This window comes from Macaca nemestrina, chromosome 7 (assembly GCF_043159975.1).
Source record: "Macaca nemestrina isolate mMacNem1 chromosome 7, mMacNem.hap1, whole genome shotgun sequence".
Taxonomy (NCBI): domain Eukaryota; kingdom Metazoa; phylum Chordata; class Mammalia; order Primates; family Cercopithecidae; genus Macaca; species Macaca nemestrina.
Genome location: NC_092131.1, coordinates 89443622 through 89550593, shown reverse-complemented (window position 1 = coordinate 89550593; position 106972 = coordinate 89443622). Strand labels below are relative to the sequence as shown.

The following is a 106972-nucleotide window of genomic DNA, read 5'->3' as shown; positions in this document are numbered from 1 at the left end:
AGACATAGATAGATTACAAAAGTAAAAGAATGGAAAAAGATATATCAAGCAAAAACTAATAAAAGAAAAGTGCAAGTGGTTATGCTAATATCAGAAAAAAATAGATTTCAAAACATAGAATAATAGTAGGGATAAAGTGGGACATTACCTGATAATAAAGGGATAAATTAATCAAGAAGACATCACAGGTTCTTCAAAAAATTAAACATAATTACCATATAAGCCAGCAATTCTACTTCTGGGTATATTCCCAAAATAATCGAAAACTTGAAAGCAGGGACTCAAGCAGATATTTGTATATCAGCATTCATAGGAACATTATTCACAATAGTCAAAAAGTAGAAGCAACTCAAGTATCCATCAATAGATGAAGAGAAAAGCAAAATGTGGTATATATGTACAAAAGAATATTATTCAGCCTTAAAAAGGAGTGAAATTCTGACATATGCTACAATGTAGATGAACCTTGAAGACATTATGCTAAGTGACACAAAAGGACAAATATTGTATGATTCCACTTATATGAGGTACCTAGAGGAGTCGCATTCATAGAGAAAGAAAATAGGACATCGGTTGCTAAGGGTAGGAGGTGAGTATTGGGAGTTATTATTTAATGGGGACAGAGTTTCATGCTGGGAAAATGAAAAAGTTCCGGAGATGAATTATGGTGAGAGTTGAACAATAACGCAAATGTGCTTACTGCCACTGAAATGTATACCAAAAAAATGGCTAAAACAGTACACTTTATGTTATGTAAATTTTGTCACAATTAAAAAGAAAGACATCACAATCCTAATTGTGTATGTCTAAAATAGTTTCAAAATACATAAGCAAAAATTAATAGAACTGAAAAGAGAGGTCAGGCACAGTGGCTCATACCTGTAATCCCAGCACTTTGGGAGGCTGAAGTAGGTGGATTACTTGAGGCCAGGAGTTCAAGACCAGTCTGGCTAACATGGCACAATCCTGTTTCTATTAAAAATACAAAAATTAGCCAGGTGTGGTGGTGCATGCCTGTAATCCCAGCAACTTGGAAGGCTGAGGCAGGAGAATTGCTTAAGCCTGGGAGGTAGAGGTTGCAGTGAGCTGGGATCGCAGCACTGCACTCCAGCCTGGGCGACAGAGCAAGACTCCATCTCAAACAAACAACAAACAAACAAACAAACAACTGAAAAGAGAAATACAGAAAGCCACCATTAGAGTTGGAGACCGCAACATTTCTGTGTCAGTAATTGACAGAATAAGAACACAGAATATTGGCAAGGATGTAGAAATCCTGAAAAATACTATCAAGCAAATTGATCTAATAGTCACTCATAAAACACATGACCTGGACGAGTAGAATACACATTATTTTGAAGCACACATGTAACATTCAAGATGATAGACCGTATCTGAGGCATAAAGCAAATCAACAAATTCAAAATAACTAAAATAATACAAATTTTATTCTCTTACACAGTGAAAACCAACTACAAACTAAGTACAAAAATATATATTGAAAATGTATTTGAGGACATTTTAAAAACAAATAACTCATTTAAACAATTATCTTTAAATGATTTATTTAAAAATTATCTTTTGGGCCAGGTGCAGTGGCTCATGCCTGTAATCCCAGCACTTTGGGAGGCCAGGGCAGGAGGATCAGTTGAGCCCAAGAGTTCAAGACCAGCCTGGGCAACATTGTGGGACCCTACCTCTACAAAAAAATGTAAAAATTAGCCCACCATTGTGGTGCACACCTGTGGTCCCAGCTACTCGGGAGGCTGAGGTGGGAGAATCTCTTGAGCCTGGGAGGTGGAGATTGTAGTGAACTGAGATCGTGCCACTGCACTCCAGCCTGGGGAACAGACCAAGACCCTGTCTCAGTAATAATAATAATAGTAATAATAATAATATAAATCTTTTGACTAAAAGGAACTCAAAAGTGAAATTATAAAATACTCTAAATTGTACACAATAGAATTTGTGAAATGTACATCAAAGTTCAGAGGGAAATTTACAGCATTACTTACAATACTTATATTAGAAAGGGAGAAATGTCTCAAATTAATGACCCAGGCATCTACCTTAAGAAACTAGTGGGAAAAAAGGAATACTGTTTGCAATCTGTGAGCATTTTTTATATTTAATGATTAAAATCACAGCCTGGCTACTATCAGGGCCATTTTCCACTTTCTCAGCATGAACTCACTCTCTCACATTTCTTTTGCTGTGAAGTAAATTCTTTGATCAGAAGCAATCTTGTGTGAAACAATGAATAAAGCTAGAGAAGACAAATCCATGTTCAAAGTAAGTGTCTGTTCCAGTGTGGACAAATCAACGTTCTCTGCTTGATGGGAAGGATTCAGTGGAATCATGTCTTTGTGCTTATATTTTTGTGCACAAGAATATGACATGCTTCATGAAAGGAAGAACTCACTTAGTGCTCAATCCCCAGGGCTTAGGAGGGTGCATGCCATATAGGGGCTCAGTACTTTTGCTGAATAAAGAATACACTTAAGTGTTCTACAGCACAAAGGTTTTGCAGGGGCTTTTCTTCTGTTTCTTGGATTACATTTTCCTCAAAATGAACTCTTCATCTTTCTTTTGCAGACTATTTCTTCCTGCCTTTCCAGTTGCCTGGGTTTTTCTCTCATTCCCCTTCTATCATATGTATGTGCGGTTGCTGAGCCATTTCTTTTTTTAAAGACCACTTTATTGAGAAGTAATTTATATGCTGTAAAGGTTATCAGCTTGAAGTATAACTGGCTTTCTTCCCTTAGCACCATGTTTTTGAGGTTTATTCATGTTATGGTGTGTATCAGTTCTTCATTCCTTTACATGATGAAATAGTATTCCATTATATGAATGGACTACATTTTGTTTATGCATTATTCATCAGTGGGACATTTGCGTTGTTTCCGCTTTTTTACTATGAATAATGGTGCTGTAAACAAGTTTTTTAGTGTATGTTCTAAAACCTAAAATCACAATAGACAGGCTCTCCAAAGAAGGAGTTTATCCGGGATTAGTAGGGGATTGTAATCCAAGATACCCAGGCCACAATGAACCAAGAAACACCTGAAGACCCTGGGGTCAAGGCAAACTTTTCCAAAGACAAAAAGGAGAAAGTCACGTAAGCTGCTTTGAAACAACAAGTATTGACTGTTGAAGCTCCTAGCTCCTCATTGGCCACACTGGCTGTTGCTGGGGAGATGTCTTCTCAGAAGCAGCTTAACATGGAATTTTTATGGTTTCCAGAGAGTCCTTGTAATAGTTCTTATCATAGGCACATGTGTATGAGTACCCCTCCTTCAGGGCCTCCTGGATCCATTTTGCTAGGGTTTGACCTAAGTGACCCCACTTTGGTGCTGACAACTTTCACAACATATCTCCACTTCTCTTGGGTGTATACCTAGAAGTTTTGCCAAGTCACATGGTAACTCTATGTTTAACACTTTTACGAACTGCCAGACTGTTTTCCTGGGCGGCTGCATCACTTTACATCCCCACCAGCAACATGTGAAGGTTCCAGTTTCTCCACATTCTCATCAATACTTGTTACTGTGTTTTTTCTTTTCTTTTTTAGAGACAGCGTCTTGCTCTGTGGCTCAGGCTGGAGTGCAGTGGCGCGGTCACAGTGTCGATGAAGAGTCCAACTCTAAAATATTTGAAGAGATTTATTCCGAACCAAATATGAGTGAGGCACAGTATCAAGAGGTCCCAAGAACATGTGCCCACGGTGGTCCGGCTACAGCTTGAATTTATACATTTTAGGGAGACATAAGACACAAATCAATACATGTAGGATGTAGACTGGTTCCATCTGGAAAGGCAGGACAGCTCGAAGCAGGGGCTTCCAGATCATAGGTAACTTCAAGGATTTTCTAACTGGCAATTGGTTGAAAGCATTATTGTCTATAAAGACCTCTAATCAACAGAAGGGTGTGTCTGGGTTATGCTAAGGGTTTGTGGAGACCAAGGTTCTTATCATGCAGATGAAGCCTCCAGGTTGTGAGCTTCAGAGAGAGTAGATTGGAAATGTTTCTTAGACTGAAAAAGGTGCCAGATTTGTGACTGATTCTCTGCTGTGTCAGGGAAAAGACCTGGAAAGGGAAGGGGACTCTTTGCAGAACGTAGATTTTCCCAAGAGACAGCTATGCAGGGCCATTTCAAGATATGGCAAAGAAACATATTTGGGGTTAAAATATTTTGATTTCTTTATCTGTCATGTGACGTTATGCCAGAGTCAGGGTGGAAAGTAAGCCACATCATATAGGGTTAAATAAATTTGCGTTGAGATTTTATGATTTATAGGGTGCAACTCCCCAGTCCCTTAGATAGGAATTTGGGCAAGAGGGAAAAGGTCAGAGTTTAGTCCTCAGTAGCTAACTGGAACTCCACCTCCTGGGCTCAAAGATCACTCCCACCTCAGCCTCCCAAGCAGCTGGGACTACAGGCACACACCTGGAATTTTTTTTTTTTTTTTTTAAGAGACAGGTCTCACTATGTTGCGCAGGCTGGCAGGCTGATTAAGAATTCCTTTTATTATAGTCATTCTAGTGGGTAGTGAGTCATTTCATTTTGTTCTTGTGTAAAAGGACAACTTCACAATATGTGAACAAATTCCCTTGGTTTTCTCTTCGAGCATTTTGCAAGTTGTATTTTGTGTTCTATTCTACATTCTGTGACCTGATAGCTAGGGGTGAGGCAGGGAAAAGCTCAGCTGAGACTGTATCTTTGCTAGAATATCTGGTCTCTGGTTTCTTGACTAGGATTTTCTAAATGTCCTGAATGAAAGTTTCCTTCCCAGGGAGTGATGCAGTGACCCGTGGGGGTCACCCTAGGCTTTAGATCCTTTGTCTGGTTCAGCAGGGAACCCGTGAACCCATCAGAGTCCCTCCTGTTTGTTCACGAGCCGTCTCTCACTGGTCTCTTTCCAGCAGCCCTTTTCACTTTTCACTTCCCCCAGCAGTAACAGGAGAAAGATATAGATACCTCTCTTCTCCCAATTAACCTATTTTTCTCACCAGTGAGACCTTTTTTTTTTTTTTTTTGGAGACAGAGTTTCACTCTTGTTGCCCAGGCTGGAGTGCAATGGTATGATCTCGGCTCACAGCAGCCTCTGCCTCCCAGGTTCAAGCAATTCTCCTGCCTCAGCCTCCAGAGTAGCTGGGATTACAGGCACCTGCCACCATGCCTGGCTAATTTTTTTTGTATTTTTAGTAAGGATGGGGTTTTGTCATGTTGGCCAGGCTGGTCTCGAACTCCTGGCCTCAGGTGATCTGCCTGCCTCAGACACTCAAAGTGCTGGGACTGCAGACATGAGCCACCGCGCCTGGCCACCAGTGAGACTTTCTGAGTTTTCCTCCGCCACCAGGACCATTTGCAGGAGTAATCTTACACACCTGGGCAATAATTTTTTCCCCCGTATCACCATTTTTTTGTGTGTGACATTTTTGGCATTTGGCTGTATCCTTTTGCTTGTTTGCTGTGGAGTTTCCTTTGTTTGCTGGTTTTGGGCAGGAAGGAGGTGCTGGCTTTTACTGTAGTGTGTTCATCATCTAAGTATTTGAGAAGGGAGATGCTGTAATCCAGCTGCACTCTACTGCTTTAAAAATTCTCAGCAATACTTTTAGGTGTTTAGTTTACTCCCAGCAATTCCTCCTTACTCATTCATCAAACTCCTACTCACTGTGCACCTGCTGTTTGGCAGGCAGGGCTCTCTAAGCTGAGCTACAGCAGAGAACCACAGCCCCGCCTTCATGGAGCCTTAGTAAATTATGTCCACATGTCTCCATCAAAGCTTATTTTGCATAAAAATGACGTTGTGTTTATGGAAGATAATTTCAATACTTTACATTTAAGAATTTAGATCAAACTTGCCTAGGTTACAAAATTAACCAGTAGGTCTAATGTATAGCATGAGGACCATAGTTACTGCATTATAAATTTGCTGAGTAGATTTTAAGTGCTCTTACCATGAAAAAAAACTTATACGATGTCTATACAAGAAAAGTTAAAAAAATGTATATACCCTCTAACATTCATGTGACACTTCATACTCTACCAAAAGTGCAGAATAGAGGGGAGGCTTTAGAGCAGGAGTGGAGGAATCTGCCTTCATTTTTCCTGGGTGTTTTTTTTTTTTTTTTTCCTTTTAATGCATATTCTGCTTATGTAGTGCCTTCATTTTTAGGCTTTTTCAATGTTGTATTTGAGAAGCTGCATCAGGTACAGCTCATTTTCCACTCATTGCTTACAGGATGAATTAAAATTATTTGCATATTCCTTAGCTGATGATATGCCCCAAATAAATGCAAGTCTGGCATAAGGTATTAAAAAAAAAAAAAAAAGTAGAGAGAAATGAAGTTGTGTGGCATAGAGAAGATATTTTTACATTTTAAAATCTTGAAGCATAAGATCTTTGAAAAAATCTTTTTATAAGCACTATAAACCAGAGTTGTTCCTCAGCAATTTGCAGAAATCAGATCAACATGGTGTTACAGACAAATATTTACTTGAAGCCAATTTCTGTATATTATCTCCCTGCAGGCACCTCAACTGCCAATTCCTGGAATTGTACACAGTCCCTTCCAAACCTTCAAGACACCCGTGGCATGAACTCAGCAAATAAATGAGAGCCTCTGTGTGCAAGGCATTGTTCTAGGGACAATGGAGGTGATAGAAACAAATAACCCAGCACCTTCCCATGAGGCATTACTGGGGTAAATGAAAGAGTGTTGACAGAGCAAGGTAGAGATTCTTAAGGGGAAATCAGGACAGATGGCAGGCTGTAGTGATAAATTCTGAATATCTAGAGAACCATCAATAGAGGATGGTTGACTGATACGGTTCCCAACCTGTGTGAACAGGATGGCTATCTAATCATATCCCTTGGTCAGAGCCCATAGCTCACACAGGATGGACTGAGTATTTGTGTCCTTTCTACCCCAGATTCACATGCGGAAATCCTCACCACCATGATGATGGTATCAGGAGGTGGGACCTTTGGGAGGTGATTAGGTCATGAGGGTGAGCTCTCAGGATTGGGATTAGTGCCCTTATAGAAGAGGCCCCAGAGAGATCTTCCCTGCCTCCACCACGTGAAGATGTGAGATGTTATGAGGAAGAAGGCCCTCACCAGATACCAAATTTACCAGCACCTTCATCTTGGACTTTCTAGCCTCCAGAACTCTAAGAAATAAGTTTCTGTTGTTAGGCCACCCCGTTTATGGTATTGTTATAGCAGTCCCGAAAATCTAAGACAACAGAGGAATAGAATCTGAAGCACAGACTTCAACAAAGGCCCATGGGATTTGCTACAAGCGATTGTACCCACATTCCCTGGTGCCCTCTGAAAGTATAGTTTTATTTTGCAGTTTCTTTTTGGGGCTGTGTAGGAGTTCATCGTTCATAAATTTGTTTGTACTGTATTTGAAAATCTCTTCATATTTCCTGCTAGTTCTGTCTCAGGCCATCCGCTCTATCAAGTCCTTGATCAGAAGCATTCCTGAGTGGCTTACATCCTTTAGGTTCCGAAGGCTATGCCCTTGTGCAAACTTTTTAGGATTTGGGAACAAGTTCATTCATGTCTCCTTTCATGGATTCTGAATCTTTGAGCTTTCCCCTCTCAAACACTGCAGTTTCATTATCTAACTCAGGCCCCAGAGCCACAAAAACGGTTAATCAAGGTGTTACCTATTTCCACCAATGGCAATGCATACTTCCTACTAACTTCCCACTGACTCCCTGGCTCCACCTTGCATGGTTGCTCAACAGGGAAGTATTAGATTCTCTTCTACACAGAGCTATGTAAGGAGACTCAGGGGACATTTTTATTACAGTTAGGAAAGGGGCTGCTTCTTGAAGAAGAGACCCTCATCTAAAGAAACACCTGCTCAATCAACAGTTTCACGGATACAAAAAGTGTATTTGCTCTCAGAAAGAAAGGTCTACATAAACCAGCTTACTTCCATCCTGAAGCACTGCTCATGCTCTGTGACAAGTTTCTCATAAAACAAAAAAAAAACCAAACAAACAAACAAAAAAACAATTTAAGAGTGGCCGTTTCTGGAAATAGAGTTCGGGAAGCAAATGTAATGGGGATGCGCCACCTAGTGATCAGAGATGGAACTGTCACTCAACTAAGCAAAGGGCTGTGCTTCATAAGAACAGCAAGTGATCACTCAAGTGATTTAATTCACCTTTCAGGTAAACTGAAATCAAAAAATCATCTGGTGAATGAAATATGCAGATATTTTATAGCTTCTAGATATGATATGTGGTTAACAGTCTTCTGGCTAATACATACAAGTGTTTAAAAAGCAGTAACTCAGATATCCATATTTGAAAGAAAAAATGCTAAAAGTTTTTAAATGTTTCAAAAGCAAACTTGAATAAAAATCTTTTTGAATAACTGGGTTTTTCCCCCAATAAAGGGTGTATAACAGATCTATACTCAAAAACATTTACATATTTCCACTGTGTCAATAAACCAGCCAACTATGACTCTGTTAGAATGGAGTAATGCCCTGAAAAATAAAAATGTTATTCTTAACAATAAAAGTAAGTTGTAATGATTATTCCAGATTATACTTAATATAGAAAATCAGGCCCACAATATTTCTTAACTTGCAATTTTATTAATTTTTCAGTACTCTTACCTTTTACATACTACTAAGAAAATTTAAACCATAACTAAACATTCTGCAGTTTAATTCAAATTTTCATATATACAGACCAGACTGCATACTTACACTGCAAATCTTACACAAGACTGAAGTTGAGCCAAACAACTTCAATTAGCTAACAATAAAAACACTTTCCACTTCCTGCAATCATAGCTTAAAGGCTTTGCAAGGCAGATTACATTTGAGCTGGAGATACAAGTGATGTAGTTTGACTTGAGCAATACAAAACAAAAGTCATAGGAATTAAATGGATTTTCAATCACTGTAGAAGTCATTCTCTTGGCTTAAGTACGTTTTAATTTTTTCACAGAAAAAAATATATTTCAGGCAAATAAAAACAAATTCCAGATTAGCACAGTTCAGTGTTTCACTTCTTTATTTTACCTTTATGAAGGCAAACAAAGTACAGATGCTGTACATTAAAAACATAGAATATCACTCACACCACATCAATTCCTATGGACAAAAGGGCTTTTTCTAAGCACTGCTCCTTTCTGAAGCACATACCACAACTAAATGTACAAAGAGCCATCTGCTGGTCCAACGTAGCCAACTCCAATTAGCAGGACGTCTATCAGCGTCCATATTCCCAGACCACCGAAGCTGAAGAGCTTGCCGAGGCCTTCTCGCCACTGGCCCAGGTAGAAACGGTCTGCTCCAAACCCACCGAGGGTGATGCTGCGATGGCAAACAGACAGGATTCCATGAGACCCGTCCACCCCAACTGCGGCCAGTTATGGTTTAATCGCTGCGTTACGTCAGATTTGAGAAAGGACTTCCAATGATCACAGCCCTTAATTGGAACACAAGTGACTATTTCACAAATTGACACCACCAAACAATTACGGGCAGGAAGACTGTTTAAATGTCAAAAGTAAACATATAATTTTTAGATGTACTAAAAAACTAATGTTTTCTCTCTCTCTAAGTGATCAATCTCATTGCTTTTTAGTCAAAACAAAGCAAAGACCCAGTCTAATACAAAGTGCACCAACATGGGGTCAGGGCTGGAGTCGGGAGGAGCCCACCACCACCTGGATGACCTGGATCAAGTTGTCCATGTTTTCAGTCTATTTTTTCATTCATCTCTAAAATCTTAACGTTAGGAAGAGGTGACTTCTAAGGATCTTTTAAATTCTAAAATCTAATAATACTGAAACAATATTTATTATGGAAAATTTCTAAACATATATAACAATAAAAAGTAAAGAGAACAGTACTCATGACTCAGCTCCAATAATCAACACTTGGCCAGCCGTGTTTCATCAAAACTCTCCCCTTTCGCCTCCAGAGTACCCTGAAGCAAACCTTGGGCATCATCTCATTACAGTGAAGATTTTAAAAGAAACCATGTTGAGTGCTGAGAAGTTTTAATTGTTGAAAATTTGTTATAATATAGTACTGTAAGAGGTTAACAATGTAGGGAAACCAGATTAGGGATATATAAGAACTCTACTATCTTTGCAACTTTCCTGTAAATTAAAATTATTCCAAGTTTCAAACATTTATTTATTTTTTAAAAAGCCAGTTGTTAATTTGAACCATTGTCAGCAATGGTTACTAATCTTTTTTTTTGAGACAGAATCTCGCTCTGAGGTTGGAGTGCAGTGGTGCAATGCCAGCTCACTGTAGCCTCCCTGCTCAAGTGATCTTCCCATTTCAGCCTACCACGCGGCTGGAACCACAGACATGCACCACGATGGCGGCTTTTGTATTTTTGGTAGAGACGGGCTTTTGCCACGTTGGCCAGGCTGGTCTCGAACTCCTGACCTCAAGCAATCTGCCCGCCTCGGCCTCCCAAAGTGCTGGGATTACAGGTGTGAGTCATTGCACCCGGCCTATCTTATTTTTGTGAATCTCATTTTCTACCCTGGTGTCCTCTTTTACTTTTCAGTTATGCGTTTCCTGCCAGGCAAGATTCTTCTTTCCTCAGCCCAAATTCTAATGCAGTGGTTCTCAGCAAGGGGCAATTTTGTCCCCTAGGGGACACATGGCAACATCTGGAGACACACTGTCACAACTGCAGGGGATGGGGGGTTTGCTACTGACAAGTAGTAGGTAGAGGCCAGTGATGCTGCTAAACATCCTACTATGCACAGGACAGCCCCAAGTCAAAAAATCATTCAGCCCAAAATGTCAGCAGTGATGAGGCTGAGAAATCCTGCTCTATGGCTGTGATGCTGCAGGCCTCAGGGTCTCAGGCACGAACTCAAAACTTCAACTGTAGGCAGCATAACCTTTTCACTAATCAGTTAACCAGGGTCTCACCTGCTCTTCCCTTTGGTGGGAAGAACTGCTACAATTTCTTAAAGTACTGTTAAGAAGTTTAACAAACAACACATTTCTTTGTAAGCAATATAAGCCTATAATTATCTCAGATGGTGGTAATTTTTAATGTTTTTGTCATTTTCATTTTTCCAGTTTTCAGTGTTCAGCATGTATTACTTTCTATAATAAGTTATTTGAAATTAAAGATACACATCATAAAACTGCCTATTTTAGATAGTCCCCAGCATTTTACTGATTCATGGTACATTAAGAACGGGAAACTCAATGTGCAGGTACCTTGGGAGAAAAGCTAACATGCCTGCCAGTCAGCTCCACGGGGCTACTGGTCTGATCACCTAAACTCTTCCAGCAGTTTCCTAGAATCCAACACATGTGGTAGGATCTGAGAGAAGAATTAAGTGGACTGAGCTCAATGTCTGGAAGATTCCACCAAACCCAAAGAAATCTAAATGGCCTTTTAAACTTACTAGTAACAAAGCTTACCTTAGAGCCAGAGCAGTAGACCACTTATAGCCTCCAGTCCAATTGCAATATAGCATTTTGGGAAAAGTACGGTTACCTTAAAAAAAAAAAAAAAAAAGAAAGAAAGAAAGAAAGAAAGAAAAATACAGGGTATAAAAATACTCTCAGAAAGACTTAATTATAACAAATGGCCTCAAAATTTAAAATGTGAAAAGTCAACTCTCTTTACAGTAATACATGTTGAAGTGAAGAGTACAAAGCCCTTACCATCTATCTGTACATATGTAATATTTAAATTAGCTAAGTTAGGATTACAACGTGAAGAACATGAAATGCTCAACCACATATCAAGACTTACGGGGAAGTTACGAGGATATAAGACAGTGTGGTCCTGAGGCATAAAAATCACCCAATAAGAAAAGAAGAGAAAGTCTAGAACCAGAAACATACAGACACTTCATGTATGACAGAGGTAACACAGGGATCAACAGGGAAGAGTTGAGACAAGTGGCCATCCATGTGGGGGGACAATTAAAGTTGAATCTACCTCACATCATCTACCAGGACCAATTCCAGGGGCACTCTAAACCTAAATGTGAAATGTTAAACTTATAACTTTCAAAAGAAAATGTAGCAAATTGTCTTTATAAACCTGGGGTAGAAGAAGATTTCTTAAAACCACAACAAAAAAAGACTAACTCTAATAACTTAAAGTAATTATATTTTTAAAGTTTTGTTTATGAAAATATACAATAATGTAAAAAAAAAAATCAAAATCTGGGAGAGGGTTTCAGGGACAGCACAGGTAATATCCAAAATATAAAAGAAGTCTAGACAACTTTAAGACCAAATTTAATAACAATTCTTGGAGAGAATAGGGATCATTAGGAATAGTTACATAGCACGGGTGGGAATGTAAGTTAATACAGCCATTTAAAGAGTAACGCACACTGGAAAGTACATGCTAAAGAAGCTCTTGCACATGTGCCATCAGGAGACAGGCAAAGAAATTTTAAGAGTCACAACAGCAAAAAACAGCACATAACCAAATATATTGGAGAATAAACTGTGATACAATCTTAAAATAGATTATTACACAGACGTAAAATAAAGAAAGAAGTCATATGGATGAATCATAGAGCCATAATGTTGACAGGAAATAATCAAGTCCCAGAACGGCACAGAGCCTGAAATCATTTTATACAGTTCTAAAACATGCATTATTGAACATTATATGGTACTATTATTTTATTACATATATACAATAAAACTATAGAAAAAATTTAAAAGGAAGTGAAATAAGAAAAAATTCAAAAGGATGGTTACTTTGGAAGAAGCAGTAGAGCAACCAGGTGAAGGCAAGCACTCAGGTAGCTGCGATGGTATTGGTGCCATTTTCACTGTTATTTTGGGTAAAAGTCAATTATTGTGTATTATGCTTTATACTTCACATATTTTTCTTATTTTATCAAATATTACATTTAAAAAGAGAACTGCAGTTTTCTGGATGCTTTACTTTAGTATGTTGAGTTTATTGATGATGCTTGGCACATCTAAAAAGCTGCGGATAAATGTTTCTAATTAAGTAATTTAACTCTCAAATTTCTGGTTAAAGTCCCTTCAATCAACTTCGAGAAAAATACTTTGTTGACAAATGCCCTTGAACTCTGACTTACCCAAGCAGTGGACATGGTCCCGCACCGTGCAGTTGGCAGGGTAGCGCTGCCGAGGACAGGACACCGTCATGCAGCTGGTGGAATTGGTACACTCGTAATCTGTTTCAGGAAGCTGCCAGCAAAATCTGCAAGTCATGTTAATGATGAAGTTCTTTTGGGATTTGAAGTCTTGATCCTATGTAGCAAATGACACAAAACTCATCAATCACAATGGTGTAGTCTGTTAAGATGTCAGTAAGACTACAGTCACATGGCACAAAATTCCTAAAACGCCTGCATTTAGGACCTAAAGTACCAGAAAAAGTTACCAAAACAATATGTATGCAAAACAAATGTATATGATGTGACCCCATAATCATAAAAATACACACCCAAATATATGTACCTAAGGGGAAAAAAACTAGATAAATTCACATCAAAATAGCAAAGGTTATTTCAGGGTGATAAATTTCGTAACTTTTGCTTAGCTAAATTTTTCACAGTAAACATGTGTACTTTTATAATGCAGACAAAGGGAAAATTTATTTTAGAAAGTTGCAATCATGGATGGCTGGAAGGAACTGATGAATGCATTTGTTGAAGGTCACTGAGCTTCCAAGTGAGGAGTGGAATCCAGGTTCCTCAACTCCAGCCTGATGCTTCTGTAATGGTTAACACACCACCTTGCTTCCGAGTTGCCAACCTTCCCTAACATCTCCTACTTTGCACAGCCTGGCAACTCAGGGTTATTACAGCTGCTCGTACCACCAGGGCATGTGGCATGTTTAATCCAGAGGCAGCCCAACTCAGAAGCACCACATGATGTGTGAAGGGTGAGTGAGTGTTCACTGGTGGCCAGAGATTTTTTTCATTCCAATTTCAAAAGCCATTATTTTGTATTCTGCTTATAAAAGTACCATGTTCTTTGTATGTTACATATTTGAAGATTATAGACAAAAACCTATAGGTGTTCAGAGCTAACCACTTTTACTCTTCTTTACGTTTCTTCTATGTGTATATTTATAAATTTACTAAAATGGAATTATACTGAAAGCACTTTGTAGTCTTTTTACTCTACCTGACAGTACATTGCAATGCATATTTTTCAAAATCATTTTTATGTGGTCAATCATCTCTGGAAGCATCATATATATATATGTATGCATATATATACACATACACACACATATTATTATTTTTTCTTTTTTTGAGATGGAGTCTCGCTCTGTTGCCCAGGCTGGAGTGCAGTGGTGCAATCCCAGCTCACTGCAACCTCCGCCTCCCAGGTTCAAGTGAGTCTCCTGCCTCAGCCTCCTGAGTAGCTGGGATTAGAGACGCACATCACCACGCCCAGCTAATTTTTGTATTTTTAGTAGAGATGGGGTTTCACCATGTTGGCCAGGCTGGTCTCAACCTCCTGACCTCAGGTGATTCACCTGCCTCGGACTGCCAAAGTGCTGGGATTATAGGCGTTAGCCACCATGCCCGGCCCATATTTGTTATTTTTTTAACATTTCACAAATTTGCATGTCGTTTTTGCACAAGAGCCATCCTAATTTTATCTGTATGGTTCCAACTTTGGCATATGCACTGATGAAGCAAGTACTATTAATTTTCTTATCAATTCAAAAACCACTTTTTATGGAAAACATTCAAATATGGGTAAGGCATCACTTGATTTAGGCAAACAGTTGGATCTGTAAAAATATGTTTACATCTGCCTATTTTCAGTGATGTGCTTAAAACACGTTTTTTAAAATGGTTTTTAAAAAAGTAGGTGACACATGTACATGGTACACATTTCAAGACACAACAGGACAGTGAGAAGTGAGCCGGCCTTGTGTGGCCTGGCCTCTGGGAGCCACTGCCCTCCCCAGGCCAAGTGCCCTCTGTACTTCCAGAGAGAGCTTATTCTACACACAGACACATTCATGTCATCAACATTTAACGTTCCCCAATACTTTCACTTGATTTTGTATGTAAATCAGTACATTATCTCTAGAGCTGTCTAGTTCTTTTTAATGGCTACAATGTGTTTTATTCTATTGCATGTGTACCATAAATTAAGCAGTTCTTAGACATTTCACTTCTTTTGAATCTTTTGCTTTAATGAGCAATACAGCTAAAAAATAAGCATACTTATTTGCATCCATATATAATATCTATAACATAAATTCCTAGATGTAGAACTGCGAGGTCAATGATTATGTGTGTGTATAAGTTTAACAGATACAGCAAATCACCTGCAAGAGGCTGATCAATTTGATTACCTATTAATAAGATATGAGTATCTGACCCTTATACTCTCATAAACTCAGAGTTAATCAAATTAAAAAGAAATTGCCAATCTGAGGGTTAAAAATGTATTATTTGTATTTAATTATAAGAAAACTTACACGTTTTTCATGTTATAAATCTATTTGTATTTTCTTTCCTATGAACCATCGGCTCATGTCCTAACACTGTTTTTCTACAAGACTGTCATCTTTTCCATGTGGGTTTTTAGGAAGTGTTTATATATTACTGATATTAGTGTATTATTTGTCACATATGCTACAAACACTTTTTCCTAGTTTGCCACGTCTTTTGCCTTCATGCTTTTTTCTTTAGGTCATGCAGAAATCTCCAATTTTTAGTAGTCAAATGTATCAATTCTTTCTTTTATGGCTTCTAAACTTTATTTCATACTTAGAAAAATATTCTCCATTTGGGGATTATAACAACAACTATCTTGTGTTTTCTGTGGTACTTCAGGGTTTCATTTTTCACATTACATCTTTGGACTATCTGGAATTTATTCTGGATAAGACAGGTGTTCCACTTAATTTTGTTCAAGAGAGCTACCAGGCATTCTGGCATTTACTGAATCCATCTTCTCACCACAGACGAACAGTGGCCCTTCAAAAGCTCATCTATGGCAGAAAGACATTGCCACCTCCTCTGTACACTAGCTGTCACTACTGAGAACACAGAATCCATCGGAACGAATTAGACTTGCTTCAGATATGCTAGTAGACTGAGATCTTCTCCAGTCCTACAAAGCAACATTTCTGTCAAGCGCATTTCCAGCAGACATCAACTGGCTTGACAGTTATCATTATAACTACAACAGTAGTGAGCTGATATGGAAGGGTCTATTGGGTTTTTAAATTTATTTCTACTTACATACTCAACAGGGCAATCATAAAAGAATGTAACAATTATTCAGAATTTCTTCCCAATGGTCAAGTCTGAGTTGTTCTTCTAACTTGAAGTTTACAGTGATTTTATTTAGAATAAGTAAGCTGCAGTACTTACAACACAGGTAACAGATGGTTTCACTGCACAGTCAAAAGTGACAGGCTTCCCATAGATACAGGAGAAATTTGTTGTGCAGTCTATACAGTCTGCAGGAAGTCTGCTACACAAACCATTGCTTGGACACTTCATCACATAAGGTGGGATTTCAGTACTTTCTGTGAGAGGCAAGAGAGAAGCTTATTCTTCTAGAACACTGATTCGAATAACAGAGAACCATCTTCTAAGGTTAAGAGACAAGATCATTAGCAAGTAGACACTGCGCTGGAATGAGAGAAGCATGGCACTGGAGTCACAGACACCTGCAATTAAAGCAGAATTCTGCCAACAGACAGCTGTGTGACCTGGTGAGCACCACACTTGCAAAACATCATTCCTGCCTCTCAAGTGGCCGTGAAAACTAAAGGTGCTCATATACAAATAATGCATAGAAAATTCTGGGTATACATTAAGGACTTAAAAAAAGACTATCATTTTGTAAGTTGAAAAACTAAAACAGTAGGGTTTGTGCAAAATCTTAGAGGAAGTCTGTGGCAAAACTGGAACTAGAACCCAAATCTCTTCATTTCCAATCCAATGTTCTTTTCATCTGAATTCACTAATTTAGAAATGAAGCCACTGACATCCTCAGGGCATCAACTTGAAAATGTCATTATTTCACAAGGGTACTTCGATAAGCCACATTTGCTAATATAATATTTACAGTTTTATGCTACCAAAGTTCAAAATAGTTCTCTATTTTAATGACATCTTCAGTGAGCTGCAACTTATTTCCAACCAACCTCATCAGTGTGCAATATATTTTTACCAACTGAGAGGATCAAAATTTCAAGTATTCCTGAAAAGAAGGGCTTTCAAAAGCCTGCAAGAGTTAAGAACTCTTGTGCTTTCTCTAAAAAGTAATTTGAGTTTAAAATTTAAGTGCACTGTTTTTTACACCCAAATAAGAATCCGTAAAATACCTCTGCCAGTTTCAATTCACTGAAGTAATGTGACTCTAAAGTGATGAAATTAGACTCAAAGCCTCCACCTAGCAAAACAACTAATGCTTGTTTAAAACTGGTCCTACTTTACTCACTGTATTAAGTGAACAATTCTACAAAATACTTTTTTCTTTGATCCCATGACTATGTGGCTGGAAGGTGGACACTTAGAATCACAAAGCAGAAATGACTTTAGGCCGTTAGACCAACCCCATCGCTTTAACGGTGAGGACCAAGGTCCAAAGGGGATAAATAATTTGTTCAAGATCCCAGTAGCAAAACCAGATCTAGATTTCAAGACTCCATCAGTCCCTCTGTAATCCTTCCATTTCACACAGTCCTGGGGGAGCCTTTAATATCCAACATCAGGAACAGGGTTCTAGAAGTAGAGGAAACCTGCTGAAGGGAAAGAAGCACTGACTGAAGGTTATTTTGATGGATGAAGTGGAAAAATAACAGAAATAAGGAAACAAATGAGCGCGGGATTGGAAAAAGAGATGAGGCAGAAACGTCAAAAGGTATCCAAATACCAAGACTATCCACTGAAAATGGCTGTGTATCTGCCCTTAATTCACACCATCTAAAATACAATAAAATATTCAAAAATGGAAAGTGACCTCGTATACTAAAGTAAATTTTTATCAAAAACAAAGAGAAACTACTAGATATAAATACACATATTTACCAGAATAGAAAATGTCTAGTACCTGCTGCCCTGGGAACTACTGTGAATGTGCGTGTTGGGCCCGGATCCTTTATTGACTGAGCCAGCGCCTGCGATTGCTCTAAATTTAAGGATCGTACAATTAGAGAAACATGTTATCCCGGGACAAGAAAACCTTGTTTTGTGTGGTTAACACGGCGGGTCTACACCAGGTCAATAAGCTGCTCATGAAAACCTCACGGCTTGGCAGCCAGAAAACACAAAGCTCAGGGACGAAACGTCAACGGGGTAGACACCAGAGACCGAAGGATGGCATCGCGCTCCAGTTCCACCTTCCCGGCCGAGCCCCCAAGCGCTCCATCTCCGTTCCAGGGCCCCCGCAGCCGCGATGGGCGGCTCGGTGTCGCCGGAGCGGAGGGACGGCCTCGGGCCGAGCGGCCAGGGCGCCGGAGTCCAGATGCAGCGACATGCCGCCCGGAGCCCGGCACTCGGCCTCCTCCCCGCGTCAGCCTCTGCCCTTGGGTCCGGCCTCCTCGCAGCTCCCAGGGCCCTGCTGCCACTCAGCCCCACCGGCGCTGAACCCAGCTTTTGACTCACCACCGCCCGATAGAATGCAGAACTGCGAGAGGAAGAGCAGCACGCGACACAGGGCGCGGAGGCCCCGCAGCGGGCGCACCCCACCGGCCATCTTGCCAGCGCGTGCGCACTTCCGGGCCTGGGGGCGGGCCCTGCGAGGCTGCGCGCGGGCTGATGTGTGGAAGCAGGCGGGCGGGGCGGGGCGGGGCGGGGCGGGGCGGGCGCCCCTGGGAGCTGGAGCGTGAACTGGACGCAGGCGCGATGCAGCTCCGTACGGCTGGCGTCTGCGCTTTTGCTGATCCCGCGCTGATCGCGGGTTTTCTTCGGGTTGCGCCCTCCGGGAGGTCCCCGAGGAGTATGGGAGCCTGGGAGGTTGCTCCGTTTCCACGCGCCCCTCACGCCCTTGGAAGAGGCCTTCACCCCTCCTTCCACTGCAGGAGACCGGTTAAAGGTCATCCGTGGACCGAAATGCACAGCTAAAGCAACCAAGTGCAGAGGCGGGCAAATGTGGGAGGCAGGCCACTCCAGCGTATGGTCGGATGTCGAGTGCTGGATCTTGTGCGAAGGTTCTGAAGACAGTATCGCTTGGCGTTTCATTCTAAAGACTTATTTACAGTCGGGGAAGCGGCCCCGGGACGACGGGGGCCTGAGGGACCCCTCCCTTGGGGCCAGCGCTCAGGCCTGCCGCGGCTTTCACTTGTGGCCGGCCCTTTGAAGATACGCAGCACTTCCAGAAAGTTCATCTCAGACCTGGAGAAGCAGGATGGCCCGAGGCGCTGGGAATTGAGGGGAGGGTCCAGAGCACAGCCCTGCCTGGGGAAGGTTGGCCGTCTGGGTAGCCGCACTCAGGCCCCAGCTCATGGAGACCCTTGCCAGTTTCTATCACAGCACACCTGGAAGGAACGTGCTGGTGACATGTGCTCTCCTCCCACCCACGTGCTGCAGGATCATTTATTCCGGGGTCTTCTGACTACCACCCCCTCACGTGCATGTTTGCTGAATGATTTTTAAAAAAATACATGGAAAAGTGCCTGCACATAAGCCCTGAATGTTAGTTTTAAAAATCGTATCACGGCTGGGCGCGGCGGCTCACGCCTGTAATCCCAGCACTTTGGAAGGCCCAGGCAGGCGGATCACGAGGTCAGGAGATCAAAACCATCCTGGTTAACAGGGTGAAAGCCTGGTGGCACGTGCCTGTGGTCCCAGCTGTTTGGGAGACTGAGGCAGGAGAATCGCCTGAACCCGGGAGGCTGAGATTGCGCCACTGCACTCAAGCTGGGCGACAGAGTGAGACCTCGTCTCAAAAAAAAAGAAAAAAAAATTGTAAAAAAACCATTTATCACACAATCTGCACCTAAAACAATCGTATCACAATCTGCACGTTATACTACACAAGTCTGATATATATTGTTTTGTTTGCCAACTGTTTCACTGTTCACATCCCTCAGGAAGTTAACTAGATGATCAGTATATTGAAAAGAGATAATTTCTTACATTTCTTTTGAATTTCACAGCATATTGCAAACTAAACAATACTTCTTGTTTGGTAGCTGAATTCTCTGTTGACATAATGCCATTTTAATTCAGTTCTGAGCAAGTAAAGCATACCTCTGTAAAATCTGAAATCCATTTCAGTATATAAATCCATGGAATGTCATCCCATCAAAAGTAATTTAACTCTAGGTGAGCAGCTTAATTGTAGTAGAAGCCCACAGCTGAAATACTGGAAACACTGATGCAATTCATTCGGGAATTTATTTTTTTCTAAAGCTGAACAAAACCTAATTATGAATTAGAAACATTTAAATGGCAACTCTTAACCTATAGTGCAAACACCAGATTCCACAAAACTGAATTCCTTTGTCAGTAATCCAATATTTAGTAGTAGCTGCTGCTTTTGTGGTTGTTGGTTAGTTAAAATTAAGTAATGATTCCAATTTGAAGATAAAGTTTCAGTGTGAATTTTAGTAAAACAGTCATAAAAATACCTTAGACATACTAGAAAATAAGACTTTCCCTCATGTTAAAAAAAAAAACAACTCTGCAGACTTTTATTTGAAGCCCACCTTTTGAAAATCACAAATCTTAGCCCTAACATTTCATAATCATTTCCTAGTGTTTTGTTTCACTTTTTCAATGAATAATATTTCCCCATTTAAATTTCTCAAGGCATTGATTGCTGGAAAATTTCCCACACGTGCCCTCTGATTGTCCCTTATGGACATCAGTGAATTAAACTTGGTACATGTCAGCTACACATTCATTGTCTCCTTTCTCAGCTGAGCTTGTGAATGAACCCCCATCAAAGGCTCCAAAGTCTTAGAAGTACTAATATGTTAAGAAAAATACATTTTTAAGGGTCAAAACAAAGTTACACAGAAGCAAATATCAGGGAAGGACTTCAAAAGTCCTCCTCAGCAATGAGTGTCCGTGACTTCTTGAGATTCTTCAGTTTAACAATGGCAGAAGTTACTAAAATCTCTCCATGAATTTTGTTGTCTCTTGTTCGCACGTTTACAGCATTATTTATCTTTTCCTTTTCTCCAACCACTGTAGAAAAGAAAGGTAAAGAAATGTATTTTAAATCAGCAATTTGCCAAACATTAAGTCAGCAGTCCCATGACAAGTTTTTATCAAGTTTTTATTCGTTATTAATAAATATCATCTAATGAGCATTAGGTTCATCCTCTGATAGTTAAGTTTCTTGAGGGAAGGAATGACTTCTGATCCCATCTCTCTATTGTCCACTTGAGAGAACAGCTATTGTGGTCCTAGGGTGCAAATGAGAGCAGGGAGCTCTTACAGAGTCACTGACTCCACCTGGCATACCTGATGAGCCAAGAGGTGGACACCAGACCCATGCGAGTCAGCCAGAATTTTCTGGAATGTGGGTAAAAAGTTTGTTCTCTCTAGTGACCCATATTGTGAGATGAAGCAGGAATCTACAGCCATGCTTCTTGCCATACAGAAGGAGGAAACCGGTCTGCAGATAAGCAGAACAAAGTAGATATTCAAGAGAAGCATAAAGAACCAGAGCGAGACAGGAACCAGAAATGGGAAGAAATAGTCCTGGTGAGGGTTGGGCTCCTGATTGCTCTTCTAGTGGTTTGGCTATTTAATTCTACCTTTCATGTCATGGGATACTCCAAGACCCTTCCAATAAATGCTGTCTTTGTCTAAACCAACTTGAGATTTCTGCCACCATAAGAAGCCTGATTTAAACACCACAATACCTACTATGATGTCAAACATTATCAATGAAACGCTGTCAATAGAACAACACTATGCATATTTATTTTGCCTTCTACAGACTCTCAACTTACAGGAAATAGCAATACTATGCCTGCAGTTATATCAGTGTTAGTTTCTCTTAATTTTGGAATCATTTTTAAAGCCTAAATTTTAGATTCTGCATCGAATTAGTCATGTGCTAAAAGGACATTTTACTTTTCATCTAAATATTTTCCTTTGGATCATTTTAAATTTGGGATCTTTTCTTTCCATTAGTTTAAACTTTCCTAATAAGCCAGAAAAGTGAGGGAAAATATTACAGGCCTGTGAGGCTGAAATATAAAGTATATAATTCTACTGATGGGATCATTTTCACAGTTGTTTTCATTGTTGGCTTGCAATACTAACTATTGCTAGTAAAACTATCCCAGAGGATTCAGGTGAAACTTTATAACTCTTCTTCCAGCAAACAATAAAGAATACCTAGGAACAGCTAAGCCAGGAACACTATGGACTCTTCTTTTTGTATAAGTATTAAGTAGTTGAACCATATTTATTTGGTCTTTTGGAATTGAAGTGAAAAAAAAAAGCATTTGGAAAAATATATACAAACTTAAATTACCCAAAATAAAATTATACTGAGCCAGCTGTGCATTTCGTATTTTCTTATTTAGTGTACAATTATGATCTAAGTCAACGTCAGCCATAAATCCTTCTTCAAAAAATTCACTGGATACCTAGAAGAAAATGAAACACCTTTATTGTTACATTATGGTCCCTAGCCTCCAAAAAGACCCCTGTTGTTCCCCACTCTTGGTATTCACACCCTTCTATAGTTCCCTGCTCACTATACCAGAGAGGGTCTCTGTGACCATAAATAAGTGCGGAAGTGTTGGCACATCATTTCTGAGACTAGTTTATAAAAACCTGCAGCTCCCATCTCTCTCAGATCACTCGCTCTGGGGGAAACCAGCCACCATGCTGTGAGGACATTCAGGCCACTTGTGAAGAAGCCCCGCTGGTGAGGAGCTGTATCCACCAACTGTGAGTGAGCTCTGAGGCCTGCAGCCCTGGCCAACAGCCTGACTGCAGCCACAGGAGATGCTCTGTGCCAGAATCCACCAGCTGAGCTGTTCCCAGACCCTGACTCATAGGAACTGTGAGATAATAAATGTTTATTGTTTAAAGCTGCTAAGTTTTGGGGTCACTTGTGATACAGCAACAGATAACATTCTTCCCTAATAGAGCCATGTAGACATGAATACATATGTTTTAAAATACTAATTTCTCAAAAACATTAAGAAATGAAATAGTTCTGATACAGCTGCAGAGACATGATTCATGTGTTACCACCAACTGCTGAAAACATGGTTTAAGTTAATGTGTCAGTTCTGCAATATTTTAAAGCATGAAGGACATTCCAAATTGATGACCTACACAGAATACATGCAAGATTATTATGTACTTTAAACATCTCTGATTTTACCTGAAGTGCATATTTTTCACAAGTTGGCCCCACAGGGATGACCATTACCTGACGAGGAGATAGCCAGAAAGGCCTGAAAAATACATAACATATGTATTTTCAAAGTATAATAATGGTTACTTATTACATGATTTTCAAATAACCAAAGATTCTTTTAAAGACTTCACAAGAGGGCAGTTTCAGTAGAGCAGCATGGAAGAAAACCAAATTATATTAAAGTTTGAAGGCAGCAAAGTAAACAGAAGGATAATTTTGGAATTTTGATAGCACAAGTGTAGGTAGAATGAGCTGGCAGACAGCCCAAAGGGCTGATCATGCACTTACTGTATGCCCCAGCAACTGCACTCCTGGGCGCTTGTCCCAGAGAAATGAAAGCATATGTTCACACACGATACTGCACACTAATGTCCACAGCAGCTTTAATCAGCAAAAAAAAAAAAAAAAAAAAAAAAAGGAACCAACTAATTTATCTCAAAACAACATGGATTGCTTTCAAGGGAATTCCACTGAGTGAAAAGAAGCCTACTTCAAAAGTTTGTGTACTGTATAAATTCATTTATGTAATATTCTTTATATGACAAAATGATGGAGCTAGAGAACACGTTCATGTGTTGTCAGATAAGAGGACAGGGGTGGGATGGTTTGAGTGTGGGGAAAAAAGGGGAGCAGGAGGGACCCTTACAAGTGATGGAACTGTCCTGTGCCTTGACTGGTGGTATTACACCATCTGTCCATGTGACACAGCTAAATACACATTCACACAAATGAGTGCATGTGAGGCTGGTGAAATCTGAACAAGGTTGGTGGATAGTCTCAATGTCTACTTCTTGGTTGTGATACTGTATCTAGTTTTGCAAGATGTTACCATTGGGGAAAACTGGGTAAAGAGTGTGCTGAACCTCTCTGTATAACTTTTTTTTTTTTTTTGAGATGGAGTCTTGCTCACCCAGGCTAGAGTGCAGTGGCGCGATCTCGGCTCACTGCAACCTTCGCCTCCTGAGTTCAAGTGATTCTCCTGGCTTAGCCTCCTAAGTAAATGGGATTACAGCCATTGCCACCACACCCAGCTAATTTTTGTATTTTCAGTAGAGATGGGGTTTCACCATGTTGGCCAGGCTTGTCTCGAACTCCTAACCTCAGGTGATCCACCCACCTCAGCCTCCCAAAGTGTTGGGATTACAGGTGTGAGCCACCACGTCCGGCCTCTGTATAACTTCTTACAATGATGTGTGAACCCACGATTATTTTTTCTAAAAAAAAAGATGGCAGGGTAGGTATAAGCAATGTCTGCTGTGGGGCATGTTTGCCTTTTCCCTGTCATAGTGAGTATTTAGTCTGAAGGTGAAAGGATATGCAAAGAGGACTATTTCAGATAGCACTTTATGAATGTGCATATTTATATATTTATTCTCAAATTATAAACACAAAATAATACATGATAAATGGCAAAACACAGAAATACAGGTTATATAATAGAAAGTACATGTTTTCTTTTGAGCTCTGTCCTTACCCCATCCTCAGCCCTACTTCCCTAAAGGACCCACATTTTAGCCATCTTTACTTTTGGCTCCTGGAGAGATTTCCCCACAAGCCTGACTGCTGTCTGAAGTCTGGATGTATGAAGTGCAGGGATTATACCTCAGTCTCTGCGACAAAGGAAGGCATGCTCAGTGCACTGGCCCCAACCACCTCCTGTCTCCCTCTCCATCTCCTATTTCACTAGTTCTCTCTTTTTTTTTTTTAAACCACTTTCACTGCACCATTCTAATGCAAGACACCATCATCTCTCACCTATGGTAAACTGTTTAAAACCAACTGGAAAGAAATATAAACATGTTAACTCATACTCAGGTGGCACACAGATTCATGTCCATACTTTTGGGTTAACTGTAACTTCAATAGCTTAGAAACTCCATGATACCTAAGTGTATTTCTCTTTGATCACAAAATATCAGGAATATACACAGACTCTCCAGCTACCCAGGACTTTTGGAAGACACTTTGTTTGGGACACTTCCCACCTTATGTTTCCTGCTCAAAAATTTGCTTCCCCAGCCTCGCTGGGCATGAATGCTAGTATGCATGGGTGTGATCTAGGTTCTGCTAATGTATAAACATGGCACTCTGACTTAAGACAGAGTGGAGAAGGAGGCACCACATGGAATCCATTCTGGCAAGGAAGGGTGATGCAGAGACATGGAGCTTTTGGAGGAACTGGTTGCAGTGACCCTAGCAGTATCATCCAGTGCCCAGTGTCCACAATGGGAGCTGCAGGGACTGAGCCCAGCAATAGTAGCAGTGGGGGCAGTAGTTTCTGAAAAGAGAACTAAATTGCATGAGCAGATGCTCAGCCAATTTCTAAAAATGGAATGGGAGGTAGAAATTTCACAGGTGGTTACCGGTTTGCAGCATTTCCACATACTAGGATGCATCATCACAAGATGTTGTCTGCCAGCTGGTGCCATAACTGCTAGTAAAGCTACTTGCTTCTGAGTGCATGGTGACAGTAGTGAATCCCATAATGTCAGTGCAATGCTTTACTTATTTGCTATAAAATCTCTTTCATAGTCAGAAGCACTGTTGTGTTGCTGGCAGCACATAAGTACATATTTGGTGCCACTGGCAGAAGCATGGCAGCAAAGAAGAGCAAAGCAAAATCCACAGAGGGTCTCTCTTCAGTGAGAACGAGGCATTGGTCCTTACATGACGAAAGGGATTCAATGTAATCAACCTGCTACAAGACCACTGGCTGTTCCCCCAGGTTATGGTATCATCCTGGGGGATCACAACTGTGATCACTACTGATGGCAACCAGAATCCTCAGAAGAGATGTAGCCAGATGGAACTTAGTGAGGCAAAGTCCATATTGTTGAGCCCTTGCATATCCACCAGTGGCCACTTTGCCCAAGAGCCACTAAGCAACAACTAGGGAAAAAAAATAAGCTGATTTTAACCGAATGGGTCCTCTTGTATTAGAATATTGAAAAATTCCTCAACAGTGGGGGCCTTTTGATGGCAATACCACCTCTGTTGGCCCATTCTGAGTGATCATCCACATTTCTGCTTCCCAAATCTATGTAATTTATTTTTCAGTCTAATTACTTCTAGATCTTTGACCTTGTGGCCAAAGCAGTAACTAAAGCCCATGCATCCATGTAGCTCCATACCTCCGGCCATTCTTCCTTCCAGGCAAAAAGGACAACAAGATGCACTACTCAAAATTTTGCACTTTAGGACACTTCCTTTCCCCACTGTCATCTTAATTGGGCTGTGCTGCTAAGTCATCCTCTTTGAGTTTGTGCCATTTATGAATCAGGTTTACATGTTTTTCTTCTCAGTGGCTGTAGGGAACCCCAAAGGCAAACAATATGGGTTGAAGGAAGGATGGCTGGAGGGCAAGAGGTGGTACCTAGGAGTGTGGGTCACATGTTTTCAAGACAGCAACTAGATCTCTGAAGGGCTTGAAATAGGTAAAAAGATAACTTTAATTCTACCGAGTCCCGCAAAAGGTAAATGGTACATTTTTATGCCACTCTCCCTTAGTTTTTGTTTTCTGATCTGGCAAATGGAATAAGAATTCTTTATTTGCTGTTTGGATACTTGCTAATTGTAAGGAAGGAAATGCCCTTTCTTTTGTTACTACTTTTATCTTTTACACATGATGTTTTAAGAATAGAAATATTTTTAAAAAGGAAAAATAAGTAAATTAATAAAAATTAAAAAGAATAATAGACATATAGCTTTTTTTTTCCATATCACTTACCATTTTCCCCCATAGTTTTCTGAAAGAATGGCTATCATTCTTTCCACTGATCCCAAAATGGCTCGATGAATGATCACAGGTCTCTTCTTATCATCCCCATCCTTACTAAAAAATGAAAATTATACATTTAAGTCTTTTCCTAAGAGTCAATAACTATCTTCTAGCCTTATATTTTGAGAATAGATTTAGATTAGTGATATCAGTTATCTCTCCATTAACCTTATTTGTTCTGTGACTGTCTTGTTTTCTCATTGCTTTGTTTCCTAATCTTTTTTCTTTTATTTTAAAAACTTTAATTAGAGAACACTGAAACATATACAAAAGTAGAGAGAACAGTATAATGAACTTCCACATACCCTCTCTCAGCTTCACAAAATGTCAACTCCCAGTCAATCTCATCTGATCTAAATGCAACCCCATTCTTGCCACTATCTCCCACATTATAATCTTCATTTTTAAAATGTTCCTGATATGTGTTCTTGAAGTCCACTGGTCAAATTCCCTGAAACCCTCGTGAGGTATACCTTACATTTAATTATTCCCTCTCCCCCTTAGGAAAAAAAAAATGAAAAAAGCAAATGATGACTTAGTTGTAATGAAGTTAGCCACTTCAAGATTTCTGCACAAGTTTCTCAGAAAGATAAATTTCACATTATTGCAACAAATGTAACATGTGACACTTACAAAGTTCTTGTGACAAATTTTTATCTAAAACTTATACCAGATAGCTACTACTAAAATAAATAAAACAAATTTAACAAATAAATAATAAAGTAAAACAAACAAATAAAAACAGAGAAACCCATTCATTAAACCTACTTCAAATGAGTTATAACTGGATATCATCACTGCCAGCCATTTCTGCTAAGAGCCACTGTAAAATAACTGCAGGCAAAACCCTGTCTAGACCCTACAGGAAGCTTTGGGGTAGGGGTGGGCGGCTTGAGTCCATTTCTATGCAGGTATATGAAGAAATTAATCCCACAAATTGAAACCAGTATGAAATATTCCTGAATATTACATCATGTTGATTTTGTGTGGGGAAGAAAGAGAAGCAAGCTGATCCTTTCACAGAGCCTGGGTATCCAAAATTTCTGTCCCATCATCTCTTTTAATCATGTCTAGACTTAAGAAGAGCAAATAGTGACATAAACTACGATTACACATCTATGCTATCAGATAAACGTTGCAATGAATGCCAAATTCCCCCAAAATAACCCCAGTGGATTTGCTTACAATTATATTAGATTAATAGATAAATTTGAAGAGAATAACTTCGCAAATGTTGATTCTTCTCATTCCAAAGTGTGGTATGAATCTTCATTTAAATAACTTTTTTATGGTATTTGAGAAAATTTTATAGTGTATGCTTATAAATAACATCTATAGTCATGTGTTGCCTAATGACATTTTGGTCAACAATGGACTGCATATATGATGGTGGTCCTATGAGATCACAAAGAAGCTGAAAAATTCTTATCATCTAGTGATTTGTGTTACAAGCACCTACAGCATTCAGTACAGTAACATTCTGTAAAGGTTTGTAGCTAGGAGCAATAGGCTATCCCATATAGCTTAAGTGTGTAGTGCCCTATTATCATCTACGTTTGTGTAAGTACACTCTGTGATGTTCACACAACGACACATTTCTCAAAACATATCCCTGTCATGACTATATTTATGGGGATGCATGACTATATTTATATTTATTGTTAAGTTTATTCATATTTTCTATTTTGTTGTTGCTGTTGCTTCTGAAATGTTTTTTTCCATTGCATTTCCTAGCAGATTATTGCTAATATTATAAAGCCAAATTGATTTTTGCATTTCTACCTTCCTTTATTATTAGTCCCCATTTTCTCCATTTGATTCTGTTGGATTTCTCTATATTTTAACATCTACAAATAATTTTATCTCTTTTTTATCTCTTTTTATCTCTTTCATGTATTTGTAATCCCAGAATAATTTTGAGTAACAATACAAATAGTAGTCATATTCATCTTCTTCCCAACTGTGCTGAGATGTTATTGCTGTTTTCTGATAAAGGCTCTTTATCATGATAAGGAAATTTTTGTTCATTTCACAGGAATGAATGTTAACTTTTATCTGACGCCTTTCTGCATGCTGAATGTAATGAATGACAACAGCACACTCTCATCCATCCCTGCTTTTTCAGGGAAAAACCCTTACTCAATTATGGTGATGACCTTGATGCTTCTCTCTCCTCTTATACATAAGCCTGAGCAAATCACATCAGTTCTTCCTCCAAAATACACTCCCAGTACCCCTACTTTGTTCATCTCTATGCCACCTGGCTCCAACTGTCATCGTTTCTTACCTGATCTGCAATCCACTGCTTTCACTTTTGCTTGCCTACTCACCATTTGCCACACAACACCTATGATGGCTGGCTGGACTGATTTGTTTCTCCTCCACATCCTCCTTAAATGAGGAGTTTCACTTGCATTCTGATGGCCCTAAAGAATTTTGTTGTAGGACTGATCCTGAAGGTTTGACTTCTTACTAATAGTTGTGACCCTTGTTCCTCCAAAAGGGAGAGATTAGACTTTTCAGAGTCCTACTAACTCCACTGTACCAATCAGCAGAAAGTTAGGGGTCAAATCCCAGAAGCTTTTCCATTTTGGCACATGGTGTGACCTATGGGACTTGGCCACTGGGTGGCGAACACATGGAACAGATCTGAATATCACTATAAAGGCTTCGATAACTGAACTGACACCGAACCACAGCCCACAAAAGTGGGTTGGAAATTTCCACCTGAACCTAACCAGGCAGATTCACTACCAAAACAAGACAACCTCCTTAGGATTTAAAGAAGACACAGCATCTCATAATATTCAAAATGTTCAGGATATAATCCTAAATTACTTAGCATATGAATCATTGGAAAATTCTCAATTTGTGAGAAGAAAAGACAAACAACAGTCCAGCACAAGAAAACACAAATGATGGAATTACCAAAGGCTAGAAACGGCCATTATAACTGTACAACCTAAACACACCTGGAGTGACTGAAAAGACTTAAAGTCTCAGCAAGAAATATAAAATATGAGCAACAGACATTGTAGAATTGAAAACTACAATGACAGAAAGTTTTAAAGAGTCATTAGATGGATTCAGTAGCAACAGAGATGATAAAGAGTTGGTGAATTTGAAGATAAGTAAATAGAACGTATCCAATCTGAAAGATATACAATGGAAGACCGAAGGAAGCATAAACAGCCTCAGAAAACTGGAAAAATACCAAAAGGTCTAATATTCAGGTCACCTGAGTCCCAGAAGAAGAGACATAGCAGAAAAGAAATATGGAAAAACAATGGCTGAAAACTATCCAACTTTCACAAACCAATAACTTACAGATCCAAGAAGTTCAAACCTCCACAACATAAACTTGAGTAAGTCCACAGTCAGACACATCACAATCATGTGACACATAAAGGAAAAGTGACTCAAATTACTGCATATTTCTCATCAGAAACCATAAAAGCCAGAAGGATGTGTAACAATATTTTTTGTGTTTTTACTTTGCAAGAAAATATACAACTTAAAAAATAAAATCTCCAAACTAAGCAGTTCATCAAAAATATTTCGGCCTACAGCCTACAGAAACTGCTACCATTTAGAACTGTACAGCATTATCATTTCAGTGTGTAGTGGCACACATGTAAATAGAATAGACCATACGAGGACACATTACAACTTAGGAACTCACATTTGTTCAACACTGTAAACAACATATAGTGTAGATGACAGGAAAGCTCTCATGTAATGTTTATTTCACAAACATGACCTTGGAAGAATAAGATAGCATCTCAGTTATTTACATAAAAATAGAAAAATCAGCTTGAGTTTAAGGTGGCAAATCTTTCTGTAAAACTAGCCAATCTTTCACCCAGATTGAAGTTTTAAAATTTGCTCTTTGAACAGGGATAATGACATCTTACTGCAAATAATGTAAAATATTTTTTAACTACTCCAGTCATATTTTGTATTAAATTTAATAAAAAGTAAAAAGTAAGAAAGCTAAGTTTTTACTTTGGGAAATGTTAACATTTATGCACAAGATGAGAACAAGACTTAAAAAAACAACTTGATAGAACTCAGGAACCCCTCCAATAAATGTAAACATTGGAAGACTTCAGAATTTATTTCAAGATCCTCACTAAATCATTGGAGCAGTAATGTTCTAATACTTGTCTCATTGTAAGCATCAAAATTGTTCTATATTTTCACTACATAAATTTTATTTCATGTCTACTCTGGAAATGAGATGCAACAAAGGTTAACACAAAAATGGATGTCTCTGTTTTTAAATTAGAAGATGAGTGTTCTGGGCCAGGAGCAGTGGCTCACGCCTGTAATCCCAGCACTTTGGGAGGCTGAGGTGGGTGGAGTTAAGGAGTTCGAGACCAGCCTAGCCAACATGGTGAAACCCTGACTCCACTAAAAATACAAAGTTTAGCCAGGCATGGTGGTGCATGCTTGAAGTCCCAGTTACTCAGGAGGGTGAGGCAGAAGAATTGCTTGAACCCAGGAGTCGGAGGTTCCAGTGAGCCAAGATTGTGCCACTGCACTCCAGCCTGGGCAATAGAGCAAGACTCCATCTCAAAAAAAAAAAGAACATGAGTGTTCAAAGTTTGCATTAACCTCAGAAGTGTCCTCTTGCCATACTACTAATTTAATATATATATTTAAACAATATTTTTAAAATATTAAAAGTAAGTAACTATCAACCCAGAATTGTACAATCAAAGAAGAAGGTTATTTTCTTTGAAAGTACAACAAAATAAAGACATTCTCACATGAAATAAAATAAGGCAATTCATCTCCAACTGATCTGCTTTAAATAAACTTTTTTTTCTGTTATATCTTCAGATATATGAGAAATGATACTAGAGGGAACCCTGGAACATCAGGAATGAAACAAGATCAACAGATATGGTAAATATTTGATAACTATAATGTTCTCCTAAGCTCTTTAAAACGTACTATGATTGAAAACAAAAATTATAATATTGCTTATGAGGTTGTTAATGTGTATGACATGTAGTATGTAGTATGCCTTCCAAAATTAATTTTTTTAAATAACAAGACTTGAAAGTCAAAATTGTGCGTTGATCCGTGGGCTGCAGAATGAATGCTGTGTTAGCAGGCATGAAAAAACATTAATCTCCTTGTACATCTCCATCAGAGCTCTTGGATGACCAGGTGCATTGTCAATGAACAGTAATCTTTTGAAATAAATCTTTTTTTTTTTTTTTTTCCTGAGCAGTAGGTCTCAACAGTGGGTTTAAAACATTCAGTAAACCATGCTGTAAACAGATGTGCTGCCATCTAGGTTTTGTTGTTCCATTTCTAGAACACAGGCAGAGTAGATTTAGCATCATTTGTTAAGGGTTCTAAAATTTTCTGAATGGTAAATGAGCATTGGCTTCAATTAAAGTCATGAGCTGCATTAGCTCCTAATAAGAGGGTGAGCCTATCCTTTGAAGTTTTGAAGACAGTCATTGACTTTTCCTCTTTAGCTATGAAAGTCCTAGAGGGTATCTTCTAATAGAAGGCTGTTTCATATATATTGAAAATCTGTTGTTTAGTGTTGTCATCTTCATCACTGGTCTTAGCTAGATCTTCTGGATAACTTGCTGCAGTGTGTACATCAGCACTTGTTGCTTCACTTTGCACTTGTATATTATGGAGATGGATTTTTTTTTTTTTTTTTTTTTTTGAGATGGGAGTTTCACTCTTGTTGCCCAGGCTGGAGGGCAATGGCATGATCTTGGCTCACTGTAACTTCTGCCTCCTGGATTCACGTGATTCCCCTGCCTCAGCCTCCCAAGTAGTTGGGATTATAGGCACCCACCACCACACCCAGTTTTTTTTTTTTTTTTTTTTTTTTTGTATTTTTGTATTTTTAGTAGAGATTGGGTTTCACCAACCATATGGGGTTGGCCAGGCTGGTCTCGATCTCCTGACTTCAGGTGATCCACCTGCCTTGGCCTCCCGAAGTGCTGAGATTACAGGCATGAGCCAGTGCACCTGACCCTGGAGATGGCTCTTTTAATTTCATGAACCAACCTCTGCTAGTTTCAAACTCTGCTTCTGCAGCTTCTTCACCTCTCTGTCTTCACAGAATTGAAAAATTAGGGCTTTGCTCTGGTTTAGTCTTTGGCTTCAGGGAAACTTACTCCACATCAGCAAGAAGGCTGTTTCACTTCCTTATCATTTGTGTTCACTGGAGTAGCACCTTTAATGTCCTTCAAGAGCTTTTCCTTTGCATTCACAACTTGGGTAACTGGTGCAAGATACCGAGCTTTTGGCCTGTCTGGGCTTTCAACAGTCCTTCCTCACTAAGCTTAATCATTTCTAGCTTTTGATTTAAGGTGAGAGGCTTATGACTCTTCTTTACACCTGAATATTTACGGGCTGTTGTAGGTTATTAATTAGCCTAATTTCAATATTACTGTGCCTCAGGGAATAGGGAAGGCTGAGGAGAGGGAGAGAGATTAGGGAGTGGCCAGTGGAGCAGTCAGAACAGACAATATTTATTGATAAAGTTCACCATTTTAAATTGGCATAGTTCATGGTGCCCCCCCATTACAATAGTAATATCAAATATCACTAATCACCATAACAGACACAATAATAATGAAAAAGTTGAAACACTGCAAGGATTACCTAAATGTGACACAAAGACATGAACAGTAAGCCCATGCTGTTGGAAAAATGGCACTGATAGACTTGCTCGACACAGGGTTGCCACAAACCTTCAGTTTATAAAAAATGCAACATCTGTGAAGTGCTATACAGTGAAGCACGATAAAACAAGGTGTGCCTGTATATATATACAGTCGTGCACTGCGTAACAGTGTTCTGGCCAACAACAGAGCACATATATGACAGTGGTCCAGTAAGATTATAATGGAGCTAAAAATCTTCCCATTATTCAGATGTTTGTGGTGATAAACCTACTGCGCTGCCAGCTGTATAAAAGGACAGCACCTACAATTATGTACTGTACATAATACTTGATAATGATAATGAACAACTATGTTACTGGTTTATGTATTTACTACACTGTACTTTTAATTGTTATCTAAGGTAAGTATTCTTTCACTTACTTTTTAAAAAAAAAGTTAGCTGTAAAACAGCCTGAGGCTGGTCTTTCAGGAGGTATTCCAGAAGAAGGCACTATTATCACGGGTGATGACAGCCCCAAGTGTGTTACTGCCCCTGGAACCTTCCACTGGGACAAGAAATGGAGGTGGAAGACAGTGATATTGATAACCTTGGCCTTGTGTAGGCCTAGGCTACTAGGCTGATGTATGAACTAGGCTGATGTATGTGTTTGTGTCTTAGTTTTTAACAAAAAAAAAGTAAAAGTAAAAAATTTTAAAACTTTTTAATAGAAAAATGTTTATAGAATAAAGATATAAAAAATATTTTTGTACAACTGTAATGTATTTGTGTAAGGTAAGTGCTATAATAAAAGATTCAAAGGTTTTAAAATGTCAAAAATACATAAAGTAAAAAAGTTACAGTAAGCTAAGGTTAATTTACTATTGAAGAAAAAAGTTATTTAAATTTAGTGTAGCCTAAATGTACAGTGTTTATAAAGTCTACAGTAGCATACACTAATGTCCTCGGCCTTCACATATACTTACAACTTACTCATTGACTCACCTGGAGCAACCTCCAGTTATGCAAGCTCCATTCATGGTAAGTGTCCTAAACAAGTGTACCATTTTTTATCTTTTATACCTATTTTTACTGTACCTTTACTATGTTGAGATATGTTTTGATACATAATTACCTTACCACTGTGTTACAGTTGCCTACAGTATTCAGTACAGTAACATGCTTTACAGGTCTGTAGCCTAGAAACAATAGTCTAGACCATATTAGCCTAGGTATGTAGTAGGCTCTACCACCTGGGTTTGTGTAAGCATGCTGTGTGATGTTCACGCAGTGACAAAAATCACCTAATAATGCATTTCTCTGAACATATCCCTGTTGTTAAGCAACACATGAGTGTATACATAGTAATTCCAGAGCAACCACTAAAAACTATACAGAGATATAGCCAAAAACTTTCAATAGCTAAATTAAGATGAAATACTCAAATATATTCAAATAATACAAAAGAAAGTAGGAAAAGGGAAATAGATGAATGTAAAAGCACAAGAACAAACAGAACAAATAACAAAATGGTAGGCCTAAATCCAAATATCAATAATTACATTTAAAGGAAATGGTCCCACCTAGCACCCAGAGTTTGATTTTTTTTATTTTTTCATTTTTTTCTTTTTAAATTTTTTAAATTATACTTTATGTTCTAGAGTACATGTGCACAACATGCAGGTTTGTTACATATATGTACATGTGCCATGTTGGTGTGCTGCACCCATTAACTCATCATTTACATTAGGTATATCTCCTAATGCTATCCTTCCCCACTCCCCTGTCCCCACAACGGGCCCTGGTGTGTGATGTTCCCCTTCCTGTGTGATATTGGTCTAAAATTCTCTTTTTTTGTTGTGTCTCTGCCAGGCTTTGGTATCACGATGATGTTGGACTCATAAAATGAGTTAGGGAGAATTCCCTCTTTTTCTATTGATTGGAATAATTTCAGAAGGAATGGTACCAGCTCCTCCTTGTACCTCTGGTAGAATTCAGCTGTGACTCCATCTGGTCCTGGACTTTTTTTGGTTGGTAGGTTATTAATTATTGCCTCAATTTCAGAGCTTGTTATTGGTCTATTTAGAGATTCAACTTCTTCCTGGTTTAGTCTTGAGACAGTGTATGTGTCCAGGAATTTATCCATTTCTTCTAGGTTTTCCAGTTTATTTGCGTAAATGTGTTTATAGTATTCTCTGATGGTAGCTTGTATTTCTGTGGGGTCAGTGGTGATATCCCCTTCATCATTTTTTATTGCATCTATTTGATTCTTCTCTCTTTTCTTCGTTAGTCTTGCTAGCGTCTATCAATTTTGCTGATCTTTTTTAAAAAAAAGGATTCATTGATTTTTTGAAGGGTTTTTTGTGTCTCTATCTCCTTCACTTCTGCTCTGATCTTAGTTATTTCTTGCCTTCTGCTCGCTTTTGAATGTGTTTGCTCTTGCTTCTCTAGTTCTTTTAATTGTGATGTTAGGGTGTCAATTTTAGATCTTTCCCGCTTTCTCTTGTGGGCATTTAGTGCTATACATTTCCCTCTACATACTGCTTTAAATGTGTCCCAGAGATTCTGGTATGTTGTATCTTTGTTCTCATTGGTTTCAAAGACTATCTTTATTTCTGCCTTCATTTTGTTATGTACCCAGTAGTCATTCAGGAGCAGGTTGTTCAGTTTCCATGTAGTTGAGTGGTTTTGAGTGAGTTTCTTACTCCCGAGTTCTAGTTTGATTGCACTGTGGTCTGAGAGACAGTGGGCGTGGGACCCTCTGAGCCAGGCACGGGATATAATCTCCTCATGTGCCATTTGCTAAGACCCTTGGTAAAGCACAGTATTAGGGTGGGAATGACCCGATTTTCCAGGTGTTGTGTGTCATAGTTTCCCTTGGCTAGGAAAGGGAATTCCCTTCCCCCTTGCGCTTCCCGGGTGTGGCAATGCCTCGCCCTGCTTCGGCTCTTGCTCATTGGGCTGCACCCACTGTCCAGCACCCACTGTCCGACATGCCCCAGTGAGATGAACCCAGTACCTCAGCTGGAAATGCAGGAATCACCTGTCTTCTGTGTCACTCATGCTGGGAGCTGAAGGCTGCAGCTGTTCATATTCAGCCATCTTAAGATTGTTTATCCCAGATTTTGATTTCTAAATATCATTGTATTGTATTTCTTGGTTCTATAATTTCCATTCCTCGTTGGAAAAATGACTGAATCAAAAGCTGGGTCAGGGAATGTACAAGATGAGCATTGAACACCTTACACTGCCAGTGAGTAAAGCAAGTGCTTAAAAAAAAGGAAAAAGGATGACATGTTAAAGGGCCACAGGAGCCAATATAAATTACCTCCCAATGGCAAAGGCTGGCATAATTTGAGCAATAAAGATTTTTAATGTAGTATTTTATTATAACCCAAACTATAAAATATTTGCAAGCCTATACTTGTATAAATTAACAACTGGACAAATAAACAAATGGAAAAGGGATAAATCTTCTTTATAGAAGAATTACACAAAATATGTGCAGATATTCCCCTCTCCAGAAGGTGAAGCATAAGCGTAAGCTTAAATGTGGATTGGACTCAATAAACAGTATAGAAAGGGAAAAACAGTAACTTCACAGGGGGAAGCCTGGCAAACATTATTTTAACTAAGTGATCAAGGTTAACATCACTAGTTATAAATCATATCATACATGCACACCTTTATGGGATATGATGAGAAGGAACTTAATCTCTGTGGTATTCTTTCCAGAAACCCATAACGCTAGTCTAATCATGAGAAATATATTAGACAAACTCCAATTGAGAGACAGTCTACAAAACACCTGACCAGTGCTCTTCAAAATTGTCAAGGTGATGAACAAGGAAGGACTGAGAAACTGTCACGTATCAAAGGAGACTTGGGGATAGGTTGACTAAATGCAAAGTGGTATCCCTGAGTTGGATCCTGGAATAGCAAAATGACGTTAATGAAAAACATGAAATCCAAATAAAGTCTGCAGTTCAGTTTATAATAATGTACCAATGTTAGTTTCTTAGTTTAGAAAATGTAGCATGATTGTGTAACATGCTAACTTTAGTAAAAACTGAATGGAAGATATATGAGAACTCTTGTACTATCTGTGTAATTTTTCTGTCAATCTAAAATTATTCAAAAATTAAAAGCTAAGTTCAAAAAAGTAAGTTTTTCAATGCACCAATTACAAGAAAGATTGTCATAATAGATTTTTTAAAAGCCAAGACACAACAATATGCTGTCTAGAAGAAATCCACTTTGCAGATTAAAAGCAAAAGGATGGGAAAAGACATAGATATACCATGTGTGCAAACACGAATCGAAATAAAGCTGGCTGTATTAGCGTCAGACAAAGTAGACTTTACAGCAGAAATATCAGGGATAAAGAGGGACACTGCATGTTATGATAATGGAGATAAAAGAGTAAATTCACGAAGAAGACCTAAAAATCCTAAATATGATGCACCTAACAACAGAGCTTCAAAGTACATGAAGGAAAAACTGAAAGGCGAAAACTACAAGTCCACAATTACCACTGGAGACTTCCACACTCCTTTTTCAGTCATCAATAGGAAAAAGATAAAATCAGTAAGGATGCAGAAGAACTGAACACCACCAACAATCAACAAATCTGACTGACTTTTGCAAAACATTACACCCACCAACAGCAGAAAACACATTCTTTTCAAGTACACCTGAAATATTCAAACCTGAACACATTTAAGAGCACTGAGACCATACAAAATGTTTTCTGACCTAGTGGGATTGAACTAGAAATAAATAATGAAAGATAACTGCTAAATCATCAAACACATAAATATTAAAAAACACATTTCAAAACAATCCATCAGTCAAAGAGGAAGTTTCAAGGGAATTAAGAAAGTATTCTGAACTGAATAAAAATGAAAACACAAGATACCAAAAGTTATAAGATATGTCTAAAGCAGTACTTAGAAGAAAATTTATAATATAAAATAAGGGTCAGCAAATTATGGCTTATGAGCCAACTCCAGCCCATATCCTGTTTTTGTAAATAATTTTTTTTGGAATACAGCCACATTCATTAGTTTATGTATTGTCTATAGCTGCTTTCCCACTACAGCTGCTTTCCCACTACAGATGCTTTCCCACTACAATGACAGAGCTGAGTATTTGCAACAAAGATTGTATGGCCTACAAAGCCTAAAATGTTAACAACCTGGCCTTTTATAGACTGTAAGCCTCTGTATTAAATTATATTATAAAAAGAGATAGGCCTCAAGTCAACAATCTAAGTGTCTACCTTAAGAAATCAAAAAAATAAAAGCAAATAAACCCAAAGCAAGCAAAAGGAAGAAAGTAATAAAGAACAGAAATCAATAAAATTGAAAACAAAAATAGAGAAAAATCAGTGAAATTAGAAGTCAGTTATTTTAAAAGATAAATATAATTGATAAATCTGTAGCCAAGCTGACAAAATATATATATATATAAAACTATATTGTAATATTACTAATATTATGAATGAAAGGGGAGATATTACTATAGGCTCCACAGAAATTAAAAGTATAGTATGGTAACATTATAAACAACTCTATGCATATAATTTTGACAACTTAGATGAAATGGATTAATTCCTTGAAAAGAACAATCTAAATTTTACCAAGAATAAATAGGTAACATGAATGTTCTCTATCTGTTCAAGAAAATAAACTCAGGCTGAGCATGATGGCTCACGCCTGTAATCCCAGCACTTTGGGAGACTGAGGCAGGAGGTTGAGGCCAGGAGTTTGAGATAAACCTGGGTAACATAATGAGACCCCATTTCTATAAAAAATTAAAATTAGCCGGGCATTGTGGTACATGCCTGTAGTCCCAGGTACTAGGGGGGCTGAGGTGGGAGGATCGCTTGAGCCCAGGAGTGTGAGGCTATGGTTAGCTATCATCACACCACTGCGCTCCAGCCTGCATACCAAAGCAAGACCCTGTCTCAAAAATATAAAATAAATATAAAAATAAAATAAATACAATAAAATTTAAAAAAATAAAATAATAAACTCCAAGTTTAAAATCTTCCCAAAAGGAAACCTTCAGTACTAGATCGTTTCAATGACAAATTCTACCAAAATTTGAAAAATAAATACCATCAATTCTGCATAATCTCTTCCAGAAAACAGAACAGTATAGAATACTTCCCAGCTCGTTTTATGGGGCCAGCATACTCAGATACTAAAACCAGTTAAAGACAGTACAAGAAAAATACAGACCAATATCCCATATTAACATATGTGCAAATGTTCTCAACAAACTATCAGGAGATTGAATCCAGCAACATATAAAAACAATGACACAGCATGACCAAGTAGATTTTATCTCAGCAAAGTAAGGCTGGTTCAATATTTAAAGTAAATGCAATCTATCATATTAATAGGCTAAAGAAAAAAAATCACATGATCATATACATTGACGCAGAAAAAGAATTTAACAAAATTCAACATACATTCATAATAAAAACATAGAAAACTAAGATACAGGGAAGCTTTTAAATTTGATAGATAATACCTACAAAGGACCTGCAGCTAACATTACACAGTAATCAATGATGAAACATCATCTGCTTGTCTAAGAATGGGAACAAGGCAAGCATGTCTACTCTCATCCCTCTCATTTACCATAACACTGGAAGCTCTCACCAGTGCGATAAGGCAAGAGAAGGTCATAAAAGTCATATATCAGAATGAGGATCACTGAGGAAAAAAAGTCATATAAATCAGAAATGATGAGTTAAACTGTCCCTATTTGCAGATGGCATGATTGTCTACATAGAAAATCCCAAGAATTCTTAAAAAAAAAAAAAACAGAAAACCTTCCTAGAACTAGAAAGTAAGTTCAGCAAGTCTCAGGATACAGGATCAGCATAAAAAATCTACTGTATTTCCTTATACTGGCAATGAACATGTGGATGTGAAGATTGAGAATATAAAACCACTTACAATCACTCAAATCACCCCGAAGTGAAATACTTGGACATTTCTACACCTACATCTACTTCTGCATCTAACAAGATAGGCATAGGGCTTCAATGCTGAAAGAAGGTCATGGATTAAAATAATTAATGTAGTTAAGATGTCAATTGGAAAACTATCCAAACTGATCTCTAGATTTAATGCAATTCCAATAAAAATTCCCACCAGAATTTTTTGTAGACTGTATTAACAGCCAAACAATTAGAATAGCCAGTGAAAGCAATTCTGAAATAGAAGAATAAAGTATTCACATTACCTAATTTTAAGACTTCCTATAAAGTTACAGTATTCAAGACAGCACAGTATTGACAAAGGGATAATCAGTGGTTCCACAGAACAGAATTTGTAATCTAGAAACAGACCCACATATATATGTCCAACTAATTTCTGACAAAGATACAAAGGCAAGTCAATGATGAAATAATGGCCTGTTCTCACATCATCTGATGTGTGGACAATTAGACATTTAGATGCAAACAATGAATCTTGACCTAAATGTCACATTGCACCCAATGAACTCAAATCAGATCTTAGAATTACAAAACTTTTGATATAAAACATAGAAGAAAATCTTCATGACCTGTACTTAGGCAGAGCTTATAGATGGGATGCTAAAGCATGATCCATAAAAGAAAAAAATTGAGAAATTAAACTTTATTGAATTTAATAACTCAGGATGAATGGGAAAGTAAAGATATTACAAAAAATGAAAAAGCAAGCTACAGACCAGGGTAAAATATTTGCGAATCATACATTCCTCCAAGGGCTTGTATCTAGAATATATAAAGAATTCTCAAAACTCAACAGTAAGAAAACAAATCACTCAATTAAAAATTAGCAAAAAGACTTTGGCAGACATTTAACCAAAGAGGATAAATGAATAGCAAACAAGCACATGAAAACATGTTAACATCATTAGCCACTAAAAACATGTAAAAAACATAATGAAATACTACTACACACCTATTAGAACTGCTTAACAAAGAAAACCTGACAATACCAAGTACTGACAAGGATGTGGAACATCTGGAACTCTTTACACATTGCAGGTGAGAATGCAAAATGGTACAGCAACTCTGGAAAAACAGTTTGGCAGTTTCTACAAAGTTAAATATCCAATTATTATATGACCCATTCCCAGGTATTTAACCTAAAGAAACGAAAAGTTCTATTCACACAAAAACCTACACACTAATACCTACAGCAGCTCTATTCATAATCACCAAGAACTGGAAGCAACCCAAACACCCTTAAATGAGAGACTGGATCCACAATGGCTTACTAGTCAGTGATAAAAAGGAACAAGCTAGCAATACATGCAAAACCATGGATGAATCTCCACAGCACTGTGCTATGTGAAAGAAGCCAGTCTCAGAAGGCTCTATACTGCATGACTCCATTTACATGACATTCTGGAAATGGCAAAACTATCTTGATGGGGAACGCATTAATGGTAGTCCGGGGTTAGGAGTAGGAGGAATGTGTGACCACAAAGAAGCAGCACAAGAGAATAACAGAATCATAATCATTAAGCTGTACACACACACACACACACACACGCGCAGACAGAGTTAATTCTACTCTATGTTCTTTTTTTTTTTTTAAAGAAGTTGTTGGCTTACAGTGATAAAATTGCCTTTTTTTCCCTCTGCTTTTTCAAGAAAACATCTCATCCTTAAGACACAGACCCAATGCCAGCATTTTGTGAAGTCTTCCCCTCTGTAACTCAGGGAGAGTCAGCAGCCTGGATCGTGTTTTCATGGCACTTTGTTCATATCTCTACGCTCATGTTTAGTTATCTTCCTCCCCCTACTAGACCAGAAAATTCAAGTTGATTCCCAACTGGATTATGATCAGGTAAACAAATATATATTGAGTGTATAGTACATATACTAGACATTCACTAATGTTTATTTCTGTATTGCTAATACTCAAATGACAAACAATTAGAATATTAGTACTATAATATTTATCACATTCAATCACTCACCTAACATATGTGAGATTAAATCTAATAGGCAGTTGGAAGTCCAGCTGAATTGTAGCACATTGATGGTATCTGCCAATAGCATCCTTGATTTTTATGTCAATCTACAAATTAAATAATGTTTTCTTAGAGAGGGTATTTATTTTTCTTTTAAATTTTACTTAAAAGAAGCATATGGTCTACTTACTTTAGGGCCATAAAATGCTCCATCACCTGGGTTCATTTTCCATGGTTCTCCAAATTCCATCAAGCTATTCTGCAGTTGCTTTTTCAAAAGAGGAAAAAAGATAAAATTATACATTGTATTTTTTTTTTACATACAGCTCACAAAAGTTACTGTAACTCTTCATTACAGTCTATGTTAGTTCAACATATATTTATTGAGCATCTTTTACATTCAATAAACTATTGAGCAGGGACTACACAGAGATGATTAAGGTGCCACCTGCTCTCAAGAAACATAAACATTTCAACTGGGGAGAAAAGATCATTTATAAATTGTTCCAGTGAATTCCAGGTAAGCATTAGGGAGGGGACACTTGGTCTTCCTCTTAACACAGGTCCCCTGTGCCCTAAACAACAACCAGCTTCTGCCTCCTGGTGACGGTTCCAAGACCCATTCCCCTTGTAGGTGGGGCCTCCACACATGAAAAAGCAGGAAAGCCTTGATCTCACTCCCTCTTCCACTCTGAGTCTGGGTGGGTAAGAAGGCCAAGAGGGCAGGCCTCGCTACTTCTTTTTTGCCTTTCCTTCACCTCTGCACATGTCTGGGAGGGTCACTTATAATTTATAGGGGTATGGGAACATGAGGCTCTACTTTTGTCTTCAGCCTAAGCCACTACATGCCTTCAACTTAGCTTGTAGTGAAGATGTTCCACATTGAAGGTGAGGGTGCAAGTGTGTATTAATGAAAAATTTCCCAGAGTCTTCCAGTATTCCCATGAATCCAGCTTCCCTGGGAAGCACGTGGGCATTCCTAAGTCCTTGGCCAAAGTACTGCCAAAACACGAGCCAAACTCCCATCATCGCCTCCATCATACTGGTGCTCATGAGGGGGCAGAGTTTTGGGAGTGACATGCCTCATGGGGAAATCAAAGCAGTGGCAGTCTTAAGGCCAAAGCTGCCATCATCAAGAAAGCTGACTCCTGGAGTCCTGGAAGCCTTTCCCAGGACCTCAGTCAGGATGTGATCTTGAGAGAGATGGAGATTTTATTCCTGGGATCCTGAGAGTGTCCCACATAGGCCTGATCTTACAGAAGCAGCTTCTTTTCTACTTAGGACCAGAGGAAGCCACCCCCATGGAGACATTTCCTGGGCCTGGAGGCCATGCTCCCCTGTTCCACTCTGTTTCTAAAAGGAGAAGGAACACAGGTTTCCTTCTCATGTTTCCAGGACAAATGAGGCCCTCCTACAGCAGATACCAAGTGATGGAAAGAATTCGGGGGACTGCAAGAGGCTAAAAAGCCAAGGAAAGGCCAAGTTTTGGAGAAGAGGATAAAGCAGGGGTCACTGCTGCTCCTTGGGCCTTGGAGGACACAGAACAGAAGGGCACAGTAGGAGCTGCCCAGAGCCAAAAGAACATTGGATTCATTCAAGATGTGTCTCTTTCAAACTGTTTCAGACACTTCTGAAGATAAAATATTTAAATGCTCATTTCAGTGATTTCCAGGCCAGGGTTAGATATTTGAGAGAAATATCCCAAAAGCAGAAGCAGGTCCATCCAGTCACATCCCTGGGTGACCTCAGGCTTGGTTGCTAAACTATTTACTCCCATCAGTTAAGAAAAGAGCAAAAATGCTGGGACTTCCAGCCTGTCCTCTCCATGCCAGGTCTATACCTGGTCCATCCCTTTTTCAGCTCCCCACACCCCGCCAAACTTCAAATGAATAGAGTAATGACAATGATACCAACACCTAACATCTACTGGGCACTTACATGTGCCTGGCATTATGCCTAATACTCCTGTAAATTACTTCATTTAAGTTCACCACACCCTCAGGAAGTAGGTGTTATCGCTACATCACCACCACCATCACCACCACTGTCTCATCATCACCATTTCATGCTTGATCCTGATGCTTAGAGATCTTTTATAATTTACTCATGGAGATAAAGTACTTTCAGACTTTAAAGTCTGGAGTAAAATGGCTCCAGATCTGAGCTCTGTGTCCTCATTTCCTCTTCCTGCTTCCACATGGCTGTTAGGTAAACTGAGTCTGCATCCTTCCCAGGGTAGATAGTCTATCTCATTTGGCCCTCTTCGTCCATGCAGTGGATGTGGAAGAAGAGCTTAGGGTGGGCACGGGTCAGTGCGGAGGAGAAGGCCCTATTTAGAGCTCAAGGCTAAACTGCTTTTGTGCAGCCTCTGCTTGGCTTCTGTACCTATTAATCATGTAAAAATAATTGTTACACTATTAATCCAGTGCTTCTCTGATTCGTATTTCTTGTATTTGTGTGTTAAGCTCCCATGAGTACAGTAGTCCCCCTTATCTGTGGTTTCATTTTTCTCAGTTTCAGTTACCCGCAGTCGACTGAGGTCTGAAAATATTAAATGGAAAATTCCAGAAATAAACAACTCATAAGTTTTACATTGTGCACTGCTCTGAGCAGCAGGATAAAGCACTATCCTACTTTTTCCTACCTGGGATGTGACTCATCCTTTTGTCCAGAGTCTCCATGCTGGGTGCACTGCCCACCTGTTAGTCACTTACGAGCTGTCATGTTTCAAATCACCTGTGCAGTATCACAGTGATTACGTTCACATCACCCTTATTTTCCTTAACCATGGCCTCAAAGCACAAGAGTTGTGTTACTAGCAATCTGGATATGCCAGAGTGAAGCCACAAAATGCTTCCTTTAAGTGAAAAGGTGAAAGTTATCAATTTAATAAGGAAAAAAAATCCTATGCTGAAGTTTCTAAGAGCTATGGTTAAAAAAAAAAATCTTCTATCCATTGGGTAAGTTGTGAATTAGTGAAGAAGGAAAAAAAAATTCATGCTAGTTTTGCTGTTGCACCTCACATTGCAAAAGTTCCAGCCACAGTGTATGAAAAGTGCTTAGTTAAGAAAGGGCATTAAATCCCAGCACTTTGGGAGGCTGAGGTGGGAGGATCAGGAGGTCAGGAGATCGAGACCATCCTGGCTAACATGGTGAAGCCCCGTATCTATTAGAAATACAAAAAATTAGCCGGGTGTGGTGGCGTGCGCCTGTAGTCCCAGCTACTCGGGAGGCTGAGGCAGGAGAATGGCATGAACCTGGGAGGTGGAGCTTGCAGTGAGCTGAGATTGCGCCACTGCACTCCAGCCTGAGCAAAAGAGCAAGACCCCGTCTCAAAAAAAAAAGAAAAAAAAAAAAAAGGGGCATTAAATTTGTGGGTGAAGGCATGAACAGATAGGTGTCCTAACCTGATTGCCGTCAATTTGGTACCATCCAGGGTTTCAGGCATCCACTTGGGGTCTTATTCCCCATGGATAAGTGGGGACTATTATATTCCAAGGAGAGGAGAACTAACAGGCAGAGCAGGGTATCTGGCCATGACACCATCCTCATTTTTAATAAAAGCGAACACAGGAAACACACTATATCCTTTGTTTATTAAGGAAAAAAAAGCAATGTGATGAGTTCCTTATCTTGGTTTTGCAAAGCTTAGATGTAACGTCTTTGAGCATGGGTGTCTTCAGACAGACACAGGGCAGGGCATGACAGGACGTGACTATGAAGGGGACTCCAGCATCAAGTATGCACATCTACATCTAGACCATGCAGCCCTGGGACTCTACAGTTGAACTAAGATGACTCAACAGGCAATGGTTTAAAATAAACCTCACAAACCAAGAGTTATAGCAATCAGAAGATTTCTTTAAAAACCTGAGCCAATTCTTAGTGACCAGCACTGAAAGACTGTAGGTAAAAGCCAGACATGAACTTTAAGTGTGAAGCAAATGTAAGGTATTATTATTATCACCATCACAAAGAAAACGGGATAACCACATTCTACAACCTATACATTTATCCCACAATTTCCAGTTTCAAAATTTCTATTACAAATTATTGCATCCTCCTGCAAAGAATCGCAGCCTCTCAGGTGTTTTCCATATGACTAAAATGAAGAGGAAGTACAAGGTGTGTCTTTTACCTTCTCAGCCTCATTCCACATCTCAATCTCTCCTAGGAAGTTTTCCGGCCTTGTTGACAGGTTTAATTGAAAAGAGAAGCCAAATGTTGAGTAAACAGATTGCAAAAACTGCAAACACCCCTTTATTTCTTCTTCAATCTGAAATCAAAGCAAATGAAACATTCAAAAAGAACATCAAATTAAATTCATTTATGTTTTAAAAAATAAATTTCTTCATGCCAGACAGAAATAAAGTATGTTTTTAATGGAGTACAGTTGGTGACCCTGTTTTGGTTGTTCATCCAATCCTGAGTTGAATCTTCATCGGGCTGGCAGATTCTCCAGGCCAGAGCAGGGAACGGAGGAGTAGGCGAGGGAACTGTACTGTGAAAAGGCAGCGCCACGCACAGGAGAACGGCAAGGAGGGGCTGCCCAGAGGAAGTGAGACTGAGCTGCAGCAGGGGACAAGCAAACGCTCTGCATGGAATGGTAGCTCAGAAGCTCTGTGAGTAGAGGACACCTTGAGTTGAAGGCTCAGTGGACACAGGAGCAGACTAAGTCAGGGGCTGCATATGATGGGATGAAGGGCAGAGGGGCAGCGTGGTAGGTGAGCAGGCTAGAAGCAGGCAGGGGCCAGAGAAAATTAAGTGCTTTCAAAGCCAGGTGAATGTATGGATTTTTTAGCCTGAGAACAATGGGGAGGCAATGAAGGGTTTTTGTTTTGTTTTGTTTAAGCAGTGGACTAACATGACCCAATGTGTTCTTTCTTTCACAGTATGTGGAATGAATTGGCAAGATTAGAAGACAGCCCCGTCAGGAAGCTGGTGGAGTCAATTAGGAGCAAGATGATGGTGGCTTAAACCAGAGAGAAGCACCTGAAATGCAGGGAATTTTATGGATTTGAGATATCAAGTCTTTCTTTCATTAACTGCGATGGCTAGTTCCTTGTTTTGTTTTGTTTTTTGAGACAGTCTTGCTCTGTCACCCAGGCTGGAATGGAGTGGTGTGATCCCAGCTCACTGCAACCTGCCTCTCGGGTTCAAGTGATTCTTATGCCTCAGTCTCCCGAGTAGCTGGAACTACAGGTGCTCACCACCATACTTGGTTAATTTTTGTATTTTTTTTTTTTTTTTTTTTTAGTAGAGAAGGGGTTTCACCATGTTGGCCAGGCTGGTCTCAAGTGACTCACCTGCCTCAGCCTTCCAAAGTGCTGGGATTATAGGTGTGAGCCACTATAACTAGTCTTTTTGTTTTTTGTTTTTTTTTTAAGTTCCTGGGTACATATGCAGGATGTGTAGTTTATTACATAAGTATATGTGTGCCATGGTGGTTTGCTCCACCTATCAACCCATCACCTAGGTATTTAAGCCCAGAATGCATTAGCTATTTATCCTGATGCTCTTCCTCCCCCAGCTTCCCTCCGACAGGCCCCAGTGTGTGTTGTTCCCCTCCCTGTGTCCATCTGTTCTCATTGTTCAGTTCCCACTTATAAGTGAGAACATAGGGCGTTTAGTTTTCTGTTCCTGTGTTAGTTTGCTGAGGATAATGGCTTGTGATGGCTGTTTTTAAGTGTCAACTCGACTGAGCTAAGAGATGACAGACAGCTGGCCACCTTTACATTTATTTCTGGGAATGCCTGTGAGGGTGTTTCTTGAAGAGATGAGCATCTGAATCAGTGGAATAGGTAAACAACTTCCACCCTCTCCAGTGTGGGTGGGCCTCATCCAATCTGTTGAGGGCAAGAATAGAACTCAAAGGTAGAGGAAGGGCAAATTCTGTCTCTTTTTGAGTTGGGACATTTATTTTCTCCTCTTTTCAGACACTGGAGCTCCTGGTTCTCAGGCCCACCGACTCTGGAACTTACACCAGCTCCCTCCTCTGCTCATACCACTGAGGCTTTTGGCCTCAAACTGGGAGTTATACCATCAGCTTTCCTAGTTCTCCAGCCTTTTTTTTTTTTTTTTGAGATGCAGTTTCGCTCTTGTTGCCTAGGCTGGAGTGCAATGGCGCGATCTCGGCTCACCGCAACCTCTGCCTCCCGGGTTCAAGCGATTCTCCTGTCTCAGCCTCCCGAGTAGCTGGGATTACAGGCATGCGCCACCACGCCCGGCTAATTTTGTATTTTTAGTAGAGACAGGGTTTCTCCATGTTGGTCAGTCTGGTCTTGAACTCCCAACCTCAGGTGATCTGCCCGCTTCGGCCTCCCAAAGTGCTGGGATTACAGGCGTGAGCTACCATGCCTGGCCTTTCTCCAGTTTTTAATTGGCATATCATGGGACTTCTCAGCCTCCAAAATCAAGTGAGCCAATTCCCGTAATAAATCTCCTCATATATCTATATATTCTACTGTCTCTGTTTCTTTGGTGAACACTGACTAATACAAACATAGCATAAACAATAACTTCCCACATGCTAAGCACTCTGCAGGATGAAGGGAATTCAGGAAAGAATGAAATTACCAGGAAGTAATAATATGTTTAGATACAGTGATCAATAGGGCTTATAGATTTCCTGTTATCAGCCGGGTATGTTGGCTCATTCCTGTAATCCCAGAACTTTGGGAGGCCAAGGCGGGTGGATCACCCGAGGTCAGGAGTTTGAGACTAGCCTGGCCAACATGGTGAAACTCCGCCTCTACTAAAAATACACACACACACACACACAAATTAGCCAGGCATGGTGGAGCACACCTGTAATTCCAGCTTCTCAGGGGGCTGAGGCAGAAGCTGGGAGGTGGAGATTGCAGTAAGCAAGATTGCACCATTGTACTCCAGCTTGGGTGACAACAGCAAAACTCCATCTCAAAAAAAAAAAAAAAAAAAAAAAAGAAAAAAAGATTTCCTGTTACCATCCTGCTATTGATTTCTACTTTAATTCCATGGCTTTGGAAAAAACACTTTGTATAATTTCAATTCTTTTAAACTTGTTGAGGTTTGTTTGATGGCCCAGGATATGATCCACCATAGTTTAAATGTTTTGTGGGCACTTGAACAGAATATGTGTTCTGCTGTTGTTGGGTGCTCTACACAAGTCAGTTAGGTTGATTGTATAGCGGAGCTCTTCTGTGTCATTGCTGATTTTCTGCCTAGTTGTTCTGTTCTTTTTTGAGAGAGGGGTGTTGAAGTTTCCAAATATAATTGTGAATTTGTCTATTTCTCCTTTCAATTTATCAGTTTTTGCTTTATATATTTTGCAGCTCTGTTGTGTGATGCCCACACATTTAGGATTGCTATGTCTCTGCGGTGGATTGACCCTTTTATCATTATATAATCTCTGTCTTGAAGACTATTTTATCTGATATTAATATAGCCATCCTAGATTGCTTTTGATTATTTGTATAATATTTTACTATCCTTTTACTTTCAATCTGACTTTAGTGTTATTAGTTGGAGTGTATTTCTTGTAGGAAGCATATTGTTGGGTCTTTTTTTTTTTTTTTTGAGATGGAATATCACTGTCGCCCAGGCTAGAGTGCAATGGCATGCTCTCGGCTCACTGCAACCTCTGCCTCCCAAGTTCAAGTGATTCTCTTGCCTTAGCATCCTCAAGGGCTGGGATTACAGGTGTGCACCACCACACCCAGCTAATTTATGTATTTTTAGTAGAGATGGGGTTTCACCATGTTGGTTAGGCTGGTCTTGAACTCCTGACCTCGTGATCTGCCGGCCTTGGCCTCCCAAAGTGCTGGGATTACAGGCATGAGCCACCTCGCCCAGCCTGGGTCATATTTTTTAATCCACTATGTCAATCTCTTTTAATTGGTTTATTTAGATCATTTACACTTAATGTAATATGTTAAGGCTTTACACTGCCTTTTTGTTTCCTTCTTGTTCTCTCGTTATTCATTTCTGTTTTCTTTTTCCTGTCTTCCTATGGATTACTTTTAATAATTTTTTGGAATTCAATTCCAATTTATCTATAGGTTCTCTTAGTGTATCTCTGTCTATAGTTTTGTTTTTCAGTGGGTTTTCTAGGTATTATATAACTTATCAGTCTAGATATTGTCACTTTACCAGCTCAGGTGAAGTACAGAAACTTTTATTCCCTTTGCCCTCCTCCATTTATAGTATAATTTTCTTAAACATTTCTTCTACATATATTTAGAACGTCAGAAAGAGCATGTGATTTTTACTTCAACGATCAAACATAATTTAGAAAACGCAAAAGAAGGAAAATATATTGTATTTACTCATTTTTATTTTCACAATCTTTTTCTTCCTAAAGTTCCCTGACTCCTCTTTTCATCATTTCCTTTCTATTTAGAAAACTTCCTATAGCCATTCTTTTGGTGGGTCCAATGTCTTGATTTCCCCTCAATTCCTGAAGGGTATTTTCTATAGACATAGATTTCTGGGTTGAAAATTCCTTTTTCTTTTTTCAGCACTTGAAAAGTATTGTGCCACTTCCTCCTGGCCTCCAGGATTTTTTTTTGTTTTTGTTTTTTAATGAGAAATTGCTATCAAATTGTTTTTCTCTTTAAAGGTAATGCATCATTTCTCTCTCATTGCTTGCAAGCTTTTTCTTTGTCTTTAGTTTTCAGTTTACTATGATGTATCTTGGTGTAGGTTTCTTTGAATCTATTCTGAACAGTTTCTTGAATCTGTAGATGCTTTTGCCAAATTTGGCAAGTTGTCAGCTATTATTTCTTTGAGTACTTTTTCACTCCCACCTTCAGTCTCCTCTCCTTTCAACATTATGATGATATGAATGTCAGATATCTTGTTATATCCCACTGTTCTCAGGCTCTGTCCTTTTCTCTTTCAGTCTGTTTTCTCTCTGTTTTTCAGATTGGGTAATTTCTGTTCTTGTCTTCAAGTCTGTCTTTACCATTCTGCTTATGAATCTATTCACTGAATATTATATTTCTCAGTTCAAAATTACCATTTGGTTCTTCTTTATATCTTCTATTTCTTTCCTGAGATTTTCTGTTTATTTGCTGACTTTGTAATTTTTGTTTGTTTCAAGTGTGTTAGTAATTGCTCATTAGTTAGTAATTGCATTTTTATGGTGGTTGCTTTAAAATATCTGTCAGACAATTGTAACATCTTTGTTATCTCAGTGTTACTGTTCATAGATTGCCTTTTTAAATTCAAGTTGAGATTTTTCTTGTTCTTAGCATGATGAGTGATTTTCAATTTCTTAAACCTGGACATTTTGGGTTTTATAATAAGCCTCTGGATCTTAAATGTTGTTTTAGCTGACTTCCACTGATGCTCTTCCAGCAGGGGGAAGACAGTACTGGCCAGTTACTGTCAGGTGGGAAAAGTAGTCCAAGCTTTTGGAAAGGAAGTAAGGGGAGAGGAGTTCCTCATTACTTCTGGGTTGCATGGGTGTTCTAGCTCCCCCTCCATGGCCATTACTGCACATAGAATGCATGGCCTCATGACCAATGGGCAGTGAAAAAGTCTTATCTTTCCACTAGATGTCTTCTGATACTACTCAAGCAGGAGTGGAAGAGGCACCTCATTACTTCCAGGGGACGGTGAAAGTCCAAGCTCCCCCACATAGTCTTCACTGACACTGCTGGGTTGGGGGAGGGGAATGGGATATCCTGTTAACAAAGGAGTAAAAGTCCCAGCTTCCTAATAAGCCTTCTCTTACCCATTCCAACAGGTGTTGGGGTACTTATTTAGAGCCTGGTGAGAGTTAAAATATAAGCTCCTCAATCAGCCTTTGCTGGCATATAAAGGGCCACAGTTTTTTTCTGTGGTGTCTGGCTAAAAAAAAGTTTTAGATATTGTCTAAAACTTTTCTGTCTTTCTAGGTTGCCCCTTTCCCAGTCCTTTGGCTACAGCAAGCAGACTTCTGTTGGCCTATTTTATCTATGCCTGTTGGCATTTGTTGGTTGCCAAGTCTGGAATATATGTGGCAAAAAACAAAACAAAACAAAACAAAAAAACACCTAAGAAACTCACTATCATGTTGTTTCTTAGGTCCTGATGTCCATAGCCAGTGTGCCTTTGTTCTCACCACATTTCAGAGTCTCGTGTTTGTTTTATATATACTATCCAAGGTTTTTACTTGTACTTAGAGGGAAGGATAGGGAAAGTACCTACTTCATCTGCCCCAAAGCAGGTCTTTGTTGCTCATTGTTTAACTGGGGTGTCTGTTTTCTTATTGAGGTTTGAATATTCATTAAGTATTCTGGATTTAAGTCCTTTATTTGATATATGCCTCACAAATATTTTCTCCCAGTCTGTGACCTGTCTTTCCTGTGTCTGATCAGTATCTTTTGAAGAGCAGAAGTTTTAAATTTTGGGGAATCCAATTGATCAACTTTTTTCTTCTATGGATTGCCCTTTGGTGTCATATCTGAGAAATCATCACCTATCACCTAATCGCAAAGATTTTCCCCAATTTTTATTCTAGAAGTTTTGTTTTGTATTTTTAGGTTTTACATTTAGGCCTGTGATTCATCTTAATTTTTTCATATGGTATGAGGTATGAATCCTCATACCTCATGTTTTGCATATGGATACACAATCATTCCAGCATCATTTGTTGAAAATATTATCTTGCCTCCATTTTATTGCTTTTGAATCTTAATTAAAAATCAGTTGTCCATATATTTGTGTCTATTTCTAGACTCTGTTTTGCTGATTTGTCTATCTAGACCAGCATGATTACTGTAGTTTCTAATAATTCTTGAAATCAAGCATAGTGAGCCTTCCAAATTTGTTTTTATTTTTCAAAGTTCTTTTGGCTATTCTAGGTTCTTGTGATTTCTATATGAATTTTAGAATCAGCATGTCAACTCTTACAGAGAAAAAAAAGTCTGCTTGGGTTTTGACTGGGATTGTACTGACTTTATAGATTAATTTGGGGATAATTGATATTTTAATAATATTTAGTCTTTCAACCCATGAACAAGGTATATTTCATTTATTTAGGCCTTCATTTTTTTTTTATTATACTTTAATTTCTAGGGTACATGTGCACAACGTGCAGGTTTGTTACATATGTATACATGTGCCATGTTGGTGTGCTGCACCCATTAACTTGTTATTTACATTAGGTATATTTCCTAAAGCTGTCCCTCCCACCTCCTCCCACCCCACAACAGGCCCCGGTGTGTGATGTTCCCTTTCCTGTGTCCAAGTGATCTCATTGTTCAATTCCCACCTATGAGTGAGAACATGCGGTGTTTGGTTATTTGTCCTTGCAACAGTTTGCTGAGAATGATGGTTTTCAGCTGCATCCATGTCCCTGCAAAAGACATGAACTCATCCTTTTTTATGGCTGCGTAGTATTCCATGGTATATATGTGCCACATTTTCTTAATCCAGTCTGTCACTGATGGACATTTGGGTTGGTTTCAAGTCTTTGCTATCGTGAATAGTGCCGCAATAAACAAACGTGTGTATGTGTCTTTATAGCAGCATGATTTATAATCCTTTGGTATACACCCAGTAATGGGATGGCTGGGTCAAATGGTATTTCTAGTTCTAGATCCTTGAGGAATCACCACCCTGTCTTCCACAATGGTTGAACTAGTTTACAGTCCCACCCACAGTGTAAAAGTGTTCCTATTTCTCCATATCCTCTCTAGCACCTGTTGTTTCCTGACTTTTTAATGTTCACCATTCTAACTGGTGTGAGATGGTATCTCATTGTGGTTTTGATTTTCATTTCTGATGGCCAGTGATGATGAGCATTTTTTCATGTGTCTGTTGGCTGCATAAATGTCTTCTTTCAAGAAGTGTCTGTTCATATCCTTCACCCACTTTTTGAGGGGGTTGTTTTTTTCTTGTAAATTTGTTTGAGTCCTTTGTAGATTCTGAATATTAGCCCTTTGTCAGATGAGAAGACTGCAAAAATTTTTTCCCATTCTGTAGGTTGCCTGTTCACTCTGATGGTAGTTTCTTTTGCTGTGCAGAAGCTTTTCAGTTTAATTAGAACCTATTTGTCAATTTTGGCTTTTGTTGCCATTGCTTTTGGTGTTTTAGACATGAAGTCATTGCCCATGACTATGTCCTGAATGGTATTGCCTAGGTTTTCTTCTAGGGTTTTTATGGTTTTAGGTCTATCATTTAAGTCTTTAATCCATCTTGAATTAATTTTTGTATAAGGTGTAAGGAAGGGATCCAGTTTCAGCTTACTACATACGGCTAGCCAGTTTTCCCAGCACCACTTATTAAATAGGGAATCCTTTCCCCATTTCTTGTTTTTGTCAGGTTTGTCAAAGATCAGAAGGTTGTAGATGTGTGGTATTATTTCTGAGGGCTCTGTTCTGTTCCATTGGTCTAGATCTCTATTTTGGTACCAGTACCATGCTGTTTTGGTTACTGTAGCCTTGTATTATAGTTTGAAGTCAGGTAGTGTGATGCCTCCAGCTTTGTTCTTTTGGCTTATGATTACTTGGCAATGTGGGCTCTTTTTTGGTTCCATAAGAACTTTAAAGTAGTTTTTTCCAATTCTGTGAAGAAAGTCATTGGTATCTTGATGGGGATGGCATCAAATCTATAAATTACCTTGGGCAGTATGGCCATTTTCACGATATTGATTCTTCCTACCCATGAGCATGGAATGCTCTTCCATTTGTTTGTGTCCTCTTTTATTTTGTTTGGCAGTGGTTTGTAGTCCTCCTTGAAAAGGCCCTTCACATCCCTTGTAAGTTGGATTCCTAGGCATTTTATTCTCTTTGAAGCAATTGTGAATGGGAGTTCACTCATGATTTGGCTCTCTGTCTGTTGCTGGTGTATAAGAATGCTTGTGATTTTTGCACACTGATTTTGTATCCTGAGACTTTGCTGAAGTTCCTTATCAGCTTAAGGAGATTTTGGGCTGAGATGATGGGGTTTTCTAGATATACAATCATGCCACCTGCAAACAGGGACAATTTGACTTCCTCTTTTCTTAATTGAATACTCTTTATTTCTTTCTCTTGCCTGATTGCCCTAGCCAGAACTTCCAACACTATGTTGAATAGGAGTAGTGAGAGAGGGCATCCCTGTCTTGGGCCAGTTTTCAAAGGGAATGCTTCCAGTTTTTGCCCATTCAGTATGATAATGGCTGTGAGTTTGTCATAAATAGCTCTTATTATTTTGAGATATGTCCCATCAATACCGAATTTATTGAGAGGTTTTAGCATGAAGGGCTGTTGAATTTTGTCAAAGGTTTTTTTCTGCATCTATTGAGATAATCATGTGGTTTTTTTCTTTGGTTCTGTTTATATGCTGGATTACATTTATTGATTTGCAGATGTTGAACCAGCCTTGCATCCCAGGGATGAAGCCCACTTGATCATGGTGGATAAGCTTTTTGATGTGCTGCTGGATTCAGTTTGCCAGTATTTTATTGAGAATTTTTGCATCGATGTTCATCAGGGATATTGGTCTAAAATTATCTTCTTTTGTTGTGTCTCTCCCAGGCTTTGAAGGCCATTACATAATGGTAAAGCGATCAATTCAACAAGAAGAGCTAACTATCCTAAATATAAATGCACCCAACACGGGAGCACCCAGATTCACAAAGCAAGTCCTTAGAGACCTACAAAGAGACTTAGACTTCCACACAATAATAATGGGAGACTTTAATACCCCACTGTCAACATTAGACAGATCAATAAGACAGAAACTTAAAAAGGATATCCAGGAATTGAAGTCAGCTCTGCACCAAGCGGACCTACTAGACATCTACAAAACTCTCCACCCCAAATCAACAGAATATACATTCTTCTCAGCACCACATTGCACTTATTCCAAAATTGACCACATAGTTGGAAGTAAAGCACTCCTCAGCAAATGTAAAAGAACAGAAATTACAACAAACTGTCTCTCAGACCACAGGGCAATCAAACTAGAACTCAGGAGTAAGAAACTCACTCAAAATCGCTCAACTACATGGAAACTGAACAACCTGCTCCTGAATGACTACTGGGTACATAACAAAATGAAGGCAGAAATAAAGATAGTCTTTGAAACCAATGAGAACAAAGATACAACATACCAGAATCTCTGGGACACATTTAAAGCAGTGTGTAGAGGGAAATATATAGCACTAAATGCCCATAAGAGAAAGCGGGAAAGATCTAAAATTGACACCCTGACATCACAATTAAAAGAACTAGAGAAGCAAGAGCAAACACATTCAAAAGCTAGCAGAAGGCAAGAAATAACTAAGATCGGAGCAGAAGTGAAGGAGATAGAGACACAAAAAACCCTTCACAAAATCAATGAATACAGGAGCTGGTTTTCTGAAAAGATCAACAAAATTGATAGACCTCTAGCAAGACTAATAAAGAAAAGAGAAGAATCAAATAGATGCAATAAAAAATGATAAAAGGGATATCACCACTGACCCCACAGAAATACAAACTACCATCAGAGAATACTATAAACATCTCTTCACAAATAAACTACAAAATCTAGAAGAAATAGATAAATTCATGGACACATACACTCTCCCAAGACTAAACCAGGAAAAAATTGAATCTCTGAATAGACCAATAACAGGCTCTGAAATTGAAGCAATAATTAATATCCTACCAACCAAAAAAATCCAGGACCAGACGGATTCACAGCTGAATTCTACCAGAGGTAAAAGGAGGAGCTGGTATCATTCCTTCTGAAACTACTCCAATCAATAGAAAAAGAGGGAATCCTCCCTAACTCATTTTATGAGGCCAGTATTTAGGCCTTCTTTAAATTTATCTCAGCAATGTCTTAAAGTTTTCACTGTATAGGTTGTGTACCTATGTATTACCAGCTTGGGCTGCCAGAATGAAAAACCATAGGCTGTGTGGCTTAAATAAGAAGAATTCATTCTTCACAGTTCTGCAGGCTGGGAGATCCAAGATCAATGTGCCAGCTGATTCAATTCCTTGGTGAGGGCTTTCTTCCCAGTTTGCTGATGGCTGACTTCTCACTGTGTCCTCACATGGCAGAGACAAAAAGGAAGCCTCTGGTATCTCCTTAAAAGGGCACTAATCCTATCATGAGGGCTCCATCCTCATGATCTCATCTATACCTAATTAATTCCCAAAAGCCCCATTTCCAAACACCATCACATTGGGGGTTAGGACTTCAGCATATAAATTGTGGGAGTCACAACTCAGTCCACAGCAACATATTTGTCAGTTTTATCCCAAAGTATTATCATGTTTTGTGATGCTATTATAAATTGTTTCTTATTTGCAATTTCTAAGGGTTTATTGTTGTGAAATGCATATACAATTGATTTTTATATATTGATATTCCATACAATTTTTCTAAATTCACCTTACTTCTAATAGCTTTTTGTAGATTCCATCTAATCTCTACATAGATTATATCATTTACAAGAGTTTTAATTCTTTCCAATCTAGGTGTTTTTTATTTCTCTTTCTTAACTTACTGAATCAGAAAGTACCTGCAGTACAATGATCAGAGAAGTAATGAGAGAATCCTTACCTAATTCCTGATTTTAAGAGTAAAGCATTCAGACTTTCACTACTAAGTATGAGAACTGTAGGTTTTTCATAGAGGCCTTTTATCAGGTTAAGAAAGATCCCTTCCATTTCTAGTTTTGAGAGTTTTATCAGATATGGATGTACAATTTGGCCAAATACTTTTTCCTGCATCTACTGAGAAGATCATATGTTTTTTGTCTTTTTGTTTTCTTTGTTTTAGTTTGTGAATGTGGGGAATTACAATGATTCATTTTCTAATGTTAAACTAACTTTTCATTCCTGGGATTCAGTCCATTTGATTAACAGGTCCTTCTCAAAAAATTACTAGATTTGACAACTAAAATGTTGTTTAAGTTCTTTGAGATATTCAGTAGTTTTTTTTAAATTTCTTTGTCTTATTTTTCTATCAGTGCAAGATTAGATTCATTAGCTTCATGAGGTGGTGAAGATCTCCTCCTCTTCAATTTTCTGGAAGAATATCTCCAGATTGGTATTATTCCTTCCTTAATGTTTGGTAGAATTCACCAGTAAAACCATCTTGGCCTGGAATTTTCTGTGTAGGAAGGTTTTTAACTATTAATCAAATTTCTGTAGTACACACAGGGCTATTCAGATGATCTACTTCTTCTTGAGTAAAGCTGAATAGTTTGTGTCCTTCAAGGATTTATCCATTTCATCTAAGCTGTCAAATGTATTAGCATAAAGTTATTCATAAAACTGCCTTATCTTTTTAATAGCTACAGAATCTGTAGTGATGACATCTGTCTTATTCCTGACATTTTTATTTGTGCCTTCTCTTTTTCCCCTCATCAGTCTGACTTCTCAGAGAACCAGCTTTTGTTTTATTTATATTCTTCATTTTCTTTTTCTATTTCAGTGATTTCTGCTCTGCTCCTTCTTATTTTCTTTCTTTTGCTTCCATTACATTGGGTGTAATTTGTTCTTCTTTTTCTATCTTAAGTAAAAGCTAAGTCATTGATTTTTCTTTTCTAATGCAGGTATTCACTGCTGTAAACATCCCTCTAAATACCACTTAAATGGCATCCCACAAATTTTGATGTGTTTTATTTCATTTGTTACATAAAATTATCTAATTTTCCTTTGGGATTTTGTGTTATCTATTTTTAATTCTATTGTGATCAGTCAGGATTAGGGTTAAACATTTGGGTTAATTAAACATTTTGTTTTAATTGAATCCCTTTCAACTTATTGAGACTTGTTTTATGGTCCAGAATATGGTCTATCTTAGTAAATATTCTATGTACAATTTCAAAAAACAAACACTCTGATCCTTTTGTAGTTCCTAAGCGTGATGATTGGGTGTACACACTTGTAAGATGTGCCTCCCTCACACCTTGGTACAACATTAGCATATTACCCATCCAACATGAAGCACATTGGATACAACACTGGCACATTAACCATCCAACATGAAAACCAAAGAATGTATATTCTCCTGCTGTTATATAAACATCAATTAGGTCAAATTGTTTGATAGTGACCCTTTGCATGGTAATTTTAACTTGAATTAACACAAAAACTTGAAAAAGTAAATTTTAAGTTCTAGGCAATATTGAAAAACAAAACATCCAGAATTCCACCAAATCCCTTAAAATACTCCACTTAATGGAATTCAGGTTAATAAAATCACTGAAGGAAGCCAAAGAAAAAGTAACACATTTCATGTCAAGAGATGATTAACCTGTTGACCTAATTTAGAGAATCACAGCAGGTTAGAGCTGAATGAGATCTCAGAGACTAGACCAAACATCTATGTTTCAGTAACTCTGAAAGAATACAAGATGTGTTCAGGGCATCACACTGAATTTGTGACCACCATGCTTCACTCTGTGTTAGTGTTTACCTGCTCCACTGTGCAAAAGATGTGAGCATCATCCTGCTGGAAGCGCCTGACTCTGGTCAAGCCACTGAGAGTCCCCGACAGTTCATTTCTATGCAGAACTCCAAAATCAGCAAATCTCATAGGCATTTCCCTCCAAGATCGTGGACGATGGGCAAACATTAGACTAGAAAAGATGCAGAAACACACAGCTTTTACACAGCACAGAAAGATTAAATAATTATCTAACTATAAAGAAATTAGAATTAAGCCTCAAAATTCATAAACTCCTTATTCCAGTTCTTAGATCACCAAGTTAAAGAAAACATTTCTTCCAGAAATTAGTGAACCTTGCATTTACATCACTGCAGCACTCTAAGAAAGAAGCTTGTCTATTATCTCTTCCCAGAAATGCTGTTCCCTTCCCTCATCCATATAGTGAATCACCATTTACTGTTTAATTCATTTCAAAGGCTACTTCTTAAATGAAGCCCTCCTAGACATTTCCCTAAACAGGATTAGGCAGTTTCTCCTCAGGCTCCTGGAACACCTCAAACATGCCATCATTATGGCACTGGTTTTTTAATAACAGATTGTCTACATGCATGGCCCTGCCCACTCTGCTTATGAGCTCCATGAGGGAATGGTTTGTGTCTTAATCACCTCTGCACTTCTAGCTCTAAGCACAAAAACCACTCAGCTATGTTCTCTGTTGAATGAAAGACTTCTCTCCTGCAGAAAGCACTCCTGGCTTCCATATCCCACTGCCTCTAAGCCATCGTGGTCTTGCTTCCTTATTCTGAGGTGTAAAAAGACAAACTTAAATTCTCTACTTTCATTATAGCTAAAGTGTGAGGCTATAATTTTAAAGGATGCCTTTGAGAAAATGAGTTAAGAAGTTGTTAACGCAAGTGTTTTACAATGCAAAACACTAGCGTAGCTTCTACCTTCTGCTTAGAAAGAGAACGTACAGAATGTTTACATGCCAGTATTCCTAAAATTAAAATTATATGTATTTTTTACAAGACATCATCATAAAGTTAAATTTCTACTTGTCTTCACTTAAAAGGGCAAAGAGCTTTCTTCAGTGTTCAGTTATCGGTTTTAATAATTATCTTCTATGTAAATTTACTTGAAACTATATATGTTGATAATACAAAAACTATGATTGTTGGGATTCTTTTTGTGGACAATTATGCCTATTCAATTTCAGTTGTAAAATATGTTTGTCTTACAAGGTTGAATTTGCATACCAACTTTATGATAATTAGTCTTTCATAGAATCAAAGACAGCATTGATTGTAAAATATATCTTTATTTTATGTGCTACAAAGAAAGAAAATAACCTATTAATTAAATTATGACACAAGGCTAAGATGCCACCAACTATAAGATGCATTTCAACTTCAGAAATGTTGAAATGCGGAAAAAAATGGTATCTTGGAATCAGTGAAATCCAAAAACCCATTGATTATGACCTCATTGATCTTGTTATAATCCACCCAAACAGCATGAAAGAACTAAATATTCTGCAAATATGAACATTTGAAGTGCATTACTATAAGACAAATATTACAAAACTTATAAAATTGACACATAACATTACCCTTTAATTGGCACAAAAAATGCAATGGTTACCAGCTAACATTCCATACCTGCCAAAGATCAAATATATTTTCAAAAGTAAATCCATTCTCTAGAATGAAAAAACTTAGTAAAAATTAGTTATCACCACTCTTCAGATTAAAGGGATTCTTTCATTCCACAAAGCAAAATAATATTAAAAGCTAACTGTGACGAAGTGTGCTATGTGCTCTCATGAAAAGGTCTGCTTTACTTTTAATACTCACCAGTGACCTGGACAATTCATGGGTTTGAGGGCAAAAGTGTCCTTTTCAATCTCAAAGGTAAACATATTCTCGCTGTAATGCTGCCAGTGGCCCGAGGCTTCCCAGAGTTTACTGTTGTACATGTTGGGAGAGAGCACCTCCGTGAAGTCACGTTTGTGATATTCCTCCTTCAAGATACATGCATTCAACATTAAAATCTGCTAGGATAGATCACAATTCCATGCAAAGTAAAACTATGAGCAAATATTTTCAAATTGGGCTCATGTTCTATATTAATTCATGATTAATGTACCCTCAGTTTTAGGTGTGGTGGTTTCTGGATCTTGAAAGAAAGATTTACATATGCTCAGTATAATTTCTATTGAGTATATTTATTTTATAGCATATAACAGTATATGGTATATAATGTTTTAGTTCTTTGAAAAGTAGTAATTGAAATACAGTATATATAGAAACTCACTGGAACTATAAATTCCAAAGTCCTTCTAGATAAACAGGTTTTTTCCTTTTAAGAAGCAGAAAAAATTCATAATTTAATAAGCCTGAATGCCATGTTGCATGTTATAATTGAAACTAGGCCTCATAAAACTTAGAAACTAGGCCTCATATAAAAAAATTAACACCAGGTGGCTCTGGATAGGGTCCCACCCTGCCTCGATAGGGTCCCACCCTGATAGGGTCCCACCCTGCCAATTCCGGGAAACAACTTCATGGGGTCCCACCCTGCCAATTCCGGGGGTCCCACCCTGCCTCGAAGTTCCCAGACTCAGCAACTCTAAGAAAAAAACCTCATAAGGTCCTGCTCTAACCAATTAGAACAAGACACCTTGCTCAGGCCATAGCTAGACCCAATTACCACGCGCCTAAAGCTTTGTTTGAATTTCGCGCCTTAAGCTGTGTTTGAACTTGTGTTTGCCTATATAAACAACCTGTAACAAGCACTCGGGGTCCCAGGACCAACTTAGAGCTTGGGACCCTAGCACGCTAGTAATAAATAACTCTCTGCTGTGAATCTCGTGTCGGTGATCCTTCGCGGCGACCCCTGCCCAGGAAGGAATCGACAGTTCGGTTCCAACAATAATTTTATTTAGTTTTAAACAAAAATAAGAATTTTAGTGTAGAACGATTTAAGCAGCTGATATCTATTAAGTTGTGAGCTGGCCTCTCTCCCTCCCTACCTATTAACAGCTTCCCTAATTGAATCACTGGAGACAGGAGAAGAGAGTTTTTTCCCAAGCAAAGATTTAATTTTATTTAAACTTTCTTTAAAAACAAAACAATGAGGTCATCTTTGTTGGGTAAATATTTTATGTACACTTTCCAAAAATGCATATTCTGCTGTTGTTTTATAAATGTCAGTTAGGTCAAATTGTTTTGACAGTATTTGATAGGGACCCTTTGCATGACAATTTTAATTTGGATGAACACAAAAACCTGAATAAGTAAGAATTCTGAGAATACTTAGATTCTCAACATTTGTAAATCACTTAATGGACATCTGGCACAAATCTAGAATGCCATATATACTTTGAGCACATTTTAAAAACTTTTCACAGCTAAAAAAACATAAAACATAACATTTTAAGATTACTAACAATGGTTTTATATAACTGAAAGGAATGTTATCTGTCATTCTTCAGCAGGGCATCTTGGCAGTCCATGGTAGACAGCTTGGGTCTCAGCCATTCAGTGAGCTGCTTTACCTACTCTTTGTTTTTACTAAATTAGAAAACATTAACAGGTAGGGTGTGGTGGCTCATGCCTGTAATCCCAACACTTTGGGACGCTGAGGTGAGCGATCACCTGAGGTCAGGAATTTGAGACCAGTACTTCAGCATGTGTCCTTATTTGGAAGTAGGGTCTTTATAGAGGTAATTAAATTAAAATGAGATCATTAGGGTAGATTCTAATACAATATGGCTGGTCTCTGTATAAAAAGGAGAAGTCTGGACACAGAGACAGATGCACACAAGGGGAAGACAATGTGAAGACACACAGGGAGAACATCACGTGAAGACAGAGGATGGGAATGATGCTTCAACAAGTCAAGGAACACTAAAGATGACTTGCAACCACCAATAGCTAGAAGGCAAGGAAGGATTCCCCCACGGGTTTTAGAGGGAACATAGCCTCGTCAACACCTTGATTTCACACTTCTGGCCTCCAAAACTGGGAGACAATAAATTTCCGTTGTTTTAAGTCACTTAGTTTATGGTATTTTGTTATAATACCCTAGGAAACTAATGCACCCACCAAATAAAACACTGCCCATCTGGGGTGCCGCCAGGATAAGGCAAACATGGAATGAGTGATGGAAAAAGAAGGCTCTGATGTATCAGTTTGGCCCTAGTGTCCATCTACAGAGGCTGGGGCTGAAACAGTTACATTTAGTTACGTCTTTTCCTTGCATTCTTACATGAAGGGCACTCATGGTGGCCAATGTCACAATTCAGATTTAGGTGAAATTGAAATGACATCACATGATGATGATACATTGGCTGATGGGAGTTTGTGGGAGGAAACCAATGTCCTCAATGTCCTCCAAGCAAAAGGTAAGAATGTGCTGAGAGGCACAGGGGATGAGTCGGGCTGGTTATTCTCCATTTGCCACTGCCTGTCTCGCCTCATCTTGGCCCATTTTCCTTCCTTCTCTGCCCTGCACTGTGTCCCCCAAAGCTGACTCCTATTGGCTCCACAAAAGGCTTATTTGCTGTGATTATTATTTTATTATTTTACAAAAGATACACTTTTATTTTAAACACAATAGTATAATACGATATGCTTAAGTTATGCTTCATGTGAAAAAAAAAATAAGGTGTACAAAGAAAACCTTAACATTTTTCTCTCATTCCACCCTTTACTGCCCTGAGATAATGCTAATGGCTTGGTGTTACCGTATTTCAACCCTCTTCTACATGACTGTGCAAACACAAAACACACATACAGGATTTTGTTGTTTTTTGCTTTTATCTATAAAAAAAAAAGGATACACTATACATTTACTCTGTAACTTCCAGTTTTCAACGGTAAGGTATACTGAACCCCCCTTCAAATTAGTATGCATAGATATATTTTTGTAGTAACTGCATAGTGCTTTATTGTGCGGACATATAAAGTATTTAACCCTTCTACGATTGAGAAACATTAGACTTTTCAGTTTTGAATACTACACACTATTCTTCAGTAAAGTTTTCTACGTGATTTTAATTGTATATTTTAGATTCCTCTCTAAGAATATTGCTAGGAGTGTGCATTTTTTTCCACATTAATATTTATTACCAGATTGCTTTAGTAGCAATTTAAACTTTCTCCATAAGTATATGATAAGTGTTTCCTCACGTTTCCTTCAGCAATGAAAATTATTTAATGGGTACCAATCTTTTTTTTTTTTTTTTTGAGATGGAGTCTCGCTCTGTCACCCAGGCTGGAGTGCAGTGGCACGATCTCAGCTCACTGCAAGCTCCACCTCCTGGGTTCACACCATTCTCCTGCCTCAGCCTCCTGATTAGCTGGGACAACAGGCACCCGCCACCATGCCCAGCTAATTTTTTTGTATTTTTAGTAGAGACGGGGTTTCACCGTGTTAGCCAGATGGTCTTGATCTCCTGACCTCGTGATCCGCCTGCCTCGTCTTCCCAAAGTGCTGGGATTACAGGCATGAGCCACTGCGCCTGGCTGATGGGTACCAATCTTATAAGTAGAAATATTACCTCAGCATTTATCTTTTTTTTTTGAAACTAAGTGTTGCTCTGTCTCTCAGGCTGGAGTGCAGAGGTGCAATCTTGGCTCACTGCAATCTCTCCCTCCTGCCTCAGCCTCCCGAGTAGCTGAGATCAAAATGTGCACCACCTCGCCTGGCTAATTTTAGTATTTTTAGTAGAGACAGCATTTCACCATGTTGGCCAGGCTGGTCTCGAACTCCTGGCTTCAGGCGATCTACCCCCATCAGCCTCCCACAGTGCTGGGATTATAAGCTTGACCCACTATGCCCAGCCTTTTAAATTTTCAATAAATTTTGTTACATATATTTGAGATTCACAACATGATATTATAGGACACAAATAGTAAAAGGGTTACCTTGTGTGTGTGACAAGAGCAGTTAAAATCTAACAAAACTCCCTGATAAAATATAATTTTGTTAACTTTAGTCCTCATGTTCTACATGAGATCTCAAACAGTGTTGATCCTAGATATCTGCTATTTTGTATCCTTTGATCTATGTCTCCCCACATCTTCTCCCAGCCCCTGACCATGGTAAGCACTGTTTAATCCTCTGTGTACGTACCTGAGCTCTCTCCTTTTTTTAGATTCATCAGCTCCCCCGGTTCTTAGGCCTCTGCACTCAGGCTAGAATTACATCTCCAACTGGCCGGGCGCGGTGGCTCAAGCCTGTAATCCCAGCACTTTGGGAGGCCGAGGCGGGTGGATCACGAGGTCAGGAGATCGAGACCATCCTGGCTAACATGGTGAAACCCCGTCTCTACTAAAAATACAAAAAACTAGCCGGGCGTGGTGGCGGGCGCCTGTAGTCCCAGCTACTCGGAGGCTGAGGCAGGAGAATGGAGTGAACCTGGGAGGCGGAGCTTGCAGTGAGCCGAGATCGCACCACTGCACTCCAGCCTGGGTGACACAGCGAGACTCCGTCTCAAAAAAAAAAAAAAAAAAAAAAAAAAAAAGAATTACATCTCCAACTTTCTTGGACCCCTAGATCATGGGATTTCTTGGCCTCCATAATCACACAAGCCAATTCCTCATAATAAATTTCTTCTTATATCTCCTGTTGGTTCTGTTTTTCTGGAGAATCCTGACATGCTAATATACTTTCTGTATGGTTTCTGATTGGGTTTGACCAATGGTAAGTTCAAAAGGATTCAGAGGGCAGTGGAAGAGAGAGGTCTGGATATTTCTTTCCCCTCCGTGGTTCTTCCCTGCTGTGGGTTTATTCAGGCTCTGGCTGCATTCTACAGTTACAGCTTCTGTTGAGTGGCCTCTCCTCCATGGCTTCAAGCTCTCTGTGGGTTCTGGTATTACTACTCCATTTCCACACTTCTGCAGGCCTAGTGATGGAGGGGAAAGGATTCTTGCTGTTGGTAATCCCTGGGTGATCTATCATTGCTTGTTAGTTACCTTAGCCAGGCCCTTACCTCCATAAATATTTCCTTCACTAGACTCTCTTCAGTTAAACCCTTGAAGTGCATCTTTCAGGACTTTCCCTGCAGAAGAGCTGAATGTTTTCAGGCCTGCCATGTTCACAAAGACAAGCTTGGTAAAGAAATCCACTGAATCTAAGGTTGTGTGAAGAGGAAGCAAAAATTCCCCAAGTGGGTTATTAATATAATAACAAGAGAAAAAACTCCCCTCCCTACTCCACGGTTTCAAGACATGCAACAAGTCAGGCAGATTCCAGGAAATGCAAAAGGTGTGACTGACACGAGCTTTACAAAAGCAACCCTCATATATAGCTGGTGGGAATGCAAAACAGTAGTCATTTTGGAAAATAGTTTGGCATTTTCTTATAAACTTAAATTTACTATATCTATTCTCATACTGCTAATAAAGACATACCCACGACTTGGTAATTTATGAAGGAAAGAGGTTTAATGGACTCACAGTTCAGCATGGCTGGGGAGGCCTCACAACCATGGTGGAAGGCAAAGGAGAAGCAAAGGCACATCTTAAATGGCAGCAGGCAAAAGACTTTGTGCAGGGGAACTCCCTTTTATAAAATCATCAGATCTCAAGAGACTTATTCACTACCACGAGAACAGTATGGGGGAAACCACCCCCATGATTCAATTATCTCTACCTGGCCCCACCCCTGATACTTGGGGATTATTACAATTCAAGGTGAGATTTGGGTGGGGACACAGCCAAACCCTATCACCATATGACCCTGAAATCACACTTTTAGGTATTTACTCTAGTAAAATGAAAACCTATGTTCATACAAAAAACAGTACATGAATGATAACGGAAGTTTTCATAATTGCCAAAAACTGAAAACAACCCAAATGCCCCTCAACTGCGGGATGGATACGAAGCAGGGGTATGTTCATATGATGGAATACTGTCCAGGGATAAAAGCAGAGGCCCGTGGGGACACTCAACTTGGATGCATCTCAAGGATGTTGTGCTGGGTGAAAGCAGTGTTTAAAGCTTTATAAAATTATGATTCCATTTATATGACAATATTTTAGGGGTGGAGAAAAAAAAATCAGCAGTTCCCTGAGATCGGGGTGGGGGAGGGTTTGATTTTAAAAGGGTGGCATGAGGGAGTTTTGAGGGGTGATAGAACTGTTCTGTATCTTGATTGTTGAGGTGATAACACAGTTCTGCATGTTATCAAAAAGGCCTAAATTTTACTGCATGAGAATTTTTTAAAAAAGATTTTAATTTTAAAAAAAGGTAAGACAGGTACAGAAAGAATCAGCTGACAGATATTTTCCAGAATGCAAGAAAAAAAAATTCAAGGAGAGTCACAAAAAGATCTATTCATTCACTATCAGTTGTCCACACAGTCAGTAACCAATATACAAACAAAAGTTCACTTCCCTTTACTTAAACCTAAGTGGAAGTCATTTTACCTAAGTCAAAAACTCAGAAATCGTGGAATTTCCCTCAGTGGGAATGGTGTGCACATCCAGCCTATCCTGGCCTCCTACATCCCTTACACAGAAAAGCAGCAGTTCCAGTTCTGAGGAAAAGGATGCTTCCTGGTGGAATACAGCCATATATTCCACTGTGCTCAGCACACCATGTTTCCCCAGCACTCTGGCTACTACTGACTAGACTAGGACTCGGCACCAAGCCAAAGGCTACTGATATTGGACCAGACCACAGCCCCTGAGACAGCCCAGCTGTGACTGACAGTCTGTCCCACAAGCACACCCTCTACTGGCTGGTGACTAACAGAACCAACTGGAACCTCAGGGAGGACCTTGAGGCACATGGAGGAGGGCAGAGAGGAAAAAACACACAGGCAGATAGACTGAAAAAAATTAAGACCCAACAGTATTCTTTTCTCCAGCAACATACTTTAAATATAGAAACAGAGGCAGAAAATAAAAGGATAGGAAAAGATATATCATGCAAACACTAATGTTAAGAAAGCTGGCTTGCCTATGTCAATACCAAAGTAGACTTAAAAAAAATAGTTTTATTACAAAAGGTCAAATAGCCTATGAATCCATTTATATGTGACACCTATAAATAGTCAATTTCATAGCGACAAAAACTAGAATGGTGGTTACCAGAGGCTGGGGGAGGCAGGCATGGAAGTTAGTGTTTAGTGGGTACAGAGATTAAGTGTAGGATGATGACAAAGTCCTGGAGAGTTTCAGATTTGCAAGATGAAAAGAGTTCTGGAGATGGACCATGATGGTTGCATAATAACATGAATGCACTTAGTGAGAATGAATTGCACACTTAAAAATAGTTAAAATGGTAAATTTTTATATTATGTGTATTTTACCACAAAATGGCTTTATTGAGGTATAATTTACATGCCATAAAATTCACCAATTTTAAGTGTACAATTCAGTGACTTTTGACAAATGTATACAGTCATGCAACTTCTGCCACAATGAAGATATGGAACATTTCTACACTCCAAGAAGTTCCCTCCTGACCCTTTGGAGTCAATCCCCTCTCCCCACCCACTGGACTGCTGATCGTCTTTCTGTCACTACAGTTTTGGCATTTCTGAAATGTCATATAATGGGATGGTGCCTTGTGTATTCTCTGACTGTCTTCTTTGGCTTAGTACAATGCTTTTGAGGTTCCTCCTTCATGTGTATATCAGTATCTCACTGCTTTTAAATGCTGAGTAGTATTTCACAGCACGGACTTAAGACATTGTGTTTATCCTTTCACAAGTTGAATTTGGGGTTGTTTCAGGTTTTGTGCTATTATAAATAACACTTCTATGAACATCCAAATACAAGTCTCTGTGTAGATGTGGGTGTATGTTTTTATTTCTCTTGAGATAATTAGAAGTGGGGGCCAGGTGTGGTGGCTCACGTCTGTAATCCCAACACTTTGGGAGGCTGAGGCGGGTGGATCACCTGAGGTTGGGAGTTTGAGACCAGCCCGACCAACATGGAGAAACCCCATCTCTACTAAAAATACAAAAATATTAGCTGGGCGTGGTGGTGCATGCCTATATTCCCAGCTACTCGGGAGGCTGAGGCAGGAGAATCGCTTGAACCTGGGAGGCGGAGGCTGCCGTGAGTTGAGATCATGCCATGGCACTCCAGCCTGGGCGACAAGGGCAAAACTCCGTCTCAGAAAAGAGAAAAAAAAAAAGGCCGGGCGCAGTTGCTCATGCCTGTAATCCTAGCACTTTGGGAGGCCGAGGCGGGCGGATCACGAGGTCAGGAGATCAAGACCATCCTGGCTAACATGGTGAAACCCCATCTCTACTAAAAATACAAAAAATTAGTCAGGCATAGTGGTGGGCACCTGTAGTTCCAGCTACTCAGGAGGCTGAGGCAGGAGAATGCATGAACCCAGGAGGCGGAGCTTGCAGTGAGCTGAGATCATGTCACTGCACTCCAGCCTGGGCGACAGAGCAAGACTCTGTCTCAAAAAAAAAAAAAAAAAAAAAAAGCGGGATTGATGGCTCACATGTTACGTGCATGTTTATCTTTATAAGAAATGCCAAACTGCTACGAAGTAGATCTACCATTTTACATTCCTACCAGCCATAAGGGTTATACTTGCTCCACATTCTTGCCAATGCCTGATGTTTTTAGTCTTTCTATGATAGGAAGGGAACATTCTTCAATCAATAACCCTGGCATGAGACTCTACCTGAATACAGTCATGTAAGGGACCCAATCCAAGAACCACCCAGAGGAGCCTAAAATCTGGAACTAGGAGAGACAGTAATGATGAAATGGCAGTTTTAAACTATTAAGTTCTGGGATACTTTGCTATGTTGCAACAGCCATCCAGAACAGAATTTGCACTGGATGTAGGTACTGCTATAACTGAGAAATAAAACTAAAATCTTAAGCGCCCCAACTGACTGAACAGACACCCTCTTGGCCAAGGACCCCAGAGAAACCTTAAAAACTGAGTTACTGGCAGTGACAGGAGGTTGGACCTGCCTAATTATACCCACTCTGTCACTAACAACCATTAGGCTTTCTTTCTTAAAAGTTAAGCCCTTTCGAAAGACTTGCTCCACCACTGATTTACACAACTGACCAGCATTCCTTCCTGATAAAAGACCACTAACCGTGTACTGGTTCTGGTTGGTTTATAAAGGCTGCACATGGGATGCCTCTGTGTCCTCCATTTGACCTTTTGGTTATACAGACCATTTTAATGCATTAAGTCTTCACCCCAAAGTGAACAAGGGATGCATGTAGCTTGCATGTTTGCTTACTACGTATGTACATGTCCCCCACTTTGTGAATATTCATAGCTCTTCTTATAACCTGTTAAATATTTATACTTGGCCAATCTCATCAGCATAAATTCCTGTCTTACTTTTCCCTCCCTTGAAATGCCTGCTTCTGGTTTCTGGCAGAAGCTACACTTCCCAGCCTGCAGGATTTCAGGCTGCAACCCTTCAGAAGAAATGAAGCTCTCCTTTACAATTTTATGAACCTCATGATTCTTCAGTTGACATAACAATAACCGGAAACATGTAGCTTTGGGGCCAGGTGGGTAGAAGCTAGAAGGGATTCTTATCACGAGGTGCCAGAAACAGATGGTGGGTAACACTGTCACCAGAAGTAACACGGAAAACAGAAAGGGTACCCAAAGAACTCATGGATTTAGCTGGGGAGATGTCCAGGCAGAATGTAGAAAGTGACAACGGATTTCTGGTTCCCTATGGTAAAATACAAGACAAGAGGTATAAACCAAAGGTGAAACTAATTAACTTTTAAAGCCAAGTTTAGAGGAAATATAAAGCCACCAGGACCTGCTGGGTTCAAAAATGAAACCTTCTTATCCTTAGACTGTCCCAAAAAAGACTCAGGAGGCTTCAGGACATGGATCAAATTCAGATTATAATCATCAAAGCATAACCTTAGGGTAAAGACCTTAAGGTTGGGGCTGTAAGACACTCTGTGAAAACCTCAGAATGATCTACTGTAAGTGCACCTAGTAAGCCGTCTGAAAGTCTTAGGCTTTGTAGACCCTTTCAGTTAAACACGAAGTCTTTGAAGACTCTGCTGTGTACTGTTGTCTCACAGTAGCCTCCTAGGTAAAGAAGGATCTGTGTCAGAAAGATGTGGATGTGGCTTTTATCTAACCATGTTGATGATAAATTTATATAAAAGGACTCACAAAGTTTTTAAAGGAATTGTACTAGCTTAGATTGAAAGACGGCACAAAATGAAATGAGGGCTTTGGACCCCCTCAGCCTTCTACAGGAAGGTATCAGGTTGAGAACAAAGCTACCCCAGGCCGGGCGCAGTGGCTCACGCCTGTAATCCCAGCACTTTGGGAGGCCGAGGCAGGCGGATCACGAGGTCAGGAGATTGAGACCACACTGGCTAACATGGTGAAACCCTGTCTCCACTAAAAATACAAAGAATTAACCTGGCGTAGTGGTGGGCACCTGTGATCCCAGCTGCTTGGCAGGCTGAGGTAGGAGAATGGCGTGAATCTGGGAGGCAGGAGGTTACAGTGAGCCAAGATGGCGCCAATGCACTCCAATCTGGGTGACAGAGCGAGACTCTGTCTCAAAAACAAACAAACAAACAAACAAACAAACAAATAAATAAATAAAATTAAAAAAAAAAAAAAAAAAGAAGAAGAAGAAGAAAGCTACCCCAAGGCACACATGGGTCATTTCTTATGGAAGAAAAAGGAAGACTCAGAGGGCAGAATCACAGCCAGGCAGAGCAAAACTGGATCTTCATCAAAATGTATCTTTCAACCCTGGGGCAGTGACGACTGGTAGACACCAGAATTTCTACAGACGGTGACTACTATGTGCCTCCTACTCTCCCCCACTCCTTTTTGAATAAGACTATCCACTGCATTATTTTCCTCAAGCACCATTTTATAACGTGAGGGAAATGGGAGGATGAGGTGGCTGATACATAACTTGTGCTTTTAGTTCACAGGTCTTAACATGTAGAGGAAATGTACTTGATAATCTGTTCCCAAGAAATTGCACCCGAGGAGCCTCATCTGCATCTAGGCCTGATTCAGACGACATCTTGGATTTTTGAGCCAATGGAGTAATTAGATGAGCCTTGGAATTATTTGTTAAGAATAGAACACTTTGGAAGAGTAGAATGGGCTTCCCTACAGTCCTTCGGGGCTGAAAAGACATAGACCCACCAGCCAGTCAATTGGAAACCCAAGGGGGTCATGGCCTAGAAACAGGAATGAAAAGTAGGTTGAATCTTAATAAAATGGAAACCAGCCCTAACCCAGTGCAATCTCTGACTGAATTGAATGATCAGTCTTTAATACTGGCAGAGGGTGAATGCTCCAGTGGGAGATAACATCACCTAGAGCCTCTACACTTAAATTAAATATAATATTTGGCATATAATATTAATAGATATGGGAAGAGACATGACTGTAATAACAAAAAACCAACAGAAAAACCAGCTGAGTTCCCTAAAAGGTTTTTTTCATGGTAAGGCCAATTCCTTCAGACAAAGGTATCTAGAAATTCAAAGTTCTCAGTGTCGTCTGTGTCTGTCAAATATTCCCATTCCAAGCCTCAGGGACCCATGCCTTCCCAACCACCGCCCTTACCTTAGAATAAGAGATCATTGGATTTGTGTATTTAAATGGCTTTACAATTTGGTGACCCGCACAATCAGGCCCTGCTCCTGTTCATCAGCCACATCTGTCTTGCATCTATAAAAAATAAGAGATCCCCTCAATGCCACCGTAAAGGCTTTCTGTTCATTCTCCATCTGTTGTACTCCCAACTTGAGAGTACAAGGTGCCAGGGGCCATGTTGATTTTTCAGAAAATATAGCACATCCAAATCAGCAGCTGTGATGGTCATCACCACCTGTCTAAATCTAAATCTCTGATAATCTTCAGTGATTCTTCAAGTCTCTCCCCCTGCCCTCTGATCTCCTACAGCCTCACCCTGGCCAGCCCCTACTGGAAGATAGGTACCCCAGGTGATAGAATCCATAGAGGTCAGCCTCCAGGAACACAGCACAAGAAGAAAAGGAAGGAGAACAAGACTGGAGAAGCAAACAGAGAATAACCAGCACAGGCCACATGCCATGTATTCTTTTCTCAGAAAGTTACTGAAGACAGTGATCCCCAAATGAGAATTAAAGATAAGCAATGAAGGGATAGACAGAGACCAGGAAAAGGGACTCAGCATAGGAAGAGACATGAGGGGAGTGGCCAAGATGACGACGAAAAGAAGTCCTAAGACATCAGTTTGCAAGAATCTTAGTAGCAAGTTAACTCTGGAGTAGGACCAAATTTGAAAAAAAATTTACTGAGCAATTACCTGAATCATTGCAGAACATGTTGCAAGCAGATTTGTAGCTTTTGAGAGAAATCTGAGCATGAATTAGTGGTAGGCACATAAAAAACTAAGTAAATGAAAAATTTAGGTAATGATTATAGGAAAGACAGAACAGTGCAAGAATGGAAATGTAATCCTAGTAGTCCACCTGGATCACCTCTGAACACTATCTACACAGTCCTTATCATGTAAATACTAAAGACCTTCCCATCTACGAACTTGTATTACAAGCAGGTATTTTGCTCTATTGGTTTTTTCCTCTTTCCTCTGGAGCTGCCAAATCATCTGGGAGTCATGCTATAGGCAAAGGGAAGCACCAGCGGCCCATGGAGCACATTTGGAGAAGCAATGCTTCATGGTTTAACACTCTGTGCCAGAGACGACACTTTCTCCTTTCTTTTTTCACAGGGAGTGCCACACTTAGTCTAATGCTTACCTTTATATTCTACATGCTTTAGAAACTAATATGGACAAAAAGTGAATTTTATGAAATCCAGGAATGTATTCAGGGAAAACAGAAATTATCTCCATGTTATTATTAGAAGGCACAATCTAGTATCTCACTTTTTTTCTTTTTCTTTTTTTTTTTTGAGACGGAGTCTTGCTCTGTCACCAGGCTGGAGTGCAGTGGCACAATCCCGGTTCACTGCAACCTCTGCCTCCCGCATTCAAGCAATTCTCCTGCCAGCCTCCTGAGTAGCTGGGATTGCAGGCATGTACCACCATACTCGGCTAATTTTTGTATTTTTAGTAGAGACAGGGTTTCACCATGTTGGTCAAGCTGGTCTCGAACTCCTGACCTCAGGTGATCTGCCCACCTCGGCCCCACAACATGCTGGGATTATAGGAGTGAGACACCGCGCCTGGCCAGTATCTCACTTTTAACCTCAAAATTCTTATTAATGTTACCAAAGTAAAATTAATGGAAATGCTTGACCATTTTATTATAAGAGAAAATAGTAAAAATGTAAACTGGAATTGAATAAGAATAAAACATTTTAAAGTTAACTTACTCGTATGAAATCCATAAGTGTATTATAAATGAAGGCTCCTCTGGGAAGGAAAAAACAGCTTCCAGGACTCAAATCATGGAAAAAGAAAAGTTCTTGTTCCTAGATTGAAAAAATAATTGCATTTCAAATGTCATCTGCTATTGCTTAGTATTTACTACACACACGATATGCTGGGAATAAAACATATAATACTCAGTTATTTCTATCTTCTCTAGTAATAGACATTCCAAGGCCATTCAACACTTATACCTAAATATATGTAAAATTTCCACTCATATTTATGGCTAATTAGCTTTGAACTTAGCTTTTATGTCACCTTCAGCTATTTTCTGCTAATTTTCTTACTTGGCACACTTGGAGTATGGCACTCATGGGGAGACAACATGGTAAAAAGACCAAAAAAGTTCACTGCAGGAGGTAGGCTTTAAGTGATGATGATCATCATCATGGCTGTCACTTACTGAGAGCCTGCCCTGTACCAGGCACCATCATCCAGTTTCTGTCTTCACAGCCACCCTGCAAGGCTACCCAGCAAGGAAGACAAGGACACAGAGCTTGCCCATCATCTAACACAGCTAGTGAGTACAAGGACTGGGCCTAAAGCTCAGGCCTAGCTGCTTTCCAATCTGATTTTTTCCTTCTACATGCTGCTCTGTCTCCCAGATACAAAGGATGCTGTAAAGTGCACAGAATGTAAAAAACAACTTTTTTTTTTTTTTTTTTTTTGAGACTGAGTCTCACTCTGTCGCCCAGGCTGGAGTGCAGTGGCGCAATCTTGGCTCACTGCAACCTCCGCCTCCCAGGCCCAAGTGATTCTCCTGCCTCAGCCTCCCGAGTAGCTGGGACTACAGGCACGTGCTGCCACGCCCGGCTAATTTTTTTTGTATTTTTAGTAGAGATGGGGTTTCACCAAAAACAACTTCATTTTTATATCATGACAAAAATAAGAGAAGGGTACAATTTTCAAAAATTAATAAAAGATATAGGAAGGAAAGAGGCTAGAAGACATCTGGGGTATCAAAATGGAAGAACTCAGCAGCAGACTATGAGTGCCAGCAAAATAGGAGAGAAGAAGAAGAAATCTTATTATTAAAGCAACTTAGTTTTGTGAGACAGAAACATTCCTATGTTGGTTTATGATTACATCTCTCTAGTGATATAAAATGTGGGGCATACCTTCCCAATCTTCCTGTGATCTCGGTTCTTTGCTTCCTCTTGGAACTTTTCCCAGTTCCTCATCATCTTGTTATCAGGAAAGGATATTCCATAGATCCTCTGCAATGTTTCCATTTCGGGATTGCCCTCCCAGTATGTTGAGGAATTCTAAATATCAAACAGGATTTTGGTAAATATATCAAACGTTTGGTTGTAAGTAAAACCGCTCTTAAATATGAACGCAATTTTCCACTATAACACCAACAAAGCAGCCCTGAGCCATGGCTCATGCCTATAATCGCAGCAGTTTTGGCAGGCCAAGGTGGTCAGATCATTTGAGCTCAGAAGTTTGAGACTAGCCTGGACAACATGGCTAAACCCCATCTGTACAGAAAATACAAAAATTTGCCAGGCATGATGGCACATGCCTGTAATCCCAGCTACTTGGGGGATTGAGGCAGGAGGACTGCTTGAGCCCAGGAGGCTGAGGCTGCAGTGAGCAGTGTTTGTGCCACTGCACTCCAGCCTGGGTGACAAAGCAAGACCTTGTCTCAAAATCAATCAAACAAACAAACAAACAAAATCAACAAAGCTTAAAGAAGACTTTTTGTAGTGCTGGGAACAATCTTAAAATGGATTCTAACTAAACCTTCCCAGCCTAAATTATACCATTAACCAGCAAATTATGTAGAGTCTGCTATGGATTCTAGGAATGACAGTGACAGTGCACGGAAAGGAGGGAACGCTAAGCAGGAATCATAATCACCAAGGACGGGGCAGAATAGACAGTAGGTACAGGGAAGTAAAGGTCAGTCTTGCTGACCTACAGTCAATGATTAAGAACAGTGCCATTAGCCAGCCCCATTTTACCTGTAAGAAAATCAAAGCCAAGAAAGGCTGGGACTGCCAAGTCAGTCCCATGCCTCCTAATTCCCAGAGCGATGTTTTCTCCATTACACCATCATATCCCCTTCTGCTGTTTTCTTTATCCTGCAGTACATTACTTTCACATGCAGACAAATATTCATCAGGGCTATTCGAGAAAACCATAGTATACAGAACAGCATTTTAATATAGCTAGGAAAAAAGCCAGGTGCAGTGGCTCATGCGTATAATCCCAGTACTTTGAGAGGTCGAGACAGGTGGATCACCTGAGGTCAGGAGTTCGAGACCAGCCTGACCAATGTGGTAAAACTCCATCTTGACTAAAAATACAAAAATTAGCCAGGTGTGGTGGTGCACGCCTGTAATCCCAGCTACTCAGGAGGCTGGGGCAGGTGAATCGCTTGAACCCAGGAGGCGGAGATTGCAGTGAGCCAAGATTACACCACTGCACTCCAGCCTGGGCAACAGAGCAAGACTCTGTCTCAGAAAAATAATAAAAAAAAATATCATATGGAAAAGAAATGTTATAACACTTACAATAAGGTAAAATGATAAAAAATACCTATAGTGCTCTAATTATCAAAGTTCTAAATGATTTTATTAGTTTTAGTCAAATAAGAACGAAATATTTTAAAATATCATGATGTTCAGACTACAAAGGATATGAGTGAAATCCCTTAATAGCTAGTGCACCTTAAGCTTACTATATTAAAAAAAAAAAAAATCAATCCTTACCTTAAAAATTTTGATGGTTTTAATTTTTCCAGTGTGTCTTACATGTGGACCTTTGCAAAGGTCAATTAATGGACCGCACCTATAATGAAATATTTAGGACATGCTCAGGCACAGTTATAGTTTTTTGGACTATTCATTATAAGCCATAATATCCTATGTTTTAGGTAGAGCTTCACTTATTTATATGTGGCAAGGCCACATATAATTAAAAATTAAATTTTTAATTTAGGGTAAAGGAGAGAGGCGATTCATCTAGCCTCAGAGTCCACTCTGCCCACTAGATTCCAAAACCACAGAACATCTTCTGAAAGAAACTATGCAATTCTCTGATTAAAAACTTAAATTACAATGAATACAAAAAGGGACTGGCTTACAGACTGACAAACACAAAAATGTCATCTCTTTCAATGGCCAGTCTTTGTGTATTGTTCTCTAGGGAGAGAGCTGGTAAGCAACATTCAGATGAAAGGAAGGAATGCCAAATTAGCATGAAAGGCTTCAGTACTCTAACTTTTAAATAGAAAGCCACAGGGCCAGTGCGGTGGCTCACACTTGTAATCCCAGTACTTTGGGAGGCTAAGGCGGGTGGATCACGAGGTTAGGCGTTCGAGACCAGCCTTGCCAACAGAGTGAAACCCTGTCTCTACTAAAAAATATAAAAAGTTAGCTGGGTGTGGTGGCGGGTGCCTGTAATCCCAGCTACTTGGGAGCCTGAGGCAGGACAGTTGCTTGAACCTGAGAGGCGAAGGTTGTGGTGAACTGAGGTCGCACCATTGCACTCCAGCCTGGGTGACAGTACAAGATTCCATCTCAAAAAATTAAAAAAAAAAAAAAAAAAAAAAGAAATCCACTAAAGAATTACTTTTTTCCCCAAAAATTAAATACAAGCCATTCAAATTGAAAAACTACAAAAAGTGTCAACGTTGACCTAAGTAAGGTTCTAAAACCCAAGAGCTCAAGTATTAGAAGCCAGAAATTTAAAACTGAGCCTGTTTTCTACATTTTCATTTATTTTTAAATTTTAAGAAATGCACTGTGCATAGCTTTGCACAAAGGGGATATGATTTTTACTTACAGTACAATTAAACCAGAGAACCATAAGTCCTTGACTGTGAAAAATAAGTACCACAAGGGAGAATATCTGTGGTTGTAATTAAATAAATACCAGGTCTTCTAAGCTGGTACTGTGATGGTCCTAGCAGCACCCAGATGGATGGAACACACAATAGCAATTATGTATAAGGTGTATAAACATGGATAAATAAAAAGGTGCTCAGGAACCTGAGGTTAAACGAACAGAACTAAGTGATTCTGGTATTAATTTCACTTCCCTCCTCTTACATTTGATCCTGTCTTTGTTTCCCAGTATTTTCTTTTTGTCTCATCATGAGTATCCTGCTAACGCATAAAGATTGTACACTTGGACTCTGGACAACGGGACAGACTCTTCTACACTTGCACTCTGGACAGTAAGTATGAGGCAGAGAATCACTGCCGAGGAGATGGCCTGTAATGGCCCCCACTGCCACATTAATAAGAACATGGAAGGACAAAATAGAAACTCCTTTCCCAACAGTATCACTCACATGGAGAAAAATCCTGTTATAGCTGACACCCAGAAAACAAAATATGGGTCTCAGTAGTGTCCTGATTATTAAAAAGGGGAAAATAATCATTTCTCTTTAGTGAAAACATTTTGAAGATTGTAACTAAAGTAGAGTATCAACTACACAACTTGAAAAATAGATCTCCAACCAGAAAACAAACTCTGCCTCTACTGCTAACACCTTCAAGTTTACCACTGAGCAGCGTTTAACATGTGTGGACACAAACCTGTACACTGTGGTAGTTGCAGTGTCAACCTTCTCATTCAGAATGCGGCATTTAAATTTATTGTACTACAAAGAAAAATATATTTACACATTATTACACACAATGTTTAAATGAAGAAAACAACTCTACTTTTTCTCAAGAAACATTGAAAGAGCAGCTACTGATGTTCTAGGTGCTGAGACACGAGGGATACAAACAGCTCACAGCCTTGAGCTACACCATGCAGCATGGAGGCCACAAGCCACGTGGCTACTGGGCATGTCAAACGCCCCTAATTTTTTTTTTTTTTTTTTTTGAGACAGAAGTCTCACTCTCTCACCAAGGCTAGAGTACAGTGGTGCCACCTTGGCTCACTGCAATGTCTGTCTCCCTGGTTCAAGTGATTCTGCCTCAGTCTCCTAAGTAGCTGGAATTACAGGCACGTACCATACCACCATGCCTGGCTAATTTTTGCATTTTTAGTAGAGACTGGGTTTCACTATGTTGGCAAGGCTGGTCTCAAACTCCTGACCTCAAGTGATCCGCCTGCTTGGCCTCCCAAAGTACTGGGATTACAGGTGTGAGCCACCGCACCTGGCTTCAAATGCCACTAATTTGAAAGAAGGTATGCAGTGAGTATAAAACACACTGGACTTAGGAAGTATAATGTTGCAAAAAGAAGAATAAAATCATTCATTAATCATTCTTTATACTGGCTACCATTGAAATGATACTTTTTATATATTGGGTTAAAACATTTCTTAAAATTAATTGCAACTTTTACTTTTAAAATGTAGCTGCCATAAAATTTAAGGTTACACATGTAGCTCAGACTTGTGGATTCCATTATGTTTCTATTGGATAGTACTGTTCTAGAAGATCTAATTTTAACTACATTAATCAATAAAATTCTGACAAGGACACAGCTATATTATTTGTATAAAAACAAAAGCAAAGTTTATAGTAATGATGATATATTTATAAAACTAAGGTTTTTTTTTTTTTCCTTTTCCTTTCTTTTCTGTCTGCATCACTATTATCAGGGTATACAAGGCACTTTATATTATATAACTACTTAAAGGAGGTAGTTGTTGGGAGAAAAATCTGTATCTGTATGATTTAACTGTTTCATATCTATATATTCACATCAAATCATTTTCCTTAACAAAGACAGTGCTCAGTTCTTAAAAGTAGCTGCAAAAAAAGGCAACCTACAGAATTAAATATTTGCAAATCACATACCTGTTAAGAAATGGATATTCAGAATACATCCAAGAACTCTTTTAACTCAAATACAAAAAGCTAATTGAAAATGGGCAAAAGTGCTGAACAGACATTTCTCCAAAGACATTTCTTCAAGAAAAAACACAAATGGCCAATAAGCACATTAAGATGCTCAACATTACTACGTCATTAGAGAAATGCAAATCAAAACCAAAACCCCCATGAGATACCACTTCACAACCATTAGGATGTCTATAAAACAAAAATGAAACAAAACAAGTGTTGGCAAGGATGTGGGAAAACTGAACCCCTTGTGCATCACTGGTGGACTGTGAAATGGTGCAGCCACTGCACCAAACGGTATGGCGAGTTCTCAAAAACTTAAAACCAGTATTGCCATAGGATCCAGCAATTCCACTTCTAAGTATATTCCCAAAATAAGTAAAGCAGAGACTCAAACAGAACTTTACACACCCATGTTCACAGCAGCATTGTTCACAATAGTAGCCAAAAGGTAGAAGCAACCCAAGTGTCTATAGATGGATGAATGGGTAAACAAAATGTAGTCTATTCGTACAATGGAGTATTATTCAACCTTATAAAGGAAGGAGATTCTGACACATGCTAAAACATGGATGAGGCCGGGCGCAGTGGCTCACGCCTGTAATCCCAGCAGTTTGGGAGGCCGAGGTGGGTGGATCACCTGAGGTTGGGAGTTCAAGACCAGCCTGAGCAACATGGAGAAACCCCATCTCTACTAAAAATACAAAAATCAGCCAGGCATGGTGGTGCATGCCTGTAATCCCAGCTACTCGAGAGGCTGAGGCAGGAGAATCGCTTGAACCCGGAAGGAGGAGGTTGCGGTGAGCTGAGATCGCGCCATTGCACTCCAGCCTGGGCAAAAAGAGCAAAACTCCACCTCCAAAAGACAAATAAATAAAAAATAAAATAAAAAAACATAAAACATGGATGAATCTTGAGGACATTTTGCTGAGTGAAACAAGTTAGTCACAAAAGGACAAATATTGTCATGATTCCACTGATATGAAGTGCCTAGAGGAACCAAATTCAGAGATGGAGAGTAGAATGGTGGTGGCCAGGGGCTGGGGCCGGGGTGGAGGGGCGGAATGGGGAGCTAATGTTTAATGGGTACACAGTTTCTGCCTGGTAAGATAAAAAGCTTTGGAGATGGATGGTGTTGATGATTGACAACATTGTAAATGTACTTCATGCCACAGAACTGTATACTTAAAAATGATTAAATGGTAAATTTTATATATTTTACTGCACACAAAAGAATACTGCAACCTTTTACCAAAACCAACTCTATTTTTTATTAAAGCCCACAAAACTAATAATATTGTGTTTTCAAAATATATGTTTTTGGTTGGGTGTGGTGGCTCATGCCTGTAATCCCAGCACTTTGGGAGGCTGAGGTGGGTAGATCACTTGAGGTCAGGAATTCAAGACCAGCCTGGTCAACATGGCAAAACTTCGTCTCTACAAAAAGGATACAGAAATTAGCCAGGCATGGTGGCACATGCCTGTGGTCCCAGCTGAGGGACTGAGACAGGAGAATCACTTGAACCTAGGAGGCGGAGGTTGCAGTGAGCCGAGACAGTGCCACTGTACTCCAGCCTGGGAGGCAGAGAGAGACTCCATCTCAAAAAACAAACAAACAAACAAACAAACAAACAAAAAATGTATGTTTTCTCCAATACATATGTTTTAAAACATAAAATCAGGAATATATTTAAGTACATTGGTCAAAACAATATAGAGAAAGTTACCGTTTTATACAGATTACTCTAGGTTAAAATCTGAAAAAAAAAAGTTAATAGAAAACTCCCAAAGAGAAAAAGGCAGCCTTTTATATGGGATTATAAATATTGTTGAATTTAGGGGACAGATATTCACAATACTCAGAATTAATCAGATTTATAAACACACATATAAAAATTATTCACCTGGCCCTTTACCTACCTATGTCTGCCCTAAAATGTTCAGGAAATAGATGAGGAGGGAAATGCCACAGCAAGTAACTGGTAACAACCTCACAGTAGCTTAACAGAATTAGAACAATTTGGTAAGCAATGGCTAACTATTTGGGGGAAGGTGGAGAAGCTAGTCTACATGGATTTTTAATATTCCTAGTAAGATGTTTAGGAGTTTCCCCAAGTTACCTTAAACATTTCCAGGAGGATTTCCTTGCTGACTTCTAGTCTTTCAAAAGGTTGCTTTTCTTTTATGATGGCTTTACATATATTCTCCAGGGTTGACAATTCTGTGCTGGACACTGCTCTAAAAAGAAGAGCAGAGAACTGACATTGATCTTCCAGACATTATGCATTCCCTCTTTCCTTTGTCCTGAAGGCTCAGCAGTGACACATTTTCTAACTTGAATCTGGTAAGTCTTATTGTTCTAGGACTTCAGAAAGTCAAACATTCATACGGTCACTACTCTTGCGTCTCAAAGAGGGAGACTAGGGCATCAACGGGTGCCACGACCTGCCTCATTTCTCCTCTGCTGCAAGGTGAGCAGGAAGCCCTGCTAGGAGACATCCAGGTGGACTGTGAGCTCCTTTGAGGCTGGTTCTTCTGTGCGGTCTTCCTTATCCTTCACATACTTTAGTTTTGCTCAAGAGCCAGATGGAGTGCTCATCATGTCCCTGCCATCACTGGCTATGGAACCAAGGCTGGGAGAGATCTGTGTGGACTGCAGAGTCCCGGTGCTCCTAGCAGCACTGAGCCTCCACTATGCATGGACTGACTTCCTTTGAATCACCCCCTGGTCAGTGCTCACTCCCTCCTGCCACACTGGCTTCCTTGCCACTCCTCAAATAAGCCACACATATCCCCACATCAGGACAGTCCCACAGAGGCCTGGAACCTTCTCCCTGCAGATGTCATAAGTATCCCTGTCCTCAGGGCTTGCTCCCTCCCTCTACTCTGGTCTGCTTCAATGCCATCTGCCCCTTCCTGCCCACCTGCCTGTTATGGCACACACCTCCCACACCTGGCTGGTGTTCCTATATTCATCACCACCAGGCAGCAGATGGCTGCTTGTGCATTTGCTGTCTTCCCCCAACCAGACTGTTAGCTCCATGAGGACAGACTGGTTCCTTCACTGCCGAATCACCAGCACCCACCACAGAGCATACAGCAGGGAGCAAAAACATCTTGTTGAATGAATACTGGAGCCATGTTAACAAGAGATGAACTGGATGTGATACTGTGATATAATAACAAACATATATTTGGTCTTCATCCAGATTTCTGGCATAGGGTTTTTAAGAACCTGAAATCTCTGGAGTGATACGAGTGTCTTTTGTGTGCTGATGAGATGACTGGTGGCTAGGTCCCCTAGGTAGCTTCAGAATGGGAACTGGTCACCAGAAAGACCAATGCATGATTAAAGGGTTGGGAATTTCAGTACCCCTACCTGCCTCCTTCGGGGAGAGGAGAGGGACTAGAGATTGGATTATCACCAATGGTCAATGATTGAATCAATTGTGCCTCTACAATGAAACCTCCATAAAAAGCCCTAAACGAGATTCACAGAGATTCCAGGTTGTTGAACACATCCAGGTGCTTGGGGCATGGTGCCCAGAGACACATGGAATCTCTGCACCCCCTCCCACATACCTCACCATAAGCACCTCTTCCATCAGGCTGTTCATCTCTATCCTTTGTACCATCCATTATAATAAACTGGTAAGGTAAGTAAAGTGCCTTCTTGAGTTCTGGGAGCTAGCCTAACAAATTATTGAACCCAAGGATGGGGTCATGGAAACTCCCGATTTGTAACCTGTAGGTCAAAAGTATGGAAGACCCAGACTTCCAGCTGGCATCTGAATTGGGGGCAGTTTGTGGGACTGAGCCCTTGACCTGGGGGATCTGCACTAACTCAGGGTAGACAGTGTCAGAATTGAGTTCAATCATTAGACACCTAGTGGGTGTCCAGAGAGTTGGAGCACTGGCTGTTGATGTGGAAAAAAACCCCACACCTTTGAGATCAGAAGTGGTATAGGTAAACACAGTTCATGGTTGTTGAGGAATAGTGATTCAGACTGGACAAGTCTCTAAGTAGCAGCTACAGAGCGTTGGGTGCTTGGTTGGGGAGGTCATTAAGCGGTGTGCAGGAGAAGGTAAAGATAAAATGCACCACAGTCATCCAGGCCAGAGACGCCATGGGGCCAAGTTAAGGCAGAAGTGAGAGAAGGAGAGGGGCGTGGGAGAACTATTTAGGAGATAACACTGGCAGAACTGGATGGTGGGGTGGTGGTGAAGAGCAGGGAGGAAGTAGAAGGATCAGAGGTTTTGGTTGTGCCAACTGGAGGTACCCTTAAAAGCTGAGGAATTCAGGGCAGGAGTTGGACGGGGCTGGCTGTTTGCTAATGATTCAAGCATAGGTCTATGGAATGTGAAGCCTCTGTGAAACATCCCTGTCTGGCACTCAACTATGTGAGATGCTTGGCTGAGGTTAATGATGCCCTTGATTATCATGGAGCAAATTAAACTAAGCTCTCCCTAGGAATTAAGCTTTCGATTCTGGTCTTAATTAATACCATGCTCTAGCAAGTCCAAGATTAGATAAACAGCATATCATATTCTTCTGGGGACAAAAAAACAAAACAAAACAAAACAAAACAAAAAACAATTTTAGAAGTACCTCTTGAATCTAGATTTGACTAAAAATAATTTTTAGTTAAATGGCTTAGACCATCTAAACAAAAAATAATTTTCAAAATTGGTCAACCAATCTATGCCATATTATGCAAAACAGTTGACCCTTGAACAATGAAGGTTAGAACTACATGGGTCCACTTATATGTGGATTTTCTTCTGCCTCTGCTACCCCGAGGCAGCAGGATCAACCCCTCCACTTCCTCATCAGCCTACTCAATGTGAAGATGAAGAGCTTTATAACGATCCACTTCCACTAAATGAATGGTAAATATATTTTCCCTTCCTTATGATTTTCTTAACATCTCTTTTCTCTAGCTTATTTTAAGAATACAGTATATAATACACATAAGATACAAAGTATGTGGTACTCATCTGTTTATGTTTTCATTAAGGTTTCTAGCTAACAACGGGCTATTAGTTAAGTTTAGGTGGAATCACAAGTTTTACTCAGATTTTCAACTGCATGGGCATCAGTGCCCCAATCCCACATTATGTAAGGGTCAACAGTATAAAGTTACTAAGCTAGTATGTAACCATTAAAACACAATAAAATTGAAACACATGCATTCACAAGCCAGTATTCAGTGTGTTACCTGTCTTCAATGAACATGTCATAATAAAATCCATTTTCAATGGGCGGACCGTAGCACAGGTGGCCTCCATAATAAAGTTCCATGGCCTCCCCAAGAATGTGAGCACTGGAGTGCCAGTACACCTGCATGGCATGGACAGAGGGGCCATTAGCTGCCAAAAGTATGTCATGGAAAATTAGTAGTAAAATGATGTAAACAAGTAGAACATTTCAAGGAGATAAATGGCAAGACCAAGGGCAGCAACATCAACTTGAAAGGAAAATCTTCAATGCCCACTTAGAAGAGAATGCTTTCTGAGCCCTCCCTGACATTCCACCAGAGCTACTTGCTCAGTGCCAGTGTGAAGCCACTCTGCTGAGAGTGGCAGCTGGAGCTCAGCTACAACCCCATTTCCTCTGTGCATATCAGTCACAAGGGATGAACACCTCTCGGAACATCCAGCAGAGCAGCTGTGTGCAAATCTGATTGAAGCCCAGAGTGGGAGGAAGGCCGAGGAGTGCCAGGTGCTAGCTCTCTTCCTTTTTCTCCAGGGGCACCCTCTCTGAGAGGGACACAGAGCACTGAAGTGTTCCTGACACCACTAGAGTTAATGAGATTCTGCATCTCCACAGCAGTCTTCATGTGCTGAATAGCATGTGACTGTGGAAGTTTGAAAGATGGCTCAGGAAGAAAAAAGTGTTGCCAGGGAATGTCTGCTGGCTGCCTGGGACCCCTGAGAAGTGTATACATGAGTTCATTAACCACAGTTCAGAGCCCGACTGTCAGTCCTCCAAGTTCAAAATGTTGATAAGGTTTTCAGTTCCCAAGGAATTCATTTTAGTTTATGGATAAAATGAAACTAACCAAAGTCACCAAATAGATATAGGTACCAAAAGAGTAAGATAATCAAGTCATCTGTCAGCACTTTCTTTCCTTTTATTAAATAGAAAGCAAGTTACAATTAAAGAGTTGTTTGATAAAATGAATCAGAGCAGAAGGAGTTAGACGATGGACCACTATGTGCAATCCTAGCCCATAGCAATAGGCTGGGATATGATTTGCAGAAAGACCCAGAGGGTCAGTCCTTAGGGCACAGCACTTCTCCTTTGGATGCTGCTACGATGGCAGGCTGACTGCTAGCATCAGCCCAAATCTCTTACGTGGTGCACTGCCACACCTAGATATTTGTTGAGCCAAATACTGTGTTATGTGTTGGGTTACAATAGTGAAAGAAACAGACATACTCACAGCCCCCACACAGGTGCAGCCTATTGGGAAAGACACAGGCAATAAACAAAACTGGAAGTGCATAATTATATTTAAAAGCAGATGAACAGGGCTTTGTAATAAAGAAAAACAGTGAGTGTCCTACATTCATGGGGACTCGGGAAGGCCTGTGTGACTAACACGTAAGGGATGGGACAAAGCATAGCTTGAGAAAGGTTAGAGAGGTAAGGAAGGGCCAGAGACCATGCAGGCCTTGGGGAGGAGCTTGCATTTTACTCCAAATGCAATTGGATGCATTAAAGGGTTTTAAGCACAATGATTACATTTACATTTACACATATCATTTGATAGCTCAATGGGAATGAATTTCAGGGGACAAAACAGCAAGTAGGTAGTTTCTTGAGTGGGTCTATAACAAGGTGAGTGCAGATTCTCAGGCAGTGGCAATGGAGAGGGAGAGAAGTGGACAGATTCTAGATATGCTAGGAAGTAAAATCTACTGGGCTTACCCCTCACTGGAGATGGAGTTGAGGGACGGGGAGGAATCACACAAAACCTCCAAGGTTCTGGGTTGAGCAATTGGGTATGTGGTGGAATAATGCATTGACTTAGGCAAATAGGAAAGAAATAAATTTTGGGGTTAAAATAGAAAATTTCATGGTGAATGTACTGAAGATTCTTGTAAAATATCTACGTGCAGATATCACATAGGCAGTAGTGCATCAAAACTGAGGCATGGCTACCTATGGCTGGAGAGTTGTGAATTCAGTTTACAGTACTGAACTTTCTGAAAATCACCTTTAAACATGGTTTCATTAATAGCACACCATTTAGATATTTAATTGTTATACTTTGCATATTTTAAACAGAAATTAAAATATGGTTCTTATAGTTTAAAGAAATTTAGTATAAGCCTTGCAATTACTGTAACCTAAGCTAATCATAAGTTAGGTTTTATGAAGATAATGGACAGCTTGAAGGGCAACTGCAACGTTCAGGCGACAATGTATATCAGAAATCATATATTACATGCATATGTGAAAAATGTGGTATTTATTTTATAGAAAATTATATTAAGTATTTAAAGTATATTTGAGTCTTATAATTTCTTCAAATTCTTCGATACAAATTAAATTATAAAGTAGACCCATTTTTAACAGTCTATTAACAATTCATTTCAAACACACATTGATTTAATAACCAAAGCATTCTAACTTAAGGAAATGATTATTGTAAGAAATGATAAGGCTGGGCACAGTGGCTCACACCTGTAATCCTAGCACTATGGGAGGCTGAGGGAAGCATACTGCTTGAGCTCAGGAGTTTGAGAACAGCCTGGGCAACATGGCAAAATCTGTCTCTACAAAAAATATGAAAAATTAGCTGGGTGTGTAGGTGCGTGCCTGTAGTCACAGGTAGCCGGGAGGCTGAGGTGGGAGGATCACTTGAGCCAGGGGAGGTTGAGGCTGCAGTGAGCCATGATTGCACCACTGTACTCCAGCCTGGGTGACAGAGTAAGATCCCATCTCAAAAAAAAAAAAAAAAAAAAAAAGAAAGAAAGAAATTATGGGCTACTTTAAAAATCGACATGTATTTGTATACATTCATGCCACAGATATTTATTAAACATCAATATTCAAATTTTAAATCTTAGAAACTCCCAAAAAACTCAACATTCGTGACTTCAATATGTGGCTTCTTATATAATATAGTTTACAACATAACTACCCAAAGTTTGGCTGTCTGGATTTTAAATACTCACAGCTTGAGCTTCCTCATTATCAAATGTAAGCAGCTCTAGAGAAGAGTCCCCTTCCAACGGGCGGTCCAGGTCCCACAATTCACCATTTACTTTGGCTATTACTGTGCTTTCAGCCAGTTCCTGACTAGGAAGAGAAAAGCCACTTGGGAGTTAACCTTATCATTGTTACAATGATTCCTTAAAAGATTAAAAGAATTTCTAGGGTTGTTTTTTCTTTTTTTTTTTGAAGTGTATAGAAAATACAAACGTAAACGAGTAAGACAGATACTTATTGTTTTGTAATATTTATTTTATGTAGAAAAGTAATACACATTCACTGTTTTAAAAAAACTTGGAAAACTGAGAAAGCACATAGGATAAAAAAAATCACACATAAATATCATAAATCACTACTTATAACATTTTGGTACATTTCCATCCAGTGGTTTTTCTACCTCCATCCACCCACCCACGCATATGTGCTGTCTTTAAAAGCAGTTGCCAACATAATTGTATAGCTTGCGTTTTCTCTATCATGCCTCAGACAACCTTCCAAATACTTCCCAGTCTGGAAGTATTTATTTATTAATGAAGCCTCCACTGCTGCACACTGAGGTCGCCTAAGTTTTGCTCTCACAGAGTATACCACACAGACAGCTGTACACAGGCATCTTGCGACTTCTGTGACTGTTTTCTGGGAATACGTCACAGAATTGGAATTACTAGATCAAAGGTGATGTACCTTTGAAAGATTTCTGATGTCATTTGAACGCATCACTTCCATGTACCCCAATTTTTATAAATCTTTGTCTACGTGACATTGAAAATTGTTGTTTTGATTTAATTATTAATTTTGGTTCATGCTTACAAGCTATTTTTACTTTTATGAACTATCCGATTCCTTCGCTTCTTTTCTTTTTTTTTTTTTTTGAGATGGAGTCTCACTTTGTCGCCAGGCTGGAGTGCAGTGGTGCGATCTCAGCTCACTGCAACCCCTGCCTCCTGGGTTCAAGCAATTCTCCTGCCTCAGCCTCCTGGTAGCTGCGACTATAGGCACACGCCACCACGCTCAGCTAACTTTTGTATTTTTAGTAGAGATGGTGTTTCACCACATTGGCCAGGATGGTCTTCTAGTGAGGTGTTGATCTCTTTCTTTCTCTTTTTTTGTGTATTTTTTAAATAAATTTATTGTTTGAAAACTGTTGACAAAATCACAAGTTAAGAAAGGAAACCTGGAAAGCACAGAAAAACACACACACACACAGTCACCTATAATTCCACCACCAAGAAATTACCATTGATGTTTTGTTTATATCTTTCCACATTATTTAATATATAGGAATAAAAAATATTTAATAGTATCATAATTATGTTATTTTATAACCTACTTCTTAAACTTAACAATAAATCACAGCATTTTCCCTAACAGGAGACAGACTTCTAAAACATGATATTTAATAGTCACAGAGGAACCAATATTTGCTAGGCATTTTAATTATTTTTATGGGTATTTTGGGGGATGAGTAGTAATGAAAAATAATGCTGCAATGAACATTCTTGAATATATATCTTACTCAATTATTTTCTCAGGAAAAATTCTGGAGGTTAAACTGCTAGTCAAGGGAAATGCATTTTCCGTGACTTCTGTCAGAATATATTGCAAAATTTTCCTACTAGCAGAGTTACAAGAGTATCTTGTCTCTGAGTTCTCATAATGTTAGGTACTATTAAATTATATCAACTCTACAGCTTTTTTTTTTTTTGAGACAGGGTCTCACTCTGTTGCCCAGGCTGGAGAGCAATGGCGCAATGTCAGGTCACTACAACCTCTGCCTTCCGGGTTCAAGTGATTGTCCTGACTCAACCTCCCGAGTAGCTGGGATTCCAGGCACATGCCACCATGTCTGGCTACTTTTTGTATTTGTAGTGGAGACAGGGTTTCACCCTGTTGGCTAGGTTGGTCTCAAATTCCTGACCCAAGTGATCCGCCCATTTTCACCCCTCAAAGTGGTGGGGTTACAGGTGTGAGCCACAGTGCCCAGACTACAATGTAATCTTTTAATTTACATTTCTGTGATTAACTTGAGCAGCAGTACAGCATTGTGGTTAGGAGCACACAGGTGAAAGGCCAAACTGGGTTTAAATATTGGACAATTTACTCAGCTTTTTAGGCCTCAGTGTTCTTATCTACAAAATGGGGATTACAGGACATTCCTCATTCACTTATACTCAGGATTACGTAATGTGTACATATGATAACAGTAACTTAATAAATGTTAGATATTATTAATCAAGTAGAACTTTCTTTTCATTTCTACTGACTGTCACAGATGGCTACATGTTCCGCAAAGCCATTCTGCCCTTCTTCTACAGACGGAGTTTTCGAGACTTCCTTGCAGCTAGATGTGGCCAGATTTGGAGCCAATGGACAGAAGGAGAAGTCATGTGTAACACTTTTGTGTCTCATCATTAAAACAGTGGAGGGCACTTCTCTATCCTCTCTCCACCTTCTGTAGATGGGAACCCATGTGCTGTTCTTTCTGGACCATGTAGACAAGGGCAACGTTGTACCAGACAGATCAGCAAGATGGGAGAAATTTGGGTCCCCAAATGACTGTATGGAGATATGTCACCCAGTCAACCTGGCCACCCACGTCTAGACTGCTATATGAAAAACAGACTTTGACCATATTCAAGTGACTGAGTTTCTTGTGATGTCTTTGCTGTAGCAGCTTAGTATATATCTTAAGTAATAAAGAAATAATGACCTGGAAGTAAAAATCCGAAACATGTGGCACTGGCTTAGCAGACTGGCAGTGAGTAACAAGGAACCAGACTCTAACATATGGAGAGCCAGTAACCTTTGTGATAGTATAACAAAATATTTGATAAAACTTGCAGGCAAACCATGTGTCACAGTGCTTGTAGCACACAAGAAAGCAGATATAAAAGGGGAGAGTAAGGCCAGGTGTGGTGGCTCACACCTGTAACCCCAGCACTTTGGGAGGCCGAGGTGGGCACATCACCTGAGGTTGGGAGTTCGAGATCAGCCTGACCAACATGGAGAAACCCCATCTCCACTAAAAATACAAAATTAGCTGGGTGTGGTGGCACATGCCTGTAATCTCAGCTACTTGGGAGGCTGAGGCAGGAGAATCCCTTGAAACCAGAGAGCAGAGGTTGTGGTGAGCCGAGAAGGAAAAAGGGGCGGGGCATGGGGGCGAGGGGACAGTGTTGGTATACCCTGGGTAACTCTTGTTGCTTTCAGCAAGAAGCTACAAGAATGCGTTATCTCAGATGAAAATAATCTAGTTTGCTAGCAGAGATGGAAGGGATAGGGAGGCTCCCCCTGCCTGTGTCCTGTAATTCAACTGACTAAAAGTTCAGAAACGTGGAGCTATGCAAGATTGGAAAGACAATCTTCCTTCCCAAACAGCAGGAGGGACAGGCACTGATAGCCCTTCTCAAAGGCCACACATAAATCCAGAAAATAGAGGCCAGTGGAACTTCAAGGATTAGAGAGCAAGACTGTCTCCCTCCCACAAGTCTTTTGCTTCATATGCTCTCAGTCCATTAAACGAGGAAACAGGAGTGAGCCAAATTAAAAAGCCATGAAACAACAGGGTGAGAAGTCTATCTAGAAGATTCTTTAAGTGAAATTACTTTCATGTGGAACGGATTAGCTACAAACAGACCAGAAGCCTACTATAGCTAACTGATGATGGAAATGATATTGTCAAACAAATTATAAGCCCAGCTCACAAATATCTGTAACTATGTGATCCTTAAAGGAACCCTCAGGCCCCAAGTGTGCACCACAGAACTGAGCTGTGCAAACTGCACAGACCCCAAGAGGACAAACTGTCGTGCACTTCAGATGTGACAAATGAGGGTAATGGACAACTCTGAACTTACCAAAGTGCAAAATCAGGGCCCATGGGGGATCATGGACAAGACAGCTGCTTCCAGAGAACAAAGGATGAATAGGTGGGCTGACACAAGCACTAACTGCTGCCAGGCTGTGGGGCCTCACAATGGCTTCCAGCAGAATCTGATGACTTCTCTATACCACTCCCTGCTATATTTCTCCTCTTTCTTTTTTCCAAGCACACACTTTGTGATTGTCTTCTGTGTACTGCATACACGTGTGGTGTGAGCAGACTTGTCTGTTAGTTTGTCACTAGAATGCAAGTGGTCAGCCTGATGGGGGGGTGTTCTGTACATCACTCAGAAATCCCAGGCTTTGAGCTATGGAACAAAAGAGTTGTCTCACCTGGGGAGTGAGTGTGTCAGATGTTGAAAGAAGGGTACCTAGAGATATCTGGATATCAGAGGGGCAGACTCCCTGTTGTTCCATAAACCATTCCTCTCTTCCATGGTATGAATGCTTTAGCTGCACATGTGTCTGGGTGGCCAGTGGAGCTATATTCCCATTCTCTCTTACAGCTAGGCATGGCCATGTGACTAAATGAGAGCTAACAGGATGTGAGTGAAAACTGAAGCCAGCCCCTGTGGGGTCTTGGCCTCAAAGCATCATTGTTCTGCAGCTTCTCTTCCTCCTGACTGTAGGCAGGCCTGTGCAAGGACCCAACTTCCACCGCTAGACACAAACAAATCCTACCTAGGGGACAGCAGATCAACAAGATTGAAGGAAGCTGGGTTCATAAATAACTGCATGGGCCAGAAATGTTCACTAGGCTGGACTGGTCACTTCTAGACGGTTAGTTTGCATCAGAAGCCCCTGGAGGGCTCATACAAACACAGATAGCTGATCAATTCAGGGTGTTTGAGGTGGGACCCCCAAATTTGCTTGTCTAACAAGTTTCCAGGTGATGCTTTGCTGCTGGTCTGGGGACTACACTTTGAGAAATACTGACCCAACACATTTAACATGCAATCTGACTCTCCATGAGAAAACAAACTTATTCTTGCTTCACAACCTGTTTTCTCCTAGCACATCATTCCTCTTGGAAAACATGAAAACAGGTTGAGAGAGCATTTAACAATACAACAGGATGAATCAGAAACATAATCTTAGCCATAGTTTTCAAAGAAAATCTGAGAATTTCAATTGTTGAAACAGTTTGTTTTTTAAATGATAAACATTTATTTACATGGCATTAAATACAATTGTATAGAAGCTATATAATTGTATTTATATAATAGCTTCTAATGCTAGGAATTAGCATTAGTCAAAACAATATAACTTCACTAATGTATCTAATTCCTAGAAAGGTCAATGCACTTTTCCAACACTAATAATAGCTCTAACACATATATCTTCGATCTATAATTAAAAGACCTGTAAAAACTCACGGAAATTACTTGATTGATGAATAAAGTCAGTGTAAAATGGCCTGTCAAGACAGATTTTTTCTCTCCTATATATTTTTATGAGAACAGGAAATGATTGTGTTCCGATATTCAACTACTTATTTACATGGCCCTTGGAGAAGCCAGAGGAAAAAAATTAAATACATTTAATTTATGCAACTGAATAAGAAAAAAAAAATTAGCTGATATGGTTTGGCTGTGTGCCCATCCAAACCTCATCTTGAACTGTAGTTTCCATAATCCCCACGTTTTGTGGAAGGGACCCTGTGGGAGGTAATCGAATCATAGGGGCTGTTACCTCCATGCTGTTCTTTGGTGGTGACTGCGTTCTCATGAGATCTGATGGTTTTATAAGGGGTTTTCCCCCCACTTTGCTCTGCACTTCTCCTTGCTGCCGCCATGTGAAGAAGAACATGCTTGCTTCCCCTTCTGCCATGATTGTAAGTTTCCTGAAGCCTCCCCAGCCCTGTGGATCTGTGAGTCAATTAAACCTTCTTCCTTTATAAATAACCCAGTCTTGGATGTGTCCTTTTAGCAGTGTGAGAATAGAGTAATATATTAGCAGTCCCTAAGAAAACATTTTCACCAGGCTCCAGTATAATTACTTAATATTGAATATCTTTTCCACACTATGGTTTACCTAATTTCAGCAGCCACTTGGTAAGGTGTTGTTTTCCAGACTTCTCCTTGCACTGTTTGCCCATCAGTCACTCTCACTGTGATGATATTGCTTGTATCCCCTTTTTTTCCATAAATGGAAAGTAGGAGCTGATGGTCTTTCTTCAGTATTTCAAAAAGCTTCAATCTTTCTTTTATGAAAATTGGTTGTTTCACCTGAAATTATAATGAGATTAATATATACAGCCTACTGTTTTCCAGCTGCTCAGCTCTGAATCAGCTTCACCCCCTCACTGCCTTCTCAGCTCTACAGATGCTCCCAATGTACCACAGTTTGAATTACAATTTTGTTGTTGTTGTTGTTGTTGCTTTTTGGTTTGTTGTTGTTGTTGTTTTGAGACAGTCTTGCTTTGTCATCCAGGCTGGAATGCAGGGGCGCGAACTCAGCTCACTGCAGCCTCTGCCTCCCAGGTTCAAGAGATTTTCCTGCCTCAGCCTCCCGGGTAGCTGGGATTACAGGCACCTGCCACCTTGCCAGACTAATTTTTGTATTTGTAGTAGAGATGGAGTTTCGCCATGTTGGCCAGGCTGGTCTCGAACTCCTGATCTCAAACGATTTTTGGCCTCCCAAAGTGCTGGGATTACAGGCATGAGTCACCATACCCAGCCACAATTTTGCAAGTTTAATGATGTTGTGAAAGTGATATGCATTCAGTAGAAACTGTACTTTGAGTATTCCATACAACCATTCTGTTTTTCACTCACTACAGTATTCAGTAAATTACACGAGATATTCAACACTTTATAATAAAATAGGCTTTGTGTTAGAGAATTTTGCCCAACTGTAAGCTAATGTTAAGTGTTCTGAGCACTTTTAATGTAGGCTAGGCTAAGCTATGATGATCACTAGCTTAGGTGTATTAAATACATTTTAAACTCACATTGGTTTTATTGGGACATAACCCCACTGTAAGGCTAAGAGCATGTGTACTTCCCAACACCAAAAAGCTCCTCTCTGCCTATCTAATTTCTCCTTAGCTCTAAAGGTCAGCCTCAAAGCCCGCGTCCTCCACCTATTTTACCCACTGGCACCTCCCCCCCCAGCCTTTTTTTTTCTTTTTAGACAGAGTCTCGCTCTGTCACCAGGCTGGAGTGCAGTCGCACAATCTCAGCTCACTGCAACCTCCTCCTCCCGGGTTCAAACGATTCTCCTGCCTCAGCCTCCTGAGAGTAGCTGGGACTACAGGTGCCCGCCACACGCCCAGCTAATTTTTTGTATTTTTAGTAGAGACGGGGTTTCACCATGTTGACCGGGATGGTCTTGATCTCTTGACTTTGTGATCTGCCCGCCTCGGCTTCCCAAAGTGCTGGGATTATGGGCATGAGCCACTATGCCCAGCCCCACGGCACCTCCCTTTTCTACTGTTTACAGAATGGGTACACAGTCACACATTACAGCACTTACTTGTACACCACTGAACTCTGTTCTCTAGTTGTTTGTCCTGAGTCTGCCTGAATTCCTCAACCAGACTAATTTATTTGGGCCCAGATATTCCTCCTTCACTCCTACCAAATGTTGATGCTAGATAAATACTTACTGGTTGTTTTAATGCTTTATATACAAAAGCAAAGTAGCTAATTTCCTGAATACAAAAAAATAAAAAGGCCGGGCGCCGTGGCTCTCGCCTGTAATCCCAGCACTTTGGGAGGCCGAGGCAGGCAGATTACAAGGTCGGGAGATGGAGATCCTCCTGGCTAACACAGTGAAACCCCATCTCTACTAAAAAAATAAAATAAATAAACAAAATTAGCCGGGCTTGGTGGCATGCACCTGTAGTCCCAGCTACTTAGGAGGCTGAGGCAGAAGAATCACTTGAACCCAGGAGGCGGAGGTTGCAGTGACCAAGATCATGCCATTGCACCCTAGCCTGGGCAACAAAAGCAAACTTCTGTCTAAAAAAAAAACCAAAAACTAACAAACAAACAAACTGCTAGCACAACTTAAATAGATTAAATACATATGTTTATTAAATATGGGCAGCTCATTTCTCAAGACATCTCATATTTACAGTTTGAAAAACTTTAAATACACTAATGTGACCCAAATAATAATTTAATCAGTAATTTTAAAATTAGAAATCCTAGATGATTAACTATATACACATATTTAAAATTACAGGTAGTATTTTATATTGTTTCCATAGCAACAACTACCTCACTGTCAGGCTCGCTTTCCTTCATTTTCTTGTTTTTCATGTCCTCGTCTTGGCTTTGACTAGAAGGACGCTGAAAGATAAATTATAAATGACTCACATCAATGGCAAAAAAAAAAAGCAACATATCTTAAGAGAGTCATGCCAGCAGGTTGTAAGTGGCCTGTGTTTAGAGGCTCACAGCTGTGCTCTCCTGGCCACCACCTACAACTCTCAGTGGGCAAGTCATTCTCCAGGGTTCAGTCCTTCCTGTCACACTGTTGCTAAGCACATTTAATATATTTTGCCCTTGAAAACTTTTTGTCTTGAACTTTAAACAAATAATGTGGCTGGAAAACGTGTGGTTGCTGCCTGCCACATCAAATGCACTATTTCATGAAGATGTTGCTAGTTCACCACAGCTGTCCTTCCAAAAGGACTGCAGAACATCTCACAGCCTGAGAAGCTTCAGGACTCAGGAAGTTTATGATGTTAAAAGAAGATAATTTATCCTTTCTAAAATCATAAAATACTGCATTAAATAAAAATGCTAAATATACAGTTATCCTCTCGAGATAAACCACCAAAACAAGGGCACAAAAAGCTAAAACTTCTCGCCCAAAAAACCCCAACAATAACAAAAAAGAACCAGAGAGAATGAAAGAGTTTACATACGCAGCTCTTAGTCTTTCTGCCCAAGGAAAGAATAACGAGTTTTAAACACTTCAGCATTTTTTCAAACAAATGAAAACACTATTTCTGCCCCTGAAAAAGATGTGAGGCAGGCTCTTTAATGGACGAATTGAGAAATCAACAGCATTTGGCAAGTCTGGCGACGCTGGAAATCCAGCGGCTCCCCAGGCCACCACACAGGAGCACACAGCAGGACAGGGCGGGCCACCCGCAGGGCACTGGGCTGTCTCTCCCCCGGGGCGCCCCCGCACCTGTCCCTGGAGTTGAAAACCGCTCGGCGCGCACCATCTCGGCCCGCCCCGCCCGCGTCCTCCCGAGTCCCCACCGCCAGCTTACCTGTGCGCCGGCCTCCTGCGTCCCCGCTAGCTCCGCGCTCTCCAGCGTGGCCTGGCGGCTCAGCTCCTCGGCAAGGCACAGCCGCAGGCGGCACAGGCGGTGGCGCAGGTCGCGGTTCTCGGCCCGGAGCTGCGCCACCTCCCGCGTGAGGCACGGCCCCTCCGCCTGGCAGCTGTAGGGCGCGTTCAGCTGCTCGTCCCTCAGGCGCTGGACCTCCGCCCACAGCCAGCGGATGTCCTCCTCCTGCCGCTCCAGGCGCGACGCCACGGCCTCCGCCGCCAGGGTCTCGGCCGACATTGCGGCCTCCTTCAGGCACCGACGCCGAGCAGGGTGCCCACGACTGCCGCGAGGGCGATGCGGACACTCAGCGCAGGGCAGAAGACAGGGAGCCCGGGAAGGGGCGGGGCGATAGGGCGGGGCCGGAGCCGAGGCCTACACGTTGCAGGGGCGGGGAGGGGGGCGGGGAGCTGGGCGGGGCGCTGGGCTGGGAGGGGCAGGGCCTAGGTCAGATACCCTGCAGGGGCGGGGCGGGGCGGGGCGGGGCCTGAGGCCAGGCCCACCGTAGGGTTAGGGGCAGTGGGGAAACGGGGTCTGAAGGGCCTCCCCTGCCTTTTCAGGCCTGTCTAGAGGCTACTGGCAGTAGCTTTTAGTCCGTTGAAACGAAAATCTTCCAAAACCTTGCAAAAAGGCCATCATCTGCATTCTCCAAAAAGGCTTCACCCTTTCCTCCTCTTGAATTCTGGCAGCGACCATTCTTTCGCCTTGCAACAGGTTCTAAAAAGTGGCAATTATAAATGGACTTTCTGGCCTTTCATGCCAAAGTTACCCAAGTACAGAGGCCGCTGGACCAGGGCGCACAGAAAATCGCTATGAAATCTAAATCTGACCAGCACGAAATTGCTAGCTCCTTGAGTCTAGGGCAAATGCCACATACATCTTTGTATCCCTCTTAACCATGAGCGTGAAACTTCCTGGAGCAGGAACACAAATTGATTTTTATCCCTATTCTTAGGGCTTAGGATGTGACAAACACTGTACTGAACTCTGTAATAGTAGTAACTCCTTTAATCCTCATAACAAGAGATACTGTTATATCCGCTTATAGCTGGAGAAACTGAAGCCCAGAGAGACTGTGTTACTTGACTAAAGTCACACAGCCACTACATGACAAAGGTAGAATCAAACTCAGATAGTCTGACGCCAGTTTCTACGTACTTAACACTATGGTACTTTTCAACTTTGGCAGAATTTAATCGAGCATGTCATATAATGTGATACAGGTAATAATGCCCTAAGAGTCCTAAAATGGGAGAGCTTAGCTTGGACTGGTGTGGTTTGAGAAAGGGAGAAATCGCTCTGGAAAATAAAGGTTGGGAGATGTTAGCAAGGAGGAAAGGCAGGTAAATTCCACTCTAGGAGCAGAATCAGTGCAGGAGAAGGAGCGGAGGGGGACAAGCTCATTGGATTAAGCTAAGTGGAATCCTGAACAGCACCTGGGAGGAGATTCCATGAAGTATGTTGCTAACCAGTATCACTGTATCTTTCTTAGTCCTTCTGTAGCAGGACGAACCGCAGACGAAACTCCTCAGACACGGGATTAAAGAAGGAAGAGGTTTTTTATTCTGCCGGGAGCATCGGCAGACTTGCGTCTAAAGAGCGGAGCTCCCTGAGAAAGAAATACTTGGCCTTTTTAAAGGCTCACAACTTTAAGGGGTCCATGTGAAAGGGTCGTGATAAATTGAGCAAGTGTGGGAAACGTGACTGGGGGCTACATGCATCAGCTAACAGAACAGAAAGTTTTACAATGCTTTTTTCATACAGTGTCTGGAATTTACGATAGCACAAGCAGTTTAGGCCAGGGGTTGATGTTATTATTATTACTTTTGTTTAACTCCTAGGGCTGGGTGGTGGTGCCAAGGTTGTCTGGCTATTTATCTTTTGTTTCTTTCTGTTTACTCCTGTCTTGTGAACTAGGCAAGGCGGGGGGAGGAGGGCAGCAGGAGTAGTAGTGGTCTCCTTCCTTACTTCCTCAGGAAGCCTCTGGATACAGTTACACTGGCTCCTCATTATTCATCATTTCTCAACCCACTGCCATTGAGTTTCTGCTTCTGCCATTCTGCCATGACCAACACATCATCGAATGTCATGGACCCACTTAAGCCACCCCAGAATTTCCTTGGGACCCTTTGGAATTTGTCTCTCTTGGGCCTCCACTCCCAATCCCTAGGCGACCACCAGTCTGCTTCCTGTCACTATAGGTTAGTTTGCATTTTCTAGATTTTCTACAAATGGAACCACACAGTATGTCCTCCTTTTGTTTAGCTACTTTCACTCGGTACAATAATTTTGATATTTACCTATGTTTGTTTGTATATATTGTTATTTTTTTCTGAGTAGTATTCCATTGTATGGATATACCATAATTTGATTATTCATTTGTTGATGGAAAAATTGGGGTTATTTCCAGGTTTTAGCTAGGATCATGCAATACTCAGTGAGCCCATTGGGTTTCCAAACTCACATCGTGGTTATTTCCTCAGTTCCAGAATGCAGAGTTTGAATAGACAAACTCCAAACTGGCAGAATCCCTATAATGTTTCCCTGACACTGGGACATAAGACTATTCTGGTAGGAAAGGCCAAGCAGAAACCACTAGAACTTTGTCAACATACAAAAATAGTACATCAAAAGCAATACTGCATTCCTGAAGGAATTGTACAGATTACTGCTGCCCTCAAGAACTTGAAAGATGCAGGGGAGGAGATTCTCATCACATCCCATTTACCTTACCTCACCATCCCATTTACATTTAGCCTGTGTAGAAGACAAATGGATGTTAGAGAATTATAGTAGATTAATATAAATTCAATTAGATGGTGATTCCAGTTGCAGCTGCTCGTCCAGATATGATTTCATTGGTGGAGTAAATCAGCATAACCCCTAGCACCTGATATGCACCTATTGAGCTAGCTAATACTTCTTTCTTTATACCTATTAGTTAAGGGCTATCAAGCACCATTTTATTTCAGCTGACAAGGCTGGCAATACACCTTCACAGGGTATCACCTCTAGACAATATAAACTCTTTAATTTTATGTGATAATCTAGTCCACAAGGACTTTGATTGCTGCTGTATTCCATAGGATATCATGCAGGTGTCCTATCATTGATGACAGCATGCTGATTTTCCCTGATGAGCAGGAAATAGCAAATACTATAGTCACCTTGATAAGGCACGTGGAGGTCATAGAGAAGGAAACACATCCCCAAATGTAAAAATTCAGAGGGCTGTCACCTCAGTGAAATTTCCAGGCATTAAGTAGTTCAGAACATTTAGAGATGTCATTTCTCTTTTTACTAAAAGGCATAATGCCTAATTGGGCCTCTTTGGAGGCAAGATATACCTCATTTGGACATGTTTTTCTAAACCAATTACTATGTAACTCAAGACTGCCAGTGTTAAATAAGACTGAGAACCTGAGAAGATTCTGAAACAGGTAATACTGCTATGCAAGCTACTTTTCTATGTGGGCCACATGAACAACAGATCTGATGGTGCTTGAAATGTCTGTGGAAGATAAGAGTTAGCCAACCTAGAGTACAGTGGTGAGATCTTGGCTCATTGCAACCTTGACCTGCTGGGCTCAAGCAACCCTCCTACCTCAGCCTCCTGAGTAGCTGGGACTACAGGTGCATACCACCAGGCCCAGCTAATTAAAACAATTTTTGTAGTGATGGGGTCTTGCTATGTTGCCCAGGCTTGTCTTGAATTCCAGGCCTCAAGTGATCTTCCCACCTTGGCCTCCCAAAGTGTTGGGATTATAGGCATGAGCCACCAAGCCTGGCCTATATAGAACTTTTACTGGGTCCTTATGGGTGAATCACAGCATAATCCTTTGGACTGGGGAGAAAAGTATGTCGTTCTCTGCAGATAACTATTCTGCTTTTGAGAAGCAGCTTCTGGTTTGCTACTGGGCCATAGCAGAGATTGAATGCTTCATCAGGGACCAGGAAATTACCATGCTACCCGAGTTTCCCTCCATGAATTGAATGTTATTTGTCCCATCAAGCCATAAGGTTGGGTATATACAGCAGCATCCTATCATTAAATAAAAGAGGCATATGCCAGATCCGTCTCAAACAGATTATGTACAAGTTTTTGGCTTAAACAAGTCACCCAGATGACCACAACTCCTGTGGCCTCATGAAAAGTTTTATATGCCCAGTTGACTGAGGAAGGTAAAATGTGGCCATGATTTACAGATGGTTCTGCGCTCTTGTGGAGCAGAAGCTTCTTTAAGTTGACTTCTGAGACATTTAATTGCTTCCTTGATTTTCAGTTTGATAAAATGTTCCAGGCTCATCTTATATTCAAGGAATCTATCATTTCTCCAAGGTGGCCCAGTAAGTTTTAATAGGAATTGTAATTTAAATCACACAGTGTGGGTCCTGGCAGCAGTCCTTGTTTCTAGGACTTTTCTGTATTTAGGATTGCCAGATAAAATACACAGTGCCTATTTACATTTGAACTTCAGATAAACAAAAAATAATGTTTATATAAATATGTCCCATGCAATATTTGAGACATATACTAAAAAGTTATTCAAGCAAAAAAGCATTAAATGAGACAAAGAAGGACATTTTGTAACATTAAGTGCCACATTCCACAATGAAAATATAGCAATTATGAATATCTATGCACCTGTAATTTGAAAAAAACCACAGGAAGCTAAAGGAGAAAGAGAAACACACGAATAAAAGGGAAATAACAAGGCTGGGCACATTGGCTCATGCCTGTGATCCCAGCACTTTGGGAGGCCGAGGTGGGCAGATCACCTGAGGTCAGGAGTTCGAGACCAGCCTGACCAACATGGAGAAATCCTGTCTCTAATAAAAATACAAAAAATTAGCTGGGCATGGTGGCACATGCCTGTAATCCCAGCTACTCGGGAGGCTGAGGTAGGAGAATTGCTTGAACCTAGAAGGTGGAGGTTGTGGTGAGCTGAGATCGTGCCATTGCACTCCAGTTCCGGCAACAAGAGCGAAACTCCATCTCAAAAAAAAAAAAAAAAAAAAAAAGGGAAAATAACAAACCATTCTGAGTACATTCAAGTGCACACACAAAAAAGTAAGGATGTAAAAGACCCAAACAATATAATTAAAAAGTAGATATTTTGAATATATTCACATTATCAGTATGTATATATAAATATCTAACTATCTATATAAACTATACCCTGAAAATGGAAGATGCACCTTCCTCTTAAATAAATGTATGGATTCTTCATATAAATTAATCATATAGTAGGGCTCAAGAAAGACCTCAGTAGGTTTCATAAAGTAGAAATATTAGGTAAAACACTCTCAGCCCCAATGCGATAAAATTAGAAATTAAAAATAAAACAACAACAAAAAGCCTTTTCACATGGAAGTTTTAAAACTCTTAAGCATCTCTTTATTGAAAGGGGAAATGAAAAAGGAAAGTACAGACTTTCTTTAAAATAATGGTAATGAAAATACTACAAATCTATGCAATACATAGAACAGTAATCAGAAAAAATTCATAACTCTAACTCCTATATTGTTAAAAACAAAAGAATGGAAATAAATTCTCAATTGAAAAATCGAGAAAAATGACAGCAAAATAAAGCAACGACAATGTTCTAATAACACTAAATATACATTTCTTTTTCAACCCAGCAATCCCACTTCTAGAAATTTATTCTGAAGATACAAGAATGCAAAAATGCATATGCACACAAATTCAATGTAAGAGTATTTGTAATTATAAAGTACCTCATAGGGGATTGGTTCAATAAGCTATAGTACACAAACAAAATGGAGCACTATGTAGTTGTTAAAAAAATAACTAAGAGGATCTTTGAACAGATATGGAATGATTTCCAGGAGATATTATGAAGCAAAAAAAGTAATGTTCAGGCCGGGCAGGGTGGCTCACGCAAGTAATCCCAGCACTTTGAGAGGCCAAGGCAGGCAGATCACAAGATCAAGAGATCAAGACCATCCTGGCCAACATGGTGAAACCCCGTCTCTACTAAAAATACAAAAACTAGCTGGGCGTGGTGGTGCACGCCTATAGTCTCAGCTACACAGGAGACTGAGGCAGGAGAATCGCTTGAACCCGGGAGGCAGAGGTTGGAGTGAGCCAAGATCACGCCACTGCACTCCAGCCTGTCAACAGAGTGAAACTCTGTAAAAAAAAAAAGAAATAATAAATAAATAAAATTTTTTAAAAGTGTACACACGTAGTATGTCACATGGTGTATAAGAAAAAAGAGAAAATAGAAAACATGCATATATCTGCTTACCATCACAAAAAGAAACAGAAAATAAACTAGAAAACAATGAATTTGGTTATTTACAAGGAGATAACCAAGAAATAAAGGTCCCGATTTCTAATACCTTTCCCCATTAAAGGGCTCCTGGCAGAAAGGCCTATTTCAGAGCTGGGACATTGTCGTAGTCCATTTATGTTGCTACAAAGAAATACCAGAGGCTGGATAATTTATAAAGAAAAGAGGTATATTTGGCTCACACCTCTGCAGGCTGTACAAGAAGCATGGTGCCAGCATCTGCATCTGGTGAGGGTTTCAGGAATCTTTCACTCATGGCAGAAGGCAAAGGGGAGCCCACGTGTACAAAGGTCACATGACAAGAGAGCAGAAGCAAGAGAGAGGGAACAGAGATGCTAGGATCTTTTAAACAATTAGTTCTCACAGGTGCTAAGAGCGAGAACTCAATCATTACTGTGAGGACAGCACCAAGCCATTCATGAGGGATCTGTCCTCATGATCCAGACACCTCCCACTAGGCCCCACCTGCAACACTGGGGGTGAAATTTCAACATGAGATTTGGAGGGGACAACTGCCCAAATGATATCAGACATATAGGTTCAAGATAAGCCTAGAGCATCTTGTTTTGCTGGAAATTAAGGAAGCAGTCTCCACAAAAATGATGGGAACATGATACAAGGACATAGGAACCAGCTCAAAGGGATCCCACCAGCCAAACCAACTGAACTTCAAAAATAATTAAGTAATGAATTGTAAACCATTAAAAAATATGGGAACTCATGAGTCCAACCAATAACAGAAGAAATGGGAGAGAAGCCAGAGCTCAGTTTATAGTCTATGCCAAGGACTAAATGGCAAACACAGAGGCAAATGGGAAATTAGAAAACCATCACTTTGCCACCTTCATAGTAAAGACTGGATCAGACAAGAATAATCATGCTCAATCTAGGGAATAGTGCTGAAAAGCAGCAGGATACTGGCATGGACATAAAATGTTCCCCCACAGGCTGTTAACTAGTTGCAAGGGAGAAAACAAAAAGTAATTATACAATGGAGAAATCAGGCAATACCTTGATCAGGTGATCAAAATGAGAAACAGGTGGACTTTATGTACCTCCAGATGTGATATTCTAAAGAAGGTGTAACATCCCTGTATAGAATTTATGCCAAGAATATATAACCCCAATCTAATCACAAGGGAACAGCACATAAACACAAAATGAGGAACATTTGTTTTTAATCGTGGAGGGGAGAAACTGTATTCTTCAAAAATGTTTATATAATGAAAGACAAAATCTGGAATGCTCCAGATTAAATGATACTAAAGTCATGATGATTAAATGCAATACCTCACCCCAGATTGGATCCTGGAAGGGGTAAAATTGCTATAAAGAACACTATTAGACAAACTAAAAAAATTGGAATACAGATGGTATATCAGATAAAAGTATTATGTTCATGTAAATTTATGAAGTTGATAATTGTTCTAAAGTTATATGAGATTTCCATTCTTAGTAAAAATAAGCCAAAGTATTTAGTTACGATGTATGTAACTTACATTCAAATTGTTCAGAAAAAAAAATTATAGAAGGAGAGAGAACGAATGTTAAAGCAAAGATAAAACGTTTGCCTCAAACATAAGCTTCTTAAAACATCCTTAAGATTATGTTTACTCCCCTGGGTAAAACCATTACGAGCTTTCTACTGCAAATAAAGTAAAATCCAAATTCTTTATCAGGACCTACCAGGCCAGCAAGATCGAGCCTCTGATGGCCTCTCTTAGATTATACCATGACCCCCACACCCTGCAACCCCCCGTGCTGGTTCATGGAGCTCTCAGATCCTCAGAAACATCCCTCTCTCTCCTGCCTCTGGGATTTTACACATTCAGTGTCTTGGCTTGATAATATCCTCTGTCCACTCTTTATGTCTGACTTCTTTTCATCCTGGCAGTTTTAGCTTAGTGCCACCTCCCCACTCTATTTAAGGTAGGTC

The 106972-nt window shown here is 39.9% G+C and overlaps 2 protein-coding genes, 1 long non-coding RNA gene and 2 other non-coding genes across 12 annotated transcripts; 2 read left to right on the top strand and 3 right to left on the bottom strand.

The window, feature by feature from the left end:
• Nucleotides 1-9033: 9033 nt before the first annotated feature.
• Nucleotides 9034-18763, bottom strand: LOC105499239 (TM2 domain containing 3). Of its 2 annotated transcripts, XM_011771747.3 has the most exons (6): nucleotides 18623-18763; nucleotides 18069-18146; nucleotides 16379-16536; nucleotides 13103-13277; nucleotides 11448-11523; nucleotides 9034-9353 (listed from the first exon to the last, which is right to left on the bottom strand). In XM_011771747.3, the coding sequence occupies exons 1-6, from the start codon at nucleotides 18711-18713 to the stop codon at nucleotides 9188-9190; spliced, it is 744 nt and encodes a 247-aa protein (XP_011770049.1). In that variant the 5' UTR covers nucleotides 18714-18763; the 3' UTR covers nucleotides 9034-9187. The 2 variants fall into 2 exon arrangements, with proteins under 2 accessions (XP_011770049.1, XP_011770050.1); XM_011771748.3 differs by lacking the exon at nucleotides 18069-18146.
• Nucleotides 14581-14687, bottom strand: LOC112423170 (U6 spliceosomal RNA). The gene has a single exon (XR_003013639.1). It is a non-coding gene; the product is annotated as a U6 spliceosomal RNA (small nuclear RNA).
• Nucleotides 18764-20337: 1574 nt separating the features above from the next.
• TARS3 (threonyl-tRNA synthetase 3) lies at nucleotides 20338-99084 on the bottom strand. 7 transcript variants are annotated; one of them, XM_071100542.1, is made up of 20 exons: nucleotides 98663-99082; nucleotides 97653-97727; nucleotides 95464-95657; nucleotides 89511-89634; nucleotides 88258-88355; nucleotides 86543-86664; nucleotides 83444-83556; nucleotides 80058-80122; nucleotides 78225-78303; nucleotides 76626-76772; nucleotides 75450-75548; nucleotides 61962-62128; nucleotides 60136-60298; nucleotides 46904-47041; nucleotides 42956-43033; nucleotides 42772-42872; nucleotides 27082-27186; nucleotides 23319-23391; nucleotides 22455-22569; nucleotides 20338-21151 (listed from the first exon to the last, which is right to left on the bottom strand). In XM_071100542.1, exons 1-20 carry the CDS (start codon nucleotides 98957-98959, stop codon nucleotides 21003-21005), a joined length of 2502 nt encoding a protein of 833 aa, XP_070956643.1. In that variant the 5' UTR covers nucleotides 98960-99082; the 3' UTR covers nucleotides 20338-21002. The 7 variants fall into 7 exon arrangements, 4 of the variants coding, with proteins under 4 accessions (XP_070956643.1, XP_070956644.1, XP_070956645.1 ...); XM_071100543.1 differs by having other exon boundaries at nucleotides 97656-97727; nucleotides 98663-99081; XR_011626048.1 differs by lacking the exon at nucleotides 20338-21151 and adding an exon at nucleotides 24472-24568 and having other exon boundaries at nucleotides 22555-22569; nucleotides 98663-99084.
• LOC139364358 (uncharacterized) lies at nucleotides 31976-47781 on the top strand. Its single transcript, XR_011626052.1, has 3 exons — nucleotides 31976-32043; nucleotides 42443-42638; nucleotides 47658-47781. It is a non-coding gene; the product is annotated as an uncharacterized lncRNA (long non-coding RNA).
• LOC112423166 (small nucleolar RNA U13) lies at nucleotides 59560-59659 on the top strand. Its single transcript, XR_003013635.1, has one exon. It is a non-coding gene; the product is annotated as a small nucleolar RNA U13 (small nucleolar RNA).
• Nucleotides 99085-106972: the final 7888 nt, after the last annotated feature.

Bases quoted from the DNA above. Each gene is read 5' to 3' on its own strand.
- TARS3 (XM_071100542.1), bottom strand. From the start codon at position 98,959: ATGTCGGCCGAGACCCTGGCGGCGGAGGCCGTGGCGTCGCGCCTGGAG. The intron at 76,773-78,224 runs GTAAGGATTGAT...TTTGATATTTAG, and splicing joins AAACCATCAAAATTTTTAAG to AATTCCTCAACATACTGGGA. The intron at 27,187-42,771 runs GTGAGTGATTGA...TTCATTTTTTAG, and splicing joins TTTAATCTCACATATGTTAG to TAAGGATGGGGATGATAAGA.
- LOC105499239 (XM_011771747.3), bottom strand. From the start codon at position 18,713: ATGGCCGGTGGGGTGCGCCCGCTGCGGGGCCTCCGCGCCCTGTGTCGC. The intron at 18,147-18,622 runs GTGAGTCAAAAG...CCTTAAATTTAG, and splicing joins CTGCATTCTATCGGGCGGTG to AGCAATCGCAGGCGCTGGCT. The intron at 16,537-18,068 runs GTACTAGACATT...TGCCTCTCACAG, and splicing joins AGTAGTTCCCAGGGCAGCAG to AAAGTACTGAAATCCCACCT.